The sequence below is a fragment of the Anarhichas minor genome, unplaced genomic scaffold (genome assembly GCF_050575085.1).
Source record: "Anarhichas minor isolate MPS153535 unplaced genomic scaffold, ASM5057508v1 ptg000011l, whole genome shotgun sequence".
Classification (NCBI taxonomy): domain Eukaryota; kingdom Metazoa; phylum Chordata; class Actinopteri; order Perciformes; family Anarhichadidae; genus Anarhichas; species Anarhichas minor.
Window position 1 is genome coordinate 2,867,450 of NW_027466457.1, and position 143,023 is coordinate 3,010,472.

At 42.8% G+C, this 143,023-nt stretch overlaps 7 protein-coding genes and 3 non-coding genes across 12 annotated transcripts; 5 read left to right on the forward strand and 5 right to left on the reverse strand.

Annotated features, from left to right (window-relative positions):
- Nucleotides 1-10,815: 10,815 nt before the first annotated feature.
- Nucleotides 10,816-12,484, reverse strand: LOC142947976 (Golgi apparatus membrane protein TVP23 homolog A-like). The gene is made up of 7 exons (XM_076089847.1): nt 12,343-12,484; nt 12,149-12,231; nt 11,650-11,794; nt 11,413-11,502; nt 11,161-11,289; nt 10,939-11,067; nt 10,816-10,842 (listed from the first exon to the last, which is right to left on the reverse strand). Exons 1-7 carry the CDS (start codon nt 12,355-12,357, stop codon nt 10,816-10,818), a joined length of 618 nt encoding a protein of 205 aa, XP_075945962.1. The 5' UTR covers nt 12,358-12,484.
- A 179-nt stretch (nt 12,485-12,663) lies between these two features.
- trnar-ucg (transfer RNA arginine (anticodon UCG)) lies at nt 12,664-12,736 on the reverse strand. The gene has a single exon. It is a non-coding gene; the product is annotated as a tRNA-Arg (tRNA).
- A 229-nt stretch (nt 12,737-12,965) lies between these two features.
- polg (polymerase (DNA directed), gamma) lies at nt 12,966-21,286 on the forward strand. Its single transcript, XM_076088880.1, has 23 exons — nt 12,966-13,074; nt 13,595-14,192; nt 14,312-14,507; nt 14,668-14,835; nt 14,965-15,111; nt 15,257-15,336; nt 15,462-15,644; nt 15,844-15,977; nt 16,076-16,199; nt 16,292-16,516; nt 16,607-16,724; nt 16,895-16,978; nt 17,235-17,348; nt 17,456-17,616; nt 17,699-17,752; nt 17,844-17,961; nt 18,060-18,195; nt 18,376-18,622; nt 18,720-18,842; nt 18,953-19,121; nt 19,390-19,598; nt 19,710-19,870; nt 20,303-21,286. The coding sequence occupies exons 2-23, from the start codon at nt 13,621-13,623 to the stop codon at nt 20,365-20,367; spliced, it is 3,588 nt and encodes a 1,195-aa protein (XP_075944995.1). The 5' UTR covers nt 12,966-13,074; nt 13,595-13,620; the 3' UTR covers nt 20,368-21,286.
- fanci (FA complementation group I) lies at nt 19,478-29,449 on the reverse strand. Its single transcript, XM_076088879.1, has 37 exons — nt 29,369-29,449; nt 29,198-29,270; nt 28,972-29,102; nt 28,646-28,799; nt 28,449-28,506; nt 28,213-28,254; nt 27,948-28,071; nt 27,749-27,834; nt 27,513-27,645; nt 27,351-27,428; nt 27,122-27,258; nt 26,766-26,946; nt 26,580-26,667; nt 26,332-26,462; nt 26,173-26,243; nt 25,913-26,027; nt 25,658-25,780; nt 25,337-25,405; nt 25,134-25,235; nt 24,850-25,035; nt 24,361-24,482; nt 24,120-24,281; nt 23,620-23,799; nt 23,344-23,510; nt 23,180-23,256; nt 22,826-22,942; nt 22,696-22,747; nt 22,490-22,617; nt 22,240-22,305; nt 22,048-22,144; nt 21,711-21,895; nt 21,558-21,614; nt 21,420-21,479; nt 21,189-21,257; nt 20,924-21,019; nt 20,715-20,816; nt 19,478-20,545 (listed from the first exon to the last, which is right to left on the reverse strand). The coding sequence occupies exons 1-37, from the start codon at nt 29,447-29,449 to the stop codon at nt 20,483-20,485; spliced, it is 3,963 nt and encodes a 1,320-aa protein (XP_075944994.1). The 3' UTR covers nt 19,478-20,482.
- A 995-nt stretch (nt 29,450-30,444) lies between these two features.
- trnar-acg (transfer RNA arginine (anticodon ACG)) lies at nt 30,445-30,517 on the forward strand. The gene has a single exon. It is a non-coding gene; the product is annotated as a tRNA-Arg (tRNA).
- A 1,251-nt stretch (nt 30,518-31,768) lies between these two features.
- fbxo31 (F-box protein 31) lies at nt 31,769-39,850 on the forward strand. Of its 2 annotated transcripts, XM_076088881.1 has the most exons (10): nt 31,769-32,293; nt 34,366-34,437; nt 34,842-34,928; nt 35,330-35,406; nt 35,582-35,749; nt 35,881-35,955; nt 36,090-36,199; nt 36,364-36,517; nt 36,627-37,024; nt 38,086-39,850. In XM_076088881.1, the coding sequence occupies exons 1-10, from the start codon at nt 31,864-31,866 to the stop codon at nt 38,306-38,308; spliced, it is 1,794 nt and encodes a 597-aa protein (XP_075944996.1). In that variant the 5' UTR covers nt 31,769-31,863; the 3' UTR covers nt 38,309-39,850. The 2 variants fall into 2 exon arrangements, with proteins under 2 accessions (XP_075944996.1, XP_075944997.1); XM_076088882.1 differs by lacking the exon at nt 34,842-34,928.
- Nucleotides 39,851-40,151: 301 nt separating this feature from the next.
- LOC142947354 (cocaine esterase-like) lies at nt 40,152-44,257 on the reverse strand. Its single transcript, XM_076088883.1, has 13 exons — nt 43,899-44,257; nt 43,124-43,316; nt 42,893-43,034; nt 42,497-42,630; nt 42,188-42,341; nt 41,967-42,071; nt 41,779-41,877; nt 41,514-41,657; nt 41,314-41,391; nt 41,076-41,223; nt 40,851-41,000; nt 40,687-40,759; nt 40,152-40,606 (listed from the first exon to the last, which is right to left on the reverse strand). Exons 1-13 carry the CDS (start codon nt 43,972-43,974, stop codon nt 40,420-40,422), a joined length of 1,683 nt encoding a protein of 560 aa, XP_075944998.1. The 5' UTR covers nt 43,975-44,257; the 3' UTR covers nt 40,152-40,419.
- A 2,170-nt stretch (nt 44,258-46,427) lies between these two features.
- On the reverse strand, nt 46,428-54,074 carry LOC142947356 (cocaine esterase-like). Its single transcript, XM_076088884.1, has 13 exons — nt 50,173-54,074; nt 49,398-49,590; nt 49,167-49,308; nt 48,771-48,904; nt 48,462-48,615; nt 48,241-48,345; nt 48,053-48,151; nt 47,788-47,931; nt 47,588-47,665; nt 47,350-47,497; nt 47,125-47,274; nt 46,961-47,033; nt 46,428-46,880 (listed from the first exon to the last, which is right to left on the reverse strand). The coding sequence occupies exons 1-13, from the start codon at nt 50,246-50,248 to the stop codon at nt 46,694-46,696; spliced, it is 1,683 nt and encodes a 560-aa protein (XP_075944999.1). The 5' UTR covers nt 50,249-54,074; the 3' UTR covers nt 46,428-46,693.
- Nucleotides 52,612-85,242, forward strand: banp (BTG3 associated nuclear protein). 2 transcript variants are annotated; one of them, XM_076088885.1, is made up of 14 exons: nt 52,613-52,720; nt 53,108-53,251; nt 54,729-54,807; nt 55,161-55,276; nt 55,390-55,589; nt 55,790-55,879; nt 57,277-57,449; nt 59,860-60,099; nt 61,855-62,010; nt 64,072-64,193; nt 65,171-65,242; nt 67,364-67,408; nt 80,032-80,172; nt 83,821-85,242. In XM_076088885.1, exons 3-14 carry the CDS (start codon nt 54,738-54,740, stop codon nt 83,935-83,937), a joined length of 1,542 nt encoding a protein of 513 aa, XP_075945000.1. In that variant the 5' UTR covers nt 52,613-52,720; nt 53,108-53,251; nt 54,729-54,737; the 3' UTR covers nt 83,938-85,242. The 2 variants fall into 2 exon arrangements, with proteins under 2 accessions (XP_075945001.1, XP_075945000.1); XM_076088886.1 differs by lacking the exon at nt 59,860-60,099 and having other exon boundaries at nt 52,612-52,720.
- On the forward strand, nt 52,669-52,741 carry trnar-acg (transfer RNA arginine (anticodon ACG)). Its single transcript has one exon. It is a non-coding gene; the product is annotated as a tRNA-Arg (tRNA).
- Nucleotides 85,243-143,023: the final 57,781 nt, after the last annotated feature.

The following is a 143,023-nucleotide window of genomic DNA, read 5'->3' on the forward strand; positions in this document are numbered from 1 at the left end:
TTATAAGCCCATATGTCCACAGCGCACACACACACACAATGGGTGTTCAGATGTGTAGGATGAGGCTGAAAAATGAGACACAAGTGGTCCAACACAATAGCGGGTCTGCACCGAGGAAGAGGTGTAGACTGGTAATGTGTGACTCTAAAGGCTGGATGAATTATAATGGTGTCTGATGAACATAAAGCGTTCTTTAGCAGCTTACATTCCCAAGCTGGCCCGTGCCATCTGTGAGTATGTGTGAATGGGTTAGAGTTAGAGTGTGTGTGTGTGTGTGTGTGTGTGTCTGTGTATGGTGGGGGGTTGACGTCTGCTGGACAGCTCTGACAGTTCGGCCTTTTCAGTCGTACATTACTGAGCCGGCCGGCCTCTTTCCCATAGCAACCCGAACAGAGGTCAAAGGCTATGTACCCCCCCATCCACCCAACCAACCACCACCACCTCCTCCTCCTCCTCCTGTACTGCAGGGTGGCCACAGACTCTCTCAACACTCTCCGACTGGCCACAGTCAGAGCGGCTGCACCCATGAACTTGAACTTGTGTGATGGAGTCGTATATCCATCTGATGCAAAAAAAGCGACCTGAAGATTAACATACTCTGGACTTCTTCCTCCTTTTCACCCTTTAGCCTGGTATCAAATTTGCGTACTGTACCAGTAGAGTAAAAATAGAAAATTTAAAATGAGGTCACAATTCTCCTCACCCTAGAACCTCATCTCCTCCTGATATGATTACAAAGGGCCGCTGTATTAGAAGCTCAGTCACCTAATTCTCCTCTACTTTCATTGGAGCATACAGGACCCCTACTCAGGGACGCCACAGCAAACAGACGTAATCTGAAAAGCCTGGGATGTAGAAACTTCTCTCCATCTTCCTCTAAGATACTTAATGTCAGGCTTTGTGCTAGATTAGTCTCGGCCAAAGTTGCATTAAAAAACCCCAGATGAGCCCCGCTTGACCCACATTGGACCTCATCCAAGACTATGGGCGGCCCCTGAGCCGGGCTTTATAAATCACAGTCGAGCCGTTAAAACATTAATAGTGTCCACACATAGTAAGGAGAATCCGAAGAGGTAACCCAGGAGCTATATGGTATTAACATTTTATCGCTACTATGGCTACGCTGCTTCACCCACACAGAATTGGAAGTGGGCGCCGGCTACTGTCACTTCATCATGTCACACATTATAATTTCCTTGCACTGAAAATCCCACGTCGCAAAATCAAGACTATAAATGAATAACAGAGGAAAGAGAGACAAAAGAAAGGAAAGTAATCATCGATATTCTGTCATTTTCTGATGGGGAGATACATGTTTTTCTGTCAGCTTTTAGTTAATGTACAAGAAGGAATTGAAGAGTGAATATTGAAGTCACTGTGTCGACAGTGTGCAGAGGAATATTCAGGGATGTTCACATCCTAAATCCTCCTGACAAGGTGTCAGAGAAGCTGAGCTCACTGTTCAGCCGCTCAGGATTCTGACAATCTTGATTGAAACCTCTGTTTTATTTCAGAGCAGATTAAAACCAGACGCAGTTTCACCCGAGACATCACACGCTATCAAAATCCAGACAAGCTCACCTTTAATTCTGTGCCCTAACGCTCATTTTTATTTCAAGTTGCATATTGCAATTAGTCAGAATTACAGACAGTAATCATTAGATGAATAAATATTCTGTGTGCAGGTGTGTGTGTGTGTGTGTCACTCTATTTTTACATCCTAGAAATAGTGATTGCTCCTCTAGCAGGCATAGTAAGGACGAATACATTTTCCTGACAAATGTGCTTCAGTCACCGCCTCTCTTTGACCACGCCGTCTCTGTCGACTGCCGCAGCTATCACACAGTTACAGACCGACCTTCCCCTTACTCTTTTCAAACACACACACACACACACACACACACACACACCAGTCCTCCATGCCCAGATCCTCGCAGGCTGCAAATTCTTTTAGCATGGCACTGCACAAGCTAACACAAGCCCAGCAGATGCAGAGGTAACACTGGTGGCTCAAACATGGCTGCTACACCTGCCTCTGGTGCCTCCTTTACATACGCGGACACGCTTGTCTCTTTAACCCTTTCTTGATGAGCCAATCTTTAGTTTGACTTTACGAAAGCCACAATTTCCCCTCTCTGCTCCTCTGTTTTCTCTAACCTACCCTGGAGATCTGCTACAGAGACGCAGCATGGAGCGAGCTACAGTATCTCCAAGATTAATTCCTCGCCTTCACCTTGCTTTCTTTCTCTCTTGCTTCTGTCAAATCTGCCCGAAGCAATGCGCTGTATATCACAGATGAGCAGCGCGAATGCAATTATAAAGACAGCTCGGAGTCTTTTATTTGAAGAGAGGGAATAATCTTTTGACACGTGGGCCGCACATGCCTTACATATTTTGTGGAGGCACATGTACAGTACGAGGCTCATTAATAATCATTATCCGCAGGTTACATCATTCAGCTTGTTCGGCACACCCATTCGCCTTAGCTGAGTCATTCTCGGGTGTCTTGTGAGATTTCTGTGATGTCTGTCCGTTTCCCCACCTGAGAGCGATGCAGATATGTGGATTCTGTTTGCAAGAAGGACAAAACATATCCAGCTGGTAAACTGAGCAAAGATAAAGGTGTGCACGGCTGATGACAGGCACAGATTCCCAATGTGAAAAAAACGTGAAAATGCACCTTTGTGGTGTTAAAACATCATTGCATTACACCTTTGATACAATGGCAAAGCGTGATCTACTGCGTGACAGGGTGCAGGCCTGAGCTTCTATATGCACGGCGTGTATGAATGCAGTGAGATCCTTCTGAAAACAGCATCTACATGCCTTTCAGACATGCAGAGGAGGCTGAATAGGCTAATGAACAGTCAGGTGGCACTCCAGGGCCGAGACCACCAACCCCCATCACACACATATCAGACACACATACACTTGCTCACACATTAAAACTCAGCGGCTCGCCCGACCCCGGTGATCCGCACGACAGTCTAATGTCTCAGGCATCTGCTCATGTCTAGTCTGGAGGGTCTTTCCCACCCTGCCCCCCAGCCCAGGCCTGCCGCAGCACCAGCTCCCACAATGGTGGGAAAGCAGGCCTTTACGGAGGGCGGGGGGGGGGGGGGGGGGGGGGGGGGTTGGGGGACTAAACAGCTATTGAGAGGGGAGAGAGCGAGAGAGCGGGGCTGAATGATAATGTGAAAATGCACGGCGCTGTTCATTAACACACAGGCAGCACTGCAGCTGCACATGTTGGCCCTGGACACACATGCTCACGTGTCACTACTCTCTTTTCTGCTTCAGGTTGCTGCCAGAGCCACCGGGGTTACAGAGCAGCTCTACGCCATGACAAGGAGCATTCACAGGAGCTGTGTGTGTGTGTGTGTGTGTGTGTGTGTGTGTGTGTGTGTGTGTGTGTGAGAGAGAGAGGTTACAGGGATGGAAGTGGTAAAGATTTGGAGCTTTGATATTTGGCAGTCACTGTTGGTTTTGTCTTTTTGTTTTGTCAGATTTTGGAAAGATGTGACATTTTTTACATCAGTGATGTTTGACATTTTTAGTCTGTGCGTGTGTGTGTGTGGGTGTGTTTGTCAAATACACCTTCTTAACCATCTGTGCAGCGTTGTAGTAGCAGAGTTATGCTGCATTTATACTGAGAGTTGTAATCATGAAATGTTTAGGACTGAATGCTGAAGATGATATGAGATACAAAATATAACTGGTCTTTTAAGTCCATCAAAATGCCATTTGAAGCACTTCAAATGTTCTGAACATCGCTATATAAATATTATACACTGCTAATAATCGTTGCTGATATCATTACAGATATAAGAAGAACTGCTTTGTGAGCCAAAATATATTTGTTCATACAGTAAACTAAATCTAAAATTGTAATGGTTCTACCGATAAAAACAATAAATCAATTCCCCAAATAGTAATTATCTGAGTATTGCCTCCTCTGCAAAATTCACCTGAGGGCTTTAGCACATTAAGACAGCTAAGATACTGTACGAAACATCATAATGTGAATCTCATAATAAAAGCAGCTTTGCATGAATTAATCCACGAGGTTTGTCGGGTGGAAACACAACGTACACCATTGCCTGGTTTGCATCAGGGAGTAAAGACGCACCATGACAAGAGAGGATGGCAGGTTTCCTTCAACCAGTGCCAGCTCATTAATTTTGTTTGCTACCCAGCACCCCCCCTCCCACCACCAACTACCACCACCCTTCCCTCACCCACCGCCCCCCTCGAATCACCCTTTAACTGCTAATTAGCAGAAGCAGAAGATAGAAGAGAAAAGGGGGAGGCCATGTGTGACTGGGGAGGAAATGGGGAAACTCGTCTTCTTTCCCTCGTCCTTCCTCTCGCCCCCATCCCCCATCAAACAACCACACACACTCCTGCCCACCACCATCATCACTGGTACCCAACAGAAAACCATGATGCTGCTCACCTCGTGTGCCAGCCCAGCCATTTTAGGTGTCGGCGGCAACGTCTCCCCAAGATGGCTCCTGTGAGCGCGCCCATACTCCGGGGATCCGGAAGGGTCTTTGTCCAATTGGCACGGGCAGAGTGTTTCCCCCCGTTGGCAGCACAGATGGCATTAGAGGCTCTTGGGCAAAAAGGGCGATGAGTGGGAGGGAGAGGGGAGAGGAGGAGGTGGCAATTCCGGACCAAGCATTTTTCCCGCCTCTCTCCTCGTTTTCTTTCAACGATGTCTCGACCCTCTTTTCAGGGATCCCCGATCATTCAATGTCGTGAATCGGAAGCCTGTAACAAGAGAAGATGGAAGAGAGAAAAGAGAGGAATAAAACAGGAAAAAACACATTTTGTACTTTTAGTTATCAGTATAGCTAAACACAGCCAATGAACTAAACAAGGGCTACACTTTTTTCTTTAAACCAGAAACACTGTTACGCTGAGTTGTGGTTATTAACACATTTAAATCTCTGGCCAGCTTTGCTCAATCAATGTCCAGTCCCCTTGTTGAGGTTTTTGTGTGCGCATGAGTGTGTGCATTTTTGCTACAATGAAAGCACAAAAAGAATCATTTGAATTATACACATACGCAAGTTAAGACAAGAACGCCTTGGGCAATAAAGTGTTTTTATTCCCTTTCATTAAGGAGGCGCGCCATGCTGACACGCCCTAACAGGAAAAAGCTCGGGAAAGGACTTGGACCACGGCTTTTTTCACATGTCCAATATCTCGCTGTGAAACGAAGCAATTAGCCCGGTTTGACAGCAAGCTCTACTGCAATAGGTAGTTAAGAGGGTGAATGAAAACTCATCTCACTCTGGTGCTCTTTAGCCTTTAGTGGCATTCTCCGGGCTGAGCGTATGCGCTTGCACAGCGCTGAAGTACCAAGTTCAAAAACTCAGATCCTGTCTACGGGATGGCCTTGGCCTTCTCATTGAGGCAAGACACAATGTGTCCCAAAGGCCTTGAGATTAGCTACAGCTTTAAATGCAGACGCCAAGTGTCTTTTTTAACCCTGTGTGTGTGGGGTGCTACAGCACTCAACTGCATTATTAGCAGTCGGAGACATTAGTGCCTGGATAAAGCAGTAATCTCCCTTTTCTTTCTTCTACAAACAACGTCTCACAGGTGAAATCTAAATATATAATGAATGGAAAATACTCCAAAAGATTAAAGTAAATAAATCAAACAGTAAATGCAAAACATAAACCATGAGTATCTGCTAATAAGAGCATTGACTATAGGGATGGCAGGGCACCCCACCAGTGTGTCCCTCCAGGGATCCCAGAGAGAAATCCTGGAGGACTTGAGCTTTCCTGTTTTGTTTTTTTCACTTACTGCAGGTGAGCAGGAGGGATCAGATTAAACACTCTGAGGTGTGATAGGCCTTTTTTTTTTTCTTCACAGAAGACACTTGTCACATGTCACAGTCAGAAAAGCCCAGGCGAATATAATACAATTAAAGAAGGCTGAATTCCATTTAGCTGCTTCACTTTCAGGGTCATGGTATTGTGCACGATGGCTCACTGTCATGACTTACATAGAAATAGAACAGAGCCATTGTTAGTGTTATTGGTAACACCTGTGCTTTTCCTGCTATGACAAGTCAAAATGTCTGCTGTGACAAAAAACAAACCATATTGTGACCCAACATTACCTCCCTGCATATATTATTTGATTCGTTTTTTATCCACGGAATAAAAACAAAATTCTTGAAATGGAGAAAGTTTTGGAGTTCTTGTTTTGGTCCGTGCTGTTCCCCACCTGTTTAACATTCAGCAGCATGTTGCAGAGGACCTGAATGGACAGCAACCCTAACCACCCTAAAACAGGACGCAGGGCCCTCAGTACAAAGAGCTCATATTGTGAATCCTCAAAATAAAGTGAAGTGAGATAGAAAAACATAACAAAACACTATATTAAACTCTGTAGTGAGAAGTGAGAAGCTGGGTTAAGTGCATTTGGTCTCAACATCAATTGTCTCAAACATATTTTTGTTTTCCTTAAAGACCCTATCATAGGATGACTGACATAGGCTACAATTAACACCCAAACATTTTCTTCTGCAAACTTAAATGCCTATAAATCTGCCATATGCTAAAAATGTGTACTTAATATAAAAGGAAATAAAAACTCACTTATTAAGCTATATATAAAAAAAACGTATTTATTATATATATATATATATATGTTTTGTAGCCATTTGGGATTATTTTATGCAAATTTTTTTTTTGTTGTGTGTGCAAACTTTCAGAAAAAGCAAAACTATTTTCTTACCTTTTTGAGTGTAAAGCTCGAGGAGTCACCATCTCTTTCGGGAATGAACACAGCGTTACGGAAGCCATTTCTACTTTCGGTTATCTAGCTTTATGACAGGTATTTAAAAAGCATACAGCTAGATAACCAAAGACAGAAACAGACCTCCTCTCACACTCTCGTGCTGAAGCCCGACATGATGCTGACGTGATCTAGAAGGAGGATGAAGAAGTATAGGCCTTTAATATTTAAAAACACATTTATAGTATTTTCTTATTTTTCTTTTTAATTACGGGCCACTGAGAATAACAGCAGCATGACACGATGTGATAAGAGGAGATTGATCACATGTGTGAAACTAAAACATTTAAGCTAACACACATTGAGTTGGTTAAAGAAGCTCACGCATCCAGACGACAAATATTCCTGTCATGATGTATAAAGTGTCTGGTTGAAGGCCTACTAAATAGTAGGCTACAGTGGCCTAATTTTACTTTACATTGTAGATATATTTGAAAAGCTTCCTTTAAAAACATGAAATGATTACTTTAATCTTTAGTAAGAAACTGAAATCGTTATTTAGCATTTATAGGATAGGTAAATATGTGTGTGGGAGGCCTATTGCATCAGCATGCCTTGCAATTAACACCCGACTATATTTCTATAACGAATCGGACGTAATATTCCATCACTGACAACGTGTGCAATGTTTATTCTAATAAAGATTTATAATACTATAGTTCAAACTGCCAAAAGACCAATGTGAAATATACGAGCAAGTCACATTTCACTTGCTAAGTTGCATTCTATATTTTTTTTTAATTGAAGGCAACATTAAGACTCACCTGCCATGTGATTTTATACAACTAATGGCATCTCAACACACACGGTGAACGAGTGGCGGACGGATATTTTACAACCTGACATATTGTTGTAAAATCAGATACAGGCTTTAGAACTTTGTGCATGTCAGTTGGTATGATATAAACCACATTTTCAGCCTATTTTGTGTCAGCGGATGATCATAAAAGGTCAGTGTGACCAAACTGGGCGGCCTGAAAAACATGTATACATGCCCATGAACCCGAGACAGTGTTAGGTATAAAGAAACATCCCTTTGATGCAGCAGACATGACGCTCCGAGATCAACAGCTGACCCCTTTTTGTTTAAAACTCTAAATGTGAATTGAGCTGGGCTTTAAGATGCTTTAATTCGCTCTGGGCTCTTATAGTGCTCCTGGGGGGCAACGAATCCCTACTTTTAATGAGAGTTGCGATTGGCCTACTTCTGCTAGAACTAGACTATTTCAAATCTCAAGGATTATCCGCATAAACTATTACATAAACCAATTTATTACTGATCATAATAATAGACCAAGGAGCGTGGGGTAATATTCTGGCACTTCAAAGAACAAGGGTTTTTGTCTGTTAGGGACCAAAGACGTAGCCTCATTTTAAATGAAACAAGGGCGTTTGTATAGTTACTTTACGTCAAAAAAAAAACTAAAAGGCAAACTTAACATGCATCTTATGTGTAGCCATATATGTATGCATCTTATGGCCATGGCAGGACAACAGATTCAAAGCAGGTGAAGTCGTACGTGTGAATACTGTGTATTTCCGTAGACGCGTCTCTTACCTGTTTCAGAAGCAAAGCAGACTCTGGAGAGAAATGTCCTCAACTTAAGGTCGTAACGAATTTTTCCAGATAGATTTTTTTTCTGCGTTTACATCGGGCCCTTGTAGAGAGTCAGCGCCGCCGCTCACAGGTGAGTCCGGTCGCATCCTCAGTCCTCCAGCTTCTGCCTCTCCTCCAGTCTGCGCGCTTCCTCTACTCGCACCCGCACTGACGTCATACCAGAACACGGACCAATCACAGAGCCCGCCGGCGCCAAAGAATGATCGAGTTCACGAGGACGTCTCACTCAAAAAGGTTTTCTCTTGCTTTTTGTTGATTTCTTCACCCACTACTACTACTACTACTAACCCTTACTAACTTTTCTGGAGCTTTTGATCATATTCCCTGTTTTCCCAGTTATCATGATCATTTTAGATGTTGTACTGAGCACTCTGCTGAGAATTAAACATTCACCCTTGACCTTTGAAACAGCAGGTGACAAACCAGCATCACACCGAGGTCCATTTAGTAGCTATTTTAGGGGCTTTTGATCATTTCACTTTATTTTTGAGCTTATTAGCAGTAAGCTACACATTTCTTAATATAATAGGTCTCAAATCAGGCCAGATTGAGATGTATAAAAAAAGCAAACAGATGGTTTCAACATAATTTCAAAGGTAGAGGCTATTTTTTTTTTACAGTATCACAGACTATGTGAGAACCCGGCTCCATGCCACTGCAGCTCTCATATGTTAGTTATTCATTGCGCTCCCTTTCTCAGAAATACAATTCCACATATCTCCTGATTTACATTAGCAAGCGAATGGTCCTAACGTTTCTCCACTGCCATGTTAGACACACAGTTGAAACAAGATTAGCAACACCGTGGGCAGCACTGCCATTGTGGCTCAAGACAGAATAGGCCGACACACTTTTTGTGGCAGGCAAATTGTTCTACCTACGGGTTCATATTTGTATTTCATCACTAGAAGTTACTATGGCCTTGGCATAGCGTACCAGTACGCTTATATAGAGTGAGCACACTGAGTTAAATTGCCCGCCCTACAGTGTGTACGCCGCTGACAGGGTTACACAGGCTGGAAGCAGGAGTGAGCATTCTTGATCAATAGAAGATCTTTGAGGTCTCAGCCGTTCGTGTGTGGAGCTCAGGGGCCACGGCCAAGAACACTGGCATGAACAGTTCCCTCCAAATCTGTACGGTCAGGATTTTAGTCCGTGTAAACTACACTGGGACTAAATGAAAATACATTAGAGTCATTCCCATTATGTCTATTAGACAATTTTTTAAAGCAAATATTGGCAGAATGTAAGATACAATACTAGGTTGGTGACTCGTCGTCTCTGAATATTGAATCTAAATTGGGCGAACAGAGCTGATTTGATCTTTTACTTATAAAGTATAGTCTGAATGCTTTTTGAAGCTCCCACTGCATTCCAGTTTAGGGACAGACAGCAATACTCATATTTATTCTTAAAATGAATGGTTTGACCATGTGCACTAAGCAGAAATATTTTGCAGAGGTATAAGAATTGTATAGCTCACCATGGTTAGTAAATGGCCAATTCCACCCCAGATTATGTTTGGAATCACAGAGAAATGACAAATACATTTGAGTTAGATTGTAATCTGCAGTTTGTCCTGCACACATATCAATCAATTTCTCATTGAGGAAAAAAAATACTACAATACAAAAACTTTTCTACCAACTGGTCTCTCTAAGATTTTAAGTTATGTTTGAATAATATATTTTTCTCTCTGTGTGCTTCCTATTCTTTTGCTCATTTATTCATCATGTGGTGCATTCAAGCATACATCACAACACCTACAACAGATCACAACTGTCAACGTTTTCATTAAACTTGAATGGGCTTTTTTTTTTCCACGTAGGCCTATAATTAATTCTTACGGTAAGGTGCTAGCATTTCCTGTTGAAACTTTTGGAAGTAGGGTGTAACAATTTCAATCAAACAGTGGAGGGTGTGCCATTCAATCAATGCATTCTATACCCCATTTCCTTAAATAAAGCACATTTAGGGGTCTTTGTGTTTTATATAGCAGACGTTTGCTAAAAGCAGGACATATCATCTGCACATCACAATCTAGAAACACGGCTTGTCCTATGAGCTGCTTAAAAACGATATGCTTTTTAATTCTTTCATGATAAATGCATCTGCAGATATTCAACCAACGACAGTAGGGATACATTTAAATGCACTTATCTTTTATTGACATAATAGCCAGACTGATCCATGGGCAACATGTGAAGTGAACAGTCAGCAGCATAAGGCATGCACGAGGCATACGGCCATTCAAGTAGATGCAGTTTGTGGGAACTTTGGAGATGAGGCAGCTCTCATCTATCTCCCTCTCTCTCTCACGCACACGCACGCACACACGCACGCACACAGCAGAGCCGCTGTAAAGGACGAGGTAATCTTCATAGTATTCCGAAGATGATGTCTGGCTGGAAGAGGATAAATTATGAGTGGGTTTATGTTCAATTTGAATACACACTGACATGTTAACAGGACAGTGCTAAATGCTGCAGTCAGTCACTCACGCGCTGCAGGAGGTGCTGCCCTGAGAAAGAGCGGATGTCTGCAGGCTGGCCATCCTCTCCCACTGCCTTGCAGCGAAGGTAACCATAGAGATTAGCCACTTGGAGGGAAATGCTAGCAACCACAAGTGACTGGGGAAGACACACAGATGATGCATTTAAGAAGGATGTATATAATCATAATGCGCCTCTACAGAGCATGCACGCAAGCACCATGTGTCTCACCAGCCATTTAATCTTCAGGGAGAAGAGGGAGGTGAAGAAGAAGAATGTCCATATGAGAGGACAGATGATGAGACCCAGCCAAAATATCCTCGCCTCTGCCTCTGTCCCATTGTTATTGCCCAGGGAGGCCTGCACACACACACACACACACACACACACACACACACACACACACACACACACAGCAATGCCCAAATGTTTAATACCCCCAAAAATGCTCCCCCACACTCAAAATAACACACAATGTCTTACTTTTTTAGCCTCAAACACCCAGAGGCTCTTTCCATCCTCGTCGATCTGATTCCACCAACGCAGGCCAACCAGCAGCCTGCCGGTCACATTCTGAAACACAGGACAAACGTGAGTAATCACAACTAGTGAGGTGAAACGAAAAGGATTAAATGGTGCTGAAGTTCATAAGAGGGCGAGAAAGGGGCAAGGGCGTAGGGAAGTAAGGGGAATTAGCAGCTGACTTAGTTGACCTCTCACCTTGACAGACCAGAAGTCAAAAGAGAGCAGAGTGATGATCAGGACAAAACACCATGCAAAGTTCTCGCTGATCCAGTCACAGAGCAAATAGGCGACAATGGCAACCACCCGGAAGAACAGGTGGAAAAAGGAGGCGAGGGGGTGTCTGCATTTAAAAGCACAGGATTAGAAATGACCAAGAGCCTGAAAATACCATTAAAGCATGTACAATTAAAGCAAGCAGACAACTTTGTTGTCGGCTACAGCATACACTTCTGAGAGGCGAGGAGACTCACTCTGAATCATAGGCTAACAGAAAAAAATAGTCACATATAAACGCCTGTGAGAGAGCATAATTCGTCCAATTAAAGTTGTTGACGTTTTATTTAAATTACACTAATTTTAGCAAGGTTGGAAACACTCTCTCAAACGACATCCCTGCTGATATTATATTTACAAAAGCACAATATTCTGTGCAAGACAGATTTTGTTGATACAATAACAATCTCCTGCAGTGCACCTTATCACTGCGCTTCTCCGTGCGCTCTCCTGCTCGTCAGCAGCAAAGTCCAGCTCAACATCCTCCGTGTCATCCGCCATCGTCTGAGGAAGCAATGACAAAACACAACAGGATTAAATCATCCAACATCATCCTAGCTGATACGACGCAGACGAACACAATACATTTAGAGGCAGACAGAAACCCATTGGTACCACGGTGATACCCATTGCTGTCAATGTCGTAGATGTGTAAAGCAAAGCGAAGTACCATTTGGGGTAAAGCTTAGCTGTATTATAGGGATGGAATAAACCAGGTGTTGCAGTGAAATAAGACCGACACCGACGCTGCCTCCTCTGTCACTAAATGCACCATCACATCAGGGAGCTGGGTTTAAATTTATTTTAAGGTTAAGAGGACTCACTTAATGTAACGTGACGAAAATGGCCATTGCAGCAAAGGCAGTGATTGTTTTAACATATCCGTATTTTTTTCAAATGCGGAAATCACAATCTACATCAAAAGGCATAAAAGAGCGACCGCGGCAGGACTCGAACCTGCAATCTTCTGATCCGAAGTCAGACGCCTTATCCATTAGGCCACGCGGCCTCGCTGTGGTGTGTAGGACAAGATAGATATATGTATGTTTCATATCCTCGGATATGTATTATTTACTGTTATATTTTACTTATTTAATACTTGTGTATGATCCCTTTTTGCATTTTCTAGAAACAACTTTGGTGTGTTCATCCAATCATTTGTTTGTATTCCTAAAAAACGATTACGTATAGTCATCCGGGCCGCGTGGGGTCACTAACGCTTCGTCTTGCTTTGGTTTCACGTCCTCGTGCATTGACCATGCTAAATAACAAACTAGTTTGTTGTGGAGCAATTTGAGACATATTGTGGTTGATAACTTTGACGTTATACCTCAAGACACAGATCGGGTGAGGTGTCTTTTTTGCTTGTATCGACAGTATAGCTAACACATTTAGTGAGTGCAGAATTAAACGGCTATTATTTTTGTTTGGTTGCTCACAGAATAGCAACACTCCCCTTCAATTAATAGTAAACATGCGTTAACAGGTTCGTGATAACTTTGGCTTAGACTGAAATAAGCAAACTAAATAAGGTGTGTGCGCAACTTAACGCTACCTAACCTAACGTTTAGTCCAGATTCAACTTATTTCTAGCGTTAATGTTAAAGTTGGGTGATAACGTTTTGAGTAAGTTAGCTCTATCTGAGTGAAAGATCTGAAGCTGTGTTCTTTGACCAATAACATTTCCGCCATTGAACAATATTGCACTTGCAAAATCACACATAGGATAAAATCAAACATTTTATTATCTGTATCTATAATCCATCTAGTAGCTAGATATAGCTGTGTCTAGTCCCGGTTTGTGCCTCAAACTGGGGCTAAGCTGCATCATGTCCTAAAATATGAATGTTGTCCAAATGTCTTCCAGCTCCAGTGTGAAGTCCTCATGAGGTGATGCTGCATGTGTTGCGCTGTCCTCTGCGGAGGACTCTCATCTCTCTACAATGGAGGTGTCCACGCGCCCTCTACTCCACCAAGCCAGACTCTCTTCAGGGCGAGGACTCCACAGAGACCCGCCTGAACCCCCTTAACATTCAGATGCTGTCAAGGAACCTCCACGACCAGATCTTTCGAGGGCTGCAACCAGAGTACAGAGAGGATGATGTGGAGCGTAGCACTAGGCACCTGCAGAAACATCAGCTGTGGGGGAAGGAAACTTCACTGTTGCCCGAAGTGGAGCTGAAGCTTCCCCAAATGTATGGCAAGAATATTGACGAGCACTTCCGTATCTTGGCCCAGAAGCAGAGTCTTCCCTACCTTGAGGCTGCCACCAAGCTGCAGCTGGCTGATCTCCCTCCCATGCCGCAGGAATGGAGCTGGGAGGTTGGATGGACACGCTATGGGCCCAACGGGGAGAGTCAGAAGGTTGATTTCCCAGAGGAGTCGGCACTGGTGTTCGATGTGGAGGTGTGCGTTACGGAGGGACGGTGTCCCACACTGGCTGCTGCTGTGTCTCCCACTAACTGGTGAGGAACAAGCAAGGAATATAAAGATCGTGCAAAGGGGAGAAATGTGGGTGTGGGTGTAAATGGGCCAATAGTTGCATTATAATTTTCCCAATGAGTATGCTTTTCTTCCATTCCAGGTACTCCTGGTGCAGTAAGCGCCTAATAGAAGAGAGGTACTCCTGGTCAAACCAGCTGACCCTCGCTGACCTCATCCCCTTGGAGACGCCGATCAACTCTGCCCGCCCACCAGAGGGCCAGTGGAAGGAGAGGCTCATTGTCGGCCATAATGTCAGTTTTGACCGATCTTACATTAAGGAGCAATACTTACTAAAGGTCAGTATTCAGAGGGTGGTGTGTTTCCTTGCTCGGTACCAACTTAGCTTTCTAGCCCCATGTCCCTTTTTTTATTTCTGTTTGCATCTTTATTGTATGATTTTTACGAGTCACATGACTAAATGCACCAAGTAGCATGTACCTGTTTTCTTCCCTAAAGGGTTCTAAGGTACGCTTCATGGACACAATGAGCCTTCACATGGCCATCTCTGGGCTGACCGGGTTCCAGCGCACACTGTGGATGGCCAACAAGCTGGGCAAAAGGAGAGGTCTTCAGGAGGTCAAGGACCACATTAAAAAAGCTGGACAGAAAAGGGAGGGTCCAATGGTTTGTGTCCACCACATTTCAGCTACAACATGCATTATTTGTGGTAATGTTGCAGCGTTTCCTTTGTCGAAAGTGTCAGGATCTGGCTTTTGTCATCAGCAAAACTCAACGTGACGTTTCTGTGTGTAGATCGGCTCCTGGGACTGGGTTAATATCAGCAGCATTAATAACCTGGCTGATGTCCATGCTCTGTACGTGGGAGGGCCGCCACTGCAGAAAGAGGCCAGAGAGACGTTTGTGAAGGGCAGCATGACGGATGTCCGGAACAACTTCCAGGTCAGGTGTTCATGACAAATCCTGCTTCAAATTGTCTGTCATCATAGGCCAAATTTATTTATAGACAGTATGTTAAAGTCTCCCAAATGACTTGCGTTCATCATGAAGTACTGACGAATGCATATGGCTTTGCTGACCTCTTCAGGAGTTAATGCAGTACTGCGCCATGGACGTCGAAGCCACACATCAAGTCTTCACAGAACAGCTTCCGCTCTTCATGGAGAGGTCAGTTCATCCCAACCCACGACCACTTTCTATTTCCTTTTTTAGCTATTTGATTTTCTAGCCAGTATGACATTGCTTCGTACACAATGCCGCATAATGAGTCCATCTCCTTTATCTTTAACAAGGTGCCCTCATCCAGTGACGTTTGCAGGAATGCTGGAGATGGGCGTGAGCTACCTTCCCGTCAATCAAAACTGGGGGCGTTACCTGGAAGATTCTCAGGACGTCTACGAAGAGCTCCAGAGAGAGATGAAGAAGTCTCTGATGACTCTAGCGGACGATGCCTGCCAGCTGCTGCAGGATGACAGGTGAGAAGACCATGTCTCTCACTGCAGGGCATTATTTCATTCTGATCTTAAGTGTGTGTGATGAGTGAAAAGCATTATAGATTTATGCATAATCTGTAGTTCCATAACTCCTAAGGGCCAGGTGCTTTAAAGTGCTTTGTATAAAAACATCCACATTGTACATCAATGGACTTGGGTTTTATCTTCTTATTTTCTTCAGGTACAAAGATGACCCCTGGCTTTGGGATCTTGAGTGGGATGTGCAGGAGTTTAAACTGAAGAAAGTAGCAGCCAGCAAGAAGAAAAAAGCAGTCGAAACAAAAGTTGCTACTCCTCTTCCAGACTGGGATGAAGGTATATCCGGAGCCACATTTACAAAGCAAATGTTATAATCTGCAAAAGAGGTAAAAGATAACAGAGATGAAGTTGAGTTTGAGTTCTTGTGATGTTAGACCCAGGTCCACCCTCTGAAGAGGAGATGGCAGGCCCTTACCCCAGCAGGCTGGCCGTGGAGAAGCTGAAGGAAACAGTGAGTCGACTTCCTAAAAGAAGGCAACATCTGCCTGGACATCCAGGGTAAGTAAGGTCACTCCCAAGCACAGCTAAGCCATCTAATAATCATTATCTTAGTCAGTCAGTCCTTCACCCGCCCTTATTGTGTCCTTCAGGTGGTATCGTAAGCTCTGTGAGAAGATGTCTGAGGAGGACAGCTGGTCACCTGGAGCCAACCTCATCAGTCTACAGATGAGAGTAACTCCTAAGCTGATGGGTCTGACGTGGGACGGTTTCCCCCTGCATTACTCAGAGAAACATGGGTGGGGCTACCTGGTTCCTGGACGCAGAGACAACCTGGTACCTGAGGAGGAGAGCACAGGGCCCGTGTGCCCACACAGGTACTTAATACACTGTGCTCGAGTCATCAAGACAAGATTGTCACGACGTAGGATGTGTTTGTTTAAGCATTGTTCTGTCCCGTCCCACAGAGCTATCGAGAGTGTTTACAGAGAGTATTGTGAGCAGAACAGCAAAGTGCGGCCTGAATATCTGGACTGCAACCCTTCAGATGACCTCATGTGGACGGACAGCACAGTGTGGGCAAAGGTGCATACTCTCATAATGTGATTTACCTCATTCTTGGAAGTGTTTACAAGAAACCGACCTTTTCATTGGTGTTTAACTCGTGCTGCTTCGGATCATTGATCAGGCCCAGCGGCTCTGGAATGATAACATATATCATGACATGGTTGTGTGTTTCTTGACCTCATCTTAAGGTGGAGGAGTTTGGGTCCTTGGAGAGTCTGACGGAGGAAAATGGAGTCAGAATGATGAGAAATGGGGAGAGTAAGAAAAACAGGGTGAGTGAAATGGTCACTGTCATTTACAGGTGCTTTGTGACTTTGTAACATGAACTCTTTTAGTACTGTATTGCAGTTCAATGTTCTACATTTGAATTCCTATGATAGCCTCGTTTAATATGGAACAGCACTATGCGGTCTAACATGCAGCGTGTTGTGGTTCATTCTGCATGCTTTTTGTTTCGCTGTGCTGAAATTGAACATTAGTTATTGTGGTTTGTTGTATGATATAGTTTGCATTCTGTATCAACAACAGTCTCAAGATCCACATTGTGCCCCAGAGGAGAGTCGCTGCCATTATCACCACGGGAATGGTCCCTACAACGATGTCGATATCCCAGGGTGCTGGTTTTTCAAATTACCTCATAAGGTGAAGTTTCACTGTTCACCCCAAGAGCGTCCTGAATAACCATCATTGGCACATTGTCACTTCGTTGAACTGCTGTCATGGTCTCACTGAATGTGTGTGTGTTTCAGGACGGTAATCACAACAATGTTGGCAGCCCCTTTTCAAAAGACTTCCTGTCCAAGATGGAGGATGGTACTCTCAGGGCCGGACATGGTGGAACCAACGCTACACGAGCTCTGGAGATCAACAAAATGGTGTCCTTCTGGAGGAATGCCCATAAACGCATAAGGTACCTCTCAGTTTCCACCATAGTTATTCGTCCGTTTGTCATGAAGATGGTGAATACAGGATTTCTCACTGTGTTTCTGTAGCTCTCAGATGGTGCTGTGGCTGAGAAAGGGAGAGCTTCCTCGTATTGTCAGCAGGTTTGTCTGGAATACCAATAGCTATCCTCCATTTATTGACCAGCCATTCATCGTTGCAGTTTATTTTAACAACCGTTCTGTCTCCCCAAAGACACAAAGAGTTTGATGAAGAGGGCCAGTATGGTGCCATATTACCTCAAGTCGTCACCGCTGGAACGGTAACACGCAGGGCTGTGGAGCCAACGTGGCTGACTGCCAGTAATGCGCGGGTAAGAAGCAGAGCCCACAAAGAGGAACGCAAGTCTGAGCGTAGCGTTTGAGAGTAATGTTGTTTGTATGAACTGTTTGTTTTTCGTTGTGTCCATAGCGGGACCGGGTAGGCAGTGAGCTGAAGGCCATGGTGCAGGTTCCACCTGGATATCACCTGGTGGGAGCAGATGTTGACTCTCAAGAGTTGTGGATTGCTGCTGTGCTTGGAGAGGCTCACTTTGCTGGCATGCATGGTGAGATCTATCCCTATTTGATGTCTTGTCTAGTTCGTACTTTAACTGCATGTTATTAAAGTTGTAGAAGGCAATTCATCTTTTTGTAAATCTGTTCTAGTTTCAACAAGCAGCTCCTGATGTTATCGGTGTTTATCTTATGTCTCTGCTGGGTTCATCTTATGCCTCTGCTGGGTTCAGGTTGTACGGCGTTTGGCTGGATGACCCTTCAGGGAAAGAAGAGTCAGGGCACTGACCTGCACAGCCGCACCGCTGACACTGTGGGCATCAGCCGAGAGCATGCCAAGGTGTTCAACTATGGACGCATTTATGGTGCGGGACAACCCTTTGCTGAGAGGCTGCTATTGCAGTTCAACCACCGCCTCGGTCAGGAAGAAGCTGCCAGTAAGGCCAAGCAGATGTACGCCTCGACTAAGGGCATACGCAGGTACGCTCAGTAGTTGTGTGGTCGGGTTAGTTGTTTGTGGAAAGGTGATTAAGTCAAGCTCTAGTGCTACACGTTTGTGTTTTGTACGTTTCATCAGATACCAGTTGTCAGAGGAGGGTGAGTGGCTGGTCAATGAACTGGATATAGAGGTGGAGAGGGAAGAAGAGGGAAGTGTCACGCTGCAGGAGTTGCGGAGGATCACTAGACTGGCCTCACAGAGGTGAGGGAGCAAGTACAACATCACATGGACGTCTACAAGGACTTTTAGTGTCACAATATATTCTCCCATGCCGCCTCAGTTCCTTAATTTCCCTCCTTTATACCCCTCAGCACGCGGCGGAAGAGGTGGAATATCGTCGACAAACGTCTGTGGGCTGGAGGTACGGAGTCAGACATGTTCAACAAGCTGGAGAGCGTTGCTCATTCGGCCCAGCCGGCCACTCCCGTTCTAGGCTGCAGGATTAGCAGAGCGCTGGAGCCCATGGCAGTTAAGGATGAGGTGAGGCATACATCTAACCGACATTGTGGTTTCAACAGCCAAAAGCCTTTGTTCCCCCCCAATAGTATAATTTTGGTGATTGGTTGTAAGAGATGTTTATTTACTGTTCCTAACCAAATGTCACCAAGTCTTAAAATCTGATTCTAAGAAGAAATGTTTTGCATGGAAATGGCTGTTTCCCCCCCAAAAAATGAATTGCATACACATTTCTCAAAAGCCCCAACAGGACAAGGTTCAAATTACGATGGTGCTATATTTTCTTTGTCAGTTCATCACGAGCAGAGTGAACTGGGTGGTCCAGAGCTCTGCAGTGGACTACCTACACCTGATGCTGGTGGCCATGAAGTGGCTCTTCGAGGAGCACGACATCGACGGCCGTTTCTGCATCAGCATCCACGATGAGGTGCGGTACCTCGTCGGCAGCGAAGACCGTTACCGAGCAGCGCTGGCACTTCAGATCACGAACCTGCTTACGAGGTCTGCTCGCTGCTTAGCGTTTTTATTCTTCCCCGTCAGAACTTCTACTACGGAATAGGCTAGTAAACCTTGCAGCTTTTTTACTGAGTGGTGAGCTTGTGTCTCCTGCAGGAGTGTGTTCGCCCATGCGTTAGGCTTGCAGGACCTTCCCCAGTCAGTAGCTTTCTTCAGTGCCGTTGACATTGACCAGTGTCTGAGGAAGGAGGTCACCATGGACTGTGTGACGCCCTCCAACCCCACAGGTCTGGAAAGACGATACAACCTACCACCCGGTGAGTCCTGCACACCACCGTCAGCCTAATTCTTCCGTATAGAGGGTTATACTATATGTATTTCTCATGTAGATATTAATTTAAGAGAATTAATTACAAATTAGAGCACATGAACATTTCAACAGCTCAACTCCTGATACCTGCCAGCCTTAAAAGAAAACTGTAAATAAATAGAATAAGAAAGAAAATATTCATTTTAAAACAAAAACCAGCACTTGACACAAAGCATTTATGTAACCATATATCCACCTCTTTCCCCTGTGAATTAAATAACTGATAAAGTAGAGCCATCTTTAGTATTACTATATGTAGTTATAACTCTACTATCTTTAATGTGGCTGCTGGAAACTGCTACAATTAACATGTTTAGAAATGCGTGTGTTACTAAATAAAGTGAACTCTAGGAACAAACGTTGTGCAAACTTTCCACAGGTGAGGCATTGGACATGTACCAACTCCTCGACATCACGAAAGGCTCTCTGAACAAAGGAAGATAGTTCAATTCAGAGCAGCAGTTCAAACACAACTGCCAGGAGGCTGTTTAACAGCAGGTCAAGTTCAAGATCCGTGGAGAATCTGGAGACGCGTGATTCACACGAAGTGAGTCTTGGCTCACTGTTTTCTCTTCTTCTGATGGGGTTCATGGGTCTCCGCTGCCTCCTGTGACTCGTTGGTCTGAAAGGATCGAAAGAAGAAACGGACTATAAGATCTCAGCAAGCAGAGTGTGTTCAACACATCACACGTGGGGAAACGGGAACATTCTGCTTTACTGACTGTGATCGGGTAAAGGAATGTGTGAGGAAAGACGGAGAGCTGCTCGTTACAGTATGAGATTGCACTCACCTCCTGACTGTCATCCTGCTCTTGCAGGGCTGCGTCCAGAGTAGCACGGTTGATGCGGAAATCTCTCGAGGTGCTCAGCTTCATGTACTGCATCAGGTTAACCTGGACAGACACACAGGTGTTGGTGAAACACTGTTTAGCGAGCTTTGTGCGATGGCTCTCTTTATTGTATTTTGTCAACTACCTCAAGCAATCTAGTTCACACATACCTTTGATTTCTTTGAGAGTGTGATGAGGTATTTTTCATACTGCTCAATACTGAAGATCACGTTAGGGACGGCTTTCGTCTCACGCAGAAGCTTTGCCTTCAAAGACAATAAAAAATAAAAACGGATTTAAATTCTGACTGGATTCATTCAGAATCGGATTTGTTTGAGGCGCAATAGTTTCTATTTGTACGATGTATCTATACATGGTTATTGATATATTATAGAATGTGTAAATGATTAACAATAATAGAATGAAAAACCTTACAGAGCCAGCAGTGTTCCCGTCATTTCTTTTCTTTTTCTTCTTGTCATCTCCACCACTGAATTCTCCACTCTAATAAAGAAAACAATGTTTTCAAAGTCCTTCGTGAAGCCGACGTTGCCGTAAACCACAACTGAAGAACTCCAGCGCGATCATAACGACAGATTATCGTTTGTCTGAAAACCTGAAGCTTTGCCGGGGGGGGGGGGGGGCTAATCTACAATAGTGCTTTACCTGTGCGTGTGTGATGAAAGAGTAGCACTGCGGCGTTAGGTGGGAGCCCGACAGTTTGACCTGCACAGAAAAAAAAAAACACCTTGATTAGCATGACATCAGAAGATTCAAACAAGAGAAACAACAACACAGACTCACCAGCTTCTCAAAGCGGGCCGGCAGTGCACCGTGCTGGCTGACGCACACCTGGATGTACTAAAACGACACATGGAGGAAAGAAATGAATGTCGCACTGGAAAAAAAACAACTTTCCATTCAGTCAAGAGATCATAGAGGGGCCACAATGCGTACATATTTGACCAGCGTGGTGAGGGTGGTGTACGTGCGACTCAGTTCTCTCAGCAGTGTGATGGTGCAGGTGCCCGGCAGCAGCGCCGTCTGGACCAGCTCATTCAAAGCCGTCAACAGAGTCCCGAGCTGCAGCGTCAGTGCCTTCTCTATTGGATCCTGCTGGCCTGCAGTCTGGGTGGCCTCGCCTACGCGCCAAGAATACAACGTCACAGAAGTTGTATTACACATTCCCTCGCCGAGGTGCATCCCTTTCCCTTGTCGTCTCTCCCCCCCCCCCCCCCCCCCCCCAACTCTCACCATTAATCCAACTGAGCATCAGTGTGAAAAGGCTCCTTACCAGAACCCGATCTGTCAGAGGATGTCTGGCTTTTCTTCCTGGCGATCAGCCAGTCCACTTCATCAAGCACTCTGTCAACCAGAGACAGGACCAGCAGCTGGGGGCAAGAGATTCAAAATGATGAAGATGTGGGGGGGGGGGGAGCACACTGCGCAAAACATTCTGAGATATTGATGACAGGCCGACACTCACCGCTCCTGTGGTCGCAGTCTTGATGTTGACGATGGCAAAGTGAGACTGTTTTTCCACCTCCACATTCTGACCATACAGAAAGAATACAAAGTGACATGTTCATTTTTGACCCAGGTACCAGGAGGCCCCTGCAACATAGTGTAGAATGTAAAAAAAGGTACAATAGCAAAACAGTGATTTAGATATGTTGCCCAATTTGCCAAAATGTAATGGCTATAAAGTTATAAATGCTAGCGCTCTGTTATTGTACCGGATCGATATCTCCCAGTTGGCTGTGGATGTCTTGGCACAGTTCCAGCAACAGGCTGACAGGACTCTTATAGAGAACATGCAGGTTGAAGAGAAGCGAGAGCAGGCTCTTGGAGAAAGCAGAGTCCTCTAAATGAGAGAAACAAACAGATCTCAGAACACACCGTACTGTACGTAGACGCAAAGATTAAGTAAACGGTTGCTCACCGAAACTGGTCTCCTTGCAGATTTTCACAGTCCACCTGATCATCTGCACAAACTGTAGATGAAGACGCGCGTTAGTGGAACAGGTGCTAACTTGTGCTGTTGTGTGAGGTGCATTTAAGAGTACAGCTACCTGCTGGGAGGAGGGCTTTAGCTGGCGTGAAAGCACACTCAAGATGCTGACCAGCAGCTGAGCCTCTTTGCTGTTAAACTCTTCCTCGCCTCCACTTAGCTGTGTGAACAGTGCCCTCTGTTGACGGGCAAAGGAAATGAACAGTGCTCAGTACATTTCTGTCTGAAAAACAAACCAAGTTGGTTAGTTTCTAACATATTAAATGGCTCCTGGTACAACATTCTGTGAAGTGTTTAAAGCCAGGCTTCTCAAACGGATAGGAGTGACTTACAGTTTCACACCAGAAAATAAATGTTTGGAAGTAACATTTGAAAATACGCAGAGAATAACCAAATAAATTCTGTATCGGTGCACCTGAAACTGTCTGATGTAAAAGAAGTTCATCTCTGTAACGTTGCCATCGTCTGGCTCCGCATCGTCCTCCGAGATGTCTGCGAGAAACACAAAATGTGAGGACGTCCTGCGTACTGTTCAGACTCGCTGCTTCTACTGTTTGTTTTTCACTGTGCGTGTCTGACCCATGGTGGAGAGGAGCTGGGCCATCCTGTCTGGATAGCGCTGCTGACAAGTGGTGAAGATCCTGAGCAGACCTTCCAGGCACAGCAGGGACAAGCTGGAGCGCTTCTCCTTCTTCCCCGTGTCCTCCACCACGCTGGGGATGTTGGTGTAACGCCACATCAGCACACTGGATTACGCAAGGACAGATCTCTCCGTCGGTCAAACAATGTCATAGACAACAAAACCACACACACGGTTCTACCTAGACGCCGTTATTTAGGCTAAGGGGTTTCGACCTTGTCATGTCACAGAGGAAGCGGAAAGTTCTGTCTGCGTTCTGTCCGTCTGGTCCGTCTGTGTGTCCGGTTTCCTCCAGCTGCTGGATCTTCTGCACAGCCACAGTTACTGCGTAGCGCACAAATTCTCCACTCGAGCGAAGCACTGAGAGCGCCTCCTCTCTGCTCTGAGCACTGTCCCTGAAACAAAAGAAATGCATTCTTTGTTATTTTCTGCAAGCAATCCAGTCGTGTTTCATTCTAGAAATTATTTTTAATGTTTTAGTGTTGCCAATACTACCCATGATTCAGTGCACATTCGAGAACATGGTATTTCAAGTTTATTTGTAATTGTTTTTGATAAATGCTATACAAGGTGTTAAATCCATGTAATAAAACGAGTGCTTTCTCTGATTAATACAGTATTTATAAAAGCTGTTTTCCAGATGTACTGTATATATTGTGATCTGTATACTCAGACAGAGCCAGTAGGTGTAACAGTAATCCATGTAAACATTTACCTGAAGAGCACAGTGAGGAGAGTCGAAATGAAGCCCGAAGACAGTAAACTGCGAGGACTCTTGTTTGAAGGCACTCGACCCTTTCCAGATTTCTCCTTCAGGATCTCGGCCAGTTTGTGGTAGCGGTTAAACAGCTCCACGAGCTCCTGAAAGCAGCTTTTACTGCAACACACAAATCGTCACTTTAACCACAAATAAAGCTACACGAGGTCTTGACCGTACAAAGAGAAGTGGTTGTTACCTGTAGTTGGCTTTGATGAAGTTGTACTCCATAAGGATCTCATACACTCCCATCACCAGCACAGCATAGATGTTATTCTTAACCCCAACGCTGGATGCTGTGGAGAACTCCGCTGACTTGTCCTGATCAACACACAGACAGTATACGGCTTAAGACAACGCTTTCAGTGGAAAAACATTATCGGGCCGAGCATAGAAGATGTACCTGATATACAATTCAAGAAAATGTTCAGCAGTTCATTCTTTTAAGGAGAAGTGCTTATTTGCTTCCTGCTTGCAAATCTCATTAGGATTCCCATATTTTCTTTAACCAGACATTTGTATTAGAATTACAAACTTAAAGTCTTGTCACACTGGGACACATAACTAAACCAATAAAGTGTATGGGAGAGTTACTCCTGCTGTTAACCAGAAGGTGGGAGAGTTAAAGACCTTTGAACCCCATGCAATCTGGTTCAGTGTATGCTGTGTACTTGTCTTGAATGCATACCAGCTCAAAGTCCTCCAGTTCACTCTTGATCATGCGTCTTGTCATGCTCTCTAGGATTGTCTGTAGTTCAGACTGGTATCCCTCCCCTTCATCCTCCTCCTCGCTGTCGTCAGCGTTGGGGTTGGCCGATCGCCGCATGTTCTGCAGCCACAGCAGGCAATGTACAGTACAGCTCACCAGATGGGCCTGAAGTGGAACAAACGCTATTTCGATTAAGACGTTAACACAGCAAAAAAAAAAAAAAAAAAAACAGTCACAAAAGTGCTACAATGCAGACAGAGTACCAGAGGCTCCTGGAGGTAGACTTGGTCTCCGAGCGCTGTGATGCTCGGTTCCAGTTTCACCGGGGGCAGGAGGTCTTGTTCAGGCTCGTAGTACCGCCTCAGCTAAGGATACGAAGACATGACATGCAGCTCTCCATCTTATAGAGAACATGACAAACGGGCTATTATACCTGACCCGGCATGCACCTTACAAACACACATACCTGCGAGAGGAGGGTCTGCATGATGGAGCTTGCAAGTTGAGAGTTGCGACGGAGGACATCGTAGAAACCCTGAAATAGTTGAGGACTTGTATATATATTCTCAGTATAAAACATCTTTCCACACACTAAATGTTCTCTGCTGAATCATACTTCAAATGTTGAAGGATTTTGTCTGCGTTTGAAAGATATGTATGATATGTAAGCAGGATGCTAAAGGTGGAGTAAATGAAGTTAAGCTTATCAAGGCTATTAGAAATAGTATTTGTAGCAGCATGTCGCAAAATTAAACAACTCATAAACACGGCAAAAGAGACGTCTAACCTCATAGAGCATGAGGCGCACGTCAGCCTGCTGGCCGAGGCAGCGACGCAGGCTGCTGAGGATCTCCAGACAGAACGCTTCATTGGCAGCGGAGTTGTAGCGAGCGTGAACGTCCACTTGGATCTATTCAGGGGTTCAGGCAGACAGTTATTATACAACAGACCATGTTTAAAATGGCACATATTGTCACGGCTGCGTGTGTTTTTCCAGCCGCCTCGTTGCACACGCCCCAGTACAGGCTAACTGGAACTGTACCTGGCTCGAGGAGATCGCCTGGCTACACTGGCTTGAGGCCAAGCTGCCCAACACTTTGAAGTTCTTCAGCAGCAACAAGAAGCCAGTCACTGCAGACTTCCTGCCGTCCAGTTGGCTTGTAGAGAGTCATATGGAGGGAAGAACAGTGTAAGAAAACACCTTTATTTGTGTGTTACAGTTGAGGTTTTAAATGTGTTTACCAAAGCATGATTCGTTAAACTGTACTGATGAAGCTAATCTGAAAGCGAAGCAGTACCCACCTGGAAAACATGGCCTTGCGGAGAACTAGAATCAAAGCATCTTTCAAAGACATACTGACTTTAAGCAAGGGCTGGAGATTAAAACAGAGAACAATGATTAACCAAAATCAACCTCTACAATATATACATGTGTGTGTGTGTGTGTGTCAGTTTAGATACCTGGATAGCTTTCAGTAAACCCTGAACAGTGGTCAAAGGCAGGTATGACAGGTGGTCAAATGTCTCCGTCACCTTGGAAGATGACTCCAGGAGGATCATGGGAGCCGAGACCACAATGTCAGAGAAAAGATCTGATGATGCAGAAACATAGAAAAGAAAAGAGAAAAGTCAGAATCTAGTTTTAACTAGAGGGATTAGACGCTGGTGTACACCACAAAGGCAGGACTAATATCTAACGGTTGTATTACCTAAGTAATGATTGACAGGTGAGGCTGTCTTTGTGACCAATCGATTCAAGACCTGGTCCAGTATCTCGCCTCTGATGGGCTCGTGCATCTGTTGTAGAAGAAACACACATCCTTCAGTGAGAAGACAAAATGATGATGTAGTTAATTATCAGTCATTTACATTGTTGATTAAATCAAATTAAATACCTTAAAGCCCTGCAGAAGCACCTGTCCTCCCAGCTTGCATGCCTGCTGATTGGGGGTCCGGGCTATGGTAGCAGACCCTTCTGTGGTCTTGCCAAATGGTCCAGGTTTGGGTCCAAATGCATCCATAAGGAAGAAGCCCAGCTGCACCAGCCCCTGGGTCACATGATCCCAACCAAACACACTACACAGGCAGAAGTGTAGAAATCATGTGTAGATGATCAACTGCAAATACTGTGTTCAAGAAGTGCTAAAGCAGTGAATCTAATATCACATATTGTTATAACTTAGGCCACGAAAATCACATCAAGACATGCAAAGTTCTTATGTTAACGGGTTAACTGCTTTGAAGCTCTGACCTGTTCTTGACTGTGTCCAGTATCATCTGAGCCACACTGCAGTGCCCAGGCAGGAGGTCCTGCAGGAACTTGGACCCCTGCTGCAGCTGCTCATCCTTGAAGCTCTTGATGATCGCCCCCTTCAAGAGGTCAAACACCTAACCAAACCAGAGACAGGACAAATGTACAGAAAAGATCAAATGAAGAAGACTGCAATAAGTGTCCGGGGGGGAATGTACAGATTTCTCACCTGTTCTTCATAACGCTGGATGCGCGCCACTGAGAGAAACAGGGCAACGCTGAAAGGGCAGAGATCCCCATAGGACGTCTGCAGAAATGCAATTCATAGATTTATGGCACACTCAACTTTTCAAAAATAACTTCAATAACCAACGGATGAGTTATAGATAACCTTAAAGATTTTAAGGAACTCTCTCCCGAGTTCATGGTCGAGTCGTATGGCAAAGACTATGTGGAGGATAGCAGTGCCCTCCACATGCCTCAACTGGTCCTGTGGAATGGACTGAACCTCGAGATCCAGGCTCCTGAGGAAGAAACCGGGATAAACAGCAATCAGTAATGGAAAGTAGGCAGCACGATTTTAGAGTGAACACAGTACGCTCCACTTGCAGTGTATGAGCCACTCACTCTCCGTGTTGCTGCTCCTCTTCCTGGCGAACATCTTGGTCCTTAAAATAACAGATGATTCCATCCAGGACCTGTTTCTTACAGCCCTAGCAGACAGAGTGCAGGGCAGGCATTTAGATAATGGAAACAAGGAGGAACGATGATTACCTGTTGTCTTTGTCTCACACACACACACACACACACACACACACACACACACCTTAGCAGATAATAGCAGCAGTTGATAAACCAGTGGTGGGATCTCCTGCAGATCCAGCTTGGTGAACATCCTCAGCACTTTCTCCACCACAAACTGCAGCTCCTCTGATGACAAGGGCACATCCCTAAAATGAGGCGGACACAAAAAACTAATGTTGTATGCCCTGTAACTAGTATTAGCAGATAAAAACATTGCTATACACTGTAAAACATCATGAAAGCAAAATAAAGTCGTATTATTCTGGTCTGACAGCCAAAGGTGTTACCTGAACATGGTTGTCAGGTGGATGACACATTGCGGGTCCCATCTGCAGGAAAATAAATACAAAACTCCTCTGACTACTAGTACTATTTGTTAAAGATCCATATGAAATGGTTTGGACTCAAATATCTCCTCTCAGTGAGGGGATTGGGCATGTCGTCATTGTCATATATGCTCAAGAACTCCTTGAAAAAATGTATGTGAAATGTCCATATAGTTTGAAGTCTGAGACGTCCTCACCTGCTCGAGCAGAGGCTGTTGATCAGCTGTTTCTTGTATTCTTCACCACTGAGTTCGCCTTACGTTGTCATAAAATAACAAGCAACCACAAGAGACAGTAAATCCTCATGTTCCAGTTTGCACCACCAAGTAAGATGATGATGTTTTTGATATAACGTTAGATGATAAAGCTACCAGCGCTAGTAATTTGCACTCACCTTTGCCATAAGACAAGGCTTCACATGCTGAAAGGGCAGTGAGCACAGTAGGAAACAGCTCCAGGGATTTCCCACTGCCCATTTTCCCCACCTTAATGGCTTCAACAAAAAGAGACGCCAGTTTCGCAAGAGAGGGTCCGGGCAGCGTGTGAGTCTGTGTTCAACAATTAAGAGGCAAAAATGGTAATTAGACAGATGCCATACTGCACACATGAACAAACGGAAAAGGACAATATGTAAAGACATGTTTATAATCCAGAATTTGCTAAAAACCGATGGGACAGTAACTCAGCACAGAAGAGCAATTATTATGAATAGATATACACCTCCAGCATCAGCAGTCCAATGATATCAGCTGCCACCTCAGTCTGAAGATCCCCAGACTCGCACAGAGGGATGCAGTGCTCATAAACAAGAAGTCTGCGGCCTGACCCTTCAGTGGAAGTGGGTGGGGAGCCTAAAAGACAGAGCAGACAATGCAGGTATTCTGACTAGAGATATGATGTGATCTTTAATGAATACCACCGACAGCAGTTGACACTGTGTGCGTACCTTTAAATATGCCTTTCATCATGGCACCGACCTTCTTACCCTTCAGTGCGCCGTTGTTAATCACAGCGGTGAGCTAGAAAGCAGGTGATGGAGAGGGACATATATTTGTTTTTTTCACGGATGAGATTATAAATTGCGGTGGGCCAAGTTGACAAAATAATGCAACGTTACCTGGTCATGTGTAAGCGAGGACAGGTGCTTCTGAAGTTCGTCGGTACTGTCTCCATCTGACAGGATGACGATTTTATCCATTTCAGCTCTCGTGAGTTCCTTGAAACAAACAGACACGAGCGGCGGGTTAAACGTAACGTCAGAGATACGATCGTTTAGCTACTATTGATACTGGACAATCGATTCAATAAAGTAAACTAGCGAACTAAAGTTAGTCCACGAAGAGTCAAAGTCAAGCGGTAGTTTGGTAACGCTTGCATAATATAAACGACGCTATTATATTACGAATTTCCCGCCAGCGCACACTTCCTGTTTTGCTTTGTGGTTGCCAGATTTGGCTCAAAGTATCCTGCAACGCAACATAATATTTAACTATACCGTAAAATACATACACTAACACGACATGCGTTTTTACTATAACGTGAAATTATTTAGACACATAAAGGTCCATCCAAAAATGTATGTTGAAATTTTGCCAAGAAATATAATATTTTGTAGAAAAACTTTATTTCTGCAGACCTGTCAACCCTGTTTACAAGGCACGCCTACAAGAGTCAGAGTTGACGATTACGCACTCTTGAAAATCAGTCTTCTGTATTTTAATGTTTGTGTTGGCTGTGTTTGACTGTAAAACGGACTGGTATAATATAAGCACGTGTTGTTTAATACTTTGACGGTTCATCAATAATCAAATGTATGGGTTTTACGAAGGGAAAGTCGCCAGTTTCAGTCCACTCGTATGCTGTGATATTCGTACTGTGTTACAAATGTATAGCAACATTGAGTTATGAAATGTAAAATGATTCACAATATTGAATTCAAATGTATTCTTGAAAGAATACAAGTTATGAAAACAAAAGGGGAACATTTGTAGAGTGCCACCTTGGTTCGAGGTTATTCGGTCTACCCTAACTCATAGCTCCTCCGGCAAACGATTCTCGCTCCACGAGATGCATTGTAGGATTTGGGATGTCCTCCAAGATGGATCGTTATGATCAAATTCCGGGTCACAATCCAGTAAGATTAGGATCCTGTACGTCGATTAAATAGGTCCGGGCCTACCTCGCACTTTCAGCGGGCTAGTGGCGCAATGGATAACGCGTCTGACTACGGATCAGAAGATTCTAGGTTCGACTCCTGGCTAGCTCGTTCCTTTTCTCGCCATTGTCAGTCGAGCAAATACATCATGTGTTTAGAAACATACTACATTATATTAATATTTCATAATTAGATGGTCAGATGCCACTGCTCACCGAAAGATGGCGCTATATTTTTGGTAGCCCATTGCTTCATTAATTACATCAGGTGAGAGCAAATCGCGGTCCCGCCTCTCGGCCAATCAGCGCTCGTATCGCTACCACGCTTTGTCCCAGCCACTACCAGCCACTGACCAATCAACGTCTCCGAGTTCCCGGAGTCAATTTGCTCAGCTTTGTACCGCCTGAATAACCGTAACGACCGACTTTGACTGACTTATCTTTACCAACATTTCAAAAGTAAGTCAATTCTTTATAGCTATTGTCAATACAAATAAATAGAGATCTAATCTGTCACTCTGTAACTTTTTACCAACGACTAACGTTAGCTACCTACCTAGCTAACGCTACCTGTCTCATCACAGCATAACGTTGCAGAATGTGTCAGTGTGCTTTCCGATGTCGAATTTGAGACTACCTAAATTAGTTCTTGTAGTTTTTCTTAAATGTATTAATTAATTTACAATTAAGTTATGTAACAGCATGAAAATGGCTGAAAGGAAATAGTAAGACATGGAAATTATTTGACACCTGTTTGTTTAATAATCCTCTTTGTCCCAGGCTGTAAGTGCTTAAGTATTTTCATTGTATTGTACTTTATACTTCTACTACACTACAAGTAGGAAGGACATATTGTACTTTTTATTCCACTACGTTTACCTTATAACTTCAGCAGTTATTAACTTTGAAAGTCGATGTCTTACATACAAAATATATGCTCAGTTTATAAAATATGATACTTTATAGATGAATTGTTATAGATTCAACTACCTTGATTGATTGATTGATTGAATGCATTCTGTCATTGGGCTGCTGGACTGTCAGTCAGTTACTGGCTAGTTTAGTTTTTGCACAATCTGTATACATATATATTTGTCTTCATTTGTTTATTTATATTTTCCTCAGTACTTGTTATTCTTGCACAGTTTTTACCTTTTAATCACCTTTTACTGGGCCTTATGCACAATCTGCATTTATATTTGTTCATATTTACCTTCAGTTTATATTTATATTTTCAATGTATATTCGACGGTGTGTTATTTTATCAATGTAATGTAATGTAATGTAATGACAGTGTGTTATTGGTATTGGGGGCGTAGTCGCTACGCTCTTTACGTGCGCTGACGTGACGTCGCCAGAGATGCTTCTGCACATGCTCACAACGACGGGAGCAATCAGCCAGACTGCAGCTGATCGATGTGTTGTAGTGATGTAATGTTGCCTATTTGGTGACTACGGATGGCGGTCTGTGCCAGGCTCTGCGGGGTGGGTCAGTCGCGGAGGTGCCGGAGGCGACAGCGGCAAAACCAGCAGGATCAGGGGAGCGATTCCGACATGGACGAGGAGGAAGAGGAGCAGATCGTGGGTCAGCGGCAAGGCGACGTCGTCGCCGCCGGCGGAGGAGGAGGAGGCCCGGACAGCGGCGGCGCCACTGCAGGGCCGAGTGTCGCTTGTGAACATGGCAGCTGTCATGTCAACAGAGGCTCTCTGGATCGCACGAGCACGGGACCTCCACACCCGCAGTCGTTGGCGGAATTACCACCGGAGCTTTTAGTTGAAATATTCTCCTTGCTTCCCGGAACAGCGCTGCCAAACGTTGCCCTCGTAGGCAAGAAATTCAGACAGATCCTCAACACTGAGACCATCTGGAGAAGGCGCTGCATGAAAGGTAAATATAGCGATTTGCTGCACATATATGTAGCCTAGTGGGAAAACTGATGTTGCCACTAAAGCCACTAGAGGGCGCTGTACTCCAGAGAAAGCTGGGACGTAAAGCGCGAAACCGCAAGTGAAGTCTTTCTTTTCGAGCGACTAACCTGTTGTTAGTTGTTTTCCGTGTAAGTAAATATGTTCTAAATGTTATTTCTGTACAAAATGATCAAAAGATGTACGTTAATATGTGTGTATAGAAGTCAGGAAATGTATTGTGTTGACGCTATATGCGCCGATGGTGATTAAATTGGTCTGAATCCTTACAGACGTTATTAGCATGTGCTAAGCATTCAGGAGAGAGCTAGAAGGCTAATAACGTTTGCTAATAACAGTTATAGACCATCCTACATGCATTCTGTTATCTTTCATGTTTAAGAACATAATGTGTGTACTGTACTGAAGATGTTTATTCCCGTTTGTGTAGTGCTGTATGGGATTGGTGTGCGTGGCGCCAAATGTGCATTTAAGCTAGCAGAAAGATAAGAAGTTGTGAGTATATTGAGACCTATATAGATGTATATTCTCTTCCCCTAAAAGCCTTTCTATTGATCTGTACGTGGACCATGAAAGACATTAGCGTTAACCCAGTCACTGCTGTAAAACAAACCAAGGCCTCTTATGTTATTAGGCCTGTGTCGCTGATAAGGCTGCTGATGCGGGTCAGACCGGACCTTTTGGGGGCCTTGAACACCACCGGCACCCCTTTTTATCGTGTCAGGGCACTTTATCGTCTCATAACCTGTACATAATGACACAATCACTATGTAACAATATATACTGCTGATTTATTATCAATGCATGTTGAAAGTATGATACAAATCCTCTGATATATGTCGTGTTATATAATGATATACATCCAATACTGACACAAAGCAGTTCTGCTCAGTGTTTTGCAACATTGTCCATAATGGCTAACGACACCCAGAGATGTTACAGGAGATGTACCTCAAAATAAATGATAATGCAAATTTACAGCGACATATCGCCCAGCCAAACTTAAAATCATGTAAACAGGAAAATACTACCTTTTTTGCTCACTCCAGCTTCTGCAGTGTGAGCATTTACTGCTTTTATCAGTTTCTTAACATTAATTGCATTTTTTATTTAGCAACCTAAAACATCTATTTCAGCCTTGTGTAATGGGCATTGTTCATTCGATTTCATGTACTTCTATAGATTTAATGATTAATCTGTTAATTGGAAGAGTACCTGTATAAGTGGATGAATTGATAATAAATAATAAACGTTGGTTGCGACATGAGTTTGGAGTTTGGAAACATGAGAAGTTGGATTGGAGGAAATTTGGGGGCCACTGTTTTGTTCTGTAACAGACTCGGGGAGTGAGGGAACTGCAGTGTGTGAGGTAATCGTAGTGGCCGTAGGACTGTTTGTGCTTCTGAAAAGTTACACAATAACCAGGATACCAGGCGTTTATAGTAAGCGAGGAAAATACTTTAATGTGTGTGCAGAACAACAATCAAGTATGTTTAAAATAAAGAAAACAGTTACACTGAAGACAGCAAGCTGAACAAGACTGTTAGAGTCAGAGACGTTACAAGTAGTCGCAATCAAATAGATCTGACTATGACTTTACAGTTACAGTCAAAAACAGTTAGATGTATGATCAAAAGCGTTATAAGACCACCCAGTTGTCAGCCAACTTGGTGAAAAACATCGGTTTAGTGCATTTTACTGACGATGAAAAGCAACAAAAACAACAATAAGCCCTCAAAGAGACTCAACGTGGTGGCTTCTTAGGTCACTTATGTCTCAGGCCGGCTGTGTGCTTCAGACGTCTTGTGAGTCTGATCAGGTCACGTCTGCGTCTGCTGACTGTATCTCAAGCTCGGACTGTCCGTCTTGCCGCTCTCAGTTCAGTGTGACGACATTAGTCAGAGTTCAGTTCACAAGTCGGTGTAGATCGGCCATAACGTGTAAACACATTTTGTAATATTGTTTTGCGTGACTAGCCTTAATAAAGTAAATGTAAGGTTGAACTTAATACTCTCGTGTGTCTTCTCTCTGCAGAGTTTGGTACGAAGGAGGATCTGAGGAAGATGGAAGTGGAAGGAGTATCTAGCCGGGACCTCTATGTTAAACGTGAGTTCGACTGCTGATTGAACAGCTCTCCCGTCACCCATGAATTGATCCAATGAAGTATTTGGCACACTGCTCCTCCACTGGGTCATTCGGCATTTGCACCCTCATATTTTCTTGCGTACAGCTGTTGATGGATCACCCCAATGACTGTGATTTGCAGCCGATAGGAAACAGTCCCAGCAACTGCTTTTCTGATATGACAGAATGTCTTTTCTCTGTTCCACTTGAGATTATTTACGGTACCAGTTGCCACAAGACATGCCAGGCAAAGTGTGGGCGCGTTGTTGGTCCCTTTTTGAACAGATTATTTTAGCACATCACTGCCTTCACTAGAGGGGCTGCTCTGGGCTGAGCCCGCCTCAGTCCTCGGCTGCTCTACACATGCCTGTGTTGTGCCTGTCCAGGTGTCAACCCGCGGGTGAAGTCTGGCCGCTTTATGAAGCTCCTCCCGGACTACGAGCACATGGACTATAGAGACGTGTACACGCGCTGTATGTACACGGGCCTCGACGTGGATGGCTGCTGCATGAGGGGTTGTGTGAGCGGGACTCTTGTTGATTTAATTTGTAAGCAAACGGCTGCAGCATCCCTTATGAACGGTAAACATGTTCACAATTCTCCTCCAGCGCTGTTTGCTTTCATATTAAGTGTGAAATGGGATGCCAGGTTATTTGGTGTGCTGTGTATTTTGATTGGACTGTTGGACGGGTCGGTGTTTCCTCCCTTTGGGTTTACGTCTCGTAGACTCCCATCATGACGGACGTTAAACAGGAAGTTGTGTCCGTGGGCTTCAACACCTCCTCTTGTTTGTAACCAATGCACGATGTGGCTCGCAGCAAAGCACCTACAGAAACTGATAAGTGTGGTGTGATATTGTGCTCCTGTGTTGCAGTGCTTCACCCATACAGACATATCCTGGGTTTATGGCAGCCTGACATAGGGCCTTATGGTGGATTGCTCAACGTTGTGGTAAGACGTGTTTCTCAATCGGCACATTTGCATAAAGATGAGAAACGATGGCCGCAGTGTACAGTTTGTTCACCGTCTTCTGCGTGTCATTTACGATGCGGCAATATTCCGCTGATAATGCTTTGGCAACATCATTTTACGGGCTTATGAATTATTAAAAGTGTTTTTCCTTCAGGTGGACGGGCTGTTCATCATCGGCTGGATGTATTTGCCGCCTCATGACCCCCGTGTGGAGGACCCCATGAGAAGACGGCCGCTCTTCCGCATCCACATGTTGGAGAGCCAAAAGGCCACGGTGGAGTGTATGTACGGTCACAAGGGGCCACACAAAGGGGACATACAGGTGAGAGCTTCTCTGTGAAACCAAAGTGTTTGGTGACACAGTTTAGAAGAAGATTCTACTTTAGTTTGAGGTTAGAAATCAATAGACAATACGTTATCCTTTAATATGTGTCATAATTCTGTTATTTTAAGACCGGGAAGAAGGATGAATTTTCAACAAAGTGTAACCAGACCGATCATCACCGCATGCCGGGGGGCAGACAGGAGGTGAGGCAGCTGTCACTACCTGAAACCTGCTCTATTCACTTATCTTGCTTATGTTTTAAAAGCCTGTGTGCTTTGATAATGTCGAAAGACTTTTAGCAGCGTTCTACCGATTTCTCTAATGTGTGTGTGTGTAGGAGTTCAGGACATGGTTGGAAGAAGAATGGGGCCGGACACTGGAAGAAATCTTCCATGAGCACATGCAGGAGCTCATCCTGATGAAGTTCATTTATACCAGTCAATATGAGTACGAGTGTCTTCCTTACGTTACACTTCTTCTAAAGCTGACATCGAGAGTGTCGCCCTCAGCAGCTCTTATTCTTTATCATGGCAGATCTTCACTGAAATGAAAACACTAAACAGCGGCAAAAGTCACATTTTGACTCTTGTTTGTTTGCCTCCTTTTGACAGTAACTGCTTGACATACCGGAGGATCTACCTGCCGCCTGTGATGCCCTCCGACCTTCTGCACCCGGGCCTCTTCAAAGGCACCTACGGCAGCCACGGCTTGGAGATCGTCGTGCTCAGTTTCCACGGGACGTCTGCGAGAGCCACCAAGCTCACTGTGAGTTAGTGAATAATCATTATCCGAGGCTGCAAATTTTTCTAAACAACAAATTAATCGTGCATGTTGATGTTATACGGAAAGACTGTAATTTCACTCCTCCTTGCAGGGAGATCCCAATGTTCCTGCGGGGCAACTCACTTTAGATGTTGACCTGAGCCGGCCTGTGGTCCTCCCAGACTTAGAGCACCAGCGCAACATAGAGGAGCTGTCGCGGCTGGTGCTGGGGGTGCACGCAGAGGTCCAGAGAGAGGAACAGCAACAGGCCAAGGACACTCCTGCCACAGTGAGAGGTGCAGCAGAGGGGGCCTGTGGTGATGCCGGCGCGGCAGAAGACGTGGGAGAGGAGGAGGAGGAGGAGGAGGAGGAGCGTGTTACGTGTTCAAACAGCTGCCAGTCGGGCCGCAGCAGCAGCAGCAGCACCGGCCCTCCTGAAGCCCAGCCCTTTGTCCTGCCCCTGGGAGTCATGGCCCGCAATGAGGTCTACCCTCGCACCTGTAGGAAATGGTAAGAACTCAGCTGTACGGAAGATGCATACAGTATCAACTTCCCAGAGTACAGGTGGATTGGTTGTAGCTACCTTCGCTCCAGTAACAGTGGCATTCGACACAATGTGCCGATTGTTCCTGAGCTGGTATAAGCTTGCATGCTGTTGAGAGCTCATGGCCAACAGGCTGAAATCATATTGGCCTCTAATCAATGCTTATCAGTACTCATGCTTTATAGATAAGGATATTTAATTAACAATGTAAAAATGATTATTTTGCAATTAATTGCAATATGCGAGAGAAATGTAACGGCATACTTTTTTCTTTTTTCTTTTTTTTTTTTTGGTTGCATGCTGTGGTGGCACCCTTAAAGAAGTTTGAAGATGAATGTGGATGATTGTGATAAAGCACTGTTTCTGTCACAGATTCACAGTCAATTAATCTGCATTAATCCACAAGGAGGTCTGTGCTGAAGGCTTTACGTCTCAGTGCTAACGTGGTTCATCAAGATAAGTAATAAGGGAATAAACAGAAAAGATAAAGCAACTAACTCTCTGGAGAAATTCCACCTAAACTGAAAGAGCAGTTTGTATATCGCGTAATCATTGAATTTAACAAAGACTCTAGCCGTAGCTGATATTAGCATGGGGGGGGGGGGCAATGAGGGTTTTACGTAACACAACACAAACTATCTCCTTCACATCAACATTACCACACAACAGTCAATTGACCAGTCCACCTACTTCGTAATCTACGCACACAGCAGGTGAGGTGAAAGTCCTTTTACAGTGACGGCTAAGGAGAGAGTGCGCTGCACGGCGCAGAGATTCACAAAGCCTGCCTGGGCTGGAGTTGCCTGGATGATTAATTGGCTTGTTAAATAGCTCCTTTTGTACTTTGGCCTATTACAGCTTTATTACAGCTAAACAGCTTTATGGACAGCAATATTCAGTAATTGTTAAATGAAATTGCTGCTGTCACAAGCATGACCTGTTATTTCTGTACGCACTTCAACCCATGTGAAAGTGATATCCATCAAAGTGTTGATTGATTTGTGAATTGACGTGCCTCCGTTTTCAGCTTCTACGGTACGGGCCTGATCGCCGGGCACGGCTTCACGAGTCCGGAGCGCACCCCGGGGCTCTTCGTGCTGTTTGACGAGGACCGCTTTGGCTTCATCTGGCTGGAGTTGAAGTCTTTCAGTTTGTACAGTCGGCTGACGGACCACCTAGCTCACGCTCGCGCCCCAAATATGGAGCGCTTTGAGGCCATGCTGTGCAACATGCAGTCCTGGACATCCTGATGCACCACAATTTTAAGTGTCTCCCCCCCACCCGCACACACGGTACAATACATAAAAACAACCACTTCACACAATTCATCTCCTGCTGTCCTTTGAGTCGTGAGCTATGACATACCACGGTCGCTCATTGTCCTGGTTTTATCAGTACGTTTCACAAACATTGGGTTTTACTGTCTAATTAACTTATCTGATCCAGCGCCCCTACACTCCTGTTCCCATGCAAGCACTTTAAAGGGCCTCCCAAGTCACCGTTTATCACCTCACCTCAGTATGACCGGCATCCTCTAGTGCAGCATGAAAACGGGTCACATTAAGCTTTTTATTTATTTATTTATTCCCTGCAGAAGAAAAGGAATGATATTTCATACTGCTTATTATGGATCAAACTGTACGTGCCTCTGTTTCTAAAACCATGTCTGTACTTGAAGACCATAACGTTGTCCAATGTATTCTACTATAAAGCATTATTCTGAGTTCGGTGCCCAACATGTTGAACTGCATGCTGTTGTTTTGTTTAGATCTAACCACATCTCATAACCATTATCTGAACATGTTTTATTCTCATTAAGCAGCATGCTTTGCTTTTTTTGACAGCTTCTCAGGTGTTTTTCTCTTTACAACTAATCAGTGAAACCCAGAACTTAAGTATTCCTGTGCGCAACCAAAATGTAGGAAGTTAAATTAATTTTGGTCATTTGTCTTGTAAAATAGTGAGTTTCACAACTGGGCAATGTTGTCACCATTGACGAGAGAGGGTATGCCGTCTTATCAAAACACTAGATGAATCAGTTTTGGCCCTTTGAACTGAAGATAGTGATGTGCCCTCATGGGCTCACGGCCCGACATCAAACACAGCTCTCATGTCACATTATGTAAGTTGGAAAGATGTATTGTACTGCAATAGAACATGACCTTTACATAAGCTTATCAAAATATCAATGTTATACGGTTTATGTACTTATATGATCTGAAACAAACCTTTGAAATGTATTGCATTTGTTTAAATGGCTGATGTAACATTTGCCTGGCTTTCTACCTGCAAAGCTCATCCCTCCAGTTTCCCAAATTCATTTTGAACTTGAGACCAGGCTGGCTGAACATGAAGCTAACAGCTCAGAGTACAGAGTGTGTCCTTAGGGCCTGATGGGGCTGCTCAGTAGCTTTCTTACTCCAAGTGCACTTTTCTGGGCAGTATAGTGAATAATTTAAAACCACTGGCCAGCACTTTTATAATCAAACTGCAGCTTTACTAACATTTGCACACAAAAAAAAAGTCTGCTAAAGCACTATCAATTGTATTACTTTTTAAATTTCCTCTTAATAGAATGTATAAAACAATTATACATTCTGTCTGTAAGCCCTCTGTACCCAGCTATTTGAATTTGCCGTCGGAAAAGGAAATGTTGCTTTCTACCATCAATGAGACGCACCTGAATTTGTGGGAAATTAATTAAGTTTGACCCATTGAACTGCTCACATCAGACTTCAGGGAGCTTTTCAGCTTAAGCGCTCTTCTCGGTAATAAAAATAAATTGTCACGTCTGTTGTGCGTGTCTCCTATTGCTGCTCGACTATCGCCTAAAAGTATTCTCTCCTTCTAGTGCCAGTTGCATTTTGATTATGTAATAAAATGTTGCATCCCTTCACACAACAGCCCTGTAGGACACAAGTCCTGTGTACCGTTAGGGTTTGAACACACGTTCACCTCACACACACACACACCATTGACCTATGAACAACCCTGGGTCCAAGTTAACCCTTTCACACCAACTGTGTGTTCATCTGTATGAATGAAATTGTTGGGCAATTTTTAAATCAGACATTTCACAAAACAGCTCCTGAAGATTTTTTTATTTTACAGTGGAAACCAGATATTAAACATGTGACCAAACAGAGCGGGTAACTTGAGGCGTCCCGCTACACATTCCCTCTTGGGCGTTAACATTTGAAAGAAGTATTTCCTAAGGCCATCTACCTTTGATTCAAACTTATGTTCAATATACACAGATCTTTCAAAATGACAATTATCACATCAGCTTAACAAATGTATTCAAGCATTTCTAATGTTTGTCGTTGAAGTGGATGGAACAAAGAAAGGAGAGGAGACCGTTCTACAGCTCGCTGCGCTCCATCTTCTCTTTGTATTCTCGGAGCTTCTCCGGGAGAGTCTGAGTCACGAAGACAAACTTGTCCTTCTTCAGGTGCCGACCAGTTACCTGCTCCTCTACATCAATTGACAAGTAGTATTCTTCTGCTCCATACTTTGGCCAGTGGACAAGGCCGTCACCATTAGGAGACCTACATGCGCAAGCGTGCACAAAGTTAAAACAAGTCTCATCTCATGTGCATTAGAACTTGTAACGAAGGTGAATTCCTACCCTGTGCGAGCAAAGTTCCCCCAGTAGCTCATCATGATTCTGCTCATCCGTTCGTCGTCTTCAGGGCATGACACTAAAATAATGATATTTGGTAAAACACTTTGCACTCAGAGAAAGCCCCCGGTCTCTGGTGGTCCATCGATAAAGCTTACCTAATTACTTACCGGCTAATGTGACATGGGAAGTTGTGAAGCACCATCCAAATACTGACAAAAGTTCATCTCCATGGTCACTGCCAACGAAGCTTGGCCTTCTATCCAGCAGGAATTTGGGAGAATGCTGGTACTCATACAGGTACACAGGGGCACCGGCATCTAGTAGCAGAGGAATGGGTGTGAGACATCTCGTTTAGGTGTGTGACAGTAAATTATCTTGAGTAAATAAAATACCTGTGTGGGCTTTAGCAGTCTTAATGGCTGGAATGGTGAACAGCATATCGCCTAACATCTTAGTGAACCCATCTCTATTTTTCACACGATCTTCGCCTCTTCCAACATATTCATCAACCAGCAACTCTCTGATGATCTCGTCTTTGGGCTTGAGAAAAAAGGAGCAACACATCCGTCAGAGAAGTTTGAGCACGATAGAGCAAAGCAATATTGTAATGTCGAACACCGCTTGCCTTACATCAGGGAAGAAGAGGTACAGCACGTTCATGATGTGCTCCCGATCCATTCCCTCCATCCAGTTTGGAGGAGCAAAGAACTAAAGGGAAGACAAAACATTTCAGACGTGCATCATAGCAAAATGAAATCATGTTTCCATGGGCTCGTCTGGAAATCGGTTAGCTCGTCAGTCACACAAATTTCAGTAGCATTCAGACTTACGCCAGGAAGCATGTAGCCCGCTTCATCATTAGTGACGCCGGTCATGAACGGTATTGTGAGTAGTTCACGTGTCTGGTACAGCTCAGTCACAGGTTTTGTCAGGAAGACTCCATCAATATTTAAAGAAGTTATCAATTTGTCATCCTTGAGAGAATAAAAAGGTGCGAAAGAGAAAGTTGAGATAAATATGTATAAGTACAATATCCATAAATAGGCAGATTCCATCGAGTCAGTCCATAGATCAGTTTCGCAAACAATATCTCACCTGCGCAGTCGCCAGAATTATGTCAAGATCGAGGTTTCTGATGCAATCAGCGATCTTCTCTGTGCTTTCGTGGCTACAGCCGGTTCTATTTGCTACCACCTGAGGGGCGATATGTGGGATTCGTCTCAAATTTACTGAAATTTACTGAATAATGTTTACAAACCAAAATAAACACTCTGCTAATTAACCTGCGTCACTGGGAGGGGATCAGTTGTGAAGAGTATATCCATTGCAGAAGTGCCACTTTCAGCAATGGCATGGTGGAACAGGCCATCAGACAATGGCGAGAGAAGCTGTTGATTCAAGCAACAGAAACAAATAAAAGGTCCTGTGGACACTAGACACTGTGCAACGCTTTCAAAAACAAATCCATTTCTTTAAAGTGCTTCATCTGCAGATTGATCCTTACCAGGAGGGATACACTTATGCCACCAGCAGACTCCCCAAATATGGTGACTAAATCTGGGTTTCCACCAAAGTTATGAATGTGCTGCTGGATCCACCTCAGAGCTTGCACCTGGTCCAACATTCCAAAGTTCCCCGACAAGTGCTCATCTCCAGTGCTGGATAGAGCATACAGTTATAGTCCACACCCGCTGGTAAGAGTGACCCAGTTTTGACTTATTTTTCACGTGTGGCACAGATCAGATCAAAAGCAGTAGAATATAATAATAACATGTCCAGTCTACCTGTGCTTAGTAAGTTAAGTTGTTTTTACCTGAGAAAGCCCAGAACTCCCAAGCGGTACTGGATCAGAACCACAACCACGTCCTGGTAAGCAGCCAGGGCGGAGCCATCAAACATTGAAGCTGACCCCATGGAGAACCCTCCACCATGGATCCAGACCATGACCTGGTAAGGCAATAAAAAAAGACGCTGTTTTCCACAGAACATAATGCACATTTTTACTTTTTTTCTATCCGATCACAATCAAACAAAGACTTTAATCCGACTAAAACACAAGACTGATGTAATCAGCGTCAGTCTCTTTGCAGTCTGGTTCTAAATATGGGCATCATTACTCATATTGCCATTGTGGATTCTTCTAAAAGCAATCACGCCAACTCCTCCATGAACACTATCGAAAGTCATCCAAAGCATCATTTCAACTTACTGGGAGCTTGGCACCGAGAGCTTTCTTTGCAGGAATGTAAATGTTGAGGTAAAGGCAGTCCTCTGAAATGTCTGGAACAGCAAGCAACAAGCCACCGAGTTTATCAAACAGATCTATAAGTAGCTGTTTGTCTTGAACACACCTGAAAAAGAGAGGATTTTTTTACAGAGAGAAGTGGACGCAAGTTCTCCAAGTGTGTTACACAACAACAGATGCACACGAAGGCCTTACATGGCTGGCTGCTGGGTGGCGTCTCTCACTCCTTGCCAGCCCTCTACAGGCTGGGGTGCAGACAGTCTCAGAGCAGGGCCTACGGGGGGCTTGGCAAATGGGATGCCCAGGTAGGCATGGACCCCGGTCTCCTTCCCCTTCACGCTCACATACTGGCCTCTGAGTGCCCCGAGCTTCGTGTGGACTTCTGGAGCTGTCAGGATATTAGGGACGAGTCCAAATCATAGTTAAAACAATTTATCAGTTTGAGTTCCCAGGAAAAATGTGTCAAAGTAACAAATATAAATTCTTCATGTGTGGTTGTTGGTTGAGTTCTAGCTTTTGTTGCAACTGACAAGTGTGATAATTGTTACACATTTACCTCGAAATATAGATTTGAAAATACTGTAATTCATTTCTTCATTCGGGCAGTTTTACAGCATTGTGTAGCATTTGTTTTTACACCCACGATCATTCCCAGTGCGATCCCAACGCGAGGTCACCAAAGAAATGATTAGCCAGATTTGAAGTCGGTGAAAGGCGTCTCACCTTTGGACGCACTCATCACCGGGAATATGAAGGTGAAAGATTACTTCGATCGAGGTGCGATGGAATTGCAAGCAGGTGGCATCAAGTACCAACAGATTCAGATTCATTCCGATGAGAAATACATTCGAAGAGGATATGATATGATATTATGTAACTTCAGAGAACTTTTTCTATTCAGATTTAAAGAGCAGTCAGATGCATGCTGGTCGCCGCTACTGTGCAAATAAACGAGTTTTCTCCTTCTTACCATGTAGGTCAGCAGCGACATGGAGAAATAACACAGACGTCAGAAAGAGGAAAGTTTGTTTGGCACGGAAGTTCATGGTAGTCGCCTCGGTGTCCGGATTGCGACTCGGCTGAAAGAGAAAATGACACCTCCCACGAAGCTTTCCGTTTTAAACGTGACCCAGGTTCCGCAAAAATCACAGATAGCCTACAATTTGTATGCAGTACCTCCTATTGGCACTGTTGTTCATGGCACATATGACCACTCCTTCTTGATCACCATGATGTTAGCTGTGCAGAGTACCACCAGTGAACATAAGTGTTGCACCAGACCGGAGGAACCAAGAGATCCACAACTAGAGTGGAGAAGAGTTACATGATTGACTTTGCATCACCTGTACACCTGTATGTCTCATTCATTAAGTCAATGTAACCACAAGAGGACCGAAAACTATATTGTGCAAAACATATGAATTTTACATTCACAGATAGCCTACAATTTGTATGCAGTACCTCCTATTGGCACTGTTGTTCATGGCACATATGAGGCATGTGACGGTTCAAATCCCAGGCGCAGCGCTAATATTAGGAAATTGTGTCTTCAAAGTACATAGAAGTTCGACAAAAGGTATTAACTTAATACAACTTAATCAATCCATGGTGTGACCATCTGAGTAACTGAGGTAAATAAATATTGAACATATTACCATAAAAACACCCTATAGGGCTACCTAAATCCAGAGATGATGGTAAATTCCCAGCGCTGCAACTTTGTTTGGAATTTAATTCATCTGTAGCATATAGCTATGTATCTCACAGTATTCTTGGAAAAACTTACTATACATAGCTTTTGTCAATTGACACGCATGTATAACAATTACAACTTCCGGGTCAATATTTATTACAGCAAATATCCGTATCGTCATATTCTTTGTCTTCTTCATCATCACATATGGTCCTTAGTTTGGCTCTCTGGGCCTTTTACTTGTACATAACTTAAGTATTTCCATTTTATGCTTCTATATACTTCTACCAGGATCTCAGAGGCAAATATTGTACTTTTTACTCCACTCCACATTTTTTCAATAACAAGTTACTTTGAAGATTCAGATTACTGATACAAAATATGATCAACAAATAATGTATCATGTATTATTATATGTTAAAATAAATCTTTATTGGTCCCAAATTCCTTAATATAATATATGTATATTAGTCTGACATGGGCTGATACGTTAAGTATATTTTAATGCTTAAACTATTAAATGCAGAACATTTATTAACAGAGTATTTTACACTGTCGTATTGATACTTCTTCCACCACTGCTTTTACATAGGCCTAGTTCACATACGTTATTATATGTTATATGTTGCTGTCATACGTATTTCTACTGATCATAACGAGTTAGAACAGGAATGAGCGGGATTCGTAACGACGATCTCAGAGTGAATTTCACGAAGCTGTTGATCTGAGACCAATGCGATTTCTCCAGCTGTCAGTCAGCGGGTCACTGCCACCCGAGAGTCGAGTTAATTCTTGGTTGTGACAGCCAATCACCTTTATACCCACAAATCAACCAAGATATGTCCGTTGTGGCCAATCAGCGCTCGTATCGCAACCAAGAATTAACCAAGAATTGACCAATCGACGTCTTCGGGTTCACGGATATGTGGGATCGATGAAAAAATAATTGTCAAAGGGCACACTTATATGCACGAATAAGTAGTTCCGGGTCTGGTCCTCTGACCAGAGAAACCAAAATATCCACAACTAGTGTGGAGAAGAGTTACATGATTAACTTGGCTGCACCTATCAATGTACACCTGTATGTCTCATTGTGTCCTTAGGGCCTGATGGGGCTGCTCAGTAGCTTTCTTACTCCAAGTGCACTTTTCTGGGCAGTATAGTGAATAATTTAAAACCACTGGCCAGCACTTTTATAATCAAACTGCAGCTTTACTAACATTTGCACACAAAAAAAAGTCTGCTAAAGCACTATCAATGTTTTATTATTTTAATTTCCTCTTAATAGTATAATTGTTTTATACATTCTGTCTGTAAGCCCTCTGTACCCAGCTATTTGAATTTGCCTTCGGAAAAGGAAATGTTGCTTTCTACCATCAATGAGACGCACCTGAATTTGTGGGAAATTAATTAAGTTTGACCCATTGAACTGCTCACATCAGACTTCAGGGAGCTTTTCAGCTTAAGCGCTCTTCTCGGTAATAAAAATAAATTGTCACGTCTGTTGTGCGTGTCTCCTATTGCTGCTCGACTATCGCCTAAAAGTATTCTCTCCTTCTAGTGCCAGTTGCATTTTGATTATGTAATAAAATGTTGCATCCCTTCACACAACAGCCCTGTAGGACACAAGTCCTGTGTACCGTTAGGGTTTGAACACATGTTCACCTCACACACACACACACACCATTGACCTATGAACAACCCTGGGTCCAAGTTAACCCTTTCACACCAACTGTGTGTTCATCTGTATGAATGAAATTGTTGGGCAATTTTTAATCAGACATTACACAAAACAGCTCCTGAAGATTTTTTTATTTTACAGTGGAAACCAGATATTAAACATGTGACCAAACAGAGCGGGTAACTTGAGGCGTCCCGCTACACATTTCCTCTTGGGCGTTAACATTTGAAAGAAGTATTTCCTAAGGCCATCTACCTTTGATTCAAACTTATGTTCAATATACACAGATCTTTCAAAATGACAATTATCACATCAGCTTAACAAATGTATTCAAGCATTTCTAATGTTTGTCGTTGAAGTGGATGGAACAAAGAAAGGAGAGGAGACCGTTCTACAGCTCGCTGCGCTCCATCTTCTCTTTGTATTCTCGGAGCTTCTCCGGGAGAGTCTGAGTCACGAAGACAAACTTGTCCTTCTTCAGGTGCCGACCAGTTACCTGCTCCTCTACATCAATTGACAAGTAGTATTCTTCTGCTCCATACTTTGGCCAGTGGACAAGGCCGTCACCATTAGGAGACCTACATGCGCAAGCGTGCACAAAGTTAAAACAAGTCTCATCTCATGTGCATTAGAACTTGTAACGAAGGTGAATTCCTACCCTGTGCGAGCAAAGTTCCCCCAGTAGCTCATTATGATTCTGCTCATCCGTTCGTCGTCTTCAGGGCATGGCACTAAAATAATGATATTTGGTAAAACACTTTGCACTCAGAGAAAGCCCCCGGTCTCTGGTGGTCCATCGATAAAGCTTACCTAATTACTTACCGGCTAATGTGACATGGGAAGTTGTGAAGCACCATCCAAATACTGACAAAAGTTCATCTCCATGGTCACTGCCAACGAAGCTTGGCCTTCTATCCAGCAGGAATTTGGGAGAATGCTGGTACTCATACAGGTACACAGGGGCACCGGCATCTAGTAGCAGAGGAATGGGTGTGAGACATCTCGTTTAGGTGTGTGACAGTAAATTATCTTGAGTAAATAAAATACCTGTGTGGGCTTTAGCAGTCTTAATGGCTGGAATGGTGAACAGCATATCGCCTAACATCTTAGTGAACCCATCTCTATTTTTCACACGATCTTCGCCTCTTCCAACATATTCATCAACCAGCAACTCTCTGATGATCTCGTCTTTGGGCTTGAGAAAAAAGGAGCAACACATCCGTCAGAGAAGTTTGAGCACGATAGAGCAAAGCAATATTGTAATGTCGAACACCGCTTGCCTTACATCAGGGAAGAAGAGGTACAGCACGTTCATGATGTGCTCCCGATCCATTCCCTCCATCCAGTTTGGAGGAGCAAAGAACTAAAGGGAAGACAAAACATTTCAGACGTGCATCATAGCAAAATGAAATCATGTTTCCATGGGCTCGTCTGGAAATCGGTTAGCTCGTCAGTCACACAAATTTCAGTAGCATTCAGACTTACGCCAGGAAGCATGTAGCCCGCTTCATCATTAGTGACGCCGGTCATGAACGGTATTGTGAGTAGTTCACGTGTCTGGTACAGCTCAGTCACAGGTTTTGTCAGGAAGACTCCATCAATATTTAAAGAAGTTATCAATTTGTCATCCTTGAGAGAATAAAAAGGTGCGAAAGAGAAAGTTGAGATAAATATGTATAAGTACAATATCCATAAATAGGCAGATTCCATCGAGTCAGTCCATAGATCAGTTTCGCAAACAATATCTCACCTGCGCAGTCGCCAGAATTATGTCAAGATCGAGGTTTCTGATGCAATCAGCGATCTTCTCTGTGCTTTCGTGGCTACAGCCGGTTCTATTTGCTACCACCTGAGGGGCGATATGTGGGATTCGTCTCAAATTTACTGAAATTTACTGAATAATGTTTACAAACCAAAATAAACACTCTGCTAATTAACCTGCGTCACTGGGAGGGGATCAGTTGTGAAGAGTATATCCATTGCAGAAGTGCCACTTTCAGCAATGGCATGGTGGAACAGGCCATCAGACAATGGCGAGAGAAGCTGTTGATTCAAGCAACAGAAACAAATAAAAGGTCCTGTGGACACTAGACACTGTGCAACGCTTTCAAAAACAAATCCATTTCTTTAAAGTGCTTCATCTGCAGATTGATCCTTACCAGGAGGGATACACTTATGCCACCAGCAGACTCCCCAAATATGGTGACTAAATCTGGGTTTCCACCAAAGTTATGAATGTGCTGCTGGATCCACCTCAGAGCTTGCACCTGGTCCAACATTCCAAAGTTCCCCGACAAGTGCTCATCTCCAGTGCTGGATAGAGCATACAGTTATAGTCCACACCCGCTGGTAAGAGTGACCCAGTTTTGACTTATTTTTCACGTGTGGCACAGATCAGATCAAAAGCAGTAGAATATAATAATAACATGTCCAGTCTACCTGTGCTTAGTAAGTTAAGTTGTTTTTACCTGAGAAAGCCCAGAACTCCCAAGCGGTACTGGATCAGAACCACAACCACGTCCTGGTAAGCAGCCAGGGCGGAGCCATCAAACATTGAAGCTGACCCCATGGAGAACCCTCCACCATGGATCCAGACCATGACCTGGTAAGGCAATAAAAAAAGACGCTGTTTTCCACAGAACATAATGCACATTTTTACTTTTTTTCTATCCGATCACAATCAAACAAAGACTTTAATCCGACTAAAACACAAGACTGATGTAATCAGCGTCAGTCTCTTTGCAGTCTGGTTCTAAATATGGGCATCATTACTCATATTGCCATTGTGGATTCTTCTAAAAGCAATCACGCCAACTCCTCCATGAACACTATCGAAAGTCATCCAAAGCATCATTTCAACTTACTGGGAGCTTGGCACCGAGAGCTTTCTTTGCAGGAATGTAAATGTTGAGGTAAAGGCAGTCCTCTGAAATGTCTGGAACAGCAAGCAACAAGCCACCGAGTTTATCAAACAGATCTATAAGTAGCTGTTTGTCTTGAACACACCTGAAAAAGAGAGGATTTTTTTACAGAGAGAAGTGGACGCAAGTTCTCCAAGTGTGTTACACAACAACAGATGCACACGAAGGCCTTACATGGCTGGCTGCTGGGTGGCGTCTCTCACTCCTTGCCAGCCCTCTACAGGCTGGGGTGCAGACAGTCTCAGAGCAGGGCCTACGGGGGGCTTGGCAAATGGGATGCCCAGGTAGGCATGGACCCCGGTCTCCTTCCCCTTCACGCTCACATACTGGCCTCTGAGTGCCCCGAGCTTCGTGTGGACTTCTGGAGCTGTCAGGATATTAGGGACGAGTCCAAATCATAGTTAAAACAATTTATCAGTTTGAGTTCCCAGGAAAAATGTGTCAAAGTAACAAATATAAATTCTTCATGTGTGGTTGTTGGTTGAGTTCTAGCTTTTGTTGCAACTGACAAGTGTGATAATTGTTACACATTTACCTCGAAATATAGATTTGAAAATACTGTAATTCATTTCTTCATTCGGGCAGTTTTACAGCATTGTGTAGCATTTGTTTTTACACCCACGATCATTCCCAGTGCGATCCCAACGCGAGGTCACCAAAGAAATGATTAGCCAGATTTGAAGTCGGTGAAAGGCGTCTCACCTTTGGACGCACTCATCACCGGGAATATGAAGGTGAAAGATTACTTCGATCGAGGTGCGATGGAATTGCAAGCAGGTGGCATCAAGTACCAACAGATTCAGATTCATTCCGATGAGAAATACATTCGAAGAGGATATGATATGATATTATGTAACTTCAGAGAACTTTTTCTATTCAGATTTAAAGAGCAGTCAGATGCATGCTGGTCGCCGCTACTGTGCAAATAAACGAGTTTTCTCCTTCTTACCATGTAGGTCAGCAGCGACATGGAGAAATAACACAGACGTCAGAAAGAGGAAAGTTTGTTTGGCACGGAAGTTCATGGTAGTCGCCTCGGTGTCCGGATTGCGACTCGGCTGAAAGAGAAAATGACACCTCCCACGAAGCTTTCCGTTTTAAACGTGACCCAGGTTCCGCAAAAATCACAGATAGCCTACAATTTGTATGCAGTACCTCCTATTGGCACTGTTGTTCATGGCACATATGACCACTCCTTCTTGATCACCATGATGTTAGCTGTGCAGAGTACCACCAGTGAACATAAGTGTTGCACCAGACCGGAGGAACCAAGAGATCCACAACTAGAGTGGAGAAGAGTTACATGATTGACTTTGCATCACCTGTACACCTGTATGTCTCATTCATTAAGTCAATGTAACCACAAGAGGACCGAAAACTATATTGTGCAAAACATATGAATGTTACATTCACAGATAGCCTACAATTTGTATGCAGTGTACCTCCTATTGGCACTGTTGTTCATGGCACATATGAGGCATGTGACGGTTCAAATCCCAGGCGCAGCGCTACTAGTAGGGAATTGTGTCTTCAAAGTACATAGAAGTTCGACAAAAGGTATTAACTTAATACAACTTAATCAATCCATGGTGTGACCATCTGAGTAACTGAGGTAAATAAATATTGAACATATTACCATAAAAACACCCTATAGGGCTACCTAATTCCAGAGATGATGGTAAATTCCCAGCGCTGCAACTTTGTTTGGAATTTAATTCATCTGTAGCATATAGCTATGTATCTCACAGTATTCTTGGAAAAACTTACTATACAGAGCTTTTGTCAATTGACACGCATGTATAACAATTACAACTTCCGGGTCAATATTTATTACAGCAAATATCCGTATCGTCATATTCTTTGTCTTCTTCATCATCACATATGGTCCTTAGTTTGGCTCTCTGGGCCTTTTACTTGTACATAACTTAAGTATTTCCATTTTATGCTTCTATATACTTCTACCAGGATCTCAGAGGCAAATATTGTACTTTTTACTCCACTCCACATTTTTTCAATAACAAGTTACTTTGAAGATTCAGATTACTGATACAAAATATGATCAACAAATAATGTATCATGTATTATTATATGTTAAAATAAATCTTTATTGGTCCCAAATTCCTTAATATAATATATGTATATTAGTCTGACATGGGCTGATACGTTAAGTATATTTTAATGCTTAAACTATTAAATGCAGAACTTTTACTAACAGAGTATTTTACACTGTCGTATTGATACTTCTTCCACCACTGCTTTTACATAGGCCTAGTTCACATACGTTATTATATGTTATATGTTGCTGTCATACGTATTTCTACTGATCATAACGAGTTAGAACAGGAATGAGCGGGATTCGTAACGACGATCTCAGAGTGAATTTCACGAAGCTGTTGATCTGAGACCAATGTGATTTCTCCAGCTGTCAGTCAGCGGGTCACTGCCACCCGAGAGTCGAGTTAATTCTTGGTTGTGACAGCCAATCACTTATACCCACAAATCAACCAAGATATGTCCGTTGTGGCCAATCAGCGCTCGTATCGCAACCAAGAATTAACCAAGAATTGACCAATCGACGTCTTCGGGTTCACGGATATGTGGGATCGATGAAAAAATAATTGTCAAAGGGCACACTTATGTGCACGAATAAGTAGTTCCTGGTCTGGTCCTCTGACCAGAGAAACCAAAATATCCACAACTAGTGTGGAGAAGAGTTACATGATTAACTTGGCTACACCTGTATGTCTCATTGTGTCCTTAGGGCCTGATGGGGCTGCTCAGTAGCTTTCTTACTCCAAGTGCACTTTTCTGGGCAGTATAGTGAATAATTTAAAACCACTGGCCAGCACTTTTATAATCAAACTGCAGCTTTACAAACATTTGCACACAAAAAAAAGTCTGCTAAAGCACTATCAACGTTTTATTATTTTAATTTCCTCTTAGTAGTATAATTGTTATATACATTCTGTCTGTAAGCCCTCTGTACCCAGCTATTTGAATTTGCCTTCGGAAAAGGAAATGTTGCTTTCTACCATCGTCAATGAGACGCGCCTGAATTTGTGGGAAATGAATTAAGTTTGACCCATTGAACTGCTCACATCAGACTTCAGGGAGCTTTTCAACTTAAGCGCTCTTCTCGGTAATTTCGTTACCGAGAAGTAATCGGTAATTTCGTTACTCGGTGCGATTTATCCAGCTGTCAGTCGCCATCTCACTGCCACCCGTGAGTCGAGTTAATTCTTGGTTGAGACAGACAACCACAAATCAACCAAGATATGTCCGTTGTGGCCAATCAGCGCTCGTATTGCAACCAAGAATTAACTAAGAATTGACCAATCGACGTCTTCGAGCTCAATGAAATGTGGGGTCGATGAAAAAATAATTGTCAAAGGGCACACTTATGTGCACGAATAAGTAGTTCCGGGTCATTACTGTTATACGGCGCGGGCCAGTGGCGCAATGGATAACGCGTCTGACTACGGATCAGAAGATTCTAGGTTCGACTCCTGGCTGGCTCGTAATTTTTCCCTTTTGCCCCTTTCTAAAGCGAAAACAAACAACCTAATATCGGTCCTAAACATACACTGCATGGTCAATTACATGATTTTCCTGCAAGTGCGATTTGGGGCTTTACATAATTTACAATTTCTTCAAGGGCGCCATTATATTCAGATTGACTAAAGTCACAAAAACATAATAAAAATACCTATTTTCAGAAATTAAAGTCAGCACAATGTTTTTACTCTAAACCGGTTTGAAACAATTAACTCGCTAAACAGCTTAAACCTGAACTAAACTGAATGCCAATAAACCGATAAGTAAAATATGTGTTGATGTTAAATCCTCCGATAAGTTAGCGTGTTGTTTCTACTGGGTTTGTACAGTAACAGGCTGCTTTCTCGGTCCCCCCTGAATGAGCGAGGAACCGTCCATGTGAGGAACAAACGAAGGCACGGACTCATCTCTCGCGAGGAACGACGCCGTTATCGGAATCTCTACAAACAACACGAGAATTCATCATTCACACGGTAATATAACCCAATCTTACTCAGTACATGTGTTGTGTGCCCAGCAGTGGGGGAAGATGCTGATTCAAAATTATATTTAATTGTTATTTCTTAGAACAGTTTAGGATTGTTGCTTTACATTTGGGCGGCCTTTAGGCCCCACTAGCATGCTAACCACCACGCTAGCTTAGACACCAACTAATTTCCTCTGCCTTGGTTTTAACGTTAGCACGCGAGCTTGCAAATCCGATGTTGGAGTTGTGCTAGCTTAGCTAACATTAGCTAGCATGTGCTCCGGCTATATAGCTAGCGTGAGTGCAACATGGGACATTTTTGCCGAAATCCAGTAGTAAAAACGTTAGATAGGACACGTTCAATGAAAGTATTAACACGTCAGGTTTAAAAGTTGATTTCATCGGTTTGTTGTATCTCAACGCTACCCATAGCTAACTTAATGTACACCGTCAATAGACCCCCGCCCAGTTAGCTAGCTAACGCTAAACGTGGAGCAATGTGGCGTTAGCAATACAAACGTATTTAACTCAGTAGGGCCAGCAAGACTTTGCTGCTGCGCGTGCTATTTCAATGACGCAGCTTCAGTTAGCTAAATCTTAGAGAAGCAGGATTTTTGCAAAAACAGCTGTATCATAACGTCATCCTACCCCGACCCCCTTACCTGCTAGAGCTAGCTCAAGAAGCTAATATTGGCCGTCAGTTAATAAAATGCTAGGGGGTTTTGCAGTTTCAAGTCAGTTGTTCTCATTCATAATTACACGATCTTCTCCATGTATTCATACATTAATGATATATAAAGAGGGATTGACCCAGGATAAGGTGGGCATATAATGTCCTAGTATTACCTAGTATTTCCCTCCCTTTCCCCCTCACACACACCACAACACAACTGTCACTCCTGTCTGGTTCCTCACATGCTGTGGCAGACGAGCCATATGCAGTACATGTACATAATAAATTAATTCCTCTTTGAGTCAGAGTTTAAGTGATTGATGTAGTTAAAATGCACCCTTACATGTGCTTCATAAACTTTTAGGGAAAGGTTTTTGCATTATTCAATAAGGTGACTGTTGTAGCACGCATTAGTAGTCTTTCTTTAGTCAATTATGAGTGTATATTTTTATAATATCCTACAAATGCTCAATTTTTAGAAGCACCAACATGAAAGCTCAAAATACATCTCAAAAAGCATAGACTCAAGTATGTACAAATTACTTAGAATTGCTTAACAATATTTGACATTACATATTGCATGCAATATTCATAGAGACGGCAGAAATAGATGGTCAGTATAGGAAAGGAAGTGGTCAGCATAAGGAAATAATAGATAAATGTGTTTTTTAAATAGTTGTTTTTAAAGTGCATATTCCTCATTAATGCAGAGACAACAACACGCAACAGAAAGATATTCTGCCTTGTCGTAGTATGTCAGTTAATACATATTTTACTTTCTTGTTAAATTCTTCAAATGATCTTATTTCAGTTGTGAACAATGTCTGAACAAGAGTTGGATGATATTGTGCAAATAACAGTGGAGGACTTTAACCCGGATGACCAGACAGGTAAAATTCTTATGACACAATATGAAAAGTTATTATTTTATATATTTTCTTATCAGTGTATAGGGAATTTTATTTACATTGAATATTTTCATTCTCGGCCTTTTTGAGGAGATATTATCAGGCCCATGTTTGGCAAGTGTGGCACTATCAAACATGGACGCTAAGTGTGTTTTCTACAACTGTATTATTTAGAATTTGCTGGATAAACACTGTATGGGGTGAGGATCAGATACTCAATACTATGTCTGAGATTGGAGCAGGAGAACAGTTTCAATCTGGGCATCCCATAGTGACCTCTAACAAGAAAGCTGTGCTGTTGGTTTGAGAATGTCTTTATATTTAATTCATGCCAGACATGCTGGACAATCACGAAGACGATGATGAGAGGCTTCAGAAGAAGAAAAGGAAATTAAGCAGCAGCCAGGAGAATAACAACAGCAACAGCAGCCAAGACATATCTTTTATTAAGGTAACAGCTCAGTATAATAGACTCCATCAATAGCTCATATGTTTTTATATAATTCAAATAAGAGGATATGACTTGCTTCAATGACACTTACAAAATCTTATTTTTGTTTCCAGAATCTGTTGGTCTCATTTACCGCATCAATCAGCCAGCGGCTGGAGGGAATTGAATCAAAGTTATATTCTCTCGATGCTACATGCAAAGCCCTCGGACGCAAACTAGACAGCATGGTGCCGTGTGCAAAGAGTCCTATCCAGGTTCCTATGGTTGCAGGGTCTCCTCAGGGTGCCACTCAAACGTGGAACAAAGTGCGATGGTAAGATATAAAGTGTTGCCCACTATTGCATTTTGCACCAATTGCAAATAGTCTCCATTCAGGCAGAAAATTGTCCTTTTAGTCATTTTACAAAGCTGATTGTGATCACAGCAGCCAGCAGAGCCACATTACCTAAAAACAGAGTGCAAGGCATGCTCACATGTGCCAGTTAACCAATGTGTTTGGAACTTTTTGTTTAGTGTTGTTCCACAAACAAATGTGATCGTGAGCAGTGAACACCCGAAGGGCGCTCACCAAGAAGACACCCCTCTGGAGAATCTGCTGAGCAAGTGAGTGGCTCACACTCACACTACATGCCCAGTATATAAATAAAGTTATTGTTATTATTATTTTAGTGTGGAATGAGTTCAGACATAACAACACAGTGTCACATAAACAACGTTGGGGTCGTTATTGGAAAACACAGGCATGCAAACATGTCACTTTTCTGTGAGATTTGCTGTTTTGAATACAAAATAGGTCACTTACTGTATGTGATCTGTTAATCTGCAGTCCTGTCTAAATGCAGCTGTAATGTCAGTAAGTAATCCTGTGTGATGGGCTAATTTAAATGACTCCTGTAGCTTACTCTCTCTCTCATATGAGTGACCCATGCTATGCAGCCCCACTGACGCCTTGTGGGAACAGTGTATGTTGTTGAGTTGATAAATGTTTAGTGTGCTACATGTGACTACATGTGAAGCCTTACCTCACACATCCTCCACTATATTTTAGATAGACATGTTTTTTTAAATTTTTTTTTATTGAACAAAGCGACGGCAGACCGGTGAGATTAGATGAACCCTCACTCGGCCTTAGAGTAATATTTAGAAAAATCAAAACACACGTGACAGACTTTGACATTTAAATATGTAATCCTAGAGTTCTGTGTTATTATTTGCTTATGGCCGTCAGTACAAAGAGAGAAAAGAGTCTCTTAGTGTAATCGGTCTGTTTCCAGCACTAACGGCTTTTCTTGTGTTTTGAATAGGATACCTTGTGTTGCTATGTGGAATTCCTAAAACTGCCCCTGCACGACGTAATTAAACAATTTGCTTTATTTTGGAACATGAGACTTCTTCACGAGACAATGGTTTCGACATTTATCAAAACTAGACCTGTGTTACTGATGATGTAGTTAAACACGGTGCTTTTTATTGTGGCCTAATCACACCGCTGGTCACGGGGCAAATGCCAAGCTCACTGAAAATGACACGCTGAATAGAAATTACAGTGTGACAGTTTATCTTTTAGTTCTATAGGTTGTGAAATAAATGTATAAATATCATATCTAAGCCCTGTCTTTTAATTGACCAAACAGCAGTTGCAATAGCTGTAAAGGGAAAAAGACTAAACCCAAAGTACCCACAACATGCCCTGTTTCAGCTCAGCTTCCTGTTCCACCAGTGGAGACTGACCTCTGGTGGCGCTTGCTGTGCACTACAATACAGCAAATCATTTAAGTGTCACAGAAAGCATAGCGTCTGACTTAATGACGTTATTGAAAATGATACCGTCTGGATTCTTAAATACCCTGTAAATAGCACTACCATAAGTAGTAGTAGCCAGTTTTTCAATCCAGCCGATTGAGCAGTGAAAATAATCTGAATTCCTCATACAAGGTGGCTGCTGCCATGATCCGTCTTGATGTTACACATGCTGATCACAGATCTGTGTTTGTTTTCAGTACGGTGACCAGGAAGCGACAGAACACAATCTTGGTAAAGGTGCCGGGCCCCGAGGACAGTCAGGAAGAACAAGACAGCGGCTCAGAGGCCAGTGACACTGTTTCTAATGGTGGCCATTCCAGCAACGCGCAAAATGGCCAAAATGTCACGCTCATCACACTCAATTCAGAAGGTATGACTCAACACTGATCGTTTAGACACAAAAAAGAAACCACTCATAGGGGGGGTGGCTGTGGTTCAGGAGATAAAGCGGGGTTGACCTTTAATCACGAGGTTGGCGTTTCGCTCCCAAGTTGTAAAGTGTAGAAAGGCCATTACCGTGTGTGTTATTGCTTTTCTTCCCTTGTAGTCAGTGGATAGAATTGAGCATATTTTCTATTTTGTTTGGCTTTTAATTGATCTTATGTGTGCCTCGAGGATCACATGTTGGGTCCTGCTCGGTAGGAGTGTAGCGGTTCTCAAAAGGCTCGGCTCGGTTCGATACGACACAGTGGTGCCACGGTGCGGTACGTTTTCAATACTGCAAAAAAAGGAGAAATGCCAGAAAAATGTCCTTAGCTAACATCATAAAGTATGTTCTTTTTAACTTGATGGATTAATTTGTGTACAGGAAGCTGCAGCAAGTCCTGTTCTGTCCTCAACGCATGTGTGGCTGTTTGTCTGGTCTTTGCTGGGAGGCCTGAGATCTGCTGCACTGCCGTTGCTTTCTGAGATGCTAGATTAATGACACTGGCAAAACCTCCTATTTGTGGCCCTGGACCAGCAGCTCTAACAGCATTAACTATATTCCTGGCATTGTCAGTAGTCACAGGAATAGCGACATTAGCTCACTCAGACTCCGGGCTCCGGGGCTCAATAAAATTCAGCATGTTCGTACAGCCTGCTTTTTCCACTACAGAGTAGCGTCTCATATCCGCGGCTAAAAATGTACCAATCGCTGTGTATAAAGGGTTTACTCTGCACCCCCCGTCATGTACTTCTCACACACCCCTTGACTTGGTCCTTCTTCCATCGCGGAGGAGCCGGAGCCGTGATCGTCACGACTCATGAGGAAGATCCCTGAGCCAGGCCTGGTGCTAAACCCAAGATTTGGAGCTCTTCCAAGACTGGATGGTCGTTCTGGTTGAGAAGAAACAAGGTTGGAACGCCTCCTATACTCACAACAACTGGGCAACAAGGTTTCGAGGTTCTGGGGAAGCTGGAGCAACATTAGTACACCGATAACCGGGAGCTTTCAGCCAGTCCAGCGCAGCAGCCTTAAAGAACACGTTGAGCCCCTTGGCATGCAGCTTCTGGCCCTCATGGCACCGGCTCTCCTCCTCCAGGGTAACCAGCTCCAAACCCACACTTCAGTGTCCATGTCAGCTCTCAACTTTGGTCAAAAGGTGACTCCATCAGGAGGAATGTCAAAACAAGTTCAACAATAACTTGTTGTTTCCCCAGTGCCACTGTCTGTGATACAGTTGTTGAGGTTCTCGCTCATGAACCTCATATTTGCAGAGTCATTGTCCACGTCGGCACAAGTGATATCCAGCGATGCACCAATTGAAACCAGCCTTTCCTCGCCTGTATAGCCAATGTTAGAAACAAGATTGTTTTTTAAAGATTACCTCACTGACTCTCTCTGTCACATAAAGACAGAAATTACTGCGGCACATCTTGAATTGTACCATCATAGGTTTAGCAGCAGCAACACTTTTACTGCCTTCAAAATGTAGCTTTTGCTGCGTTTACGCTTTTATCTAGAATGCTTCACAGTTTGCCTCTCATTCATTCATGATGGCAGCGAGCTATCATGCAGTGTCTGGTCCGTCCATCAGGCTTAAGGGCACTACGGCCTCCTGAGCCACAGCTGGCCGAAATACTTTCTTTGATTGTTTTGTTCGGGTCGGACTTATTCAACGTGGCTAACGTGACTCTTTCAGATGGTGTCCACATTGAAGGAAACTTTGCTGATGTGTCATGTTAATGACCCGTGTTTCAGGCTCAGACGGCACTGATGAATGCTCTGATTGATCATGTTTTCAGTAGCTTAGTGCAGTCGTTCTTGCTGAGCTAGTGTTTGCAAATGAAGTCCATGTTGTTATAACTCTGTTGTAACTCTGTTGCTATTTAATGGTGATTGTTTGTTTGGTTATTTTCAGTGGATTTAAGAAGTTTTTGGTTATCTTCAAACAGAAACTATTAATCCTTTATTTGCAGCTGTGGGTTACCATGATACGACTGTTAGTCATCATTAGCTAGATGGTACCCATGTGGTGTCCAGAATGGTGCCTCGTGCTTCGTTTGTGTGGCGGTTTTAACAGCTAACATACGGTGTGAGCAAACAGCCAAGCCACATATTCAGCACATTCAACACAATTTTGCCCAAAATTAACCTACTTCTCATTTACTGCCACATGGGGGCGTTATTGTACTACGTGAAGTACACCAGGGGCTCTGTACCTGTGTAGTATTCGTCAGCCTGTGAAGGAAAACCAGGTAGAAATTACATCTCAGTTTACAGGTTTCCACAGGTTTGGCTGAAAGAGAGCGCTGTGTGACAGTGATTGAATAACTGCTCCTTCTCCCGTTTCCTCTAGATGATTACCCAGCGGGCACCTGGTTGGGAGACGAGAACAACCCAGAGATGCGAGTTCGTTGCCCAGTTTCCCCGGCCGACATGCTTCATATCACCACAAACTGCCGCACGGCGGAGAAAATGGCACTGACACTGTTAGACTACCTGTTCCATCGAGAGGTCCAGGCCATGTCCAACCTCTCTGGCCAGGGCAAACACGGCAAGAAGCAGCTGGACCCGCTCATGATCTACGGCATTCGCTGTGAGTCGTAACCGTCTAGTCTCGACAGCGAATCAATTTCACGCCACCTGCCTCGCCTTGTGATTTTGGACAAAAGTCAAGGGAGACCTGGTGGTTAACATTATTAACATAGATTACAAGAAGGAGTGTCTTTTTACGTACCATCATCTAATTGGCCAAATGACCCACTAGTAACCTCCAAGGTGGTGTCTAGTAACCACTGTTTGTCTAATGATAGGCTAATGTCTAATGGCATAGTATAATTTATGCTTATACGTCTCACTCAGCAGGGGTTTGTCTCCTTACCCCCCTTACAGCGATAAATGAACTCTCTGAGACCTTCCCACATTTCTTCGTTCCATTACAAAGCGGCACCGAATTGGACACAGAAATAGACTGCAGTCTCGATTCCCAATGCGGGTTACAACAACATGCATTCATCATTGCACACTAGCATTAATGTGCAACACATTTTTATGACATACCAGACTGTAAATGACAAGCACATGCCTGGTAGAGAGATCCTAATGGAGTCGCCCTCAATCCAGGCAACTCTTTGATTCCTGGAGAAGCAGAGTCGGGGCAGTGATGGCAGACAGACGGGAGATTTATAAAAGTCACGTGGCTACATACTATATTTATATGGTTCACATTGCTGTGCGAAGACGGGCTGTGTTAGCTTCAGCCTTTCCTTCAGAGTGCAGCTTCTGCCCCTTGCAGGAGGCTTCACTAAACATCCCCCATGGCACACATGAGGTATGCAGAGGCTGGAGCAGTGCCAGGTGACTTTTGGGTGACTCCTCCTGCCTGCATTGAAAAAAGGAACAGGTATGGAGGCACAAGTTCCCTGCCTGCCTGTGCAGGACCCGTCAGGTGTGAAAGGGCTTCTATACGATGCCATCTCACTATCCATAGATACCCCTCAGCTCCTCGCCTGTCTCATTTTCTTACCTCAGGCTGTAGCTTCGTTGTTAATTTGTGTAGAAATGAGCTGTCAAGCGGCGCACCTCCTTTTTAACACTTCATAACCCCAGAGGTAGACAGACACTAAATACAGCTGCATCCAGTCAATCAGGCAGCTTCATCACATGAGCCGATATCAATTCTGTTGCCGCAGTCTGTTGCTTTCTTTTGCTGTGAGAGCTGACATTCAATTCCCTTAAATGTTTACATCCCTCCGGTGTTTTTGTTATTTGGTTAAACGACTGTATGCTGACATTGTAGAGAGTTTAGGGTTAAGTGTACCAACCAGCCTACGACACGCACGTCTTTATGCTAAGATGAAAAATACAGATTTTATTGTAAAACAAGATATCTTTTTTTCGGATTGATAAATATTAGTATCTTGCATGCAGCAGTGCTGTGGTTGATTTGCCTAATAAGCCGCCCAGCTGCAACAATAACTGATGCATAAACAGTTGTCCATTGTCCATCTCAAATAGAATGATGGAAGAGTTGATTAGGAGGAGTTCCTGTGCTTTGAATTAATAAAGTGGTGTGAGGGTGTTGGGTGCTTGTCCTGAAATCACACCTCCCTGCTCTACAGTTGTTTTGAGTTTAGCTCCACTCCACTAAAAATGAAAGGAAACTATTTAATTTCCTGTTCCACTGAAACAGAATAAAAGGCAATTTACTGGAGGGAGCATTTGCATCTCGACACACAGCCTCGGCACAGACTCGTGTTGAGATACGATGCACTAATTGCACAACCGAGCCAACAATTTAGTGTTATTCACACAGCATGTGGTGACATTTTACCTCTCTGTGTCCCAACAGGCCACTTGTTCCACAAATTTGGCATCACCGAGTCAGACTGGTACCGCATCAAGCAAAGCATCGACTCAAAGTGTCGCACTGCCTGGAGACGCAAGCAGCGCGGCCAGAGTCTGGCTGTGAAGAGCTTCTCCAAACGCACACCTCGCAGCACGTCCGGTAAAGTACAGATGATGCTCCGGGGGCTGTAAAGCATGTATTTGTATAACTCTCTGTGCATCATGACCATGGATCATACTATATGGGACGTGGTCTCATTTTGTGCGTGTGTGTGTGTGTGTGTGTGTGTGTGTAGTTGTTGTCGTTTAAGGATTTAAGGAAAAGACATAATAGCAGCTTCATATTCACACCACACGTCCCCCTAAACAGGATGGACTGTTACTTATTTGCCCACTTTTCAGCATTAACACGCATACAAAGGACAATTTATTTTCTTTAAGCTACTGACTATGCTTTTAGATTCAGACGTTGTATAAATACTGACTCTATGTTACGTAGAAAGAGAGGCACAGTAACAGTGTCAGAGAAACGGATGATGTGTAGTTCTCTAATCTTCCTTTTTTGGTGGTAGTTTCCAGAACATTTACAGTTGGTTCTTTACTGTGTATCAGTCTTCATCCAAACATGTCTGGGGAAAAAAACGTTACAGAGAACAGATCAGCATAGGCAAGGAAGTATGGAAAATCACAGCATACAAAATAAGCTTATGTGACACAGAATCAGGGATATGACTGGTTCAACACTAGACCACATTCAAAAATCCTCTTGAAGTCAACCTTCTAAAGCGTGAGGATCTCTTTAGTTAAGTCCTTTGAACCTTCTGCCGCCTTCCTTCTGAAATGCTGTGGGAGTGAGCACATTGACATTTATCTCTATGTTCTGAGAAAGCTAATACCTATCTGGCTCCACTCTCTGGAAGTCTGTATCTGCTGATAACGTTGCTAAGTTTGTCTGTGTGTTTTCTAATCAAACAAGGTGCACAGTGTTGAGAACCAACTACAGACCAAACAGAGACATCTGCTGCTCCATTAGCATTACACTGGTTCGAAAAGCTTTGGGGCTGTCAAGATGCATCATTTATTAAAGTTATTTTTATAACTTTCTATGCCGGAAAATGTTTGTAAATACTCGACAAAAAGCCTCACACAGTAAACTCATACAAGACTTACTTCACCAGCTATATTGAAGCTATTTTAAGACCTCGACTCAAATGCAGATGCAGCGTGTTCTGCTGCAGATGGTTGCAATCTGCACACAATGCCTGCTGTCCTTCCCTCCCTGTGAGCCATCACCTCTCACCTTGCACCAGGGAAAAGCAAAGACTGCAGGGGAAACCCAAATATCCTGTGAGTGCTCAGGACTGTCAGGCCCTTCCTTTTGGGGCCACACACACACACTCCATAGTGTACAACACAAACACTAGGTCAGATGGTGTGTGCACAAACACGCAAAGACTCACACCAAACATTATTTATCAGTGAAACAGCAAAGAGAGCTCAGAACCAAACTGTAGTTTTCACAAGCCACCTGGCTCCTTGCTCCCTCGTCTGGCAGCCCTGAGGAGTATTTACACGATACAGTACATAGCAGTCATAAGCAAATATAGCCTCACTTTTCAAAGCAGCATAACACAAAACAGAATTTTTGATGTCATATGTATCGTTTAAAGCTACATTCCTTTTGTTCGTGATCAAGAAAGATCCTTCCTCAGCAAGGTCTGTTTCCCAGAAGTCCTCACTTCTCCCAAATGGTCTTCTTGCTGCTGCACATTTTAACATCTTACAGAGAAGGTGCGGTTTTTGTTTAGTTTCTCGCATTTGATTCAAGCTCCACTGTCGCTGAGCACTTTGCTGTCTTTAAATTGCTGACAGAGGTCTTTTGGGTGTTTTAGAGCTGCGACAGGTCCATGCAGGGGGTTTCAAACGGCTGGTGTGATCGCGGGTGTTTAGACTGAGGCCTGCTGTTAGACTATGAATGTGTTTGGATGGCTAGCTGGAGAGCCCTTGTTGTGTATTTAGGCGTTTGATAAAGTATAAACACGACATCATCCAGCAGATGGCCTGGGAATTAGCCAGGTTTTTTTGTTGCTACGGTCCCTTGCTCGATGTGTGGGTGTTTGTTGTTTTGCGTGTCTGTGCCTTAGAGACCTCATCCCTATTTCTTATGCGAGCTGGAATCATTTGCAATGTCATTGACCATGCTGTTTGTCCTCCTCACCAGAGGGAGGCCTGGCAGAAGAAACGGGCCACATTGAGACTGCCACTCAGCAGACCTTGCACTACACACTGGCCAATCAACAAGTCCAGTTCCACCGTATCGGGGAGGATGGACAAGTCCAGGTGGTGAGTGTCAACGTATTCTCTAACAGCGAGAGTGCGATGAGTTCTGCTGCTGTCATGTGAGGGTCCTACAGAGCAGGTTCAGTCCGGGGGGTGGGTGGAAAGATCATCCCACCCACCAGAGTGACACACGGAGCATCCTGCAGCTTATGTGGGCTGACAGGAAGGAAGGGACTTGACCATTTAGATCTTGTGTCCGATGAACCACTTCATTAAACTATACGACCTGTTTAAGGTCTTAAATATATCGTAGTTTTAAAGTTACGCCGCCTATGCGATTGACCAAATTGATAAAGTGCCATGTATTAGTCCATGGTACATTGAGTTTACAGTTATTTACTGAGTGAGAGCATCTCGGACTAGTCTTGTTTAATGTTGTGGAGTCGAACAACCGGTGACAGATACACACGAGCTGTGAGACGATGTGTGTCATGAAGGGCTTTTTTGTGAGGGAATTAAGTGCATGCGTGTGAGTTGTCAGTGTTTCTAACTAAAAGATATGATTCTAATTATTACACATGATCTGATGATACTACATGAACATTCTGCTGTGAGGCTACATATCTACTCATTAGCTGAGCAGCTGTAATGACAGTGATGCAAACGCTAGCTCATAATTCAGTGTTGAAAGTTCTGCTGTTCAACTAGATTTGTTTAACTTCGACTAAACTAAAGACTTTTGAATACATTGCTGCACAAAACAACAACTGTGTATTTGTATCTTCATCCCTTATGTTAGAACATTAATGGCCAGTATGTAGAGAGGGAATGATTACAACAAGCAGAATACATTTCAGTCTGTATATGGGGGCCGGGCTCTTGTTTTAGGACAGACTTAAGTCGTTTAACCACAATTTGTAAGTGTATGGTGATCATTCATGGATTTCTTTGCGGTTGAAAACATGCCGTGGCAAAGTTCTTGATCATATTTGTGTAATTGTTCCAGCTTCAGCTCTTCATCCTTCATCCTTGTCTCTCAGATTCCTCAGGGTCAGCTGCACATCGCCCAGGTGCCACAAGGAGAAGAGGTGCAGATCACACAGGACAGTGAGGCAAGTGTCTGCGTGTGAGAGAAGCAATCAGCCACTCAAAGTCTGGTTTGGTTTGTAATTTGGCTGACTTCAGGCTAGATGAGGACTTGCGTCATTTGAAACAATCCGTTTTATCTTTGTGAGCATGTAGATTAAGCAGAATGCACTCTGGATTGCCTTTTGTAATTTCTACAGGACTTTACAGACACAAAGACTTCTGGGTTTATTTAGCTAGCAATTAATCCAAATTTGCATGATTCGAATCAAGCTTTTTGTTGAGAACGGTAATCAACAATTACAAACACATGGATGCTTAAAAACATATAATTTAGCATGGATACACTGCAATTGTGCAGAAATAGAGTAAAGTTTTTCATACATTATTTAGGTCAGTAACGAAAACTGCTCCCCAACGAGTTACTCTATAAAGTTACAGTTTTCTTCTGATGAGGCTCTCTGTCACGTGGAAAGCTTGCCAAGTGTTTGTTCACAAAATTAAGGTTGTTCCTCCGTCAGCTCTGTGGACAGATACTTATTCCAATTGTTGGCTAAACCCGTCTGCCAACGAATCGAATAAATTAGTGATTGCAAAACTCCCATTCTGGAGAATTACAGCTAGTTTACTTCTACAAGAAAGAATACGAAGTGAAAAGAGCAAACTTCTCTTTTTCCTTCGTCGAATAGGTTTGGTAAGAGTCATTAAACATTAGTTTCTTTTGAGCCCCGTATGTTTCGGTCTGCCTATGCAAATAGTCATCCCAATGAAGCATGCTGCACCCAAGTAATACCTGACAACATTTAAGTCATTAGTGAATTCTAACAAAAGCAGATGTCCCGTAATGTTTATATATCCGCTTGCTTTTGCACGGGGTTATGACTTTTGTTTCCACATAATACCCAGATGTCTCATGTCCGTCCGTCCCCCCCCACCCCAACCAGACATGCGCTCTGCATGCACACACACAGCCTGCCAGTGAAAATCAAAACTCAAATTCCAAACCACACCGACTGCTGTAGAGGAATTTCCACATCAGCATCATTGATAGTGATATTTCGAGGTTGTGGAAGAGAGATTTATTACAAGGCCCCGCTCTGTGTACACACACATACACATCTAATCACATACTGTACGATACGTGCCCCACGTGCACGACAGCTTGACATTTATGCAAAAAGCAATTGACACCTTGCCCGAGTGTTTTTCTCATTTCCTGTTCAGTGGTGCTAAAGGACACTCGGAGGGAGAAGTACACGATCGAGTGAGACGGAGTGAACTGGAGGCAGCAAAGCTCTAAAGCCTTTCCTGCTCTTTGTGGCCGAGCCCAGTTATTTTTTCCTCCTCTCCCCTTCCTATTCCATCATATTGTTTGTTTTCTGGAGTTCAAAGCTTAGCAACGAAATCCCCCTTCTCCCAACTGCCACTCTTACAATATGTTTTCATTAGGAGCGGGCCCCCTTCATCAAAGTCATCGGTTTTAGCGTGCTTGAAAAGGAAATGAGCTATTTGAGAGATTACACTGCTCTTTGGCCATATGGCAGCTCTGACCGCATTTGATATATATACATGAATTACAATTAACAACAGAAAACAACTAAAAGTTTGGGGCTGGCTAAATATGGCTTCTATGATGTCCTCTCTTATGTGGTCTTGTAAACGTCACTGTGGGTGTTCAGAGACTTTACGACGGTCGTTGCGTCCTGATTAGGCAGCGATTGGCTCGTGCCTTTGTGACTGGATTTCTATTGTTGTTTACTAAATCTTTTATGTCGTTGGAAATCACACAACCGTTGACGTATACACAAAGACATCGCCTCCACCGCTCACTCTTATGTCACCATGTATAAAAACTCCTCTGCCAAACCCTGAATGCTCAGAAACCTGCAAAGACACTTCTGATTCTTCTCAGATATCGACGCCGTCACACTGCACACTTTCCATTTAGAGGGTTTACCGCCTTTTAATGGCTGCAATCACCTCGGCACAATGCAGGTTTTAGTAATCTGTTGTCCATGCAGGTTAGTGTGAATAGAAGGGCAGAGAAATGGGCAAGATGTATCATTTTTATGACTATGATGTAAGTGATTATGTGTGTTTAATATGGCATCAGGTCTTTGACGTGACGTGTCACTCCTCTATTTCAGGGAAATCTCCAGATCCACCAGGTACATGTTGGTCAGGATGGACAGGTAAGAACACGTTCACAATGAGCTGATTAGGAGTTACATTACACTAATGAATCCATGCTGTAGATGGTAAACCACATGTCTGCATCACTTCTTACTTATGTGCTTGAAGTACAACAAATCCTTCAAAAACAAGGGCAGGATAGCAGCAATGGTGGATGTGTGTGTGGTTTCGTGTTGAAAGAAAATCTGTCAGCCACTGATTAATGTTTTAATATCAGGATATGAATTACCTCACTAAACTGTAGCGATAGTGTATCTCTGCCTCGCTTCATACCTTCCAACAATAACACCACTTTTGCTGGATCTGTCGGCACAGTGATTCCACGTATTCTATTTATTGTGTATTGGCCGATACCGAGTACAGATCTGATACCAGTGTTTAATTAACGGGCTGTATGCTTCACTCGGTGGAAGTCAATCAGGCTTTACTTTAGTTTTAACTTAAAAACTTCATACAACAAATGCATACATAGATATACATTAATTGTTATTTATTATTAAAATAATAAATTGTACACCAACAACTGAATTGTAATCATTTTTAATGCAGCAACAAACTGGTCAAAACTTAAACAGGAATGAAACATTTCAGTATAGAATGTATATATTATGTACATATAAAACTGAGTTGAATAAGCAGCTATTTGAGTCGGTATCGGCCCGATATTGGCATCAGAATCGGTGCATCCCTAATTCATATCCTCTCTTGCCCCGTCACAATGTTCAATGTCACTCACCAATACGCATGTGTATCTTTGAGCTCTACCGTCATCATGAAACATTTACAGAGCAGATTGTTATGCGTGTTGCATCTAGCACTGTTTAGATCCGTGTTTACGAGCTAGCAGTCTTCTTCTGCCCTGCCTTTGCTGGTGCTTTGCCACATCTCTTGGCGTATTACCGCCACCTGTAGATCAGTGGAATGGAGCGAAACTGTTGAGTGTGCATGTTTTTACCTCAAGATAAACAAAACAGGGACCCACTCATATAAACATATGCCCATGCTGCTACTAGCGGCCTATAGTACACTGATAATGTACCTCATTTTGACATTGGGAGTCACAGAGTAATTCTGCTCATGGTGGTATCGTCAATAAAAGCTTTCCTCGAGTGCACTGAAGAGCACTTAAAGAAATACAAGTTGTCATCAAGTCTGAATCTTTATTCAAAAACACAGAAGCTTTAAAATGCTTCTGCAGTAATATTTCAGCACTTCAGTAAATGTGTGTAATCCTTTTGATTTTGAATATCCATAGTAATACATTTTAACCATTCAAAAGCATCCCAAACTACGATCCAGTTTGATGTTATGATGGTGCACTAATTAGAAACATCTCTCACAGATGTTTTTGAGTCCTCCAAGTGTCTGTGTCTGTGTCCTCTCGCCTCCTTCTTCTCTGTCCTGGATGTTTTGGACCAAGAGCCCTTCCTGTTTCTCTTTCCTTTCCGCTGATATCGAAGCGAGTCTCGATCAAAGCAGAGCCGGCCTGTGTAGGACCATTGCATGACACATATGGGCGCCTGCAGACCAAGACATCATTTCACATTCATCAATTCATCATGTTTGTCAAGAAGCACGACTTTAGGGAAGGAAGTTATTTCTCACGCTGCCCATCTGGTGGTTAAACCGGTTTGTGTTATTTTGTTAGGACAGGTGTTTTTATGAAACAGCCAGTAGAGGTTTTTTTTTCCCTTCTACAATGTGAATGGAGGCTACACGTATTCATTGTTGGGGCCATTTCAGGTTAGTTAAGAAAATGACCTTCAATATTTATTATATTACTTCTGCAGTAAGCTCTTAAACAATTGTGGTTCTTGCAAGGCATGGCATTGGCCAATCAAATACTTGCAAGCTTACATTCCAGCTGTTGTAGTTCGTAACACCATTCTACCGCTAACCCCGTGATTGTCGAAATAGTTAATAAAATGATCCCCTTGATGCTTTTCCAGAGTTGTAAAAATCATCCTAATAAAAACTGCTATACAGTGTTTTGGCATCTGATGCGCGTCGAAAACTCATGGAAGTCTTAATCACACCAGATGTGTTTAATGGCCTCACCGGTACCTTAAACATCAGGCCTCCAGCAACGCAGCCCCTTGCGTTTGAAGACGCAGTAAGACCACATCACTACTTGCTTCCAACGTTCGTACTAAAAAGGGTCAAAAACATGTCAAAATAAGTCTCCTGCCTTAAATTCAGACTTTCGGAGTTATATTCGCCGCTTTGTTGGCTCAGTCATATGCACTTTACTCATAATTCAGACATTTCTGGCATGAATTGAAGGCAGAGTAAGAAGAAGGCAATTTTGTCATATATATTATTCCAGTGAAGCGACTAAAGAGGCTTAAGAGTGTAATACAAGTCATGTTAGTAACAGTCTTGTCAAGGTACAGAACTGATGACTTTGATGCATCAGGAAAAGTAATGGAATCATAGATTACAGAACATGGAACTTAAAATTTGTTTTTTAAATAATTACAAATGTATTTATTGAAAAAATGACATGGTAAGCAGTAATCTGATGTCCCCTTTGATAGTTTACTTTCTATTTGCAACCAGTTATGACTAAACAGGGTTTAATGAGCTCTTAATCAAACCAGATTAAACAGGGTTTAATGAGCCCCATACACACTGACTGCTGCATGCGTTTTGAAGGGCACCTATTGTTTTTAATGGCTGCACGTGCACCTAAAGCGCTAACAGGAAGCTGTTTTTTTCTGCAGCCACAGTGCCAATTTGGAGAGAGCTAAATGGAATAAAAAGGATTTTTCCCCAGAGGAACAATGTTTTTTTTCTTAAAGAAATACATTATTTTGTATAATAACAACATAATAATTGAAGTAACGAGGTGACGGTCTGCCACCCCGTTTCCCCGATGACCGTAGTAAGAAAAGCTATGTAGAAATAGCCAATCTTCTCGCTGATGGTCTTTATTACATATGTGGGTCTCATAGAGGCATCTGTTTACTGCGGCACGGGGAAACGGCGAGAGGCTTCCAAAACAAAACCAAACAATGATAATACATTTCGATTAAGATCTGTGAGAAGTTAATGACGTAAACGCTGCTAAAACCAGGAAGACACCGTTGATAGTACTGTGTCGTGTCGAAGCGGTGTTGGTGAACAGAATGTCACTCAAACCGATGGACTATTTTTCCTCTCCGTCCATTTCATATTCCTGAGGCCGAAGGTAATACAATACCTTTACACGCTCTTTGGTGGGTTACGTGTCCGCCGAATTACAGGAGATTCTTGCTGTTTCACATCGACGGCTTTTATCAAGGGTACCTTTCTAGTGTCGGTATGCCATGCAACAATAAAGTAATTACTTTGTTTACAATAACTTTACTTTATAAGGAATTACTGCACCATCCCTGCACTTGAAGAGATAGTCATCACCCCTTCTGTGTAATACGTCAACATTTGTGGTGGAGAAGGAGTTGTGCTTTCCACGACTCGGCACTATATTTTGTAGTCTGAATAAGATTTCAATCAACCAATTCGCTCATTGGCTCAAAGCGCCGGAGGCTATATGTGCGCCCGCACGTTGGCGATGTGTGAATGCATCTGCTTTATATGAGTTTTTTTTGTTGTTGTTGTTATTGTTTTATTGGCCGTTTTGCTGTGTGTGTGTTTTCACTTGATTGAGGTAGTCGCCACACACACACACCCGCTTCTTCTCTGTCACACACTCTTAAACACATGCCTGCTCGTGTCCTGGAATGACCCGCTCGCTGAGCCTGATGGCAGCATTCCTCAGAGTTGGGTTTAGATTTTTCATACCCGTTCAGAGTACATAAGAGTACATGAAATCTTTGCAGATTCTCATCAGCTTTACCACTTCCAGCTGTTCTGTATGTTATAGGGCAGGCGATTTGATCGGCATTAGTTTCTTGCAGATAGACGCCAACGGATGCAAGAACAAAAAAGCAGCAGGAAGGCCTCTATTCCCTCGGCGGTGTCTGGGAGCCTCGTCCAATAAAAAGCTCTTTTATTTTCCCTTTTCTTTTTTAGCTCATACTTAGATTGGGTCTGTAAAATGATATGAGTGCGTTGCCAAAACAAACACAGTGACTTATTCTTTAAACTTCATGTTGCAGGTCGAGCTTTTCACACGCATGCAGTGATACACTACAGTGGCAGCGGCTCCTCATATTCTCATGGAGCAGAGGGCGGACGCCTCTTAGGTCAGCTCTTAAATCTGATGAACCCCAGAATCCACTTGAGGGAAACGGGGCCCAGACAAGTATGATATTAGTGATAGCACTTATTCAAGGAGATAAATCACACACAAATGCCATATTAGGGCTTTATCGTGATTGGTGTGGTGTATCTTGGACCGGCATTTTGTTTGGAACCTCAGACAAAGACATAACAGTGCAGACTTAAACCAATGTGTGTTTTCTTAATTGTCTAATGGCTAAATATTGATGTGTATGATGTCACTGATTTTGCGATCTCTCATTTCCTGAACAAAATCTCAAGTGTCATTGAGAAGATGAGTCTAAATCCAGATGCTTCATTACGGAAGCGGTTTAGTAATTCCCTCCGCAGATTTCTTAACCTCTCCACTATAGATGGGTACGGGTAGTGAAAATAAAAGTTAGTAAATTAACTGGTTCTGATCTGCCCGCTGTCCACCCATCCAGCTCTATACTGTCACCAGAGATGTACTGCAGTGAACAGTGCAGTGTGCGTCTCGTATCCCAGTATTCACTTTGTTTGTTCGTCTAACTGCTCACGCACATATCAAATCTGCGTACTTCAGCTGCAGATGTTTCTGTATCCGCTTCTACGTCAGTCTGTGCCAACTTAGCTCTAAACTTAGTGCAGCTGTGCCAGCTGAAAATCGGAACAAAACTGGATCCAAAGCTTTCCACAATCCTATAAAAACACTCTCATGCAGACAGAAGAGAAGGCCGACCCAAGAAACTAGAAAATAACTAGCTTAGCTTAACTTAACTTTACTGAACTCCCTGTCTGTCCTAGCCTCTTATCTAGTGCGCTTCTCTCTGTGTTGGGATCCTACCCTGCAATGATGCAGACCAAATGGAGGATTGGAAGATGAAAGGAGTGACTGATGAGGAGGGGAGATAAGAAAAAAAATGGGGAGAGGAAAGCCCAAAAGGGACACGATCTGGAAGAGATGTTTTGTCCCATTAATGTTTGAAAACTGAGACTCGTTAAGCTGTGAATCGGGAAAACCACACATGGCTTAAATGGCTGAGGCAAATACAATGGGCCAACAATGTCCTTGGATGCCCCCCCCCCCTTTTCCCCTTACCCGTCTTTGCTGTCACTCTTCTTTGTAAATATGTGAAAACAGAAAAGAAACACAAATAATGTAAAAATACAGATGATTAGCAAGTCCACTGTTGAGTGAGCTCACAGCTTTCACAGGACTGTCCGATAACCGTAAACCAATTGGCGTGTCAGTCCGACAAATCCAGCCATTCTCAAGAGTCCTCTACACAGCTTTGCCAAAGTTACTGATCGCGTCATCCGTCTGTATCATTTATCAGTGATGGACCTGAATGCCGTCCATCTGGGGCCTTTAAAAGTGACGGTCAAGAGTCTGAAGACAGTCCCCCCCACACTCACTTCCTTCCCCTAATTGAACCTCTGCCACCCCTTCCTGTCAGCACATGTTGTGGTGCATCTGTTGGACACTCCTAACGGTCATTGTGGGAACCGGGTCACAGGACAGAGAGTCCAGCTCGGCACTAGTCCCTCCGTCAGCACTGTCGGGACCTGTAAACACAGAACCAGTCCAGAACCAGGATAAACACCGGCAATGTATTGTGTAAGAGGGACGGTGCACCGAGGGAGAAGGACATGTCAATGAGTTGATGAAGGAAAGGATGAGAGGAAGAGGGCCAAAACCAAGAAAAGGGAGAACATTAGGTGAGGTAATGAAGAGGCAATAGATGATTTAGTGACATCTACTCTTCAATGTCTGTTGTTAGTTAGTTCGCCTTTGTAAAAGTCTTGATTTGTCATGTGTACACAAAAAGCAGATGCTTGAACAATGTGTAAGGTTAACCTCAGAAGAATCAGGGTGTGATTCGTGCTGGAATCACTCTGCTGGCCCGTAGCCCGAGTGACTCCGTTGTCCTTCTTTCTCTCTCTCTCTCTCTCTGCTCCAGAATGTTGTTTCTAGTATGTGAGGCGTTGTTGGGATTCCTGTCATTTGAGAGGAGGGTAAAATGAGATGAAAAGATACAAACAAGATGTTTTATGACCAGTGTTTAGAGTAAGGGGGATGTACGTAAGCAGTCAAGGATTTAGAGGTCTAGTGGTGGATCTGGTTTCAAAGGAGTAGTCTGCTTTGTGTCCTTGTGGCATCGTGGCCTGGAGATAAAGGGCCACGGATCGGGGAAACCGTCCTTCTGAATGTGTGTGTAGGTGTGTGTGTTTGTAACAGTGCAGAGGAGGGTACCCCCCCAGTGGTGGTTTCTGTTTTTTTTGTTCTGCGCGGGCAGAGCCCAGGGGCGCTGGGGTGTGTGAGTAAGAGGGAACAGATGTTCTAGATGGATTTCATCGTGACTCACCATCAGCACGGACGGGGTGCAGCCCGGCCTCACTCGGTCCTCGGCCCACAGTGCTCATTATGCATCGGTTTCAACTACAGCAGGAGGCCTTCAAGCAACACTTTGTGCATTGTTATGGGCTCTGGGTTAATTATAGCCTGGTTATGGTGATGCATCTGTCATGTAAACAATTGAATCAGAATATTTGATACGCAATATGAATAAGCATAACTTGGTTAACAGTCTTTCCAGTGACTCCTGGCATGTAACATTTCTGATTTCCATCTTATTCATTTTTGTGTGCACATGCACCACAAAAACGTGCGTGAAATGAATGCAGAGTAGTGTGTTTGGGGATAAAACAGCAGCATGGACTAGCACGGGGGGAACAATAAAACTTGTTTTTCATGGGAATGATAAAGAAACGGCTCACACACACTGCAACCAAAGGTGTTTTATACAATCCAGACTACGCATTCCTCTGAACATTACCGTGACTATTAAATAATTATGCCAGAGAAAGCCCAAGCCAGAGAGTCCTCTGAATACGTTGTTTTGTTTTCTCTTTTTTACCAGTGCTGGCACGTGTACAGGCAGCTGTAGAAGTGGTTTTATCTGATGTGATGTCTCAGTCAGTTAAAGACTCCAGTGTGCGATGCGCTGATGTAAGATGACAGATGTTCTTCCGAGGCATATCGGAGACTTCATGGCTGCGGTGTGTCAAAGGTGCTGCTGTCAGGACCCGCGGAGATGGTTTGGAGGTCCGGGTGTACCGCTTAAAAGGTCAGTCTGGGGTCACCCGGGCATGTTTAGTCTTGAAACCGAATTCCCAAAGCATCTTCATTTGTTTTGGATATTTCAAAGAACGGGCCGGAACCGTCGATAGAATCGGATGTTTCACTTCAGCTGGTGTCAGAAAAAAAAAGATGGCATTTGTGTTGGCCTTCGTCATCGTGCATTTCTAGTTCCTGTCTAGATTACTTGTTCAGATGGGTATTTTGTGCGGTGTGATATTTTGTTAGTTGAGTTTTACAACCTGTGTATATCATTTCTTCTGGCTCTGCCACATTTAACAGAATAATTGGAAACAGGATAAAGTCATCATCTTAAATTATGAAATTTACAGATATTGTAAAAATGCCGTCGTCAATGAGGCAAGCCAACCTCTCATTGGTGCCCGAGAACAGAGAAAACCTTCAATGGAAATTCCCTTTTTTTTTTTTAAGGGGATTCACTCTTTTCTTTAACGGCTGTTATTTTTGTCATCAGTCTCCTTTTGATTTGCTGGTTCTGGATCAGAATTGAAGTCAAGCTGGTTTTGTCATAAAAGCTCCCTGAGTCCTGTCTGAACGTGACTCCCAGTGTTCTGGTGGGAGTTGCAGAGCAAAGGATGCGAAGGAGGGTTTGATGGGATGCAGGTGTTGAGCTCTGGTGTAGAAGCAGTGTCAGGGTGTGGGTGGAGATGGGAAGCAGTGGGCCAGGTTACAGGGTCGGGGGTCTGGCAAGACATCAAGATCTATAACGCGGATGTATTTCATGGAGTAGTGTGTGGACGGGAGAGGGAGGCGTCAGTAATGTACGGTAATATCGCTTGTCAAAAATCGGACCTATAACTGCAAACAAGTGACAGAATTCACAAATCACAAGTGGGGAATAAATAGCATGATACTCTTTGGCTTTTGTTTCAGCTTCTGACAGTTTTTGATTTGTATCACAAGCTCACTTTTGTCTGTTCAATCATTTCATGGAATCAGAATAGTTCTCAGACTCGGAGGTAAAATAAAAAGACTTCATGCTCGCAGTGAGACGTATTAAGGCCAGAGAGTTCATTTTCCCAGTCTACACCGAACAATCACTCAGCACACCGCTGTGTCTGTGGCTATCTTTACAGCCGATTCGCAGCCAGGCCTGAGCATCCCCCACCCACCCACCCACCCAGAGCTAATGTTTCTACTTGCACATCTGTCCACGGTTGGCAGTTGTATATGTTGTTGTCGGCTGTGAGGCTGAGAGGAAGTTCCAGCCACTCCAAAGTCCAAATATTTCTTTTTTAATTTCCCTGTTTTGGTTGTTTCTGTTTTGTTTTCAGATCTGAACGAAGAGGAGCTATTCCTCCGTGGGAGGGTAGGAACCACATTTGTGTGGCTCTCTTCTTTTTGTCTATTGTGTGTACAGATTTTTGATTCTTCTAAAAGGAGGATCTTGTGTTATTGGGGATTCCAGTGTACGTTGATTGCAGCCAGGGTAAATCTTTAAAACCGTACTCGCACACACACACACGCACACACTAAGCAGTTCCCTCATAATATCGTCCAATTCACAGCTGAGCTTTAACTGAGACCTCCTGTGAGACTGTGAATTGATGCCAGTGTGTGCTTAGTGGAAACATATTTCCTTATTGATGAATTACTCTCAGACTGTTAACAATTGCTGCATCTCCGAACAACCCATCATTTCTTAAAGCCCTCTTTATTCACGTTTAACTAGTTTTACGTGAACGGAGAAAAAAAAATAAAAAATACAATTTAAAAATCCTCAGACAAGGGATGGGCAGCAGAGGCTTGTTTCTGCAGTTGGTTATTGCCCTAGTCTTGCAATCATGAATGTTTTTGAGTTACGCGGCTGTTGTTCATGTTTGTGCCTTTGCTCTCACATTGCTGTGTTTCCTTAGTGTCCTGGATCCATCACTGAAAGCATTACGGCATCAGAAAAAGATATATTTTTTTTTTCCTTTCCCTATTTTCCTCAAGGCCGTGGCAGATAGCGAAGCCTGCAGAGGATTTAAGATACTCTTGATTGTTCAGAGCTCTTCTCGCCAGTACTGTGCTGCAGTGTCGTAGCCCTTCACCAGCCGGCCAGCTCATTATTTAAGGGTCCCGGTCCCTAAAACTTTAAGATCAACAGTGAATAATCCACTTAAGATCTGCTGATGGCCCCTGTTTCTGACAAATTGAGCCCAATATCTAATATATTAGTCTGCATTTTAAGTGAGTCATACCGGCTTTTAGCTGAAAACTGAGATTGTAAAGTTTCCCCAGTGTCTTCTCCAAGAAAGTTGTGTTTTTGCGTCATTGCCAAACAACATATTGTGTTGTGTTGATTATGTGGTATTTGCTGAATTAGGAGTAATTATCATCACTACTCACAATATTATTGACAACAAATCAACAGTTTATATCTAGAGGGGAGAAAAGCCTGAAATGTGTCCCTGAGTAAACTTTCCTGCCATCTCCTGTGAAGTGGACGTTTCTTGAGGGTAGATTTAGCTTTTGATTGTTTTTCGGCTGAGTCATACTTAAATACCAAGCATGAAAGTAATACACCCAAACAGCGGAGAGGAGTTGCTCTGACAGAGCCGGTCGTGGGACAGGATGTGGACCCGAGAAGTTCCTGTGTAATTGCCGCAGAGATCTCACAAAGCGTTCCAACTCTGTAAATGCTTTCCTGAGCCTCCGTGTGCTGCTCCTCACAGCTGAGAATGCAAACGGCTCGCAAGTGGAGGTTGAGAACCTAATTGAGTTAGACAAGTGTTTATGATCTCAAGTATCAAACATAGAATCTCTCGGACCGCGGTAAAGTGTACACTTACAGGACAGACACGTGATCGTGCTTGAGTTTCTTCACACATACGTTCATTTTGTACATTTGTGTGCAGACAAATGCACACTTGGCAAAAGCTGCGTTTAACTCCTTATCAGAGAACCGTGTGATGAAGTGACGGGGATGAGGATGGATCCCTATGGATGTCTGCCATGAACAAACACTTGACAGCTGGCTATACATGTGGGTTCTCACTGTCCTCAATGAGGTGACTGATTGAGCATTGTTTTCCTGGATTTAGGATCTTTGGGAAGATCCTTACTGGAAGTATGTACAATAGTTTAACAGAGTCAAGTTAGCTGTTTCCGCCTACTCCCTGTCTCTATGCTAAGTTAAGCTAACTGGCTCCAGCTTCATATTTAGCGCACAGACATAAGATTGTTACCAATCTTCTCTTCTAACGCTCTGTAAGAAAGCAAATAAGCTTCTTTCCCAGATATAGTGAACTGTCTGATTACTGTTTAAACTGAACTCTCCAGGCTAACGCGGTAATCGATCAGGAATGTTTCATGGGTCCTAAAAAACCGAGTGATTCATTTGACCCAGCTCGAACAGTCCTCTGCCTCAACCCATGTCTGTGCTCGAGGAGTCCTGGTTCTCTAAACAGTTAAGTCAGACAGACTTCCAACACTAATGGCTTCCATCGGGCCGACCGGGCCTGGCGCATTCTGGCGATGAGGCGGCAGATTTTGTGGTGAAACTGGCAAAGTCTCGTAGATGGCAAGGCATGCCGGCGGGTTCGGGGGGGGAGGGGGGTTGTTAACTGAACCTTTGGGGCCCGTCAGTAACTCCGAACTTCAAAGCAAAGGTTGGGCTGGGGGTAGGGATGCAGTGTGGGACTCTGGGATTGGAAGGGTTAGGGGGCAACAAACATCGTCTGTAATTGAGGTTTGTGAGGTTTGGGTTTTTCTGCAGGCTTGCATATTCTCCCCTTGAATTGTAATGCCTGTTGAACATGTCCCAGCCAGTCCCAGTACCAACTGCAGCTGGAAGAGGACCGAGCTGGAGACCTCACATAACATTCCAAAGAAAGCACACGAAGACAACATGCATATGAAACCTGCCAGACAGAGGCCTGTGTTCACGATGCCGTGCTGTAAAACTCTGACACCAGCGGCTAGCATGTGCTGCTAATGCAGCTGCTGGTACGGAGAAGAAGCCGCTGGCTGCACACGAATCCTGCCTGACGTGAGAGCACCAACGGGTGTCCTGCGCACATGTGGTTTGTCGGCAGTGAGGGAGTATTACAATGTGTTGTATTCTGTATGAAAAACACAAGAGGTGAAAGGTAGCCCTATTTACGTTTCTAATAACTTCAACATTTAATCGTGTTTTATATATCAGAAAAGAAGGAAAGTCGACACTGGTACATGTTAAGACAGCGCTGGGTCACTACAGGCTGTAAACCAACGGCATCTTAATGTACCAACATTGGCTATGTCTTTAGTTATTTTATTTGTATATTTGAAAAAGCCGTCTGATTAAAGACTTTTAAACTTCTGTTAAAAGGGGTTTATATATAGTTCTGATTTGAGAGAAGGGGATATTAAAGATCGTTTCATAATTTGTAATGAGATGCTGACGGACTTTAAAACAGTGCAGAGAGTTAGTTTGATAATGAAGATTTCTTTGTTTCTCTGTCACAAGACTGACAAAAACATCTGTGTCTGCCATCGGCCAAAAATGTTGTTTTAAACATCGATATCGGCCCAGAATTTCTGTTTCCCTCCATTCATCTTTTTCTGCGTCTGTGTTGACAGTGGGATCGTATGTTAATTTGTATGTGTTGTCACATGGGAGATATGCTGTCCAAGTCACCAGCAGTACTTGCTAATCCCAGTGTGTGTGTGTGTGTGTGTGTGTGTGCGTGTGCGTGTGCGCGTGCGCGCGTGCGTGTGCGTGCGTGCATACACTTGTACGAGGTCACACACATGGGGCCTTTTGTGGTTGCAGTCTATCTATAGGAATACCCTACAACACTCCAGCTGCTCTTCTCTGTAATTAGTGCGTCAGAACCACCGAGCTCTACCGTCGCCTGGCTGACTGGTAACACGGTGGGAGATTAGAGTCCCCCCCCCCCCCCCCCCCATGCGATGTCTCACTCTCCGTTCTCTGACAATTTATTTTATTTTTCTTGTCTAAATATGACTTAGATTAATTGAACCCAAACAAAAATGAATCCTAGCCAGCATATCATGTTATGGAGCCCAGAAAAAAAACAACTTAATTGAATTGAATGGACCATAAAGTTCTTGTCTCGATGTATAAACAGAGGTCGGGATGAGAAGCAGTGAGAACAGCAGGACTGAAATGTTTATTTACATCACTCGGATGCCGCCGCATGACTCTTTCCTTGCCACTAAGTGTGGTGTTTGTGAGACACTGTACTTGTACCTGATGCCTGTAATCAATAAACGAACATAAACACATCAGATAGCACATACATGAGACTGAAAACGTCAGTGATGGTTGTTTCTTCTTATCTGTCCTAGGTGCTACGTGGGGCTCAGCTCATAGCGGTGGCATCAGCTGATGGGGGGGCCACGGCCGTAGAGGGCTCCCCGCTCCCTCCTGACATCCAAGTGCAGTACGTCCAACTAGCCCCCGTCACAGATCACACAGCTGCCGTACAGGTAAAACCACACACACACACACACACACACACACACACACACACACACACACACACACACACACAGAGAAACTCTCCCAGGCTCTGGCACACGTGTACACAGATTGTTTGTAACTGGGAAGCATTCCAGGTGCTGGAGTATGCTTCTATTGTCTGAGCTGAAACAGACCATGGTACTAATCTAAATCAGTCCCTCTACATGGGTTTGTTTTTTTGAGCAATCCATAATACACAACTGTTCCTCTGAAATGCATACTGTAGATCAGGAATCAGTCTTTCAGTGATGCCATTAATCTATGCTGTGTGCTCGCTGCTCGGCCAGAAGAACGGATGTCAGGGTTTGTTTTCAGACTCGCAGAGAGAGAAACTGAAATGCAGAGTCGGCGTTCTTGTTCCTAATCAGGAACATTTATTTTCATTCATATAATAATTCTATACAAATATGCCCTCCATGTTTACAATCAGCCAGAAAAGGTGCCAGGAAGTTAGAGGAGTATCTTTTTTTAAATGCAAAAATATGGATTTGAAAGTTTACTTTTAAAAATACCTTAAATATACGAGTCTTCTGGTTGTGTTTTAACGCATTAGTTATACATATTTCAGCTTTGTACCTTACTGCTGACTCCATTATAAGTCTGTAAAGTCAAATGGAAGTAACTACTCTGTACTCATGAGTCGCCAGACAGAGTCACAAAGGGACATTTAAAGCTAATTCCAAACATTACCTTTCCAAACCAGCAATAAAACACAACACCACCTCAAGCCATAAACAGAAAGGGATTTGATCCAACATACAGAAACTATCCCACAAAGCTAAGCCGCCAACATCAACCTTCCAGTAGTGAATTTGTGGTGAAACTTGGTTATAATTTAAAGTCACATAGACAGTCTTGTGCCTTTTTAGATTTTTTTTTTTTTTAACGGCAACGTACTTTTCACCAGAGTTGTTCATCGTTGGTACAGAAGAATACCATGCCCGTGCAGAGTCACTCTCTTTACTGCCATCCAGTTAGAACAGTAGCTCATTGTGACAAAGCCTTAAAACACCTTTTTATCTGTGAACAATTGCAAACAAAACTGTCACAGTTTCATAAATCATGACATAGAACACAGTAGTTTAGTTTCTTCTCTATACTGAATAATTAAGCTCCATTCACCTAAAATATAAAACAATATATTTTTCCTCTTTTAGGAATCCATACGTGTCTTCTTCTTTTGGATAATTCTTCTCTGACAGGCAGCCAAACGTTTCTGGTAGTTTGGGCTGACACCCGCCTCCTTTCGTGCTATAACGGTTTGATCAGCTTCATAATGAGGCAGAACATATCCCGTAATATTTCATTCATAATTACTGTCACGTTATAATATGCGTGCAATTTATCTAAACGACTTGCAGGTATCATGGGTCTGCTTTCCCCCTGTTGTCATAATTGTGCTCAAATAAAATGCACTCGGCTTTCAGTCATTATGATGAGTGTTTGTAAAAACAGTAATTTAACACAATAAAGGGGAGCGTTAAAAGGAGAAGAGTAGCAATTGTTAGATTTGCCTAAAATCCCTTCATGATTGAGCTTTTTTGACGCCACATGTGGAATCGGGACGGTGCACACGGCACACGGCATCGTGGTCTGTTTCGCTGCGAGGAATATCAAAGAACCACACTTTTCCATTGCTGTCTCTGCTTTTTTGTTTTCCCCCCAAAATATATTGAATATCACATTTCCTCCTCAAGTCCCGTGTTAAAGTGGGTCCCCTGTAGTCCTGATGGGAGTCTTTGTTGTGTCGTTATCATACAAACAGAAAGAACTTGACATGATTTTTGGCTGTGTGAAATACCAGCCTCACAATGTGTCCTGATGTGGATCTCCCTGCAGACAGTGATGCTGTTTTTTGTAGCTCTCTCAGGAAGACACTGTCTTGTTGTCCTTTTGTTGTCTGTAGTTAGGTAACTGGTAAAGCATCCTATATTGCGTGTGGATCATACACAATCTGATAGACTCCGAGGTCTGTTCTCCATGTTTCAGCAATCAGACTTTTTGTCGACCAGACGTTTGTTTACTCCACTGATTCGTCCTCCTGATGTTTGATTGTACTCGGATCTTGACAGAAATCAACAAAGTCGGCAGAAGTCTGATCACTCATCAGCGTTCTGTTCAATGAGAGTTTGGGTTCACTAAGGGCGCCGGGACGTGCTGAAGGACAGCATGAGTCAACTTGTTAACAACGTGGTGTTTATTGCTCAAACTGTATTTAAACTCGTCAAAAGCAGATTTTCGTTCGACTTCAGCGCCAAAATGATGCACGTATCGAGTCAATAGAATCATCCAGTGTGTTCAAGAGGACTTTTCTTTTCATTTTCAACATGCCTTAAAGGACTTTACCTAGTTTAATCCCACCAATAATCGATCAATCAACAAAATGTTTGCAAACAATTGGAACCGAGGGTGAAAATGAAGACGCAGCGTTGAGCAGCCTGCAGGGAGCGTCGCTCTGCTACAGGCTGGGTTATTATCACAGTTGTGTTTCAATGTTGCTAAGTGTAGATGTTGCTGGCTCTCAGTTCAAAGTTCAGAGGAAGGTTAGCGCTGCTCTTTCTTTCTTTTTTTCTCTCCCTCTTTTCTGAAAAGTGTTGAATCATGTGAATTGCTCTCATCTATTTCCAGACATATGGTAGCATTTACACAAGTTCTTGAAAAATGACTTTGGCTTTTGTATTTATTTATCTCTGCATTTTTCCTCTCTTTATTTAATAGTTTCCATCACCCAAACTAGATGAAGTGGAGGGAGGGGGGGGGGGGCAACACACTGTGATGTTTGGACATTCTAAGGGGCATCTCTGCGCTTGGTGCTAATCTTTAGATGCAACATTGTTTATCTCCAGCTCGGGTCCAAAGCTAGGGCTGCAGAGCCCCAATAGCCCGGTTTATCCCCAACGCAATGCATCTATTATCTGGGAGTAGTTCCAAATGGGGAACCAGGCTTGACGGTTCAACGTGTCCGATGTTTCAAGTTCTCAATGAAAAACATTGATCCGTATGAGTTTCACTTGGCCCCTTCACCGCCAGCGGTAACAGCGTGTCCGCCTCATGTGCTGCTGCGGTGCAGCTGTGCTCCAGTCAATGCTGTTGTCTAGTGACAGCATGCTGGGGAGGGAGGATTAAATGCTGCAGGTGTGTTTGAGGGAACCTCTGGCACGCGTCTGAGGAAGGAGTGAGTCATTCTTCATGGCCCTCATCCAGGACTGAGTCATGAACCTCTCATCTTTTCAGGTTTTTTTTTTTTGTTGTTGTTTTTTACCAACACAATACCTCGCTCTGTCTGACAACTACCGTAGAGACAGCCAGAGAGCATTAAAATACAAATAGCTCAACACTTGTCAAGTCTCTCTTCACCTGTCGCTCCACCAACCGTCTTCCTCTTTCTTCTCTCTGATATATCTCTCCCCTAATCTCTCGCTCTTTGTCATTCCTCCGTTCCTTCTATCTATTGTCCGTGCACTGCGGTTATCTCCCCTAATGACACACGGGGAGGGGGCTATAGTGTGGTTCGTCCGTATCTGTTGGTTCCCAGGAAACACACAGATCTCAAAAAGTCTTCCCAATTATCACCTCTCTCCCCCCCCCCTTCTCCTCTCTTTCATGTGTCGCAGGCTGCTGAGCTGGCCCCGGCCCTGCAGGCGGACCTGGAGGTGAAAGAGGCCATCCAGGGGGCCATCCAGGGAGAGAACGGCGAGGTGGTCCAGATCGTTACCTCCGTGGCCACCTGAGAACCCCTTCTGGTCCAACACAGCCCAGAACCCTGCTGCACAGCACGGCCCGACGAGTCTCAGAGGTCGACGAATGCACACAGTCTGACAAGCAACTCGGTCGGAAAGCATTTTTAATAAACACTGAAGGTTACTGATGAAACACAGGGAAGAAGCTTTTTCTTTTTTTCCTCTGCAATCTCTCATCGCCAACCAGATGTCTCAATGTGGAAATGATCTTAGAAACTTGAAAAGATCATGATATTCCCAAAAATCAGCTGTGTTCTTTCTGGGGTTGTCATCACGAGACGGTCCTGGCCCATGGCAAGGACGCACAGCGGGATTATTGTGTATCCAGGGAGGATGCTGCTCACGCAGACCATCACCCTGCCACCTCATCAACACACATGTTTACAGCAACTTGGAAAACAGTGGAGTTATTTGGAGTTGAGCCACATTGTCTCATCCCAAATCCCCCATGAGGTGAATCCCACCTCACACAGCCAGTCCTGTGCTCCTGTTCTCCTCGTGTTGTCACGGTGGACTGTAGGTGTAGCTGAGCACAGCCTCTCTCGGTTGTGATTGATTTGGTTCCGCTCTCCGTGATTCGCTCCGTACTGTGTCTCCCGGCTGTGAGCGTTCCTCTACTTCGCTCTTCTTGTTTTCATACTGCTTTAGCCACACAGCTTTGTTTGTCCGTTTGATTTATCTAATTCTAACATGCTGACATTTTTGGGGGAGCTTTGATTTTGGAGGTAGAAGACCATGTAATAGAAGAGCTGGTGCCAGTGGGTAGGCAGGACAAGATGCTTGTAGAAAAACCAAGGAAACCTTGAAGTTGTTTATTCATCCCAGTTTTGTCTCTGTGAAAAGATACATTCATGTGAATAAAACATGTTGGTGGTTGCCATAAAAGTGTGTTTTTTATTTTGGTTTCTCTCTGTGTTTTCGCGTCATTTCCAACCCGGGTCATCAAAGATGTCCGAGACACGACTCTGCTTTCATCCACGACAAATAGATAATTGAAGAGAGTGTGAAATGATGGTTTGGTTTTGAGGTCTTGTCTCTGAAGTAAATATGTATCATGTCCACAGGATACTGTGTTGTCAGCAATCATGTAAGCTAAGCTGTTACATGTGGCCTCAACAAGGTTTTTGTCCAAAGACAAATGAATTATGTTTGCCTCATTATAGAAGTGTCTGGACTGTAATTGCATTTCTTTAAACTCCACTCTGTGCCCACTGCATGGTTCTGTTTTTTCTTGTGTTGTGATGCTCCGCTAATGATGAACATCTCTGCAGACAACAATAAAAGAGATAAGCGAGACACTCTGCGGCTCTGTGTTGGTTTAGGGAAGTTTCCCATGCTCGGTGTGATGTAATGCTGTATTTTGGAGTTGGAGGAACCAGGCGACAAAATGAACTTGATGGAACAACAGCCCGGCCTTGGCTGCTTCCTCTTGTTTCCCTCCAGTCTGTTGTTGCTGTCGCTGACCCGCTTTATTCATTCCCCTCTCATACGTACTCTTCTTCTCCCACTCAACTCATGTTTTTCCTCTTTCTCCCTTTGGCCAGCTGTGTTAAAGTCCATTATACACTTAGTGGCATAGAGTGGTGGGTCCGTCCTTTTAAAAATAATCTTGATGTAGCTGAGTTAAAACGTTTGCGTGCGTGGACAACTGTCTCCCCCGTCCCCCGTCCTGACCCCTCCATTAAATCATGGACTTGGAAGGGGAACCGACTCGGCTCTTCACTTTTACAACCCTGGGCTCCGTCCAGGAGCCGGAGTGGTTACCGTGGCGACGGCCCCTCTCTCTGGCTGCCTCCGAGATAACCTGGTGGAAACAGAGATGAATGATAGATGGAGAGATGAGATTGTTTTGGAAGCAGGCTGCGTGTTTGAGGAGAAGGAGCGGAGTGATGGACGGTGTGTCTTTCCCTTTCCTTCTCAGCAGCTCTGTGTTCTGCAGTGAGACGGGCGGCTCAGCTGGCATCGGCTTCGACGTGCGAGTGCTGCTGCTGCCCGCCTGGCTTCTACTCCGGCTGCAAACTTATTTTTACAAGGCTGGCCGAGTTATCTCAGGATGTGTAAATATGAGTGAAGATATTTGTTGGAGCGAAAAAAAAATGTCCAAACATGCGTCTCTTTAGATCATAAATCAGCGACGCTTGGGGGGGAAAACAAAGCTCCGCACAGCCAGACTTTATTTGTCAAGTACCGGCGGACAGATTACACCGGAACAGTGATGTCACAGTCTACAGTGTACACTTTTAAAAAGGTCACAAGAGAGGCACGCAAACTTTGACTTCAGAAACATCTCTGTTGTCCGATTGTTTCCTGTTGCATGTGAGCGCAGAGTATTTAGCTTCACAGACGTACAATGATGGGGATTCTAGATGCGTGTTTGGCTTAGAAGATCTCTCTTGGGCATCCATTGAGGGAATTCCTTCCAAAATTGGCACAAACGTCCACTTGGACACAAACGTCCACTTGGACTCAAGGATGAACTGATTAGATGTTGGTGATCAAAGGTAAAGGTGACTTCATTCGATCATAGTATTGCCTAGAGAAGGAATTGTATTACATTTGGTACAAACGTCCTTTGTCCCTTCGTGAAGACGGCTTCAGTGTTGTGGTACCAGTCCAGTTTTTTTATTGATTTGGTCTCCAAGATACTTGCATGAGTCCGACCTCTTCATTTCCTCTTCCTGGATGACAACCAGGGCAGGGGTCCTCCTGTTCCTCCGGTAGTCCACCACAAGCTCACCGCCTTCGCTGTAGAGTTTCAGGTGATTGTTGTTGCACCATGTGACAAACGGCATGTTTTCCACTGGAAATGATTCACTGCAATCATGATTGTCAATATAGTGATAACTTCCATTTCATCTAATAATGAAAATAACACATTTGATTAACTTCCTTCAAAGTCTTTACAACATGTTATGAGTCTGGACAGACATGGGTGTAATACAACCACAAGGCGGTAATTCTATTTTATTTAGTTTTGCTTTGCATTTGACTTGATATATTAGTTTATATTGCAGTAGATATCTAAATATCAGCAGTACACACAATATAACAGATACTAAAGAAGGGAGAACCAGGAGGTTATCTAAGAATGAAAAGAAGAAAATCCAGTGATTTGAAAACTACAGGCATCTTCCAATAACTCAGTATACATGGGAATGCATTGTACAGTAAATCAGGATTTATTATTCCAAGAATGCTTTAGGGTCTAATTAATAATTTACTGGAAGATTTATATTTCTTCCAAAAATATAAATCAGCTACCAAGAATGTTGTTATTTTTAGCTCCCCCCACAACTAAGACTCCCTTTGAGTATTTGACTAAAACTGTCTTTTACACTACCAAACTATTTGTAAAGTATCTTTTTTGTTGTTGTTGACAGAGCAGCTTACTGTAACAGTACTGTTTTAAGTACCTTAGTTATCAACCACACAAGTAAATAGTTCAGAAAACAAAACATGTTAGTTCTTTGATTATTGTTACCAGAAGAGTACAAGGATGTAAATACTGTACATTGTGTACTCATATATCCGTATCCTAGATCTGTTGCAAGGACTACATGTTCGTGTGAATGCATCATAGACTCTCCTCTCCTCATTAGCGCCCTCGTAATTTTCATTAAACGTGAAGTCAACAATTCTATACATTCCGATGCATTTAGTGTTTATTAACGGAGGCGTCAAAGATATAAACGATGAATAAATAGGAACCAGCAGGGAATTCCTCGACTCATGAGAAGAAGAAGTATTAAAAAGTGAGGACAGGGTTCGCAGCTGAAGCTGGATGGGAGGTACTCCCTTCGGTTTAGGGACCAGATGTGAGAGAGGAGGGGTACACACTCATCCGCACAACGGCTACAAAATGCTTCCTGGTCAACGAGTTTGATAAAGAAACAAACTGTTTCAGCTGACAGCGCGGATATTTTTGATTGAATGCTTCCAGCTTTGCGTCGACGGTAAGTTGACTTTTTATTGGCCGTCTGTCAATAGTTAATTGAAATGCGCGTTACGTCGATGAACTGCAGGTGAACTTTAAGACGTCATGACGTGAAGGGGGTACTTTCGAAGGGGCTCGCGAGGTGCTTCCTGGTCCCCGCTGCTCTCTTTGCTTGGATTTTGAACATATAAAGCAACCCAGCTGGGTCCTAGTGTTGTGGCGGACGTTTCACAGTGCTCCGGCTCACAATGTTCCCTCAGCTGACAGCTTACCAACAGTCTTAATGCGAACAATGACGCATGTGCATGATGCCAAAGGAGGACCCTTAACCACGTGATGATATATAAGTAGACGCGTGTGATGATATATAAGTAGACGCGTGTGATGATATATAAGTAGACGCGTTTGAAGATTACACTTCATGTCTTATCGGCAATGAGTTAAATGCGGAAAAGTCCCCGCATTAGTTCCATGTCTTCCATGCAACGTCATTGACTGTTGCCCTCCTTTGGGAAACCTATACAAAGCTTAAGAGGTATGGGAGCCTGACTTATAACTTCCAAACAAGACATGATTTGATTTATTTGAAGGAGATGTTATTCTGTTGTGTGTGTGTGTGTGTTGTGTAAATGTGGGTGGGTTGCAAGAGATCATGTCTTAGATAGGAGGCCATGCCCCTTTTTTTTTTTCTTTTTTTTTTAGCCACAGTGCCATAAACATCAATCCTACTTGCAGATATTAAGTGTCTGAACCAGAAGCATCTTTACAATGTACACTGGGGTCTGTTAAAAGTGACTATGACATATTTTGCATTGAATCCCATTATAATTATTGAGAGCCTACTTTACTGTAAGCTGCAGGGAACTTAATAAGATCACCACTGCCTCTTTGCATATAACAAGATTCCTGGGAGGACGTGCATACAGTACCATCCCTTTGCAGGTTGAGGATGAATAGTAAGCTACATTTTGCAGGAGGTACACTGACCTGGTTGTCAATACCTGGAATACAGACACTGTGTGTCTTTTGCCTCAGTTATGTCCTTATCGCGGAATGCTTTTTGGCAAATGGCAGATGGCAACTCACTGAAAAATCCAGATTGATAACGTCTGTATAAATAAAGCATCAGGGGATGGATAACTTGACTTAGTTTGAAAGACGTGTATTGTTCTCACAGTCGAGGTCGGTGGCGGAAATGACTGCATCTTGCAGTGTATTTTTGTTCACACTTTGTGAGCTTTAACTTGCCAGAAGAGCTCTTTGTTTTCTGAGACATTAGGGGGACTAAGCGAGGTCGTCCAGTTTGGAGCGAGGCCGACCCTTATTCCATGGGAGAACGACTGCTTGTTTGTTAACGCCAGAAAGCTCTCACGTGATGAAAAGAAACTCCAATTTGCTTTTTATTGAGCCGACGTGTAAGTGCTCTGAGACAGGCTGTGTTTGATTTACCTCCTCTTATCTTTGTTATGGTTATATATATATATAATTATGCCAGATGTGGCATTGCGGTACGAGGCTTTGTCTGGAGCCATAAATGGTTGATAACTCAAAGCATGTTTTCCTCCAGTCCAACCGTACCAAGAGGTCAGCCCAGGAAAACACGGACTCGGAGGTTTCTGGATCTGTTGAACAACACCAGTGTCTGACACTGCGTCCCACCATCACCGGTCATGTTCATACATTATCAGCATTCGAGAGCATCTGTGTGTGCACTGGCTCACATTTATTTAAGTTTGTTTGAGTGTATGCGGGGGAGTGAGCTGGCTTTTATTGTGTCTATGAGGCTTCATAAAATGAGCTCCTTGCCTCTAATTAGTATATTAGCATACAGCAGAAAGTCTGCTTGTCTGATTCTGGGGTAAGTGCCCTGTACTTTGAGCAGAGTGGCAGGCCAAGCCATTTGCTGGCTCACCTGATCCCAGCCTGCTACCAAAGTCACTCGAGACAGAAAAGCCACTGTTCAGTTTTTTTTTTTTAAACATGTCTCTGGCTTGACAGACTGAATGACAGCGAAATAGAGAGATGATACGTTTTCACATTCATAGAAGGCCAAGACACGGAGAGATCGGCACGATTGGACTGAGTCAGCATGTATGACTCAAGCAAAAGTGCTGGGAGGTGATAAAGACCTTTTTTTTCCTGACATTGCAGTGGGTTAGGGAGTGTACGAGAGAATGTTTGGATGGAAAGGTGGGTTAAAACAGATTTTAATGGGGTGAAAGAATTACACAAGGAGATGGGGAAGAAGAGGAGGACAGCTTGAGATTACAACTTGATTTCCAGTTTCCAGCAACCGTCACAAAACCTGTGTGTATACCACTGATGACAGGTGTTTGCTTAACAGTTGACGGATGTTTAGCACACAAATACTTGCATAAAAGCAAATTGAAGATTAAAATTCTCTGTCAAGTTAGCTGCAGTCATCGTCAGCTAACTAACATTAAAAATGCTGGAAAGTAATTTCATCATCCATTGGGGGGGAATTTCATTTCCTTTGGTTTGTCAAAGACATGATCAATTGATATTGTCATTGTCTGCTTCTTAACTCGTATCTTTGGGCCAGCTCAGTGTGTATCTTTTATATAAATTAATTGTTTTTTATCTTTTGTGATAGTGTAGAGTGGAAAGTGAGAGGAGAGATGTTGCAGGAGAGTGGGAGCAACAGATAAAAATGAGATTTGAGTATGCTCACAAGAAGGAAGTCTGGTTATATTTCTTTCATATTGCACTGGTCTGATAAAGTGTCTTTCTATTTCAATTATGTTTGAAAAAGGCGAGGTCATAATATGTATTACAAGGAGTAGACGTCACTCTTGACGGTGTGAGTACCAGCTCAGAGTGATCCAGTTTCTTTAAGAGCGTTGTGTTATGGGTTGTTTGTAGCTTTATCGTTGCTAGGCTAGCAGGTTTCTGTCTGTCAGTCTCCAGTAAACTCAGTTGGATCTACTGGAATGTTTTTTGGCCGGTCCATGTAATTTGCTGCCAAGGAGGAATTAAATTGCTGAAGACTGGTAGCATCTTTACCGCAGAAATAGTCTCTTTAGAAAGCCCAAAAAACTGATGATGTGCTAGAAACAGCGGAGGGTATGAGTAGGCCAACATTCCTTTTCATGTTTCATATTTCAGAAGTAAGAAATCTTTTAAAAATGAAACATTTCAAATGAAACCCTTGAACATATCCTACAGTCCTACAACCCGGAAATGCCATAACATTTCTGCACTTCTGTTTCCCTCATCTCAAAGTCAATGGGTTTTTGGTTAGATTCCTGAAATAAGGTCAGGTCTGTGCTTAACACAAGCTTAAGAGATGTTTGTTGACGTAAAATATGTCAGTAAATACGCCTTTTGTAAATTTCGAAGGTTGCTGACAAGTGGCGAAATGAGTTTATGTTTTAGGGGACATTAAACGTCATCGCACCATCACGGTCTTCTCAGGCTCGTGGTGGTGGTGATGTGGTGACCGTACTGTAGTTAGTTTATAGCCTAACGCTAGCTTTTTACTTCTGCCGATTTGCATTGACGCTTCAAAGATCATGAAACCGTTTGTTTGCCACAGAGTTTATTTCCTGCAACAATCCCAAAATCAATGGAAACATCCCAATGGCCTTTTGTCCAGGAAAACCATATCGATGCTAATTTCCGGGTTGAAAAATCCGTCATCCCTGCAGCACTCTATAGGCCTTTCTCACAGCATGACTCAGTGGTATAAGAACAGGTGATACTACTAACAATGGCTCTGTTCTATTCAAGTGTTGCAGTGAGAGCAAGCATGCACAACACCAACAACCTGAAATCAAAGCAGCCAAAAGGAATTCCGCCGTCATTGATTTTATTATTTACACCTGTGCTTCTCCTTCTACGACGAGTCAGGAATGTCTGCGTTGATGAAGGTCTACGGGCCTTTCTCACACCAGACACTTTGACAGGACACGTATTCAGTTGTGTCCCTGTAAGTCGTGCTAGTTAGTTATCCAGCATGCTCGCATGCTCAATACCACGATCACTTCAATGGAATGTTTTTAAAGTCACCAAATACAACTCTGCTTTTCCTGCAGTGACATGCCAAAATGTGTGCGGTTAAAACGGCCTAAAAGCATGTCATGCAGTTTACCTCATTTGTGAAGACTGGGGACGGTAATGTTTCAGTTACCGTGGCCCTGTAACCATGACAACCGCAGAAAGCACACTGTTTTGGGGGCTATTTTTACAGCTGTGTAGTTCCCTGAAGAATCCACCTTCACAAACGTCAATTAAAGGAAAACGTCTTTACATTTTAGTTCAAACAATGTTAATGATAGTAGCTATTAAGATATTAGATGTTAGCCAAACGTGTTAGATTGTGTCATACGTACTGTAGGATGTTTTCTGTTAGCAGCCTGTGTTGTATGATACAGGTCGTTAGTAGGACTAGATGTAACCTGTAGCTATAGTAGAGGAGTTTAAAATACAAAACTCCTACATGGCAGTAATGAGCTGCTGTCTGAAACACCTGAAGAAGACATGAGCACTGCCGTGCTGGAATGATTTCACGGGCGCTGTCATTGTGATTGTTTAACTTTGTGTGGTGGCTTTATAGCTCCTATTGTGTCTCTGGATAAATGGAGATTAGGGATTGATCTAGGTTGTGAAAGCACCTCCTGAAGCACTATTGTAGGAATGATCTCTTTCAGGTTATTTTAAAATCTTTGATAAATAGCACCAACTGCTTTGCTTTTTGCCAAGTAATTTACATCAAACATCAGCAATAACTTTTTCCTTGGATTTTCTGTTAAAGATTTTGGTAGACCTAGCTGTGGTGAGTGTCATTACTTATGCTAATTATGTTCTTCTTTTTATCCATTCAAAAGAACACACTGTTCCGCATCCAAGCAATTTCTCCTGGAAAATACCTAATGGAGCCTTCTTGACTTGATTGGATGTATCAACTTCAGATGTAACAGCTATCATGAACCAGGTAATGGTTATGGTTTATTCATATGAAATTGTTTAGGATCATTACATTAAACCTCCAGTCGGTTTCTTTGACTAATGCCCAACACATACTGTCCATTCCGCAGCACCTTCATGCCTTCTGCAGCCCGTCAAGTCATGTCATTCTCTTTGTTTTCCTTAATGGCCTCCAGAGAGTGTGTGACAAAACCGAGAGAAGAGAAAACTAGAAGCAGATCCTCATTAAAGCTCTCACACTGAAATAAATCACATGCACCACTTTAGCTGGAAAACACATGAAACAGAGGGAGGAGGATGTGGTTTGAACTTCTCAGCTCTTGCTGTTTTCTGGTTGAGCCGTCGGTCTTCAGGTCCAATCAGGGGCCGGCACTGTAAGAGGGACGGTGGCTCGGGTTTGTGCCGTGGTTATGATGCAAGTGAAGACAGGGATGTGGAGGAGGAGAGTGAAGAAAAGGCAGGGGGCTTCTTTGGCTTCCAGCTTGGACAATTATCTTTGTAATCAGCGCCGAACAAGAACCTTTTCATTTGACGGATCCGCCCTGCCCGCACCACTCAGCTTGACCATACTCAGTCCAGCAACATGAGGTGAATGTTGTCGTACCCAGCTGTGTCTTGGCTCAGCAATAGTTGAGTGCAATTAGAGAGTAAGAGACAAGATCGGGAAACACCCAAAGGCCATGTTGTCACTGCTGAGTAACATGATGAAGTGAGTGTGGCTGGCAGTGGCCCTTAGAAGGCCCGAGGAGGTATCGGATGTAAACTTGAAGGATTAACAAAACTCCAGAGCCTGTACCGAGTGAATTCGCAGACATTAACACAACATCAGAGCCAGTTTGTTGTCAGGGCAGTGTAGCATCAGTGCCTTTTATAAGGTCCAGTGCATTAGGGCCACAGACTGTTGTTGTAAACCTGCATCTGTGAAGAGAATATATTTTTGATTATCCAAAATTGGTGGTAATGTGTTAAAGCGTTGCAGTCTGGTTTAAGTGATACCATAGGTTTTTGGTGTGTGGGGGGGTGACTTCAGACTTTTCACCATCTGGTTCAGCTCTTCTTGATCACATGGTCAGTGGGTAGAGGAGTTTGGTTACAATACAAACACACAGAAATATTCTTAAATGTCACGTTTTCCTGTTTTCGTGTACGTGTTGTTTTCTTCGATCTTTTTCAAGAAATATTGGTTGAAGCACTTTCTCCTCTCTTGACTTGGCAAACCTCTAAAATATCCCCTTCATCAATTTCCTCCAACCTGTTGTTGTTTTCACTTATTTGTGGGATGTTGTTAACCTGTTAAATGCACAGAATTAAATCACATCTCACCTCACCGTGGATAGGTGAGATTTATTTAGAATCATTTTGATCTATCGGGTCACTCTGGAGAGGCTTTATCATATTTGATTTATTAAAGATCTTCTCAATTGATCCTCATACATCAAACCAATGTGTCTAACTGTGGTACCACACGCAGCACGGACCGTCTCTCATCACTCATCCTGTCGTCTTCTTCTCTACTCCCCAAAAGTGCTCTCTACACACATGCACAAAAACGCCAGTGATTAACAAACTGCTATTACAGTTATGATGGATATATCCCGTAGTGGAATCAGAGTGTGGTTAATCGTTTGCTCAGGTTGTAATTACTGAACACATTTCTGAAAAATTGGGTCAAAAAGCTGCTACTGATGTCATGTGAGGATCGATCGCTGTCGAAGAGATGATGGCCAATGTGTGTGTGTGTGTGAGATGAATGAGGAGTGAAGATTACTGAGCTGTCTCTTTGTCTTTTGACTCGGAAACATTCCTAGTTTACGATGCAGAGTGTGCTACCTGAAGATACATTGACAGGAACATGACATTGGACTCCTAAGAATGTGTGTATGTGCACTGTACTGTGTGTATGTGCACTGTATTGTGTGTGTGTATGTGTACTGTGTGCGTGTGTGATGGAGGTATAAATTGTCTATATTTTTCCGTCTTTGCCATTTTGCATAATTTGTTTTCATATTGAAAGTATTGCATTTTTGTGAGAAAGAGAATAAGAGGATGGCTTCTGTGCCTGAAGTTTGTCGGAAACAAAGCTGAAAACTCTCAGTATTGTTTGACATAATGGGTCCTTGTTTTCAGACAGAAATAAACAAAACCAGGCCTTGCATTCATAGCCATACGCCATCAATTTTGTCGGCTGAAATGACCATTGTCACAAGCTGATTTTATCACCTAGCCAGCTGACTGTCTCTAACACAAGGACCCTGTAAAAAAGTGTTACATATGCACATGATGCTAAAAGCTGCATGTCCCAGGCAAAAACTTAGCTTCCTCCTGGTCCATGCGCCATGTACACAACATGTGAATAAGGAGCAGCACAGCTCTCACATCGGTCTTGAGGATGAGGACTAATTGATGTATTTGGCTAACGTAAACCAAAGAGCAGGACGTCGTCTCCTTCTTTTGAGGAGGGTTTAACAAGCAATCAGTTCTTTGATACATACAGTTTAATACTTTGTCCTGTTTGCAGCACCTTTTGAAACATGTCTCATATATTGTATTTATTATACTCAGGGCAATAAAACATTGGCGAGAAAATATATGTGGTTATAAATAACTTGATGATCCCTTATGATAGAACAAGATATATACTGAAGATATATAATGTAAAAGCACACAAACTGTTTCCTTTACCACCATAGATAAAGCGATCAACATATTTAACATATTGTACAAACAGCAGATATTCTCAGGAATGTCCCCCCCCCCCCCCCCACTGGTATAGTGTAGACATTTCTTTACAGTTAAGGACACACTTGTGTGCAGATACCTTCTAGTCAAATATTGCAAAGTTTAGGTATGAAGGCTAAAAAAACAACCTGTATATGCATGTAGCGAATCTGATTCAACAGAAAGAATTTAAGGATCTGACAACAGAACACAAGGTATTTCTTTGTTACAAGGTACATTTTCATCAGTTTTAGCCGTTTTTATCAATGGAAAAGATTAAATACTTTTGAGATTATTAAAAAAAAGCACAATATAACAAAATATATTTCAGGCCAGTGTACAACATCATACTCCGAGACAAGGTTGCTGTACATTTTTCCTTCAGCAGTACCTTCAATAGACCACAATGCATTGTGTTCACAAAATACGCTGTACGTCTGAATGTCTCACTGTGCCCTCCTCGTTGCTTTTAGTCTTCACCAATGCAGACTAAAATGTAAAAAAGTACACGAGGCGAGCAGAAGGAAAGTGGAAGTTTCATACTGATGGAATTGATTACCTGAAGTATGACTCGATGTGTGTGTTCTGATGTGCATCCAACTATTGCTAACATTGTGGGCTGATAGATTTCTGATTTTGCATAATTATGCATTATTATTCTAAGTAGAGACATGGGTTGGACGTACATGCAAAATACAGACAGGTGCAGTATCATCCTGGGGATTTTGGTTACCTCGCAACCTCACAGGGATGGCCAGACTGCAGGAAGTCAACGCCCCTGGCTAAGAACTAGTCTGGCACATAGCCTCCCCTGAAACCGCCATGTGTCCTTTTTACACAGAGGTAGGTGGATGTAGTTATCCTTGGACAGAGCCAGCGAACTGTTTCCCCCTCTTTCTAGTCTGTATGCTAAGCTCAGTTAACCACCCTGTGACTGCAGTGTCCCATTCATACTACAAATATAAGAGTTGTCTTCATCCCGTCGTTCAACTCTTGGAACAAAAACAAAACGGCACATTTCACAAAATGTAACTTTTCCTTTAACTTTTTAACAACATGTTTTGTATAACTAGCATTTAAGTTTGAAGGCCAAAGCAAAATAAAACATTCCTGAGTGTTTTTTTTCCAGATAGATTACATATTTGCTCCAGTATTTATGTGAGCTGTCTGAATGTTTGGTGCAATGCTCTTTTGCTCATAAAAAAGGATGAGCAGATAAAGAATGGTCCGATACAGAGCTTATTAAAACTTTACAAGCCTGGAAACAAAACAAAAAAATGGAACAAGTTATCAAAATCCAAACCTGCGTACCTCAGTGAAATGATCCGTAATTTGAGTGTTTGACTCCGCTGAGGACTACTCCCACCAAAGATTCATTCTGAAGAGTAGGCCAGACACGAGAGTGGTTCTGTTCACATATTGTGATTTAACTGAGAGCGGCTCAAGTAATGGTTCCGCTAGAAAATGGAAAACTTTGGATATTTCGACATTTTATTCTATTAAACCCCTTTCAAATGCTTTATAGGTTAGCAGGATGGCATCATTGTAGTGTTGAGAGTTTCTGTGTGAACAGTAGTTTTGGCTAATATTTATAATGGAGGCCCTCACGTCTTTGTGTTGTGATAAGATATCTGATCCAGGTCATTACTGACCAGGGCCTCCATTCTGAGACATACACCCAAGAAGTTACTGCTTGTATTTTGATTAGACATTAGATCTCGGTCATTACTGATCCATCTTTCCATTAGTTCTATGTATCATTTCATCTCTCTCTGCTGAGATTGCTTGCACATGTCAGGCTCCACAGGCCCACACAGGGCTGCAGTATCTGTGGGTGTGTGTGTTGGGGGTTCAGGAGCCCCTATAATGGGCTTAGACAGGAGACACAGGGTCCCCCCTGGATGCATCAGTAGAGGGGACACAGAAGCCTGCTGATGAAGAGGTGGGTTGGTGGGTGGTGGGATAAGACGAGGGACGTGAGGGGAGGAAAGAGGGGCACGCACGGAAGATTGAGGAAAGAAGGGGATATGGGCGGACACATCCTTGGGCTTGCTCGGTACTGATGAAAGAAATTTGGATCATGGGGATGAACAGAACAGATGCTTCCAGCTAGATCACCACATGCATATGTGAACATCTGCTACATACACTAGAGGTATTGTAAGTATGTGTGTTTCCAGTTAACGGTGTATATATTTGTGTTTAGCTTCTTGGGAAAGGTGGATTACTCCGTGATTAGAGTGTGTTTAATGGCATGACGTTGCTCAAGTGAATTCAGCCTTCACCTGATAGTTCTTACAGACAGGATATGTTTCGTACATCCATAATAAGCACAAGGGAGCTTTGGTTGTCAGTCCGACCCCAGGTGGGGTGTACATCTACCCAAATGATCTGTGTCGGGAAAAGCACAGGAGAAATGGGGAAAACAGCTGTGGGCGTTTTTTGAAAGCACAAAAACTGTCGCACCACCATTTTCCACTGACAATGGCTGGCAGTATTATCATATGACAGACAAACTGTTTGTCAATTTGCTCTGCTTGTCTCCCAGGCTAGCTGACTTGGTTGTGGTGGGAAGCCAGAGGCGTCAGTGGTGAAGGACTAAGCTTTAGAGGAGGAGAAGGAGAACAACCGGCCTACAAGAGAGACACATTTCAATCGCCATATTTTGATTTCTTGCATCCTCTCTTTGGATAGGGGAGTGTTATTTTTTCTAAAACCGTTTTGAGGTAGATCCCTGAGCCAGTAGGACATTTTGTTTTTGTTTATCATTCATACACAATTCTACACGGGATGATGGAAAGTGTCAGAGATGTGTGCAAAAACACATTACATACCCAAGCCATAATCCACAATCAGTGCTTTTTGTTGTTGTTGTAATCGTTTGTTTCTCTCATAGTTAAGAACATTTGTTGGCACAGCTTTTTTGTTTTGCCTGTTACCGTTTCGTCAGGTTACATAGTTAACCCTGGGAATATCACATCTATTTTTGATTGCAGTCCTGAAGAAATTCCTCCGAAAACGTTCCGCTCAGTGAGCAGCTCCATTCTCTGATAACAATGCTCAACAATTGCCCAGCCTGCCGAGACAAGCGTGTGAACACCGTCGCCCCAAACTGACTGAAAAAGGCTCAAGATATTTGGTTTCTTGGGTGTGAAAAAAAAAAAGAAGCCAGGTTTGAGGGCTATATCTTTCTGCTTCCACAGTTCATGGTAACCTGAGAACCATTTTCACAATGATTTGATAAGAACAAAGTGCAACACAGGCTTTGGCACTGGTTCTTTGGCTCGAGTGTTACTATTTTGCGTTGGCACGGTGCTAGAGCGCTGCGGTGCATCCTAATGTGCAGCTAATGTTTGTGCTGAACCCAATCTATTCTGTTTGTTTCACAGATACATCCCTATGTTTGGACAGGGGGCGTTACATTGTGCAGTAGATGGACCCCGAAAAAAGAGACCCGTGGGCCTTTTGAAAATAACAACTTTCCAAAACTACACACTGAGCAGCCAATGCAACCTTGATTCAAACCATGTGCATGAAACAGGATAATGCCTTTTCAGAACACAGTCTATAAAGAATAGTGTCTGTAATGTGGCCTGTGCCGTTGTCTTGTCATAATGAATTTAGATTCAATCAGAGTGGCCCGAGGGTCTGAATCGAAAGCTCTCATTTTGCGTAGGGGGACCTATTTGCCTCTACGAATATTTAGACGGCAAAACGGCAATTGTTGTAAACAAACGGCATCTGTTTGCTTTAATGTACAAACCTGTTGTAGACAATCTGATTAGATATGGCTGTGTGAGTGCAAAACACATTAAAAGCTTTCTCCTCAGGATTGTCTGAGAGCTTGAGAAACTGATGTTCAAGAGTCCCCTCGTGAACACGAGCATTCTGTTGACTGCGTAATGTCCTCCTTGCTTTGCCCAGGTATTACAGCTTTGTCCGTAGAGCGGATCCCTCTCCTCGGAAGCTCATAATACTCGGAAAAGTGCAAGCCGTTGATACTATTTAGGAAAGACTGATCTGTTGTCAGTTCTGTGGTATGGCGCTGTATAAACACATGAGCACAGCCCTTGACTTTTTGACGTTAAATTTGTTTTATGACCGAAAAAGATTTATGTTGAGCCAGTGTTGAATCCGGTTTAATAAAAAGACTCCCCTGGAGAATAAAAGAACTGCACTAACTACAATTCCACCAGCCACATCACAGTGCCAAGCAACTAGGATTCAGGTTTACCATTTCATATGAATTTCAAAGTGTTGATTGTAGTTTTTAAGTTTTGATTTAATCCACTCAAACTCAACCCGAGATAAATCACAGATCGTCACTATCCAGCTGCAGCAGAAGTCATCGTCAGCATTTCCACGAATACATCACTCTTAGCTGTATGATTCAAAGGTCCTTGCAAGCTCTCACAAGCAGCTGCGTCAATGTGTTCCTCGCTAGTTTCCAAATCTCATAATCCTGCTGTCTTCTATTTAGTAAAGCTGACTTCGACCAAATATTTAGCTGTTTTAGTGATCTTCAAAACACTGACATCTGTTATCATATTTGTTTTTGATTACCCCTCTTGATATATTATTGTCCTGACGTAAAGCCATGAATAAACGAAAGCCACGATTGGAGCCCTTCTTAAGAACACAGTTCCCTCCCCAGGTCGATAGAGTGGGCACAGATTCAGAGTAAACAGTGAGAGCCACTGTGTTTTCATTGGCACCCTCACACTTTGTGGAGCTCTTGACTTTGATTGACTCAGCGTGATTGCCATCGCTTCATGCATCATTACACAACGTTCTGATATTTTGCTTTTTACATCGATGTTGAACATGGAAATCATATTTATGTTTAAGTTAATTATTAGCTGTTGCTATATATTTAGCATGTCCACACATACGTAGGCCTTTTTTGTGACTTAACATTGATCCCAGTGTTCAGCATACAGTTTCCCACTGCTGCAATCAATGGGCCGGGCTGTTCTTTTGTCATTTTCCTGATTGATTTGTATGTGTTTGCATTGCTGCGTTGTTTATCTTGCCCTTATACACTTATACTGAAGCAATCCTTCCATTTCATGGTTAGCTTTCTCATGGAGTGGGAAGGGACAGTGGGTTTAATGGAGTAGCTTTGTTGGGATCTTAAATGATTATTTATCAGTAAATAATGTTTCCTCCAGTTGTATGTGTTTGTCTTTTATCCAGATGTATGTGGGTACCCTTGCTACTCTACCCAGCTCCTCTACTGTCTGTATTTTAAAGTGAGCCAGTGGTGTGTAATTCCTTCCTCCGGAGTGTGTAACAAACACTGTTTTTTCTAATATTGTCTCTTATAGAAGAGTGTGACCAAGCAGCAGAGAGCAACTGCAGAAAGAGATACAACTCTGACAGAAACCCAAACAGTAAGTGCAGAACTTTTTAAGCATGTATTAATGACCAATTATTATTTTGTGTTGTATGTATTACCTACATTACGTATTCTTATTAAGTGCTGTACGTGATATATGTGCACCTATGTTGCACGCATACATCGCCAATATACGCAGAGAAGGTACCATTATCTCTCCTGGGGTTCAGTGTGATAGTAAGGGTTCTTAAGAAACACAAACACAGCCTTCTGCTGTCAACCATATGTGGTAAAGAGACACTGACAAATGTATCTTTTTAGTATCTAATACTGCCTCTGTGTGCATGAAAAGTGGTTCTGAAGTTTGTAGCCCACTCCTTTGTGACGAATAGAAGCTCTAGTCATCTTGGATTCACATCAGTCATAATTAATTCCTGAGTCATGGCAGAAATTATGTCAAAACGTGTAAATATGATATATATATAGAAAGTCCACTGATCTTAAGGATCCACTTCTCCACCGTTGGTTCTGTCTGCTCCAAACAATAATTGTTTTACCATGAATTGCTAAAAATTCTACTTCCGGCAAAGCTTCAGATTTATGAGGAGGCAAAAGCGTGACAGGAAAGTAGTAGTTAGTCTGGACCACACTGAACATCAAGGAAATGATGCTGTCTGAGGTTTCATACTTGGTCTTGCCGGAAACAACACAGAAACTATGTTCAATAGTCTACCACTGATAGTCAACAATATAATGCAAAATGGTGATACTTCCCTCATGCCTACTCTGTTTTTAGCTGTATGAAGGTCCATAGAATATGTTACATGCCAGATTCTGTCAGTACATTTTGGCCTCAGAAGTTGGGTCGACTTCCACGTATAGCTTTAGATAAGTAGCCAGCACGTGAGCTTCTGTCACAGGTACTGTAATGCATTTAATGTCCACAGCCTATTTAATGTCCACAGCCTATTTAATGTCCACAGCCTATTTACAGTGGCCTTGCACGGCAGCTGGATTCTTGCAATGTCTTGACATCTTGTGGGATCACGTGAAAATTGCTAAAAACAACAAAGAAGAGGTTAGCGTAGATGCTGCAACATCAGTAATATCACAACTGGAGAGTATTTCCTCATCAAAGCACTTTATTTTAAAGTGCCTGCCCTTTTCATGTAAAACTGTCTGATAGTACCTTCAGCTTGGCGGTATTTGTGAACAGGTATACACGCTATGATCAATTTGGCTTATTCAGAAATGATCATATGAAAAGAGCTAAGGAGAGAGGACACATCTTGAGAGAGGTCAGAGTGAGCAGAGTAAACTGGAGCTGACGTCATTCTTCTTGGAAAGATGAATATTCGGCCTGTGATGAGTAACATAATGTATGATCTCACAGTAACGAGAGACTTCTTTCTCTCTCTAAACTCTAACTCTAACTCTCTAACTCATGACCATTACACAGGCATACTGTCAAAGCACAGTGGCGGTGAATCTTGCTCTTCTTACTCTTGAATGCTCATGATTTCGGTTTAGGAAAACAAGCTTTTTTTTCCCATTCTTACTCTGCTCTAAGGCTCAGTGCAAGTCACTCAGAATTTGATGTTGCTCAGAATGTGTCAAAGGGATTGTTGTGAAGCTCTTGTTGGATTATTATTATTTTTTATCAGCAGCCCCCCCCCCCCTATAGTAGTGGTGATGTGGTGAAATCGTTTAGATAAATAGGCGGATGATGATCTACTTATAGGTAATACTATATGTTTTTAGCTGGTATACATGTTTTTAAAACCACTGTTGACATGTATTTGAAAGCAATCATCCGTATGCTGTCCTGAGTAACCGATCCCTTGTTGAACTTCACCCTTAAATCCGATTTTACGATTAGCCCTCAAAGAGCTGTTTGTATGCTAATCAATCCCAATCTTTAAATTGCTACCAGGTATGTTCCCCTCTTCTGCTGCGAAAAAACAGATAGCCTGCAGATTGCAGTTGAATACATAATTGATGAAATTAACGTGGAGGAAATCCGCAGAATATGAACAGATCCGTTTCGGGATCTACTTCCTCCGAGCCTCAAGGTCCGTCTCACACAGTTTACAGAGCACAATATTAACAACAGTGCCCAGCTTGAATATAATGCAAGAAAATATTTTCCTCTGAAGTGAGTTTTTGGAAGTCTGTTAGTCATTGCAGAAATGTTTTAAAATAAGGAAAAGCACTCGCAGTACCTTCGATGGTTCTATCAGGCTAAATGGATGGCAGATGAACAGAATGAAATGAAGTTCTGAGACACAAAGAACCCAAGGATACTTTTCCATTATTTGGTGATTTTGTTTATACTTTCGGACCATATTTGCATTGCAAATATATGTTTTCCTTTGGCACATCATCTAACAACACGAGTTTGTCCTTCTGAAAATCAGACAGAAAGGAGGCCAGACTAGACTCCTTTTCACCAGATATCTTAATAACCGCACCACAAAACACCAAAGTAGGGTTTACAATGCGTACTACCGTGTCATTTCAAGTGTTAGTTGTAAAAAATAATTTGTTATTCGATTTGATTTGTTTCTTTTAACATTCATAAGTACAAACCTTGGAGAAGATATACCAGTGCAAATAGCTCCAATGTTAAAAGTTCACCTTTTGAATAACTGATAGCAAGTGTACGGCAAACAAAGCTGCCACTGAAGCACCACAAGCATTACAACCTTTGTCCAATCTGGTATATTTGTGCTCTGCTTCTGTGTGTTGAGGTTTTCTCAAAGTGATAATCGTTTTAATGAAAGGCGAGCTGTGAATGTGGTCTTAAAAAGAGGCAATGTATTTGACAGGCGAGTTTCACCTCTCTTTCTCAATGGATCATTACCCCAATGTGTGCAGTGATTTATGAGCTGCGCTACAAATGCTGAGAGCAGTTCCTGTCTGGGGGCTGACATCCACCCACTGATTGCCACTATTTGTCTGTGTGTGCAGGTGTGTTTGTGTGTGTGCGCGTGTGGGCACGGGACTGCTGGTTTGTTGCAGCCAATATGAACATGTCTCTTTCAGTCCGTCTGACGGTAGCTGAGTGTTTTTTCGTCTGCATGTGTGAGACCTGTGTCCTCAGAGGTCTAGAGTTTCTCTCCTGGTAACTGGATACGGTAATGTTTCTCTCTGCTGGGTGCTGATGGATTGTATTTTAGACGGAGCAATGCGAACTCTAAAACCAAACAACTTTGAGTGCATCACTGAAGTGTCACCACACCAAGTTACCAATTGTACCGATATTAGCTGAAATCCTGAATAGAAAAGTAACCAAAGACCTGCTAAGAGCAGCACCTTGGTGTTTTCTCAGATTTGTAGTGCTGATGGGCTCAGATTTGTGTCTTTTGCGTGGAGATTAGCTCCGTCCTGCTTATCCAGGGCGAGGTTGAACATGTTGTTTGGACAGGCCTGTGTTATACTCTGGCCAAGATGAATCTCTGTCATCTAACATCATCCACTGACACAACACTGTGAAAACGATATAAGCCTGTGACTAATGTGGATTGGTGTGCATGTGTTTATGGGCAATATGAGTCATCACTGGATAAGTTGCCTGTGTAGATGTTGTTAATGTAATTTAATTGGTTACATAGAAAAGGGCGTTGCAGATATTCATTTTGTTTATTAATGTGTGGATGAAAGAAGCGACGTGTGTGCTGTCATAGGAAACTGCAGATGTTCAGAGAGCGCTTCTATCAGTGTTTTGGATTGTTATATTTACGTGTGCATGCTCTCGTCCCTTGTCTCTCTCTCTCTCTCTCTCTCTCTCTCTCTCTCTCTCTCTCTCTCTTCATATTTGTGTGTGTCTGAATGTGGACCACCCAAAGCCTTTGAGGTCATAACAATAACAGGTCCACTTCCTTCCAGTGATATGGCAGTGGTTCCGGTCGAAGTGCTGTAGACGGGCTGGACGCTATCGGTTCACATCACAGCAGCAGCAGCAGCCACACTGTTTAGTGGACTTGTCACAGCTGTGCAGAAGGTTATTCCTCCCCCCCCCCCCCCCAGTGCCTTTATCTACAATTGTAGAACCCCACATATACAGTCACAGCCGTGTATTTAGAATGAGAAGTCTGGTGTTCCTGAAAAGCACCCACATAGCTCACCGTGTTAATCCATCTTCCAACAGATGTTCAAGCTTGATGTTGCAATTAGTCTTTTTTTTTTTCTTTTTTTTTTTTCTAAAGCCCATCTTGCAAAATGTGGTTCAAAAAAATATGTTCTTTTACTGTTGAAGACTGTTTCTTTATACTTTCTTTCTTTCTGCCTCATAACTTCTGTGTAAACAGATTCCTCTGGCTAGACAGCATTTTCATTTTTGTGATTCTTTATTTTGCAATTCTTTCTCATCCTGGTGAGCAAAAAATACGCTGTGGTAATTAATATGATAATATGTGTGGTGGCATAACTTTTTCCAGGCATCACTGTGTGCCATGTTAAATTGAGGTCTGAGTGAGGTTTCAGCTGGAAACACTGAGGAGAGGCCGAGTACAGTATGCCTCTGTCAGTGCTTGGCGAGTTAAAAGAGGGAAATAATATTTGTTTTTTGGAGAGAAGAGTGCTTTGCTCGCAGCAAGAACTATTCTTATTTGCCCAGGTAACCGTGTGAAAATTGAGTTCTGTTCACCTTAGTGCAATGTTTGCTGGTGGGGAGCAGGATTGATAGTGTTCAGTTCACCTTCAGCTCCAACACAATTCCTCCCTGTCTCACTTTATCCATGAAGCTGCTTTGCCCAACATGGTGTGGGAACCACATAGACTATACTTTAGCTTCATCTTGATGATTTACTGCACAGCACAGTTTAGCCTCAGGAATCAGGTGCGCTAATCAAAAGGGTGGTTGATCAAAAGGGAATTATTTCACCGAGCTTCTTATGCTTTGAAACCTTGTTTTCAGATTACTCTTCAAATTGGCTTCTCAACACCCCGACTCTAACGGGCTGATTTACGGTGTAAAATGACAGTGGAGCTCTCGTCTGTGGTTAAACTGGGTGCAATCGTCTACTCGGATGCCAATGGCTGCCAGTCCCCGGTCTGTCTAGACGGGGTAAACACCAGGCTTTACAGACCTGCCGACTGACAATCACTGATGATTGTGTTTGTGGTATATAAGAGGTCGGGTCAGTTAAAAATGATTGACAGCTAGTGGCATTCTTTGTGTGTTTTTGGTGGTGGGGGATGGCTTCATCCCTTTATGTCTGCCGTAAAGCTCCATCAGTAAGGAGAATGAAAGGGCTCCACCTGGCTCAAGCTGTTGTGATATGATCAACACAAATACTGCTCGTGAATGTGATTGGGGATACAGTGATATAAAAGGCATTTATCTCTGCTGTACTTCTGGGTTACGAGAAGAACCTTTTCCACAGCCAACAATAACATCCATAACACTGCTGATGAAACATACTGGTTTGAAGGCAGATAACAAAGGCCCTGGCACCTTCCCAGGAAAGAGAGTGTTGGTTTTGATTTGCTCCAGGATCCCCAGATCCCACTTTTCCTCTTGCCCAGCTTGGTGTGGTTGCTGTAAACCGGGTATGGTGAGGGTAATTACTCTTGTTGTTGTTTATGTGTTTTGCTTTCAAAGTTATACTGTGAGCTCTGGCGGGGGCCCGGTTCCCCCTGGGACGCCTGTTTTCCGTGCCAGTCGTGTGATGGGGTTCACAGCACTGTCACGGGTATCCATACTGTCATTATAACACAGATACAGCTACATAGACACACACACACACACATAGACTCCAGGGCTCATACAAATGTTGGTTAATCCATCCATACGGGTTTCTCTTATGATTTACAAATGTTTACTTTGCATTACATTGTAGCTACACCCACATTTTGATTTGTTTCGGTTACTCGTCATTATCATTGAAATTATTTTTTATCTCAATGCCTGGCCACACCTGCTTGGATATTTAGTTTTATTTGAGCCCTTTTGTGGTTTATTCTTTCTATTTTTTGTCTCTGAAGAAACTTCCAAGCCTGTAATGCATTTGACTATTATCCTCCATACAGAAGAAATTACAAATGAATATGAGTAACAAAAGTGATTTCACATAGACATCAGCTGTCTAAGAATGGCCAATATCTATAGTATTATTTTCCCTGTCCGCATGATAAATGGCACCGCTTTCATATCCGTCGTAAGAGAGAGGGTTTTAATGACCAATGATTGGAATCTGTCTGCCTCTGATTATAGCAAGACGCTGAAACACAAGATGGTTCTTAGAATATGTTGAACGCAATATGGTGTTAGAATGAAGTCTAATTTATAATACTCTATCTACCGCACACTTAAAGTGCTCCCTACATTAATTGTTCAAGGATGGGAGCAGCTTGTGTGTGTGCAACACTTTCTTTTTATTTTAACTTATCATTATTCACTTTTACCTATTTGGGTCTGCATGTGCATTTTTAGCTGTTTGGAAATGTGAGTTACAATAGTAAATGTAACTGGGTCGACTGAAGAAAAAACATTGTTCATCTGTTTTTAAAGAATGAATACCCAAATCAAATACATCCTGGTAGAGAGGAAAATGTGCCAAGAGAATGCTTTGGTTTAACAGCTCAACCGTGCCAAGAACGTCCCTGTGTTGGCAACAGCTCTTAGATCAGTATCACAGGCTGACCACATTGCCAAAGGCTTTCAAACACTTTCGCTCCAACATTCAGCCTCGTGATGTTCTAAACTGAGTTTTGCATGCCAACTTCACTCTCAGTTAGACTGATGGGAAGAAAGAGTGAGATGGTGTGTGAAGAAAACGGTGTGCGTGTGTGTGTGTGCTTGTGTGAAAGAGAGAGGGGTGGCACTTCTGCTATGCTTGGAATAGCAGCATTAAGATAGAGGATTGTAGGTGACAGCGATGTAAGTTGAATGTATTTTTGCAGCGGAAGGGTTAGCAGGTTCATTGCACATTGCTGCTCTGCTCACAGGAGGGCCCGTCGGGCTTGGACTTGGAAGCCTTTACAGATTAACAATGTTGCTTGGCATGAACATTCAAACCACAGGTTTATCTCGGGTTGATGAAAATGAGCCCCACCTGTTTGTATTCACAAAAACGGTGAGAGCAGAAGTAGGGATTGGAGGATTAACATACTTTGTCATTCACATTTATGTTAAACCAGCTGCACATCTGGATCTTTGCCAATTTGTATTTGTCATTTTTTCAACATCAAATAGGATTTAGTTTGAAATAAAAAAAATGTCGTTGTCTTTATTATGTTGTCCTGCATCAGCTTTATTTTTCAACATTTTTTTTGTTTATGGGTAAACTGTACAATGCTGAGCAATTTGCCTTTTGTCCAGAAGGGGGTAGACATTCAGCGCACACATGGTGCTTTTTTTCACTGTCAAAGCCTTGGATCAGTTTCAGCAAGTGACCAGGGACACAGTGAATCCTCTCTGAATGGCATTCAGCTGACTGTGTCTTCATGCTGTGTTTTGGTTTCACTCCTGCATAAACACAAAAAGGAAAGATGCACTGTCACACCCCTCACTACCCCAAACTGCACTTAAGCACAACACATTGCGAGAGGGAGGAGTTGAAACTCAAGAGGCACCCGGTCATTACCTGTAAGGACCTGGTTATTAGCCCATCAGCATCACGTTTCCTTGGTAATTTCCTCAGTTGTTCCACTTCTAACCCCAAAGTAACAGACTCCTGAATATAAAAAAAGATGAGTGTGACAAATGTCTTTCTCCATAAATTGGAAAATAAATGGCAGAGTGAGGAGATCAATTAGTAACAGCTTGCAACTTCCCACTGCCAAATGCACTAATGCAGCGTGACAGCAGGAAGGGAAGTTTGTATTAAGTTGGAATTTCACAATGTTACACATCTTGAGAAGACCAGCCGTTTTGACTCTCAAAACCTTTTTTTTTTTTTATATCTTCATTCATTTTGTTCAAGCATTATGTCTTTATCAGTCATCATGACCTTCATCAGCATTGGAGTGGCGGTTAAAAATGTCCACATTTTTGTTCCTCTAACAACATTGAACAGTGTTCAGTTTCGTCCAATTACGCCATTATTTTCACAAGCCGTAATAGGGAAGTAAAGTAAATACTGATAATAGTGAAGTAAACATCTCTTTTTTTTCACACTTTATTTTTCTGCTTTTCACCAGACAGACAGACAATACATGCACAAAAACGTAAACATAAATAAAAAAAATAAAATAAAAAATAAAAAATAAAAAAAGGGATCTGGATTGCTCTGTCTCTTCAAAAACATGGTAACTCCTGTGAAATATTCAGGTTGTGTTATCGTTGACATGTAAACATCGTCCATTTCTCCCACTTCTCACGACATTGCTCCACTTGAGCTCTTATTCTATGAGTTAATAGTTCCATATCATACATTTCAGTCACAATTTTCAGCCATCCATCTTGTGATGGTGAACTGCCTTGTGCCATCTCTTCGTAATAGCCTTCTTGCAAGCTGCTAGCAAGATCTTCAGTAAATACCTGTCTTCTCTTAACACAGTGTCTGTTGTCAGATTACCTAAGTAGAGAAAGATAAATGACTTTGGTATATCATAGCCCAGAATTTGGACTATAACCATATGGACATTTCCCCAAAACTGTATAATTTCCGGACATAGCCAAAATACATGGGAGTGGTTTACATTTACTGCCCCACATTTCCTCCAACATGGCTGGACAATAGACAGACATTTGTTTGTAATTTGGGGAGTAATAAAGAATCTGATTACATTCTTCCAACAGTGTTCTCTCCAAATACGCGAGGATGTTGAAGACTGTTGTGTCCTCCAGATATTCAACCATTCATCCTCTGTAATATTCACACCAGGTTCTTGTTCCCATTTCAGTTTTACATAAAAAGTTGTATTTTCTAATTTTTCCATCAGATGTTGATATATAGTCGATATGATTCTATATTTCTTTGAGTTGTAAGCTCCTATTATGGTTCTAATTATTCCATTTTTATCCAAGTTAATTTTGTGCTTTATTTCTCTGTCGAAAAAGTCCCTTAATTGCAGATATCTGAAGTGATCCTGGTTATTTAGTGAGTATTTGTCTTTCAGCTCCTTGGAAACTCACAACGCTCCCGTCTTTAATGACTGTGCATATTGCTGTTATTCCTTGTGAAATCCATTGTTTGAACCTCAGATCGAGAGTACCCGGGATAAAATGTCTATCATAGGCTATCCATCGTAGAAGCCTGAGCTCTTCTTCTAATCTGTATTTTCTTATCGGTTTAAACCACATCTCTAATGTAAATCGGGTGACAAGAAGGAGATCAATTAGTAACAGCTTGCAACTTCCCACTGCCAAATGCACTAATGCAGCGTGACAGCAGGAAGGGAAGTTTGTATTAAGTTGGAATTTCACAATGTTACACATCTTGAGAAGACCAGCCGTTTTGACTCTCAAAACTTTTTTTTTTTTTTATATCTTCATTCATTTTGTTCAAGCATTATGTCTTTATCAGCATTGGAGTGGCGGTTAAAAATGTCCACATTTTTGTTCCTCTAACAACATTGAACAGTGTTCAGTTTCGTCCAATTACGCCATTATTTTCACAAGCCGTAATAGGGAAGTAAAGTAAATACTGATAATAGTGAAGTAAACACCTTTAGTGGATGAATGAGCCTTAACAGCGGGGGATAGTTTGTGTAATTGCACAGCCACACTTATATCGGAATGTTGCCAGCATCATAAGGTTTCATCAAAAACCGTTTGTGTTTAATGTCCTTCTTAATGGGCTTCATGGCAACACACACACACACACACACACACACACACACACACACACACACACGGATGCACACGAACACGACAGAAAATATTTAATGGACCCTCCATATACACAAATTATTTCATATCACCGGGCTGATAATGGATGTAAAAAATACTTTGGATTCTCTTGACCACATTATCTCACTGTTTTGACATTTTCGTATGCTGTTACGTTTTCCAAGAAACTATCACAAATGTGGTTAACACATGCCGCGATAGATCATATTCATGTCATATATAGAGCTTTGTATGATCTGTAAGGTCAGTGTCAAATAGCCTCTGTGTGGGTGCAGGGGGACACCTGGGCTTTCTCAGGTTCTCTGGACGTGTCTGCAGATTTATGGAGCCCTACATTTCCTCCTCACTCAGCCGGATAATCACACTTCTCCAACATATTCAGACGCACTGCACAGCTTCTGTCTCTTGCTTTCTCCCAATGGTTATCCCTCCACCAAGATCCCACCACACCACCGCAGTCATATCTCTGCATTGTGTATGACCCCAAAACATTTCAGTTCTATTGTTTCTACAATCACAGTTCCTCCATTGTCTCCCCCTACTGTCAGTCCATTGTCACACGTTCCAACCTTGACTCTCAAGGGAAATGTATTGGCTTGTATTGGCAGGATTGAAGCTTGTGTTTGCAGGACTGTACTGTGAGTTTACTGGACGATAAGTTCAAACTAGGGGCATTTCTTGCAGTACATTAAGGTGGAATTGTAAATCTCTTTCAAAGAAATCTCTACTGAAAATGCTCCTGTTCTCCAATAAGATCCTTCGCCAATACAGCCAATGCTTACCCTCTCTGCCCTCTAGAGCTGCTCTACAAATCTCCATCTGTTGTTTCTGAGGTGACCTGCTTTGACCTTTTTTCTCATGACATCACTATGTGAAGCTACATATAATTAACTTGAGACATGTGCTCATATAAAAAAACACACACTGTGGAATTTTCTGTCACCAGGTCACAGCATTTGCTGATTTCATATCCACGGAGAAAGAGACATCATAGTTAATGAAAGAGACATAGCAGTATATCATACTTGTTTGAGTTTGCATTTTCACGGTTAAGACATGCTGGTATGTATGTAATAAGCTTGATCCGTCTTCATTTGTGTTTGAACTTGCTAACCTCCATTTTCAGATTCAAGCTCCACTGATTCACACATCGGAAGGCCTGGACGGGTGCCATTCCTATTTCACTCAGCTTTTCCATTCATGGTCCCCAATTTAAGCTGCTTTTATAACATGATCTCAGTTAGGTAGAAAAATAATCCTTTTTCATGTTAACATCTGGACTTTGACAGACCTCTTACTACCTGTCAGAAATGTGGAGTGTATATTGTATTTACAGAGATGGAGGAGGGGGGGGGGGGGGGTGTGGCGAACTCATCATGACTATTTTCCTGTTTGCCTGTCAGTGCTGGATCAACACAGATGACTTGGCATGTGTTTGCATACATGTATTCTTTGTCTCATTGATAGCGGGGATTAGGCAGTCAGTGCGTCTTTGACCCTGCTGTTTGGTGAAGCACTTGCATTTGCAGCTGCTGTGAAGGTCACCAGCGAACACTGGGTGTTGCTTGAACTTGACCTGGGTGTGTTAAACCACTCAGCGCTGTTGTTATTGAAGAGCAAAAGGAAAGAGAAGATGTGAAGGAGGGGGCAGAGTTTAAAAAGAAGAAGAAATGCAGGGACAGAGTCCATGGGAGAGAATATAAGAGGGACAGTGGCCTTCTTGCTGAGGTCAAAATGAAAGAGAATGACCTTTTGTGATTATTGGCTGTCTTAACACAAAATGTTGGACATATCTGAGAGTGGACTGCAGAGAGTAGATCGCCTACCATGTTTGTTTTGGAGTGTTAAAGGAACAATACATTCTCTATCCTCCTGCAGATGGAATTTGGAGTCAGGTTGGTGGCTCAGGATTCATTCCGTCGTTATCTGGGGAAACGATGGTGATGTAACCGTCCTTGAAGACAGAAGGGTGACTGAGTGCACCTGGATACTCTGCTCATTCCACAACTACAGTAGTCCAATGGCTCGCAGCTTTTTCAACAAATATTCCTGGAGCAACATGACAGCGGGTTAAGTAAGAGGGAGATGTAGCCACAAGGGATCTATACCTGCCAGTGCAGACATATCCATGCCATAATACCGCAGGTGGGTGGGTTGGTTGGTTGAGTGAGTGCAGTATTTTTGTCATCTGTCAGATTTTGGAATAACAATCACTGATGTAAAAATTTGCCGCAGATTCTGGCCAGATTATTTTTTTTACATACATTGCAAAGGGGAATTGAAAGAAAAAAGAAAATAGACTTGTTTTAACAGAGTGTGAGAAGGACTACTGCGGGTGGAAGGACTGTGTTTGCTCATGCAACTGTTGAGCATTAGGAGCGGATATCCATTTACCCGTCATTCATATAAATACCTGGGCAGCCACTCTGTTGCAGGCCAGTGCAGTGAGTTTAGGGTAAATGTCTAAGCCCATGGGTGTCAAGTAATGGACTCATGGAAAGTATCAGCACCACTTGCCTACTTTCTCCAACTGGCTTAAATACTGATGCATATAAATGTCCATGCATGCTATTAAATTGTGGAGTGCCTTTTTAATTATATTTATTGGTTTTGTTCCTTCCTTAAGTCCTGGGCACGACTCGTGCTAAGACTGTCTGTCACTTTGACTTTATGACTGGCGGGGAGTCGGCTGGTGAAGACCGGCTGTTCTGGGGGGAACAGAGGAGAGGAGTGATGAGGGAGACCAGCTACATTGGTGCCTTATGAGGTCACAGATGTGGGTTTTGCAGGGCAGTGGACTGGACTCTGACATCATCTGTTCAGGAAAATTCAGTGACAACAGCAACAAAGTGGCTTTTGTTATGATGGGACCCGACAGATTAATAAACCATCTGTAACATTGTCTCCATCGAGCCCACAAACTATCAACTCATGCCAGTTCTTACTCTTAGCTGGTCTGAGAACAATGACAGCCCTTTAATAGTGCTCTTTGGACATGGGTGCAAGTCTGGATGTACTGGAAGTGCTGCCACATGTAAGGACCCCTTTGGGGATAAAGAGGTCAAACAAATAGTTGTCATCGAAAAACTTCAGTTAATGTTCTCTCTGAACCCCATGGTGTCATAAATTATTAACATGCTCATTAAATGCGGGGTCAGGACAGTTGTGTGGCACATGCACTTACTATGCACATGTGTATATACTCAGCACAAACACAAATCACGGCAGCGTCTGTCACCACATGAATGCAATAAGCCCCATTTGTCTGCCTCCCATTCTATTGTATGATACAGATCCAAACGGATGCTGCTTTCATACTGAGCTCTGTGCTGCAAGGCACAAGGCTCACAGGCCAAAGTTTAGCCCAGAGGTTTGACTGTTGCTTTCAGAAATCAAACATGTCTGTGCATTAGTGGTGTCACAACTATTTCCAACCGTAAGTTAGAGTGGAGGAGGGAACCAAACTGCACAGCATTCGTAGACCCTGCTGACAAGCTTCATGTATGTGGAGGCTGCTCTGCACACTGACCTGACTCAGGCCAGTGTAATCTGGATTACTGTCAGCATGGCTTTAGTTGTGTGAGCAGAGAGGTGTCCGAGGAAGCAAGGGAGTGCAATCAGTGATAATTAACAGAGCACACATACATGTGCATATTTGTAAATCTTTACCTTGCACATGTCTCCCTACTGACCCAACGATCTCAGGTTTCAAGGCCGGGATGATGAATTGATTTCAAAATAAAATGTGTGTGTCCGTGGTGAACTTTCCGCTCTGTATGTGTATGTACTTGCACATTCACTGCTGCTCTGTCTACACACTTGATGTAAGCATGCGTTGATGAAAGTGTGTTCTATATCTAGTATCTATAGTGGGTAACGTTGACATCAGCAACAGTAAGAGCCTGAGGCAAAGTAATACGTTGGGTGGAAAATGAGGACTTGTCAAAGGCAGGGTGTGTTTTCATTTTATTTGGAATCGTGTCAATTCCATCATTTTGTGACAGATGACAAGCTTGTATCTGTTGAAGAACTCTGGTAGTCATTCCAGCTCTTAGCTTGTAATCACAGGTAGTCTTTTGACAGAGTTGGGTTTATGCTCTTACTTTACTACAAAGGTCCGTCAAGTTAGGATGTATACAGTATGTATCTTTTTGTGCAGGACTATGACCTGTATGTTAATGCATGCATACTGAAGGCAGTTTCTATAAAGGAAATGTGTATTTTCTGAGGTTGATTTTTTATTATGCATATGTCTAAAGGTTGTGATGGCTTACAACTATACTATATATATATATATATATATGTATATATGTTGCATGCTGTGCTTTGCTCATACAGTATGAGTGATTGTGACATACAGTATGTGTATAAGAGAGAGAGAGATGAGGGGCTTTTGGTGATCTATCTAATCAGATCTAACATTATAGCCTCAGCAGTCATCAGAGGACATCTCTCAGTGTCAGCCTTTGAAGATCATGACGTGCAATGCAATAACATGAATCATTCTCCATGTTATCACAGTTTTGTTTGGAGAATTGGGGCTCTGCACATGGAAGCTATTACACTGAAAGCTTAGGAGTGCTTTTCCACAGAGAGAAACTGGGCTTTGCATTATGCCCAGAGGCTTTTTTTCCCCTGAAGCCCCCTGTCTTCTCCATGGAGGAGAGGAAGGTTTGCTATTGAGGCTAACCGTAAAGAGTGTGAAACCTGGCCCAGTAGAAGTCTTGTGTAGTCTTAAAAGAAAACGCCACCTTAGGGTCAGTGAATAAAGGTTGAAGTGTAGGATTATTTTATGCATTCACTGTATCAGTCAAACCTCAGTTATTTGCATTATTAATGGGACTGAGTTAAGCCACCAGTCCTCCACCAATGTAACTTCCCCCCACAGAGGAACAAAGTCCAGTTCTTTTTGTCACTTCCTGTGGTGAATATTTTTCACTCCATCCCTAGCTGGACACAGCAATTGATATCCAGGTTTGCCATGATGGACCATCAACTATCTCTTACCTCCCAATTTAGAACCATCTTCCTCACCCATCCAGAGACGATCCTCCAAACTCTGCCCGGCTGCTGGAATCAGTGGTCCAGACTCGGCAAGCCAGTAAATGAGAGGGGAGTCATAGGAAGCCCATCTGGACTCCATCAGGACTAGGTAAACAGAGCCAGATCTCACATGGAGTAGTGGAGCCAGGCCTTGGCTCCCACCCACCATCACAAAAGACTCAGGCAATGGCTCAAGATTAAAATGATACACACATTGTCATTAACTCAAACCGTATGCAAAAATGCAAATCTGCACACAGTTCGATGCGCCTACTCTCAGCCTTGTGTCATTTTGGATTGGTCCTCCAGTAGAGTAGAGAAAAAGAGAGGAGATATACATCTTCTCCACTGCCAGGTTGTGTTTTTTTGTGTGTTTTTGTGATCCATTTAAACTGTTTTAATCATGTCTGCTGTTTTAGTGGCCTGTCCTCTTTGTTAACTTCCCACTGCACTCGTCACACATTAGCCGCTGCTAACCTTATTCTGCCGCAAGTCCAAAAAGATGAATCAAGTATTCGTCAAGAGAATCGGACCTATAGCGGGGGACGAAGTGAAAAGGAAACCTGTTGTTGCACTTGAAATTTATTTTTGATAAATGTAGCAATTTTGTGCAGTCGAGTCCAGACTAGACAATCTGAAAATTACCCGAAAAATGTATTTTATAGACTGCATGAGATCACAGATTATTTTGTCCCCTACAGAACTGTGTGAACCTGACCTCTTAACGCCCTGCGTGTGTGTTTGAAGAGTGTCTGCATAGTTGATTTAATGCTGCTACCTTGGAATTTCTCTATTGGGTGTCTCCACTTGAATCGCTGTGTAGAGTATTAAACTGGGAGGTTATATGAAAAGGACGCTGAAGGAGAATGAAGTAAAACAGCAAGTTTCCACACGTGTTCGGATTATACCCCTTCTTTCTCTTCAAGACTGCAGGCACAAAAACAACAGCCCTTCATCTCCCAGCAGCCAGCACTGTGTATTTCTTCCTGCTAGCATCTTTCAGAGTCGCCCAGCTTTACTTCATGTTTCAGCATTAACCTTAACTGTTGTGGACCTACACACTGCAAGGCTGGATTGTTCCACTGGCTCACTGTAAACTCTACACATGTTTTTCTGTCTTTCAAATGGAGAGATTAGCTGTCATGGCCTTGCGTTCGCTATGCATTTGATCTTTTGTTCTATGTGGTGATCAGCCTTGGAAAGACGAGCGATGGCCATAAAGAAACTAACTACTCTGCGTCTTGTTCCTGGAGAGATTTATTGCAATAATCAGGTTGTAAGTAGTCATGGCCAGGGCAGCTACATATTAAAATACGCAATGGTAATAATGATAATAGGCGTCCTTTTATAAACACTGACATTCGGCCTCGTCTCTTATTAAAACCAATAGGAACCCTAGTGGTCCGTGTTGCAGACATTATCAGCGCTCCACAGTTGGAGATGAAGGATGGTTTGGATTGTCGAGTAAAAGTTCTCATCTGGAGAACGCTGTTTTTTGATGAGCTCTGCCATTAGGAGCCAGCCTCCAGACATTGGAAACAGTTTGGGGTTAGCGGCTGAAGTATAGCTGGCCTCTGCTTGTTCCCCAGCTACATAGGGTTTCTGAGCGTGAAGTCAGACTGCTTTAATTTCCACAGTAATATGTGACTGGAAAACATAACCACTGCATAACTCAATTTGAAATAGACTGTACTGTAGTGAAATGCCTGGTCCATTCCCCACTACCTTGCTTCAACTGGACATATGTCATGTGTTCATGTGTTTGTAACCATGTATGAGGGGGGGTTGTCCCAACCCTATCGCCAGAAAATAAGGTTCATATTTGGCTATTCTGAAAAATCCTGGATTACGGCCACTTTTTTCAGAATACTATTTTATCTGCACATGGCAACTAAAGCACAATTAAACTCAGGGACAGTTAATGTTCATTGCATGTTTGTAACAAGACGCCAACTCTTGTCCCCTGCATGAAAGTAAGACGTGCTACATGACCATCATCAACCTTGACCTTCGCACCCTTACTTTCTGCCTCACTACATCTAGGGCACACTGCTTCCTGCATTAGTATGTGCAGGTCATTTGTCGCGATGCTGTGCTGATGGTCCTTACTTGCCCTGTCTTTACCTACAGCAGGAAAGATGGACGCTGACTTAAATAAGAGCTATATTGCAGACCTCATCTTCCAATCGAATGCAAGTCTTTACATTAAAACAGGAATTTGGATAGACTGCTGACAATCTAGATGATGACAGGAGAAAAGTGTGGAAGAGACAAGGGAACAGACAGTGAGTGTAACAGAGATGCTATCCGGCTGTGGAAGTGTGCATGTGTGTATTTAATTTATCTGTGCAGTGGGGTTTCCATTACCTTTTAGCAGGAAGGGCATTATGATGCTTATGAACACCATGTGTCTGTCTTCCTTGTGTACATGGGGAACGTTTATTAGATCTTGCTTATTGGAAATAAAGACTGCACCACATGTTGGTCTATCATTGTTTGAAATTGTTGTTGAAATGTTTGACCAAAACTGAGTCCGCCTGCTTCACTGTTCATGGGTATGTGAACGTTCACTCTTGCTGTGCGGCTGTCAATACTATACCTGACACAAACCATACACACACGGCGCTGAATGCTTTTAGTGTGGTAAAAGTTGATTTTTGATTTTTTGTTACAAATGCATTGTCCAACTTTGAGGGAGCTTCAAATATGATCTGTTTGATATTGGACACAAAGTAGTACGTTTCACATGAGGTTAGCATCTTCAGTTAACCTTAAAGTTGGTCATTATATGCCACTTTGGTCCAACTAAATGGTAGTGTGTATGAGATGTCGGCGGGGGGGGGAAGCGTCTGCCCATTTAACCAACACAGACTAACATTGACATTTATAAACCTAAAATTGATCAATGGGTCAGTGATTATCTTGACAGAGTGATGAATAGTGAAGGCTTTATTACAGAGAAAGAACAAGGAGAGATTTAAATTTCAACAGTGCAGGAGTATGGCTTTGTTGACATTTATATTTAACCCATTTTAAATAATGACTTGCTTCTTTCTAGCAGCAGGTACACCTCTTCTGTATATGTGATAAGTGTTGGGAAAACCCACCCCATAATTTGAGCACATCTTAAGTGCTCCATAAGCCTCTGTCCCGCACCACATTCCTGTGCCACCCAGACTCCAAATTACTGTAAACTAAGCCAAAGCCACACTATGGCAACGGAAGGGTGTCAATTTGGACAGGAAATAATTTATTTGAACGTGACTAGAGTTTCTCTGGCTCAGATCCCTGGTGGGGATGTGGAGAGGGTCTGTCTCTGGTTACTCTGTCCCTTGACGTGTATGCCACATGCACCCCAAACAATAGCCGATTCATTCATCTCTCTGCCTGTCTACGGCAACAGCGCGGAAAGGCCGCAAGGAATGAAAAGAACCTCAACCCTCCCATAGATGAGAATGTTGTCAAATAAACATAGAAACACACCGTGCATGCACACATAAAACATCTTACAATTGGGGCCCATACTGACCCTAATAACCACATCGGATAACGGTTCGATGACACCATTTCAAAAATGATCAAAAATGGTGGTTGAATCGCTATCGATGAACTGCAATGTCCTCAGGCACATCCAGCCAGGGACCTTGGTTTATTGTCATCTCTCTACTGTCTACTATAAATAGGGCCGTACAAACACCTAAATTAAGTTTTGCAGTGAGATATACAGGTTTTAAAATTGGTAAAAAATAGAACACTGCCATTGAATCGATAACTACCTGCAGTATCCTGAGCGGAGGTATTGGAATCGATAGCGACAAAGTTGGATTGATGCATACTTGCATTATATATGCATATCTACTGCAGTCTCCCTCTGAGTACCTGGTATGACCTTTGCTGACTGATTCTTATCAGTCTCCTATTTCTGTGTGTCTGCTCTCAGACATATCTGGGAGGCCCTGAGATGGAGCTGTGACCCAAAATATCATGTCCTCCACTCAAGGAAGCCAGCTAGGTTTGTTATTTCTTCTCCACAACCTACTAACATGACACACAGTGAAGTTTGTATTTATTTAGGTAGCATAGAGAAGTAATTGATTCACAGCATCTTGCATGGACACATACTGTAGGCTCTGTAGAAGCCGGGGCAGCTGGCTCAGGTCACACTCCAGAATAATAAAACCACAGTGGGTCGATGTGTGTAAACCCTACTGGACAGTCCCCATTTTTCTCTACTCTTCCCTCCCACAATGTTTCCTCCCCAGTCCAGGTCAGAGAGCGTAGGTGATGATGGGCCCCAGAGTTCCCCAGTAGGCCTCCCTTACTGGTCCCACTCTGAATGGGTGTCTGTTCCCTGACATCTCAATCTCTCATCACCACCCCATCAATCCCATGCCTCTGTAACCATCCCTGCAGAGACAGGGCTCCACTTTGTCCCAAAACCCACCCCGCTTCCTCACTAGTCCCCCTGCCTCATGGCCCCCCGCTGTGCATGGGCCGTGACAGCTACCTGACAGCAGAGGCCCCTAAATGACAAGACATTTTAGCCAAAGCCTCCCTCTGTCCCCCATTGCATCAAAAAAAAAAAACATTGCTATAAGCATCAGCATCCCCAAACATATCCAAATACCAAGAGTCAGTTCAAGAGTGAGAGACCATCCCCCGCTCTGTATATCCATAATGAAGCCCCTCCACCTTGCTTTCATCCACATTAAGGTCCCCTGACCCAGTAAATGCCTGCAGGATCAAGGCCTCCTCTGGGAATGGAGGTGGATGTTATCATAGCATTCCAGACCATGTGAAAGTATGCCAATTAGCATTGCTGGAGAATGTTGTTTTGCTAGCCTCTTTCACTAAGCCCCCACCCCACTGGCAGGCGCAGCCCATGTGGCAGGCTCGTAGCTGTCACTGGAATTGCCATTGATGCTGAAAATTGAGATTTTCTGTCGCAGCTGCTGCTAAATTTACTGCACAATATGGAAGAAATATGAATTCTACGGTAGGTGGCATCTAACCAATTCTGTCAGTGTCAAATATGACCGGTATGCCTCAACAATTCCAGTCTTATACTTCCGCAATAGCTTTTCCCAGTGCTCCTTGGCTCTGTGTTGTTTGTGCTCACAATGCAGTGATGTCAGTTGACTGGTGATATGCTTTGATAGTAAATGGATCTGGCTTAGCCATGCTGAATACGCTGAATACGCTGTGCGTGTGTGTGTATTCACTTTTTACATACTCCAGTGCTCACTTGTACATTCCAGGCAGGTTTACTGCGTGTTTGCACTGTAGAGTAAACATTAACTCTGATGTCTGTTTGTGTATTTTTCCTGCTGTCTCTTCTGGGAAAAACGGGGCGTTTAGACGAAAACTGATTTTTCAGACAACCCATGACGGTGGCGGTCAGACATCCTGTTAAAATGATGGAACCGTAGTGCATACATAGTAATTATTTTTTAGTCGGGTGATTTACACTACTGATGATAATTTATGGAATACAGTGTGACCATCCTTGATTCACAAAAATCATACGAATAAATCTTTGACATACGGCAGCCATAAGGCAGGCTGTAGAAGTGGATGTCAAGTCCTGATGATGTGCCCATTGGTGCTTATCAAAGCAGATTTGAAGCTCTAGGACTAGGTAACATGTCATAATGTGACATATCACAGGGTTAAAACACATACTGACATACCCTGTTGTCATTCTCAGGTTGTCTGATGGGTCAAACAAACACAGGACTTCAACCAGGAGACCGGTGTTCTTGTCCCAAAGTTGTTGTGTGAGGTATTTTTAAGTTAGTATACATACTTATTTTAAGCTATTTTAAGCACTATGTTTTTTCTAAACCTAACTAAGTTATGTTGCCTAAACCTAAGCAAGTGCTATTGTTTGAATTCACGAAGTTAACCACTAACTGCGACCGTAGAAAGTGAAGTCAAGGGCCTGACCAAGTGTCAGTATGTGACGAGTTGGGATGAGAATGTGTTCTCTAGCACAACTTCGTAGTGAGGGAGGAAACCCACACAGATATGGGGAAAATACGCGAAATTGCAGATGTTTCTTGATCAGAACCCAGGACCTTCTTGCTGCGTTGTGACTTTGCCACACCCATTGTGTGATCAGCTGTATTGCTACTTTGGCATCTTATACATTGACTGTAGTAACATAGATGGACTGACGACAAAGAGCCCTACAATACTTGATCTTCAGAAGATAAACCCTATGATTAATCACATTTGAAAGATTCATGCTGCATAGCACATTGATAAACAAAGATGAAATGGATGAAAGAACATGTAAGAGTATACCTCATAAACGGATGGATGAGTGTCAATCCTATTAACTTTGACCTCAGAGCCAGCATTTCTCTTTTGTTGAGACTGCAGAGATTTAAATGAAGAGCTACAGAAAGTAGAGTTCACAATGTGCACTAGACCTCTACTCAACCACATGTCCTAACCGCAAACAATGCGCTGTAACTCAAAAACATTGTTTGAGACATGAGGCACACTCTTAACGCTGGCTCTGGATCCAACCTCACCAATATACCGAATGTTTTCAGTTCCCTCAGAGATACAGTGCCTCTGTCCAGTTCCAGCACACACTCTTCCTACAGCAAATAATCACTTGAGTACGTTTGCAGTGTACTTTGACTCTAACCAGAACGTCTCTCCCCCTCTACTTTCCATTGAATACTCCTCATGTAGGCGGAATAAAAACAGGCATTCCCATCTCATAGGGCTTTAATATGTTATTGTAGACGAACCTTGTCATAAATTAGATTTCTTGGCAGAACAAGTTGTAACTACAAAAGGAGCCTCCACTTTTAGTGTTGTTTTTTTAGGTTTCAGTGCCTGAAAAACAGCTCTGACTTAGTGGGGGTAAGTCATTATGTCCAGTAGCCATGAAGGGGGCAGAAGGGTTTAGAGAGGGATGCCGGGTGAGCCGGTGTTTGCTGCATTGGCTTGGAATAGCCGTCTCACTCGCCAAAGAGTGCCGTGGTCCAACAAGTATGTGATAACACACTGCTCTGCTCTCTATAAATCAACGGGCTAGCTGGTTTGGACCATAAGTCCACAGCCTAATGATTTATTTGTAAGTAGCACTACTAATAAGTATTTAAGACTGAGATCATTGACTTCTATGTCTACATATCTTTCATTCAAATTTACATTTGTGTAAATTTACACGTGGAAGCTTCGATCTCAGGCAGGTAAACAGTAGTGTTGTCTGTGTCTGGATTTCCGTTCATACTGCCCACGATCCCTAAGAGACTTGTGGTTTACTGCAGCGTAGGTTCCTGGCCTTTCTAGTTCTGCTAGCGTGAGGATATATGATAGGATAGGTTGTGGTGTGGCTGTTTTGGGTGTTTTGCTTCATAGTGCTGCAATGATTTTGTTCCTGCAGAAGTGTGATTTGGCCTCAGGCTGTCATGGCTACTGGTTTAAAGTGGGACGTTGGTTTGGATTAAAGCATGATCTTGATTTTGGATTTAGATGCTTCCTGCAGATTCACCGTACACATAAATATTTCATTTGACTGGATACCTCTGTTTTAAAGACTGGAATGTGCCATTCATCAAACTAGGGTTGCTTAAGATATTTGTTTTGACTTGCACATTCCGCCAATTTATGATCTGATCAGACATGATAGCCATGTCGCTGGAGGATACAAAGAATGTTGATGTTATGATCTGGATAGCAGTTGAGTGAAGGAAGCTCAAATAAATGAGCCTAAGAGCTGTGTATTGAAAAAATATGCTAAAATCAAATCAATGGTGTCCTTATGTGCCTTGTTCTTCCCTGTTTGGCTTACATTCATTGGTCATGGTCATCAACGACAAGAAGATGGTATTTTCACATCAACGTTTAGTCAGGACTGTTGCCTGAAGAAGGATTGTTTAGTGTGTTTCAGTGTCTATTCAAACAGTCTTTAACAATGACAAATAGTGTGAAAACATCACCTCTACTGGGATAAATCAGCATGATCCGATAACCCTGCAGCAAAGCACAGACCAAATAATCGTTGTGAAAACGTTGTTTCCCTCGAGGGTGAATAATAAGGTTGCTTATCATAATTAACATGGATTATTTGGCAGGAGAATTATGGTCTTTCTGTCAAAAGCATAGCCTGAAGTTGCAGTTATAATGGGTTTCTTTCTTTCTTATCGATTGGCAACACTGACTCTACATATTTAGACGTTCGTTCTCAATGTGTTTACGATTATGCTTCACAGTTTTAAAGAAAACGTGCATGTTAGCTCTGCAATGAAGCAGTGTTAAAGACTTGTGGGTCACTACTAGGTCTTGGAACGCGTCATCTTGCTGCAGGTGGAACTGCAGTACACCAGGGTCTTATACTCGCATGGATAATAATTCTGACAAAAAGCTGGATTCTAACCTAATTAGAAACAGGAATAACAATATGTCATGCTGGTTAAGTCATGGTTTCAGCAAGTTCAGCAATGATTGGGAACATCCAGGCAGTTATAGCTTGGTCCAACCTTGGGATCACTTAAGAGGATTTGATTTTCATGGCTCCCGTTCAGGTCGACACTCCTCGCATGCCCTTGTGACAGTGATGTATAAGACTTGAGTGAGTGGCTTCAAATTGCAGACAATGTTTCAGGCTGTGCACACACTGTAATCCCTTATGTAAAACCTTGGCTCTAGAGTGTACCCTGATGACACGACCAGTGTTTTTGTTGATACTTTTGAAACATTATCTCCTAAACCTGTTGGCAGGACTGTCTCTGAGCCCTGTGTGAGTGTAAAGGCAGCATGGTTTGTGTATTTGTGTATGCAAAATGGAGATAGAGGGATAGCAACAGAAGAAAATGGTATCTGTATGTGCCAGAAAGAAATGTGGAATTAATCATGGAACTTGCTCAGTGAGCCACGGTCTGCTTTTCATTGTCCTCTCTCTCTAATCACCTTTCTGTCTTTATATAACCAGTGACTAAAACCAACCATCACAAGGGGGTCTGGGTTTACAGGACACATGACAGCCAAACTTCAGCTCTACGACTCAAAGCCAAAACCATTCACTTATTTCCTTGAAAGCCATTAAATCCATCCATCGCCTCATTCTCAGTAAATATTTATTCTCTTCAAGTGTGGCCAGAAGTTGTAAAACAGATAATCTTGCATGTTTGTTGTTATTTGTGAGTAGATGAATCTTTTTAAAGACGGGGCAGACTTTAAATTTTAAGTGTGGCCATTGTTTGACATTTGGGAAAACCTACACTACAATGAAAATTTGGCTGACATCCATAAAATCATACCTACTTTTTGCATCTGAGGGTTTATAGCAATAACACTTCATTTGGATAGTTTAATGTTAATGCTCACTGCCAGGTGGTGAAAAATGGATGTCCAACAAAGTTGTCTCAAATACAACTTCAAGTGATACATTCTATTCAACGGATTTGTAGATGAATGCCAACATCTAAATGAGATACCCAATGTTTCCTTTAAAAACTAGGAGTCAAGTAACTTTGAATGGGCAAATCAATCCCAGTGTACAGCAAGTTTAAGTACATCTTACCGAAGTCATCACAACATGTACCAACAGGATATCTGAATAAAAATGACAGTGTGTAAACTGTACATCTAATCACAGTTATTTCAGGCGTAACACAAGGTATGTATATTTTTCAATACTTAAAAATATTTCGGTTTGTTACTGGTAAATGTTTTCTACCCCAAATATATCACTTCTTGAGAGTTTTAAAACCGATCCTGTCATTGTGTTTATAATTGCCCCGACTTCATCAGACATCAATGGCAGGATGTCAGTCACTGGAGCATGTTCATTTTCAAACTTCCCACATTGTTATGCCTACATAGACGCCCAAGAGAATTTAAAGGTTAAACTTTGGGCCTCTCAGTTAAATCACATGTGAAAAATTGGGAAAGATGCAAACAGAGTTTAGAGGGTAGTTCTGTATCACGTGGGATACTGTTCCCATACACTTAAGGGAATGGGCTACTATTTCTTTTCCTCTAAGAGATAATTAAAACTTTCCCACCGAGTCAGTAGAATGAGATATGCTCTGTTGACTGTGGAAGCCAGTTTGCAAAAAGCAAGTAAAACTTAGAGCTTGTTGACACATATGGTTTCTTTCTCTGTAGCCATAGATTGTAAATCACTTACACTATGTCAGCCCTTGTCTGGCGTACACGTTACCATTTATTTTTGTTTGTGTGCATGTAACTGCTGCACCTCTTGTTGCGATACTTATTAGCATGCCACTGACTCGTACGTCATGGCCGCCTGTGGTTAATGTAAGTGTGAATGGCAGAGATAGTGTTAGGGTGTGGGTTGAGAAGCCAAGCAGAGAGAAGTGTGTGTTTGTGTGCATGTGTGTGTGTGGTTGTCCATCTTGGCAGGAGATCTGCAACACTGGAGAGGGAGAGTAGCAGCAGCAGGAACAACTGCACGGCCAATCACTCTGCCAATCTCTCTGTCTCTTTCTCTCACTCCTGGAAACAGCTCCTTTCCACCCTTTATTAGATCTGATTTATACTTTTTGTAAACTATTGAACAACACAGGTTCATGACATTATGCGCGCTTTGGCACAGGGAGGATGTAGAGTGACTAATCAAAGGGGCTCAAAGTGCTGCAAACACAACAAATGCAGCAAAAAACTAAAGCCTGTACCGACCTCATGCTTTTATTACGATGCCAGAAAACTGTCTTGAACCAGCGAGAGACCGTTTTTCATTCAATTACGTGTTCCATGTGTGCGTTCCAAGGCTTCATGCACAGCAGCTTCTGAGCAGGCCCAGTCTTTCACACACATCCTCATCTCCAACACTCAACTCATTGCCTATCAAAACAGCACTGCACAGGATCTGTCTGGCACTTGCGTGCGTGCATGCATGCTTTATATGCATCTAGTGTATCTGTGTGCTCATTGTGTTTGAGGGATATTTCCCAAAGTTCAGGCACGTGTCATGCTGTTTACCCTCTCTACAGTTCAGTGCATTGCTGTAGGCACTTACCATAGATCTTGTTGAAATGGAATGATAACAGGTGTTTGGGGTACATGTCTTAATTATCAAAGCTCTGTGCTACGAATTTCCCATCAGACTGACAGATGTACTGTGGTTCAAAATAGATGATCTAGAATAAATAACGTGGCCCTGAGTCACTTTGAATGTGTTTTGGGATCCGGTTACGTAGAAGGTGTATTGCAGCTCATGATCTGCCTCATTTAACAATTCTTGCATTGTGAGTGGGGCATAGAAGTCTGAATGGGGCAGACCAGCCTACAGGTCTTGCATGATGCAACTGTTGGCAGCACAGGAGTTTTTTTTCTTTAGGCTGCAGGTGGGCACACTCAAAAATGTGCTGTCATGATGCAATCTGGTTAGCCGGTTGTTTGCGTGCCATAGCTTGCCATACCCGCACCAAATATCAACATGTTGGCAGAGGTATCTTGCACTGACTGCAGATGCTTGCCGGTTGACGGATTTGCTACAGTGGATTGTAGGAGTGGAAATAAGCTGCAATGTGCCAGCAAAGAAGAAGAGGACTGCAAGCTAGTCAATGCTAGATGAAAAAAAATATAAAGAAACTTAAAAAAAAAAAATCAGCTTTGCAGATGTTTTACGAGACAGGAACTGCACCTGACATGTTCTTGTGCCTATGTGCTGGCGCTAGCCGTGGTCGGAGGCATAATTTTTTTCGGTTGCCTGTCCAGTCCATTCTCAAGGATGAAATGATTAGAATTTGTTGGTCTATGATCACTGTGACCTCACAAACTTAACACATAACTTAATAATTCATGTGCTAATTATGACAATTTAATGCAAAGATAAAATGCTAAAAGGATAATATGATTACATTTTGGACAGACATGCATGTAAACTGCAACTGGGCTGCTTCGCTGAGCCATACAACCGCAAGGTGGTAATTCTGGTTTGTACCTCAAGGTTACACAGTGCATTTTGGTGAGTTCCCTATAAATGCAAACATTTTGTTACAATAAAAAAAGAGATGCTTTCAGGACGTGAGAACAGGCAGGCCTGTATTTCAGCCTAACCATTGTTATGCCTGGTCCAGGCTCTTTGAAGCTTTTGTAAACCACAAACCTTGTCTCAGGCCTCTAACCAAAACAACATTGACTTTGAGATGATGGAACCGGAAGTGTAAAAATGCTAACTCCTTTCCAGGTCGTTGGACTCATTCCTTAAACACCCGGTAGTCCTCTAGTGATTGAGTAAATGATTTACGACACAGTATCTGTATCTGTTTTAACAGTCAGCATTTTTGCGTGCAAGACTCTTTAAAAAAATAAATAAATAAATCCACTGAAGTTTACTGTTTAGAATTGTATGGAACAGTGTAACTACCCAGGTTTAACTGAACATGTTTCCAATTAAAATCAAAGCTTGTTCTTCACTGCTCGGATTATTGATGCCACTTGTTTAATTTGTTTGTTTAATGTGCTTCAACGTCTACTGACTGCATAGCAAATTGGCCCACGGGAGCAAGAAAAATGTACCATTCTGTTTTATGATGGCTGTTCTCAGGGTTGCTGTCCTGTCCTAAATAATCACAGTTTCCACATTAAGATGCCATTTTTACATTTTTTTCATCGCTGCTGCAAGATCTTGTCAAATTTTTGACTGACTGCTAAAGATTTCCCCCTCTGCATGTCGAGAGGCAGCTCGAGAAATAGGAGACCATTTGGGCAGAAAGATCAGCTTAGGAGGCTTCAGGTTTTATCATTGTAATTAAAGATCTGGTCTCTCTGATCTTTGCAGTCTGCTATGAAGACCATTGTACATAATCTGCTAAGTGCAATAAAATCTTGTTTTGCCTTTACATCACTGATGGATGAGGCAAATCTTATTTCAAAGCTGTTTGAATTGTAACTGTAGATTTGTGTAAATGTCCGGAGAATGACCCAGTTTATTGGCAGCGTCTGGCTACAGCTGCATAACACATTTTCCTTTTGCGTCCTCCAGCCCCGGTTTTGACCCTCGCCTCCACTGATTTGCCAAAGACCAAAGGCCACACAGGTATGGATTGAATCTTCCCCTCCGAAATGTTGCCTATGTTTTGCTATCAAATATTGAATCTCACTTAAAAGCATGCAGATTTAGACCTACACACACACACACACACACACCACACCACACACATTCCCCATTTGTCTGTCTGTCTGGTTGTTGTTAAAGTGCAGTTATCATTTGAATCCACAATTCTCCCCACCTCCCACAGTGTGTGAATCCGATGATGTGATTTTAATTGCTTGTTTTTTGCTTTAATTACATGCAAGAGTGCTTCACTATGTGGGCCACGCCACTGTTTTTCCCTGCAGGGTCTGGCAGCCTGTTTATGTATGGATATGAGTTTTATTGGTCTGGACGGCGCACAAACGATAAGTGAGCAGCCAGTGATCTGCTTTCAATGCAGCTCAATCAGGCCTGTAAACAGAGCCGGGCAGGGACAGCAGGCTGATGAAACAGAGAGTTAGTCCATTTTTGTTGACACTTTGATCCACATTACAGGCCTTGCTGGACCACAGCATGCTCCTTCACAGGCCTGCTTCCCCCCCACTTCACCCTCACAGCTAATTGGTTCTGATCTCTCCACTTTATTTCTGTTGACTGCAGGACAGTGACCAGAAGATTAGTGAGCAGCATGCTTGGTCTCATCCTGTGCCAGGCGTACAAGTGTGTGTTTTGATATCCTGATGCTTTTTTTTTTCCGTATTCGTATGGGATGCCTGTCTAAGCGTGTGTGTAATGTGAAAAGGCCTTGTTTAGATAAGTGACTAAGCCCTGGAGGGATGTCAATGCCCAGAACTCGGTATCACAGCGTGCTCAGTAGATTTTCCGGGAAACTGGCCGGCATGCAGGCAGGCGGAGCGTGGCCCTGCTGAGGTGGGCTGGGGATCGAAAATGTAACGCTGGATTGCGCTATGCTGCCCTCCGTCCCGTAACTCAGACCATGACTCAGAACAGCTATTAGTGAGATGGATAGATCAGGGACTGGGATCGTTAAGTAATATCTCCTCATTGGTGAATCACATCTAACAGGAAGCTCCAAGGGCAGCCGCCACAGTGCAGGTTGATGGTGGGAAGCAAAGAACAGTGAGAGAGAGAGACTATCAGACAGATAGATAGATATTTAAACACCTACTGATATGGAGCTTTCAGTAAATCTGTCGTGAGTGTTTTGGGCTTTTGGACTTTGCCTGAGGAGGAGGATGTGAAGAGGGCGGGTTGGGGTGAGAGCAAGAGAGATGAGAGTGTGGAGTCTGGGTCTGAGTGGAAACTTGAATGGAAACTGGGCTGGAGGCCACTCAGCAGATCCACCTGAACCCTGCCAGAGCAATCAGCTATCAGGAGGTTAGAAAGGGAACCGTGTGCCCACTAACTGAATTCAACAGGGGTTTGTAGGGATTTGGCCTGCTTTTTGAGCTGTAATGCAGGGATATTTTGGTAAGTGAAGTCCTCTTGTTTTCTGGAGAGGCTGCCAGAGCCTGTCTGCCTTTTAATGGGATCACAGCAGACACCCCAGGAACCCCCGCCAGTTGAAGTGATTCCACTCTGTACTTCCAGCTGTGTAAACACACACACACACAAACACACACACACACACGCACGCACACGTATAGACGCATGTACTATCACTTCTAATAAAAAAAGTGCTCGCTGGCTCACGTCGAAGGAGATGCTCACTTTCCCTTTTGCTCCCAAATAAAAAACAAAGCTCGTTTTTCTGCTGTTAAGAAAGTTCTTGGCCTTCTTAAAAACGATGAGATGCTTGAAAGATGTAAACAAATTTTACAAGCGCTGGTGTTGTCTTTTCTCAGGCTGGGAGCATTCAAAAGAGAATGACATTGTCCTTCCTCTCACTTTCTGTCTTTCTTTTGTATTTCTTTCTCTCATAAATCCTTTATTTAGCTTTTCTGTCAACAATAATTCTGTTTGTAACCTTCATTTTCCTCCCCTGTAGTTTAGTCTGTCCTGCAACCTTATCAGACCTCGATGTCGTGACATGCCGCCTATATCTATCTACATCATCCACTTCTTCTTAATTGAAAGTGAAAATGTTTATACTTATAAAGCGCATCGTTACGAACCTTTTTGGAATTTTGGTTGTTGGTCATTTTAGGGAGCAGCTTCACACAGCCGCTATGGTCTATAGGGTAAGTTTGTGCAAAGAGGGAGGGGAGGAAACTTAGTGGCTGGGCAGTAGCTGTGCTGTTAAAGGCATTTTGACTTTAAAGCGCCATTCTTTATGTAACCAAGAGAAAGTCCAGACTCCCTGATGGCCTTTTGAAAAGCAGATGCCGGAGATTTTTGTCTCCGCATTTTATGGCTTATCTGCTACCAAGGAGATTCTGAGATTTCTTATGGGACTAAATCTTTCCTCACTTTGCAAATGACAGGCAGAAGTTATCTACAGTGTAAAGAGGGGTTTCACTGGTAGTGTAATCATACTTGTGTACAGCTTGTTCTCTGTTCTTTGGACGTGAATTGACTGCATGTTTGTTTTTTCCAAAAAGGCACATATTATATTGAATAGACTACTGTTCACAATAATAAAACATCCGACCGGGCGACAACAATAACAAACAAAAAGTAAACTACAGGAGAAAAGAGACAGATAGCTTTCCCCCGTGCTCTCCCACTTTAAGCTGCAGCAGGAAGATGCGTCTTCAGAAGAAGAGATGGTTGACTAAGCGCCGCTCTCTTCCTGTTCAAGTCGACATTCGCTGTTTTTCCCCGCTGCCAATACGTGGATCAGCACGCTGCTTAACCCACCGACGGAAAATTGCGGATCCTTGCGCAGCGTAATCACTCACGTGACTACGTCCACCATCTTGCTCTCTCTTTTTTCTCCCTCCTCCCCTTCCTTTGTGATTGTATATTAAAGGTAGACTTGCTGTAAAGATAAAATAATGTAATTCACAGAACAGTTAAAAACTGAATTATAGTTTTCCAGCCCTGGTGATGATTGCACTGTGTCACTTCTCAGCTGTTTTCACTTTGACATCAAGGCTGCCCACACTGCAAAAAACACAGCCTTCTTTACAAGACATTTAGTTTCCTATTTCGCCTCGAGGGTTTATTTTTCATTAAAGAAGGAAAGTATTCTGCTATTTGGCTGAGATGATTCCACATGCCAAGTCAAATCTCCGCACTAGAGTAGAGTATGGGACAGCTGACACACACACACACACACACACACACACACACACACACACACACACACACACACACACACACAGGCACACATTATGTCCATGCTGATCATCTGAAGCAGCAGAACGGCAATCATCCTAAACTCAGAGGAGCTGTGCTGTTGACAGAACTTTCATAGCGAGATAGTCTTTTGAGACCTGTCTCACAGATCTTGCTCTGTGTGTAAGCATATGTTTTAGTCTCTTGTGTGCAGCCATGGGTTATATTACAGCTGGAAGATGAGATGTTTTTAGTCACTAACCTGCCGTGCCGTGCAGCTACAGGAGGAAAGTCCAACTTGAGGCTTCAGTCTGACAGTGTCTTACTCCATAACAGACTTACTAGTTGTTGTTTTTTTCAGCATGGCTATTCTTGCATCATTGTTCAAATCGACATTCTTGCATTTTTTGGAAATCCTATACAATCTCCAATACCTCTCCAATACAGAGTCCAATACAGAGTTTGTGCAACAGCTGTAAATTTAAATATGTCTGCAGAACACAGAAAATCAGGAATGAAGTTTTTCCACCGCATGTTGTTTGAAGGGAAAATAAGTATGTTCATTATTTCAAAGCATTCTTACCTTTCAGCAATTGAGCAGCTACATTAAAATGATTTCTCCAGACTTTTCCCCCCCTTGCAGTGGGATTATTCTCCATTCTCCAAGCCTTCAGACATTTACTACTGTTGCTCCACATATATGAATCAGTGTTGAGATTCATGTGAATATAAATGGGATATGTAATGCATAGAGGGCTTACATCTGTTTTAGGAGTGGCAATAGATGGAGAGACCTAATGTGCCACACTCCTATAGTGTAGTGTGCTATTGTGTACATATTGCTCTCACTTGCATGGTTTTATGTTGGGTGGGTATAAAACCTCAAAACTTTATCGGTACTTACCCAAAACTACCATCTATCAGATTTTTTTAATTTTAAATTGTTCCTGATATTGATGAACATTTGGCTCATTATGAACTGGTTTATTCAGGCAAAGTTCTGGCACGCCTGCTTGTGTTTAACATTTGAGAGCCTCTTTTGTTGCATTGACAATCTTTAAGATTTTAGTCCTGGTTGATTTGGCGCCATCCTATTTACTGGTGGTAACAGCAGATGTGGTTTCCTAATGTCCCAGAATACTGGGGACAGCAAAACAAAGTGACATTTTATCGGACAATAATTGTCCTTTTTCCTTAATTCTATGAGAAACCATGATCTGATTTTATGCTGTAGACGGCATAAAATACTACTCCCTGCATAATTTCAAACTGATCCACTGTTAAAAAAAGACCGTTTCCCTGTCTTGAATACCCACTGTCAATGAACAACAGTGTCAGTGTCAGCCAATGAACTTTATCTTTATAGCACTTTACACACAACGCAGTTGATCCGAAGCACTTTACAACCTTACTACCTTAAATGAAAACAAGATTAATAAGAAAACATATAGATGATTAATAAATAAAATCAGCTTCTCAAATGGGAGGAAATGCTGTTTTTTTTAGTTTTTCTTTACATCAATGTTAATGGAATATTTTCAGGTTTGCACTGTTGATCGGACATCATTAAATGACAAAAAAGTTAGTTAACAGTGAAATAAGTGTTTGCAACCCAAGAAATCAGGTTTGAAAAATGTCAAATGATACTCTCTTCTGGTTTTACGTGGTACACGCACAAGATGTGGGTGTTCTGGTGATAGATATACAGCATAGTGTATGAACTTTTATGTGTAGATGTGCGCCTACAACTCTCAAAAAGGTTTGTGTGATTTAGCTGTACTGTAGATGTGATCCAGCAGTCTTTTTGCTCTGCCTGGTGTCAGTCAGCGCCTCCTCAGTGACCCAGTGGATCACCGGCCCACTGGATTAGCAGTGAGCTGAGAGGCAGGTTGGAGTGATATACTGTGTGTGTTAACATAAAGAGCGTCAAGTGGAACATAAGCCAACAGCAGTAAAAGCCACAATATATCGGGCAAGACGTGTCTTTTCTACAGCATATCCATCCTTGGTGTGTTCTTGTGCGTGTGCGTGCACACTACCAGTTCCCAAAACTGGAGTCTTGCCTTACAGAGCGACCCCATGAGTTGATTTATGTTTAGATTTCATTCCCTTCATTCCGTAATGCTGGATGTGTTTCAACAGTAACTGTTAACCAGTAAATCACCCAATGAAATGTGTGTCATATGTGGCTGACATTATAGACTATACATTACATGGACGTACATTACTAGCAACTCAAAGTCCTGCATGCGTTAAAAGGCTTGGGAAGGAGTTCTCAAGGGTAGAGCCGTGCATGAACTGAAAGCGTGCGTGAGACTTTGTGTGCAAGTTTGTTTGATTTTGAGCACACACATCTGACTGTGTGTGTGTGTGTGTGTGTGTGTGTGTGTGTGCGCAACAACGGTTGCCTAATTTGCGAAGATAGTGGAATCATTAGGCCGTGTCTTGGTAATGGAGACTAATGTGGGATTAGGCAGACGTAATGACATGCACTCGTCTGGAATGCTTCAGGAGCTGCAATCAGCCTGGAAAATGAAGTGATATGGAATTTCTTTGACAAGCTTTCATTCATAATCATAAATGGATACTAATGTGGAAAAATACGGAAGAGTAGCTTACTTAGGGAAAATGAGGATGTGGTGTTGGAAAATGATCTAACTTATCAAATATGATTGTGTCCATAAGGACATAACAGTGACCCTATGGCATATCGCCTCACAGTTTCTTTTTGTGACAAAAGACAACATTTATACGTGTGAATAGTTGGGGCCTCGTAAACTTGACAAAAAATACCCAGAGTGGCATGTGTGCCCTGTTTGCTGTACTGTGAGCTTTACTAAATGTTATCTCCATCAGACACCATTCAAAGACTGAGATATTGATGTGATGCAGGACGAAACCACTTGGGTGGATATGCATTTTCCATAGTGACGCCATGTGTACAAGATTGGCCCCGGCTCTGCCTTAAACAGCAGTCACTGATGATTCCCTTGGCTGAGTGAGTGAGGGTCAAAGCATCAGGGGAGGAGGAGGAAAATGAATGACCAATTTGTGTTTTTCTAGGAATTAAGATTTTGGAGAGGACTCGTATACCCCCCATTTACCCCCCTGGAGTGCCCTCTTCTGCCTTTGGATCGTACCCCTTAGCAAAGACTCTCTCAGTGGTCAGGCTGGTGCGTGCCCCCATGCTGGGATTGGCTGGATACAATTATAAATGGAGCTCTCTTCTACAGCCTTCAATGACTTCTTACAGTTGCATTTCCATGTTCGCTTCCTCTTCTCTCCTTCATTTTGCTTCCCTCCTTCCTGGTTTTCTTCCTACCCATTGCTTCATCGTCCTCTGCTCCACCCTCCACCTTTTGTGGGAAAGTACTCAAAGAGGACTGGGCCATCTATCAAACAGGCCATTAAAAAAGAGCTGCACTTCTAACAGTAAAGCAATACATCAAAGAGTTTCTTCTTTCTGTGGGTTGTTGTCAATTGAGATGTGGAAAAAAAAAAGGGTGTATGAACAACAATTCAACACTGTCAAGGAACTATTCATAGAGAGATTATTAACACAGCTCATAAACACTTCGTTTTATTACTCTTTTCCTTCTGTGTTTTCAATTGAGTTTGAACAAACTTTAACTTGTCTGATTGGTATTTGGATGTAGATCATACTAACGGCCTGCATCACACTGCCAGGTACACCATACGGTAAATGACTCGGTAAGCTAATCACCGTGAGCCATTAGCGCCAGTGAAATGCCCAATGTACTGTAGTAAACCACCATTGTTAAACATAGTTAAACACACCTTACAGTACATAAAACTTCACAACACCTTAAAGCATTTAACGGCAGCGTGCTGAGCTGCAGTCGATCCTAAGCCATTCATAAATCCACTTTTATGAATCCTTGGATTTGTGCGTGGTTGCCAGTTTTACCACCCTATCCATTTCCTGCATTGGATCTCACTTTGGACATTGATGTGACTAGAACTGCTATGTCAACTAATATTACGCCTGAAGAGATTTATTTTTAAAGCTGTTTCCGACATAGCTCTGGTTGTTTCTTCTCTGCTGCCATATCTACTGACATCCTATAGGAATGGAAAACAAACACTGCTGGTGTGTAGGGTTGGGAGTCTGTCTGTTGGGCTTTAAAAGTGTTCCCCTTTGCTCCAAATATTACTGCTTGTATTTAGAAGTCTGACTGCTTTAGTGAACACAACACTGTGGTCCCACACTGTCCTCTCATTTTCTTTTCTTATGTTCAGTGACAGATGATTGTCTACATTTACAGAGAGGTTCATTCCTGACCTTTGGAACACTTCTCTGTGATAAAATACTCTAAACTAAAGGTTCACCTATTAGCTTTTTGACCATAAGGTGTTGACACCATGAGCAAGTTTAATTCACTGAAGGGCTCCATGGGATCCGGTAGAAAATTCCAGAAACCATTTTAAGTTCATGGTCTGCTTTTGCACAGTTTAAATATATTGTGTTTTTAGACACAAAGAGTTTTAGGTCCATAACATCATTATTCTAAAGTTCTTTACACACCAGGGGCGTTTTTTCTTCTTCTTCGTGATAACACACAACAACAAAGAGGCTTCTTGGTCCGATCTGAGAAAACCACACCATAATAACAAAAGATGATATATTCTGAACATTAACTTTGATTGTTGTTTATTTAGTTATGGATATTTAGTGTTGTAGAGAAATAATACGATTTTAAACCAAGTTTTTTAGAATGTTCAAAGCTAAATCTGCATCTCTGAAGATGAATTCATTAGCATAAAAAGCATGATAGAAATAACATGAAAGCGTGAGCAGCGTGTTGTCCTCAGCCATCGTCTGTCAACGTTGTTTCCACAGAGGCTAAAATAACTACAGACAGCACATGTACATAATGGCATGCCCTGTAGCTAAAGCTACGCTTGGGGAAAACCCAAGTAAGAGAAATTATTCAAATGGTCATTGAGATTCTACATTTTTTTTCCTCGTGCCTAAATTGAATTTTGGTCACCATTTATTCAGTGGTGAGAAACCTCAACACAAGAGATGAAAAAAAATCTTCACCTCAGCCTCTCACTTAGAAATGTATTAACTAGTGCAATTTTTACAGATACCGCCACTCTGTCGTCCTCATGATGGAGAGAATGGGTCGAACACATTTATAGACACAATACATAATGGGTAATGGTAAATGGACTGTACTTGTACAGCGCTTTTCTAGTCTTTCCGACCACTCAAAAGCGCTTTCACTCTACTAGTCATCATTTACCCATTCACACCCTGATGGCAGGGGCTAACATTCATACACCGTAGGCACAGCTACAGGAGCAATTTTGGGGTTAACTGTCTTGCTTGTTAAGTGTCAAGGACACATCGACATGCGACTAGCGGAGCCGGGGATCGAACCGCCGATCCTCTGATTGAAGGACGACCCTGCTCTCCACTTAGCCACAGTCTGTTTCATCTTGTACACATGCTTGCACATTTATTCTCATGCAAACATATATGTGCAGATATCCTGAAGGCCACATATCTCTGTGTTTTGGGCAAACATGGACACTGATGTGATCCGGAGCAGCGTAGCGTTGGTTGTTATGTCTCGTTTTGACTGTTGGATGAAACGTTCATCTCTCGGCATGGCCTGCTGGCTTTTATATTTCTAAGTTTTCTCTCCAGTGCTCAGTTGTCATGTGAATGTATCTGTTTCTCATTCTCATATTGCATACTGATTGAGTCAAAAAAAAGACTTGTGGGTTTCTGTTTATTGCAGATTTTATCCAGATCTTATCGCCGCATTTCATTGTTTTCAGAGCTTCCACCACAACAGGAGAGCTGCCCGGTGTCTTTCTCCAAATCTTCCCTTCCTGTAGGCACAGAGGGACTGGTGTTAATAATTAGACTGCTGGATCCTGTCCTGTATAGACCCATATGGTTTCACTGGGATGGATCAGGATCGTTATTCGTGCTCTGTTGCCTATGAAAAATGAATGTGATACTTCCATTGTATTGCAACAGGCCGTGGTGAGTGAAATGTCTTGAACACTTGCTCTGGATGACAGCACCAGGTTATTTCCTGAGTTATCAGGTGACAACCTTTGTTTTGGGCCCTTAGGACACTGAATGATGATGATATATGTGTGTGAACAGTTCACTGTTTTATGCCTTTTATATTATCCCTCGCACCAAAATTGAAGGTCCTTCTCCCATGTGTGTCATGTACTTTTTGTATGTTACTGCATTGTCAGAATTTCCCAACAATCTCAACAAGACAAATTGACCTACACTGCATTTGTTTTACATACTTACGTTGACAAATGAATGGCTTGGCTCATTTAAATATGGCCATCCATTTACTTTGATCCACGCTGACATCAGTCTCTAACTGATTCCAGTCTGGTTCTCATGCCAGCCTCTCTGAGAGCCAACAGCTTGTATTAAATGCAGTCGTAAAATCTGATAAAGCGGGGGTATCTCCCAGCTCTGCCACCGAGGCATTTGATTGGCTGTGATGGACTAATATGTTATTGTGATTGGCACATAGTTTAAGAAGACTTTGCCAACAGCCATTACTCGTTTCCCCTTTCATCTGCTCGGCTATGTGTACTGAGTGAAAGATACTTCATTACTTTTACCTACAATTTAAATGGCACATGGCAAATATGGTGATATGGCAAAAAAAAACTTAATTTTCCAGATTTGTCAATGTCAACATATATATATATAGATATATCTATATATCTATATATAGATATATCTATATACTGTGTATATATATCTATATACAGTATATATATCAATGTATATATCAATATACAGTATATATATATATACAGTATGTATATTTATCAATATATATATATATTGATATTGACAATCAACATTTCTGATGAGCTGTAAGATTCCCTTAAATGTACAGCTCTATGAAGTAATGTTCTTACAGTTAAGTCCTATTCTATCCCGCTGAACGTTGGTGGCAGTAATGGGAAAATAAGTGAGACAATGCACAAAAGCAGTGAAGAAGACTGAAGACTATTGCAAGATTTATAAATAAAATTGGCTTTGCAACGCTTTAATTTGAAAGGAAATGCACTGAACATAATGTTTAGACCCCAGGGACACAGATAATGAGCGAGTAACACTGAATGGTAATAGAACTTGAACTTGAACTCCGCAGGGTATGTTGAAACATAAAATAATCTATATAGATTCAGAACTTGAAAAATGACCAAGATGAGCTGCAAATAAACAAACCATTTAAATAAACAAATTGGAAAAAGCAGGTATTATTCAGTTAACAGTTTATTGGGGGGCTGCTTCTATGATTTCCTCGCTGTGAGTTCCAGGGGTTTAATTGCTGATGTTGGAGACTGTAGGCACATTTATTAGTTGATGAGGCTTCATGTGATGAATTTAGTTTCTGATATTTTTTTGGCACGAGTTTTTGGCAGGACAATATATCACCAACCTCTTTCATGTGTGGCACTTTAATGAGCGTAGCTCCATTTGCCACTGCCTCTTCGATTTTATGGCCAAACGAGACAAAGTATCACCACACCACCCACTGACGTCTTACGCTGAGGTGATCCACAACAACCCTCTCTCCTCTCTGTCTGTCAGACTTTGATACCCAAGCTGGATTGGTGTGTTTATCATATCATCGGTTAGAATTAGCTTCATTTCTGTGAAGTGGTTGGTAGAATGTTGTCAAGCAATATTTGTACACGACAGTACGTCTTGTTTTCCAAGCAAGGACGTGTCTCTATCACAATGAGTGTTTATATTGTTATTATTGACTGCCCTACCTTCATTTTGAAAAAAGCTGTTTTTTGTATATGCTTATAAGACTTTCCTTTTAAAACGTGCCTCCTACAGGCACACACATTGCAACCCAAGCTGACTACTGCATAGAGGTTGCACAGGTCTTTAAACTCTCTTTCCCCCTGACGTCATGCTTTCGGGTTGTGACAAGTAGCAGTCCCTCTTCCCAGCAGAGCTCTAGTGCACGCTAATTGAAGTGAGGTCACCACAGTAAAACAACACAGAAAGTTTCCTACGGTCGTAAAGGCTGGCCGCTGAATGTTTGGAGCACTAGAGGAATACGTCCTGGATAATTGGCAGGATCATTTCCGTAGCGGCAGCTGAGGTCAGCCATGGGCCTCCTTTCCCCACCGTCCACAGTCCACACAGTCTGAGCCCCTCATCTGCCCTCCCTCCCATCACTATAACCTCTAATTGTAGTTTTTTCCCTTGCCTCCACAATTTGCGCCAACTTTTGGCCAAACTCACCACACGTGTAGCCATTCTAGTTTGTAATAGCGATCTCCTGTGGAGATTGGTCCCCTTCTTGGAGATAATATATATCTATGGGTTACACTCGTTGTTTCCGTTCATGCTCTCCCGCCGTCTGCGGAGGCTCGTGCTACGGCGCCGAACTTTGTCTGTCAGCCGTTGGGTGCTGGGCTGGCAGCGTATAGTTGGTTGCTGCAGACTGCTGCTGGAAATTAAAAACAATGGACGATAAGTTTGTATTTACGAGTCACCCCTTTTACTTTACACTTAGTCATTTGATACCGTGATTATAATAAACTGATCATTACAAGGTTAGTGCCTTGCATGCAGGGATGCTGTGGTTTAAATGCCTAACAAGCCGCACAGCTGCAACAATAACCGATGCACAAATAGGTTGAATCCATCATTTACCGCTAGCTGCAGTGTATGCACAAAACAGGCAACTGTCCCCAGTTCACCTGTCTGGGAGATTTAGCAGCAACTATGTCGTGTGCGCTGTCGTGGACACATGCAGCCACTTTCCCTGTAAGTGTCCATTGCATCAATTAGTTTAGTTGCAAGGTTGTCATCTGTGTGTCTGCCTGGCATAACTGTTCATTATTTACATCCCTATTTTATATGAATGTCTTAATCAGTGCAGCTTTCAGAAGAAGCAAATGGCTTTAACAAGAATCACATGGACATCACACATCGTCATTAGATGTATCAGATAACACTTTGCATTTATTTTCTCAGTTTGCATTATGGGCCTCATCTCTGATGTGTCCTTTACTGCTCAACTCTTTCCTCATTTTTCATTATGTCCTCTTTGTGGCCACTTCTCCCTGATGTATTTCTGTCCTGTTCATCTTCTTCAGCTTTTAAATCAGCGGATCTCTCTTCACGCCTGTGTGTGGTGCACTGCAGGATGAATCTCTGTTATCATGATCTCTTTTTTATTTATTTATCTCCTCTCTAGCTGTGCTAGACTGACAGTGTCAGCTTCAGCTTTCTCCTTCTAGGCCCAGCCAGCTCAGCGTGTTGGAGAGATGCTCTGTGGGTGGGAGGCAGTTGCATGCGAGGCACACTCTGGGCCGCGTGCTGTGGGCTTTTCTCCCCTTTAAACCTCTGTCGATTTTCTCTTCGCTCACTTCATTTTTCTTTTTTTCCTCCATTTTTGTCTCAGTTCCTGCATTGGGGGAAAAACTTACGGTGCGGTTTATTTGTTCTGGTTTGGTGTCGGCTCTCACATGTCCTTGGCAGGCCGTCCTACCTCCATGACAGTAGCCTGGATTGCGAGGGATTATCATGTGCGCGTGTGTGTGTCCGTCAAGCTGTTCACACTGATGCCCTTGCAGCACTACTTGCTTTTAATACAGAAAATGTATATTCATTCCTTGTGTGTGTGCGATACAGCCCATCACTGTTAATGTTGGAGCAGCGAGGTGCTTGACTGCCAGTGCATTTCCCTAACCTAGAGCTTTGGTCTTCAGCATCCAGAGAATCATCTTTCCCCTCTCCTCCCCTCTCCCTCACCTCATTTATGTGTCTGTCTTGTTTATGTTCCTCCTCAGAGAAAAAACACTCTGACCTTGCAGGAAGGAACGTGAGGCCTACAATTCAACTGGTGATTTGAGGGAAATGAATGAGGGGGATTTAAAATGAGGGGAGGGCTTAGGAGACGGAGGGGGTTCAGTGAAAGGCAGAGTGGGAGCTGAGCTCTTTCCATCTGACTGTTTCTGCTAATCCTATATTGCACCCACTGGAAGACAGTGTCCTCCTCCTAACATGTGTTCACCATTAATCCAGCCGTGGTGAGAGAAGGCCTGTTTTCACTAAGAGAGAAAGATGAGACAGAAGAGGAGTTGCCTATTCACACAATATGTATGTGTGTCTCTGTGCATGTATTTTTAAATATGATAGTACAAATTAGTTATGAAAGGGAACAAATCATCTGTATTTTTCATACACCCTGTGCCTTGTGAGCAACAAATCATTTTAATATGGAATAAATAATGTTGAAATGAATTGAAATACTACTGGTAAAGTTCAGGCGTTCATCAGCAAAGAGAAAAACAGAAGTATTGTGATTACAGATGAACAAAAGTTCTCCAAGGACAAAACCACGATAGAATACCGTTTTCAGCCGACGAGAGAAACAAACTTGAGAGTATTATTGGTAAATAGAAGTGGTTGAGTCATTCCCTTTCCTTTCCAACCGCAATTTCAGATTAGATATTCCAGTTCATGTCCACAAATATGTTCTGTTGTTAATTAAAGGGCCAGCGATCTGTTGCTTGGGTCAGCAAAAGCTTTGACACACTGGATCTATTTAGCTGACGATGACCTTTCAATCCCACTTTTCTCCGTTTTCCGTCCCTAATCGTCTCTCGTTCTCACCAGAAAATACATAAATGTGATGATTCATGCTCTTCGTTCTACCTTTCGCTGATAGTTTTCTTCTCTCACTTTATCTATCTTTCTCTCTTTTTCTCTCCATACTGCCTTACCAAACTGCTTCACATTGCCATATTGAGCCACATGACTTCTGCAGGAGAAAGTGCAGGGGACCCAGGGCGTGTTGACATCCAGCTCCTCCATGTGATGTACGAGATGGATATAGAGGGGGGGAGGGAGAGGGATGCAAGCCCTGTTCCAATGTTTGGGAGGAACATAAAACATATTACAGAAGGGCTGTAAAAAGAGCCTATATTAGTTCCAAATTTAAAACATGTCCCAGGTCTCAGCTGTCGTTTGCAAGGGGATTTCTCACCCCCCCCCCCCCCCCCCCCCTTCTTTTTCTTCTCAAGAGCTTTGGCAAA

Coding starts and splice junctions, on each gene's coding strand:
- polg (XM_076088880.1), top strand. CDS start 13,621: ATGCTGCATGTGTTGCGCTGTCCTCTGCGGAGGACTCTCATCTCTCTA. Junction 15,978..16,075: donor TCTTCCAGACTGGGATGAAG/GTATATCCGGAG, acceptor TTGTGATGTTAG/ACCCAGGTCCACCCTCTGAA. Junction 16,979..17,234: donor GGGAGAGTAAGAAAAACAGG/GTGAGTGAAATG, acceptor TATCAACAACAG/TCTCAAGATCCACATTGTGC.
- LOC142947976 (XM_076089847.1), bottom strand. Junction 11,068..11,160: donor CCCTGAAGATTAAATGGCTG/GTGAGACACATG, acceptor TGTCTTCCCCAG/TCACTTGTGGTTGCTAGCAT. Junction 10,843..10,938: donor GGCAGCACCTCCTGCAGCGC/GTGAGTGACTGA, acceptor ATCCTCTTCCAG/CCAGACATCATCTTCGGAAT.
- fanci (XM_076088879.1), bottom strand. CDS start 29,449: ATGGATAAAATCGTCATCCTGTCAGATGGAGACAGTACCGACGAACTT. Junction 26,668..26,765: donor TGCTTCTGCAGGGCTTTAAG/GTATTTAATTTG, acceptor CTTCTACAACAG/ATGCACGAGCCCATCAGAGG. Junction 22,306..22,489: donor AACTGGGAGATATCGATCCG/GTACAATAACAG, acceptor CTGTATGGTCAG/AATGTGGAGGTGGAAAAACA.
- LOC142947356 (XM_076088884.1), bottom strand. CDS start 50,248: ATGAACTTCCGTGCCAAACAAACTTTCCTCTTTCTGACGTCTGTGTTA. Junction 49,591..50,172: donor TGTCGCTGCTGACCTACATG/GTAAGAAGGAGA, acceptor ATATCCTGACAG/CTCCAGAAGTCCACACGAAG. Junction 48,616..48,770: donor GGAGTTCTGGGCTTTCTCAG/GTAAAAACAACT, acceptor TGCTCTATCCAG/CACTGGAGATGAGCACTTGT.
- LOC142947354 (XM_076088883.1), bottom strand. CDS start 43,974: ATGAACTTCCGTGCCAAACAAACTTTCCTCTTTCTGACGTCTGTGTTA. Junction 41,224..41,313: donor TGTACCTCTTCTTCCCTGAT/GTAAGGCAAGCG, acceptor TTTTTTCTCAAG/CCCAAAGACGAGATCATCAG. Junction 41,001..41,075: donor GACTGCTAAAGCCCACACAG/GTATTTTATTTA, acceptor CTCTGCTACTAG/ATGCCGGTGCCCCTGTGTAC.
- banp (XM_076088885.1), top strand. CDS start 54,738: ATGTCTGAACAAGAGTTGGATGATATTGTGCAAATAACAGTGGAGGAC. Junction 54,808..55,160: donor TAACCCGGATGACCAGACAG/GTAAAATTCTTA, acceptor AATTCATGCCAG/ACATGCTGGACAATCACGAA. Junction 80,173..83,820: donor ATCACACAGCTGCCGTACAG/GTAAAACCACAC, acceptor CATGTGTCGCAG/GCTGCTGAGCTGGCCCCGGC.
- fbxo31 (XM_076088881.1), top strand. CDS start 31,864: ATGGCGGTCTGTGCCAGGCTCTGCGGGGTGGGTCAGTCGCGGAGGTGC. Junction 32,294..34,365: donor GAGAAGGCGCTGCATGAAAG/GTAAATATAGCG, acceptor TTCTCTCTGCAG/AGTTTGGTACGAAGGAGGAT. Junction 36,200..36,363: donor ATTTATACCAGTCAATATGA/GTACGAGTGTCT, acceptor TCCTTTTGACAG/TAACTGCTTGACATACCGGA.